Source organism: Callorhinchus milii, unplaced genomic scaffold (assembly GCF_018977255.1).
Source record: "Callorhinchus milii isolate IMCB2004 unplaced genomic scaffold, IMCB_Cmil_1.0 Scaffold2, whole genome shotgun sequence".
Classification (NCBI taxonomy): domain Eukaryota; kingdom Metazoa; phylum Chordata; class Chondrichthyes; order Chimaeriformes; family Callorhinchidae; genus Callorhinchus; species Callorhinchus milii.
In genome coordinates, this window is record NW_024704743.1 from 13579381 (window position 1) to 13723559 (window position 144179).

General features: G+C 42.8%; 5 protein-coding genes across 7 annotated transcripts in view; 1 reads left to right on the forward strand and 4 right to left on the reverse strand.

Moving 5' to 3' along the window:
• nol7 (nucleolar protein 7) overlaps positions 1 to 761 on the forward strand; it is a 12021-nt gene extending 11260 nt beyond the window's left edge. The window contains exon 7 of the mRNA XM_007911857.2: positions 1 to 761. This exon is cut by the window's left edge and continues 613 nt beyond it. The gene's annotated coding sequence lies outside the window, so the exon portion shown is untranslated.
• Positions 762 to 7734: 6973 nt separating this feature from the next.
• On the reverse strand, positions 7735 to 52207 carry ranbp9 (RAN binding protein 9). Of its 3 annotated transcripts, none has more exons than XM_042331916.1 (14): positions 51996 to 52207; positions 35005 to 35116; positions 33628 to 33680; positions 31819 to 31986; positions 28082 to 28104; positions 23765 to 23949; positions 22259 to 22371; positions 19801 to 19909; positions 16210 to 16406; positions 15021 to 15177; positions 13212 to 13333; positions 11312 to 11457; positions 10471 to 10582; positions 7735 to 9017 (listed from the first exon to the last, which is right to left on the reverse strand). In XM_042331916.1, the coding sequence occupies exons 1-14, from the start codon at positions 52183 to 52185 to the stop codon at positions 8887 to 8889; spliced, it is 1818 nt and encodes a 605-aa protein (XP_042187850.1). In that variant the 5' UTR covers positions 52186 to 52207; the 3' UTR covers positions 7735 to 8886. The 3 variants fall into 3 exon arrangements, with proteins under 3 accessions (XP_042187850.1, XP_042187849.1, XP_007910049.2); XM_042331915.1 differs by having other exon boundaries at positions 11312 to 11463; XM_007911858.2 differs by lacking the exon at positions 51996 to 52207 and adding an exon at positions 45155 to 45170 and having other exon boundaries at positions 11312 to 11463.
• A 13987-nt stretch (positions 52208 to 66194) lies between these two features.
• On the reverse strand, positions 66195 to 87854 carry mcur1 (mitochondrial calcium uniporter regulator 1). Its single transcript, XM_042332383.1, has 11 exons — positions 87587 to 87854; positions 83765 to 83884; positions 80367 to 80470; positions 78382 to 78483; positions 75692 to 75733; positions 73587 to 73688; positions 70897 to 70938; positions 68999 to 69070; positions 68169 to 68222; positions 67223 to 67337; positions 66195 to 66768 (listed from the first exon to the last, which is right to left on the reverse strand). The coding sequence occupies exons 1-11, from the start codon at positions 87822 to 87824 to the stop codon at positions 66713 to 66715; spliced, it is 1047 nt and encodes a 348-aa protein (XP_042188317.1). The 5' UTR covers positions 87825 to 87854; the 3' UTR covers positions 66195 to 66712.
• A 5384-nt stretch (positions 87855 to 93238) lies between these two features.
• On the reverse strand, positions 93239 to 94310 carry LOC103185505 (regulator of G-protein signaling 9-binding protein B-like). Its single transcript, XM_007904044.2, has one exon. It carries the CDS (start codon positions 94219 to 94221, stop codon positions 93457 to 93459), a length of 765 nt encoding a protein of 254 aa, XP_007902235.2. The 5' UTR covers positions 94222 to 94310; the 3' UTR covers positions 93239 to 93456.
• A 29789-nt stretch (positions 94311 to 124099) lies between these two features.
• The window catches only part of itga9 (integrin, alpha 9), a 204051-nt gene continuing 183971 nt past the window's right edge, over positions 124100 to 144179 (reverse strand). The window contains exons 24-28 of the mRNA XM_007904045.2: positions 141974 to 142099; positions 140646 to 140765; positions 139822 to 139923; positions 134374 to 134493; positions 124100 to 125434 (exon numbers count right to left, since the gene is read on the reverse strand). Of these exons, the coding sequence (XP_007902236.1) occupies positions 125336 to 125434; positions 134374 to 134493; positions 139822 to 139923; positions 140646 to 140765; positions 141974 to 142099 (567 nt within the window). The 3' untranslated portion in view covers positions 124100 to 125335. The remainder of the gene's footprint in view (positions 125435 to 134373; positions 134494 to 139821; positions 139924 to 140645; positions 140766 to 141973; positions 142100 to 144179) is intronic.

Below are 144179 nucleotides of genomic sequence, written 5' to 3' on the forward strand. Positions count from 1 at the left end.
ATCACTTAGGAGTTAACAGGCTAGCTACTTATCAGCTATAATCGTATTGTTATTTAATTTTCTGTTTATCAAGTTGGTGATGAAATGTCCTAGGTATGAATATTTCGGTAGTGGCAGATGCCATTTAATATTAATGTTTGGGTAAGTTTCAAACCACTGCTGAGGGACTAGGTCTTTTCTGATGCAGCTCCTTGAGACAGACCACATTGGAACTATGATAAAGTATGAGAGAAATGGGATTCCAATGTAACTGAGGCAAGTCATTGTTAGCCTGATTTTCAGCCCCACACATGCAATGTTGGGTAACAAAATAATAATCCTTGCATTTGGTATAGCCCGTTTCCAGGATTTCCTACAAAGTGGATTGGCTGTGCATTTGTAGGCAAATGTGGCAGCCAATTTCACACAGCAATGTCCCACAAACAGCAATGAAAAGAGTGAGCAGTTTTATTTGGAGGATTATTGTCCAGGACACTGCAAGAAATGCCCTTTTGTTGAATTGTACCATGGACAGGGAATTTTAATATCCATCTGAACAGTAAGACGGGGACCTTGGTTTAACATCTCATCCGAAGTATGGCACCTCCCAATGCAAAATGTATGTTGATGTTTCAGGCAATATCTTTGTGAAAGGATATTCCTGAAACAATTATTTTGTGTTTCCAATGTGTTCATTTGTGTTTTTTTAGGTTTGCGACTGAAGTTTGTAATTGCTGGGGGTACTCTGTTCAAAATATAAATGTGTGAGATGTTTTGGCATACATACTTCTCTGGTAATTACTGCATGTTCCAGCACTTTGCTCATACGCAATAACTTGCGTTTGTCCGGTAGCATAGTGGTTAGCGTGCTTGTTTCACAATTGAGAGGATCTGGGTTCGATCCCCGGTCAGGGTGAAACCTTAGGCAAATTTGCTTATTCCACACGTCTCTGTCTATTTAGCAATAGTCGTTAGTCAATAATACCCCCCCCCAAAAAAAAACATCGCCCACTGTTTGTGGGACTCTTGTCATGCGCAATTGGCTGAGACGATTCGCCCACAAATACAGTCGATTCACTTTGAAGCATATTCTGTGAACCACTTTGAGATCTCAACGATGTGATAAGGCAATATATCAAATGCAAGGATTATTCTAGTGTCCTTCATGCGGGGCAGCATCGCGGAGCGCTTAACAATGGCGGAGACTGGATCAATTTTGGATCTGTTGACCAACAGGTATATAATTTTTAAACTATAATATGTTGCAGAATTAAAAGCAGTTTACTCCACCCTCCCCCAACAATTTGCTTATGATGGGCTTATACCACTTAGGTGTCCACAGACTGACTTGAATTGACTACAGAATACCAATATTTTTAATTATATAATGTACTTGCAGAATAAAACCCAGTTTATGTTTTTTCCCCCCCACACAGTTTATTTATGATAGGTTTTTAGCACTCAGGAGACCACAGACTGGCTTGACTGTTCAGTACAGAACCAAAATTACAAGCAATGGATGAATTTTTAGGTTCATACTAATAATTCTTGAAATTGACAATGTTAATTGTTTTATTGAGTAGTGGCAATTTGTAGACAAATGCAGCAAGTAAGTTGTGAACAACAAAAGACACAAAATTAATAATAATAATAATCCTAGCATTTGATATAGCGCTTTTCACGTCGGGAGGACGTCCCAAAGCGCTTCACAGAACACACTGTAAAGTGAATTGACTGTATATTTGTGGGCGAAAGCGGCAGCCAATTGCGCACAGCAATGTCCCACAAACAGTCGTAGATTGAAAATGACCAATTTAATTATTGTTTTTGGTTTTGGAGGGATTATTATTAGGCTCTGTGTGGAGTAAGAAACTTGCCCAAGGTTTCGCCCTGACCTGCCTGGAATTGAACTCAGGTCTCTCGCTTGCAAAGCGAGTGCTCTAACCACTGAGCTACAGTGACTTGAGTTATGTGGAGGACTATTGGAACTGGGAAACTCTTTCAAATTTTTGAGATTCAGCTATATGAAGCACTTTGGACATCCTCCTGATGTGAAAGAACACAATTTAAATTGTATATTGTGTCCAACTGAAAGATCAGCATCTCAGTCAGGATATTAGATCCTGTATGAAAGCTAATTTTGTCCAGTTGAATGTCAAGACTGAAGCCCTCCTTGGCTCTCGTCCACCCGCCCCACCATTGGTAGACCTTCTGCCACCCTCAGGAACTCCATCCCACAGTCCCTCCGCTTCACCCCCTCCCTTGAAGACCCATCTCAAGACCCTCCTCTTCAACCGTGTTTTCGATCTCTCTGCTTCCCCCACCCGCACTCCACCCTGCCCAATCCCGACCAGATTCTTCAGAACCCTGCAGCGTGTGTCCTCTCCCATGCTACAACAACAAGATTCCATTTATAGAGCACCTTTCACGTAGGGAGGACATCCCAAGGCGCTGGACAGTTGGGTCAGGACCCGAGCAGGGGGGTAATTGTCGGGGAGGGAAGGGAGGGAGCGAGGAGGGGGGAAATTGTCGGGGAGGGAGCGAGGAGGGGGGAAATGGGCAGGGGGAGGGAAGGGAGGGAGCGAGGAGGGGGTAGAGAGTTGAGAGGGGAGCTGAAGGCTCGGTCAAAGAGAAAGGTCTTGAGACCGGCCTTGAAGGAGGAAAGGGAGGATGCGGCGAAGGCACTGGGGGATAGCGTTCCAGACCCTCGGGGCTGAGAGGCTGAAGGCCCGACCACCGATGGTAGGGCGGTTGGGGCGGGGGATGTGGAGCAGACCGGAGCCAGAGGAACGGAGGGTACGGGCAGGTAGGTAGGGGGATAGTAGGTCGGAGAGGTAGGAGGGAGCAAGGCCGTGAATGGCCTTGTAGGTGAGGATGAGGATCTTGAATTCGATCCTCTGGGGGATGGGGAGCCAGTGGAGGCGAGCGAGGGTGGGAGTGATGTGGTCGTGAAGCCTGGTGCGGGACAGTACACGAGCTGCAGAGTTCTGAATGACCTGCAGCTTGTGGAGGGAGGTGGCGGGAAGGCCGGTGAGGACAGAGTTCCCATAGTCCAGCCTTGAGGTGACAAAGGCGTGGACCACAGTTTCAGCCGCGTGAGGGGTGAGGTAGTGCCGTAGTCTGGTGATGTTCCGGAGGTGATGGAAGGCGGTGCCAGTTGTGGTGCGGATATGAGGGAGAAAGGACAGCTCAGGGTCGAACAGAACACCGAGGTTCCTGACTGGCTTTGAGAGGTGGAGAGTGCAGCCTTGGATGCTGATGCTGTCAGCGCCTGAGGTGCGGAGGCGCTGACGTGAGCCAATCAGGAGGGCCTCAGTTTTCGCACGTTGAGCTGAAGAAAGTTGTCTCTCGTCCAGGACTCGATGTCGGACAGGCAGCTGTCAGGACATCGGTGGTCGTGGAGTTGAGGGTAGAGGAGGAAAGGTAGAGTTGGGTGTCATCCGCATACATGTGGAAGTTAACCCCATGTCTGCGGATGATGTCACCAAGGGGGAGCATATAGAGGGTGAAGAGGAGGGGACCGAGGACAGAGCCCTGAGGGACACCGCACGAGACAGTGCGGGGGGTGGAGGAAAAGCCATTCGTGGAAACAAAGTGAAGACGGTGGGAGAGGTACGACCTAAACCACTCAAGGACAGGGCCTTGAAGGTTGAGGTGGGAGGACAAGCGGTGGAGGAGGATAGCGTGGTCGACCGTATCGAATGCTGCCGATAGGTCGAGGAGGACGAGGAGGCAGAGGGAGCCCTGGTCACAGATGGTCAGGATGTCATTGGTGACCTTGACCAGGGCAGTTTCTGTGCTATGGGCAGCACGGAAACCCGACTGAAGGGGTTCAAATAATGAATGGGTGGAGAGGAAAGAGCGCAGCTGGGAGGCGACAACTCGTTCCAGGACCTTGGACAGGAAGGGGAGGTTGGAGATGGGCCGGTAGCTTGATAGCTGCGACGCATCAAGGGAGGGTTTTTTCAAGGTGGGAGTGATGGTGGCAGTTTTTAAGGGAATGGGAACAGAGCCAGAGGAGAGGGACAGGTTGATGATGTCTGTGATATGTGGGGCAAGGAGGTGGAGCTGGGAGATAAGGAGTGGAGTGGGGATGGGGTCAAGGGAGCAGGTGGTGGTTTCAGGGATAGGATGAGTTTGGTGACAGAGGGTGGGGAAACGGGTACGAAAGTGTGTAGGGGAGGATGGGTAGGAGTCGGAGTGTGGGAGGGAGGGGTGGGGGGTGGGTGGATGTTGGAAGGGGAAGTGACCGCGGAGCGAATTCCCTTGATTTTGGATTCAAGGAAATCCAGCATCTCCTCGCAGTGAAGGTTGGAGGAGATGACCTGCGCGGGGTGCCGGGGGGGGACGGAGGAGTCGGGATGTGGTAGAAAACAGAAGCCTGGGGTTGTTCTTCGACTCCAGGATTATCCTGGAGTAGAAGGACGACTTGGCCGAGGCTAGAGTGGAGCGGTAGATTTTGAGGAGGTCCAGCCAGATTTGTTGGTGGACCGTTAGGCCAGATTTGACACAGGTGCGTTCAGCGGCCCGCAACTGGCTCTTCAGTGAGCGGAGGTGGGTGGTGAACCAGAGGGAGGAGCGAGAGTAGGAGACAGTACGGGAGGTGATGGGGGCAAGAGTATCGAGTGTGGAGGAAAGGGTGTTGTGGAGGAGGGTGAGAGGAGAAGAGCGGTCAGTGAGGGTTGAAGGCCAGAGGGAGAGGAGTTCAGAGGACTCCAAGGCAGCGGTTAGGGATTGTGGGGTAACTTCTGCTTCCCCTGGTTGGAGAATCTATAACCAGGGGTCACAATCTTAAAATTAAGCCTTTTAGAACAGAGTTGAGGAAACATTTCTTCACTCAGAGGGTGGTGAATTTATGGAATTCACTACCCCAGAAGGCTGTAGATGCTCAGTCCTTGAACATCTTCAAGGCTGAGACTGATAGATTTTTTAAAAAAAATAGAGATTAGAGGATATGGGGATAGGGCAGATAATTAGTTAGGTCTGAAGATCAGCCATGATCTTATCGAATGGCGGGGCAGGCTCGAGGGGCCGAATGGCCTACTCCTGCTCCTAATTCTTATGTTATTTTCTAATTTACCCACTTCCCTTGCCATCCACTCGTCTTGACTCCAGCCCGCAGCTCAGGTACAAACCCTTCACTGTCCAGTGCCTGGGGACCTCCTCCTGATGTGAAAGGCACCATATAAATAGTTTGTTGATGGTTGCGTTGATGTCTGACAGGCAGGCCATCAGTACCTCAGTGATACTGTCGTCAAGGTGGACAAAGGGTGGGAGTCATTCACACATACATGTAGATCTCATACCTGTAGATAATTGCACCAAGGGCTCATATGTAGATGAGGAATAGAAGAATTGAGGTTAGAGGAACCCATATGAGGAAAAGCAGTTAGAAAAGACAATGACCTTGAGACACAAATGAAACTAGGATAACGCAGAGGTGGAGGTAGATTATGAGAACGAGAAGGATGTACTGGTCAATAACATCAAAAGGAGCAGCGATAGAGGACAAGGATCTCTGGTCACAAATAGAAAATGTTGTTTGTGACTTCTACCAGGCTATTTTAGTGCTGTGGACTGGGCAGAAGTCAGAAACACTGGAAACCACATGAAACAGCAAGTATAGACTTTGTTAAAATATTAATAATAATCCTTGCATTTGATTATGGCACCTGATCATGTCATTGAAACATCTCAAAGTGCTTCACAGAATATACTGTAAAGTGTAGTGACTGTGCGAAACACGACAGCCAATTGCATACAGTGTCCCACAAACAGTCGTGGATTGAGTGACCAAATTATTATGATGGCTGTTTTGAAGGGGTGGCAGAGGAGAAAGGTTGATCATGTCTACCAGCTGGGGAGTGGAGGGAAGTAGATGGGTGGACAGGAATAATGTGGGAATTGGGTCAGGGGAGCATGTGGGAGATTAAGTGAAGGGAAGGGTGTGTGAAGGGAAGGGTGTGTGAAGGGAAGGGTGTGTGAAGGGAAGGATGTGAGGGTGTAGGAAGCAAAGGCAGTTGAGCAGATTTCATTGATGTGACACCAGGAAGTCCCTTTAACCCTAATCTGCTTCCGGTCCTTCAGCAATCTTATCTCTCCTGTCAAATTCCCCTCAACATGTGCCTTAGTTTTTACAAACGTCCTACACAGCAACGTATGAAAGCATTACAAAAATCCAACAGGCATCCATACACATAACATTCATTGCCTTTATCCATGGTTATTTCCTCAAGAATATTAAATGAACAGGAGTAACTAATTCTGCATTTTACAACTTAATGCTGGCATTTAAACCCCTAACAATTTGGAAATGTTGATTCATTATGGACTCAAAGGTTGCACAGAACCAATGTGAGGCTAATTGGTCTGTAGTTTCACAGCTTATCCCCCTCCTCCATCAAGGGTATTACATTCTCCACAATTGTTGTCTGTTACAATCATTGTTTCTAAGGAGGTTTGAAAAATTATGGCTGGTGACCAGATTCTCTTCCGATATCCCTCAATATTTGAACCTTTCTAATATCTTCACTCACTCCTACTCACTGGATTTTCAAAAGAACAATTTTAGGAATCATACAAATAGCATCTCCATGTCAGTTTGTTTCTTATTTCATGGAGATGAAATCTCCACATCAGTTTTATTATGGAAACTTTTTCTTTTTAAACATTGAAATGGAAATCTTAATTGTCAAACTTGTTCAAGCAACCACTTCCATTCAACATCCACACTGTTAATCACCCTGGATCAGCCCAGTTTGAACAAAAATAAACTCTTACTCTGAGACCACACTTAGATAAAGGCCACTGAGGTTGTTGAAGACAGATTTGACTGTATTTTAAAATTCAGAGACAGAACAATGTAAAAATATTCAAAACATTTATATTCTCAATTGCACATTGCAGAATAAACTAATTCATTGGGACCCATCTACAATGGAATATATTGCATGAAAATATCCAATAAATCACAAATCTTTACATAATCGTCTATATACAATAGAAGCAGATGCATTTTGAAGATAAACCAGATAGGATTCACTGGTAATACTGACTGCATCTTATTTCAGATTCGTCACTCAAGTTATCAGTTAAGCAACTGATCTTCATAACCTACCCTCTCACATTTTAAACGGAGAAAACCAATGAAAGAAATTCCAGTTAAGTCACAATGGTAAGCAATACTACACACAACAGAATTTTAAAGCTGCAAAGAATTCCACCTCCAGTTGAAAACTACAGGTTATCATTAGGTCCCATCAATTACCCGTCACCATCCTCCTTGCACAGATATTTTATATCATGTGCCTGATAAAACCGATCTTTTCACAGAAGCGAGATTGTGAAATATGATAAAATATTCCTGGATAGGTCTCACAATTCTTATCCTAGAATATTCATCTGAAAAATATATTTAAATAACAGCTGACTGACATAGCAATCGTGTTTGCTCTCGGGATTATCAAATTCACTTAACAAGCGCTGAGGTCTGGGAGCTAAGACTCCATTGACATGTCACATGCCGACACTTAACCTTACAAATGCAAAGGTGATGACTTGATTAGTAGGCCAGGTGTTAAGTGAGAAGTATTTTTTGCAACTTATGATGCATTTTTCAACTCAATACTTTTAAGGCCACTGTTGGACTTCATCCTGGTGCATTTTAAAAAACAAATTTGGAATCAAAATATTTTTTTCATATTAGGGATGCAAACATTGCTGTTTTGACTAGCAAATAAACACCAACAATTTGAATAGATTTAAATCTTTAATAGCTGATTAATTATGGTTTGATACATTTTTTTATTGCAGTATAGTACTCACTCAAGCACTGCTTAAAATGCAGAGTGTACAAAGTTTAAATTAAGACATTGCAGATTTTGACTAAATATTTGGTTTAATATAAATAATGCCAATACCACACAATGTGTTGACAGGTACTTAACACTGTTATTTTACAATGGTTAGAATGGTGGGTGTAGAATTTATTCCTCTGCATTTAAACAATGTTCTGGGGGGGGGGAATAAACATTTGAAGATTTGAGAGCATGTGCACACAGAGACAACCCGAAAAAAAACCTTCCGGGACCAACAACCTACAATTGTGTAATGGATGTTGAAACTGTCCATTCAGCTCCTGAGTAATAAAGGTTTACAGTACTCTTGCAGGAAAATATCCTCTCTCTCCCTCCCTTCATCCATACTGAAAAATGTACCAAAATTACTCAAGCTTTTTTAAAAAAAACCTTTTTTGTAGATGCACATCAGAGGAGGGATGGAAAGTCTTTCTCCAGTTTGTATTTTACATTGTATTCTACATGCTTACCATTGAAGACACACTCATACAACAGCAATTTTAATTTTGGTTCATCACAAAAGATACATTTTAATAAAGTACAAAAAAACCTAGTTTTTTTGGTTTTAATCTGTAACTAAATACTTTTATTCACACATTCTCATTTTTTTATAATTAAAATTTTTTTATTTGCATTTTCAGTCAATTAAGCCAATTTCTTCCAAATCTTTTATAGTGAATGACATTGTCCCATAAACTGGATCATTTATTTCAGCTGAAGCCTCAATCAGCCCACCTCAGATGAAAACCTTGGACAAGTTTTGAGGAATAAAAAAAGGAAGCAGTTATGATCCATTAAACCGATATACAACTTCTCCAGACATTGCTATAAAAAAAACTTAATGCAGAACGTGTCGATGAACTGTGCATATAAGAAGTTAGAAAACAGCTGGACCATGCTGTAAACTAGGAAGCAGAAAGAGAGTGACATTTAGGACTTGTCCTCAGTAGATCACTATAAATTAAAAGTCAGTTTTGATTCAGCAGATCTTGTGCTGAATGCTGTCACTAATGTTAAGGTAGCTCAGGAGATAAGCTGTACAAATGCATAGCTAGTGCAAATATTCTCCAACTGTGGCAAACGCACATGAACCTATTCCCAATCGAGCCATCAACTCCAGACACTTTGAGGCCTGTCCAATGGCAAGGGCCAGCGGTGGTTGCTTTGGCAAATTGTGAGACTCTGAAATGATATAAAACAGACAATGAGAAAAATCAAATTAAACAGTAATTGAAAACTAACAAAACATGTAATTTCCAAACACTGCTAAATACTTTTTAAACTGAAGTAGAGAAGCCCTCTTGCTTTGAACAGTAAAAGCTCACTCTCATACTAGCTCACAAAAGTTCTATATTGTTTGGTGTATTTAGGTTCTGAACTATTTGAGAATCAACACTTAGCTGAAGGAATTATGGGCAAACCATTCAACAATTCAACAACAACTTGCATTTATTATGCATCTATAACACCCTTCACGCAAGGCAGCAACTTAATTGGAGTCCGCAGGAGTCCTACAGCTCAGTAGTTAGAGCACTCGCCTCGCAAGCGAGAGACCTGGGTTCGATTCCCAGCAGGGTGAAATGTTGGGCAAGTTTGCTTACTCTGTTAGCTAGCAGTAAGTAGAGACCCGGTTGTTAGTCGATTGGCGGATCACTTCTCTGGGGAAAATAATCCCTCAAAAAAAATAATAATTTGGCACTCAATCCACAACTGTTTGTGGGACCATTTGAAATGCACAGCAACCATACAGCCAATCATGGGGCTTTACAAGCAAGATATACAGGTTGGGACTTGGGATTAGAGTAACTGAAGGTCGAGAAAGAGTACGGAAAAGGAACGTCACAAGTTGGGCAAGTTTCCTTACTCCACATGCCTGTGTGGAGTAAGGAAACTCTCAAGAAATAAACAATTTAGTAACTCAATCCACGGCTGTTTGTGGGACACTACTGTGCGCAATTGGCTGCCACATTTTGCCCACAAATATATAGTTAATTCACTTTACTGAATATTCTGTGAAGCGTTTTGAGACGTCTAGAATACGTAAAAAATGCTGTATCAAATGCATGGATTATTATATATTAATTAATCTACATAATCTGAACATATGCTCTCAGGCTGGCAAGGACTAACTGTGAGTGCCCTCGGAACCTGTGTCGGGTCCCCTGATATATATATATATATATATATTATCTCTCTCTCTCTCTATATATATATTTACATAGAGTATAATTGTCATGTTTACAATTATGTGTGTGTGTGGGGAGGGTTCATGTAAAATTTTTGGTTAATAAAAAAAATTCCCCTGGGAACACAAGCCAGGGCAGGGGAGAGGAAGAATCAAAGCAAATTGAAGACTCAAACCTTATAATAGCTTGTAACATTCACTGCCTCCTCAAATGAGAGAAAGAAATCTCAGAAAGGAAATGTTATTTTGCTGGTCATCAATGGAAATGGAATTATTCTTTTTTGATGTTTTTAAATCCTATTCACAAATAGCAAAATCTTAATTCTTAAAATGTAACAACTGAGCTGGAAAGAATTAGTAACATATTCATTTTCTCTGCTGTAATCTAATACTCATGATGCAAACAGTTTTAAGAAAAGGTGGTCATGTAAATGTACCAGTTATATTTACCTAATATAGCACTATTCAATGCAGAACAAACTGGTTCTCTTTGTACTACGTCAAGCTGATATCCAACTGGACTGTTCCATGGATCTGAATAGGCAAGAAGACTAAATGCATCCTGAATGGAAAAAAAAGATAAACTTTAGTCCTTCCACACAGTAAAATATCAAGCTACCTACCCCTCAGCATAAAAATTGAAAATCAATTATTTCGAGCATCTAAGAAATTATTAACCCGAGATTTGATTTTGCCAATTCCCAACATAACACTGAAAACACAACAGCTTCTGTACAGCTCTAATGTCACAGAGACCAGGAGTTATAATCAAAAGAGAATTCAAATTTATTCAGTCTTGCTGTCTGACATTTCATCTAAGCGCTCGGTTTTCTTGCTAATCACTGTACGAGAGGACAATACATGGTACAGACATTTGTGGAAAGGAAGATGAAGTAGAACACTGGGAGAGATGGTGGGAAAAGCATTCTCCCCTTCACATCTGGGATTGTTGGCTCCGTACTGACTAACATGATGAATTCCTCCCGTTTGTGATGTTATGATCTTACAAGAATCAATGTGCCTCGATCCAGGTCCAAGGCCAAAGACAGTTGATGTCATACCCTTTTATACTTAAATATAGAAAAGAAAAAAATTCTCATATTGAAATGTTGGCAACAAGCTCCTCGGCTGTTGTAAAACACACATATAATACGACTTCTTTTAGAACTGATCCCGCACTGTTTCCTTGATTATTTTCTGGAGTATTTCAATAATTCCTTTCCCGCTTTTTATTCTGCAAAACAAAGCAACTCTTGCACTTCACAGCAAACATTTGGAATGACTTCAGTACCTGAAGTATCTTTTTATTGGCTGTGTTTTTGCCGCATTCTCTTCTCAGCTGCTCGCTCATGGCCTGCAATTCCCGTCCAAAATGAATCATGCGTTCAATCGCTGCTTGGCTGCCACCACAGAGCTGGCGTCGCGACTGAGTTAAGTCTATCTCTGCCCAGAGTTCAGAAAGGAACATATTTATTAGTTAAACTGCATTGTTACACTGGAAAAAATACACCAAAACAACACTCAGTCTTGGAAAAAAACTGAAAAATCTGAGTCAGCAAGCCAGCAACCAAACTAAAACAGGTTGAGTGCCTCAGATTGTTTAGATAGAAATACACATATTGCAACAAAATCCAAAATTGAACTGTTGTTTTTTAGGTCAATTCAATTCAATCTTTTCCTCCGCGCTAAAACACTAAATTAAGTGTTATTTGCCTAATTTAAATAGGCTATTAAAATGCGATAAGGAGATACAAAATGTATTCTGCAGGTTCCAATACAGATCCATGTAAAATGCAGTCAGTTACTTCTTATACATGGGATTTGATGTTTCTACGGAACTCAGTAGACTCCACAGTGAGCCACAACCATCCCAAGCCCGATAAACATTGTAGCACAGGGAAAAAAAATTAACCATCTTTAGAAAACACACTAGTATCAAATGAATTCTTCACACATCAATTTCAATATAATTGGGATACAATTGCATAATTACCATAGATATTCTCTGCCTTAACTAAGTTCTCTTCCACCTTCTGAATGATATTAACACCCAAAAGTGGCTAAACTTGTTGCAAACCGCTGTCTGTCCAGCTCAACTCGCATCGTTGAGTCAGAAAGTTGTGAGTTCAAGCCCCACCTCAGGACTTGGAGCTTAACGTCTTGATTGACATTCCAATGCAGTGCCAGGAGAGTGCAGTGCAGTGCCATCTTTCAGTTAGGATATTAAACCCCAGCACCCATCTGGCTGTTCAAGTGGACCGTAAACATCCTGTGTCATTTATTGAAAACAAAAGGGAGTTTCTCTGGATGTCCAGGCCTCCAGATAAAATTGTGTATTCATTTTTGTTTGTAGGACGCTGCTGTGGACAAGTTGCCTGCCACGTTCAGCTATAAATATGTAGCTTACACTTTGTATAGAAAATCTCTGATGCGTTTAAGACGTTTCAAAACAATAAGGCTCTATATCAAATGTAAGGATTATTATTTAGAATTCCCACTTTTGAGCCTACAGTTTTCAACCTTTACAGGTAATAGATTTAAGTAGGTTATTCAAGTCCATTAAAGTGACATTGAGAAGCCCCAGTCGAGATCCCAACCTTTCACATGAGCGGCACAAGAACATGAAGTGTCCAGTAGCTAACTTTACAGGCTACTCCTGCCTGAGTTAGTTGCTGATTGTTTTGGACCCTGCTGCACAGGTGCATGGAATACCAGCCTCACTGTTGAGCATCTGAAACACAGCCTTATGAAGCAGGAATTCAGGGGTTGGCAGCTCAACAATTTTGGGTCAGGTTTAGGCGCTACCTTTATAATAATACTTGCATTTGATATAGCGCTTTTCACATCTTCTTGTCGTCTCAAAGCGCGTCACAGAATAGACTGTAAAGTGAATTGACTGTATATTTGTGGGCGAAACGCGGCAGCCAATTGCGCACAGCAGTGACCCACAAACAGTCGTGGATTGAAAATGACCATTTATTATTGTTTTGTTTCGGAGGGATTATTATCAGGGTGTGGAGTAAGGAAATTTGCCCAAGGTTTCGCCCTGCCTGGAATTGAACCCAGGTGTCTCGCATTTTGAGATGTCGAGAAGACATGAAAAGCGCTATATCAAATGCAAGGATTATTATTATTATTGTTATTATTCCAAGATCTGCTTCAAGTCCTATTTCAGACGTAAGTAATCTTACCCATTTCAGGATCATTTTCATCCATGTCATGGTCGTGCTTGGAACTGCCATTAACGAAACCATTAGATGAAGACTCCACCACACCATTGGTATAATGGTCTGTTTCCATATCTATATCATTGCTGCAGAACAAGAGAAACATGACAGAAACCCAGAAACTTGCAAAGAAAGACTGATACCTATTTTCCTAAAAGATAATCTTGCAGCAATGCACTCACATAGACAGTTACTGGATTTTTCCCTTACATTCATTTCTCCCTTTTAAAAATCTTCTCTAGAATCCACTCCAGACAACAACAAAAAAAACAAAATTATATTTGTATAGCGCCGGGAGGACGTCGCAATGTGCTGGACAGACAGAGTTACGGACCCGAGCTGAGTGTCGAGGTGCGGAAGGCCCGCCCGCCGATAGTGGGGCGAGCAAGGCAGGGGACATGAAGCAGGCCGGAGCCCACTGAGCGGAGGGAGCGAACAGGGTTAGGAGGTTAGGAGGTCAGAGAGGTAGGGGGGAGCAAGACCATGGAGGGCTTTGAAGGTAAGGACCAGGATCTTGAACTGTATCCTCTGTGTGATGGGAAGCCAGTGGAGTTGGGCAAGGATGGGGGTGATAGGGTCGCGAAGCCTGGTGCGGGAGAGGACATGGGTTGCCGAGTTCTGGATGATCTGTAGCCTGTAGAGGGAGGAGTTGGGGAAGCCGACAAGCAGTGAGTTTGCATAGTCGAGCCTCAATGTAACGAATGCGTGTATGAAGGTTTCGGCGGTCTGCGGTGTGAGACAGTGGCGGAGCCGGGCGACGTTGGGGAGGTGGGGGAAGGCAGAGCGGGTCACGGCGCGAATGTGGGGTAGAAACGATAGTTGAGGGTCAAACAAGACCCCAAGGTTCTGGACTGGCTTAGTAAGGTGGAGTGTGCAACCATGGATGGTGATGCTGTCAGCGCCTGAAGTGAGGAGGCACTGATGGGAGCTCAGGAGAGCCTCGGTCTTGTGGACATTCAACTGAAGAAAGTTGGCTCTCATCCACTGATTTATTCCCAAGATTCTGCCACTGCTGGTCCCTGGTCCTTTAATTCCACTCTAAGGTCAAGCTAAATCTTCCATTACAATCCCAACCATTCGAAATGCTACTCTATCAAATATCCTCTCTCCATCCAAAGATGATTTGGTGGTTACTATGATTAACGAACATTATGGACAGGATGAACAGAATTTAACTCATCAGACCTGCAATGCATCCAAAGAGATGCTTTGTTTCTAAATGAGACCCAACTGTGCACCAGGAGCTTTTTTGAGCTCAAATCTTTGCATCCTGGTAGGAGATGACACAAATATTAAAGGTTTCGGATTGTACATCTTCATATACCCTGAAAACGTAACTTAGGTTATCTATATAATTACCCAATCACTTATAGTTCCCCAAATAGATGGGAATAATTTATTCCTCTTGCTTAAAAAACAAAAAAGATTTCTACTTTAAAACTGCTTTGTAGAAAGATTTTGTAGAAATATCACATTTAAATCCTCCACATTAATAAAACACCAAAGAATAGGCAGCAAAGCACAATTTAAAAGAAATGAAGTTGCAGTGAACATAAATCAATCCGCTCGTAAAGGTTTGGAGAAATCCAGCCACCCACCCACAACGCCGAGCTCTCAGATGGAACCTGGGAGAGGCCTTTCAGTTTAGGAGGTCTTCAAATAGAAAAAGATTTTGTATGAGACGGATTGAATCGTATATAATTTATGCAAAATGTTACATTTTAGTGACTTAGCAAGTAGGAAGAGAATAAACCAAAGACAAAAAACACTTACTTTGCGTCTCTGCTGTTACTATTTGATTGCTGAGATCGTGTAGCATTTAGACTATTTAGTTCTGGGGTACTTAAACAGGAGGCGGAGTGCTTAGTATGACTACTGGACTGATGAGTTTTACTAGATATTACACCGTTGCTACAATTATTTTCATAACCTGCCAAAATATGAAACACATAGCCATTAAGATGTACCTGTTCCACCACATTAACAGCAACACTGACTCATGCACCCACATGCCATATTGTATTAACTGTTCATAGGTGATGAACACTGCACTCATCAAAATTTAATAATAATTTTAGCTAACATTGTATCACCCAAACCCTTATATTTTTGTTGTGGGGATTCGCACAGTAACTTTTGTAAACTATTCACAAATATCTTCTGTGTTTGACATGTCAAGAACCCATAATTAAAAAAAGCTTCCAATCCAAGATAGTGCAAAGAGGAAAAGAAACTATACACAGGACAGCTGAACACAACTATAGCAGAAGATAGTCCTGCTATTGAGCAAGTGTGGGTATAACCCAGACATGAATCCCAGAACTGCAGACACAGGTGGTCTATTTTGTGAGATTCGCAAATTGCTTTGCAACTAACAAATTGCATGTATTGGATGTGTCGGATGCCACTCCTTCCCCCGGAACACCCCTCTAACACCCTCTGACTTCTGGATCGTGGCCAGAAATCTCCTAGAACTGAGCAGGAGGTGGGTGTTGGAGCAGAGTTCCTACAACTCAGCTTCCAATATTTCTGGGTTCGTGCATTAACAACAACAATTTACATTCGTATAGGACCTTTCACGTCAGGAGGATGTCCCAAATAGCTGGATGCTACAAATCAATTTGTGACACTTGCAACCCTGACACCAATATAATTTCAAATGTCACAATATTATTTTTCTTGCCTCTTCTCTCCTAGTCAATGGGGAGGGGGGCAGGGAGATCACAGCCAAGCCGAGAAATTAGAAACTCTGTCTAATTTTCCCCTCTCTGATGCAAGAGCAGAGATAAATTAACACCCCAACTGCTACCTGGCTGAGTACAGATTCAAACCTGCACCATTCTGGTGTGTAACCCATTGGGCTACGAGGGAAGGCCTGCGCTGAAATGCTGGTGAAAGTACTGAATAATCGTGTCATGATAGATTCCAAACCTGAAGCATTTCTTGACACAGATGCCATTACCTGTAAAGTGACTATGTGCACCATTCCCTTTGCCTGCTGCTAGGGTATGGATAGTGCTCCCATGGCTGGGACTCATGCTGGGGCTGTTGAAGGTCCTAGGGCTACCTGGGTAGCTGTCTTGGGACTTTGGACTTCGGCCTCCTAGACAACGAACTTCACTGTCTGTCCCGTTCACCATTTCTATAAATTGACGAACTCTGGAAAACAAACACACAATGAAACACATACACATACGCACAGCAGATTTTTTTTAAAAATAGAAAAATACACACACAACAGATGGGGTGGGGTAATTGTCGCTGTGATATTAATAACAATTTACATTTACATACAGAGCATTTCACATCAGAAGATGTCTCAAATCACTTCACACACTCGATATCCAAGCTGGGGGGTGGGGAAGAGGTGGGGGGAAGTGACTGAAAGTGGAAACGAAAAGATAGGTCTTGAGATGAGCTTTAAGGGTGGGGAGAAAGACGGCAAGCAGGTGGGATGCCAGGATGGAGTCCCGGAGAGCAGGGCCAGAATGGCTAAAAGCCCACCCACCAATGGTGGGATAGATGGGTGGGGCACACAGGTGGGGGAAAGAGTGCGCATTCCATTCCAATAATCTAACTCTGGGATTTCCATGTGTAGATGGGATGCCTGGAATTCTCAGTTTGGTTTGGATGCTCTTAAGCATGGTGATGGGTTTCCATGTGCTGGACACCCTGCTGACCAAAGAAAGTGGATGGGCGACATGAAGCAGCCCAGTATCAATGGGACAAGATCGGTCAGGATAGTTAGGCTCTGGAACTCGCTGGGAACGCTCAGCAGGTCAGGCAGCATCGATGGAGAAAGGAAAGTCAGTCAACCTTTCGGGAAACCCGAAACGTTGACTGACTTTCCTTTCTCCATAGCTGCTGCCTGACCTGCTGAGTGTTCCCAGCGCTTCTGTTTTTGTTTTAGATTTCCAGCATCTGCAGTATTTTGCGCTTAGTCAGGCTGCAGGTTTAGTTCTATGTAGGGTCGCTTACTGGGGTTTTATTCATAGATTCATAGATTCATAGACTGTTACGGCATAGAAGGAGGCCATTCGGCCCATCGAGTCTGTGCCGGCTCTTTGACAGAGCAAGTCACTTTCACTTACTCCAATCACCAGCTTTCTTCCCATAACCCTGCAAACCCGTCTTCCCCAGATACCTATCCAGTTCTCTCTTAAAAGCTGTTATCGAATTGGACTTCACTGCCCTTTCGGGCAGATCATTCCAAATTCGAACAACTCGCTGAGTGAAAAAATTTCTTCTAACCTCCCCTCTGCTTCTTTTGGTAGATATCTTAAGACTGTGACCACGACACACCAACCAGCGGAAACAGCTTTTCCCTATCTAGCCTGTCGAAACCTTTCATGATCTTGAAGACCTCTATCAGGTCCCCGCGTAACCTTCTCTGCTCTAATGGGAAACATCCTAACTTCTCCAGCCTGTCCTCATAGCTAAGGTTCCCCATTCCTGGTATCATTCTCGTGAATCTCCTCTGCAACCTTTCCAGTGCCTTAATGTCCTTCTTGAAGTAAGGTGCCCAGAACTGGACGCAGTACTCCAGCTGAGGCCTAACCAGTGTTTTGTATAGATTAACCATAACCTCTCTGCTCTTATACTCCATGCCCCTACTAATGAAGCTCAGTACACCAAATGCCTTTTTTACTGCCTTATCTACCTGCCCCGCTACCTTTAATGATTCGCTTACTTGAACACCCAGATCTCTCTGTATGTTCACCCCCCTTAAGATTGAGCTACCAAGTCTATATTGCCTCCTATCATCTTTCCTACCTAAGTGTATCACCTCACGCTTATCCACATTGAAATCCATCTGCCACATGTCAGCCCATTCTACCATTCTGTGTATGTCTGCTTGCAGTTGGTTACAGTCCTCCTCACTATTCACTATTTATTTATTTATTTATTTATTTTAATTTTGACTGATATCAATGTTTCTTTTACTTTTATTCTTTTGGGGATATTTTTGATTTTTATAAATATCTTCGACCATAAACTGTCTGATCTCCAGATGATAAGATCACCCCAGACCCCAGCACCTGTGTGCTGTGCATTCACGCTAGACTCGTCAAATCCAACATCACCTCCAGTAGCTCGGTTTTGTAGTTCAAAAGAAACGATGAACAAAACTGTTGTTCCATGACGGAATTAATTTTGCTCGATTGGGAGAGAATTCGAAAACTCAACAAATACTAATTAAAATCGTAAACCACCAAACAAACAACCCAAATTACATTTGTATAGCGCTTTCACGTCAGGAGGACGTCCCAAGGCGCTGGACAATCATTGTTTCGGACCCGATTGGGGAGGGTGGAGGGCAGGGGAGGGAAAGAGGGTGATCAAAGGCACGGTTGAAGAGGAGGGTCTTGAAACGGATCTTGAAGGAGGCAAGGGAGGGGACTGAGCGGAGAGAGTGGGCAGGTTGGTAGGGGGTTAGGAGGTCGCAGTAAACAGGCTTATTTAGCAAGGCAAAAGTTATGTTTTCTTCAGTTCTCTGGTAAATAATAATAATCCTTGCATTTTGATATAGCGCTTTTCACGTTGGGAGGATGTCCCAAAGCGCTTCACAGAACACACTGTAAAGTGAATTGACTGTATATTTGTGGGTGAACGCGGCAGCCAATTGCGCACAGCAATGTCCCACAAACAGTCATAGATTGAAAATGACCAATTTATTATTGTTTTTTTTTTGGAGGGATTATTATTAGGCGTGTGGAGTAAGGAAACTTGCCCAAGGTTTCGCCCTGCCTGGAATTGAACTCAGGTCTCTCGCTTGCAAAGAGAGTGCTCTAACCACTGAGCTACAGGACTCCACGCCTAAAGTAGCCTTCACTCATGCAAAAGCTCTAAACTATACTGTGTCCAATGGACCCACTACAATCTGGATGGTCCTAGGTTTCTTCCCTGATTTATGCTGTGTTATTTGATCTCAGTCAAGTATTAGCAGAGGTGCTCATTTAGCCTCAGCATGTGGGTATGGAGAGGGGAAAACCAAAAGAGGCTAAGATATTGTTCCTGATTGCAATTCATTCATCCCTGCTGGAAAGTGCATATGTGTGAAGGTTCAATGGGAACAGAATCAGGGCTGGAGTCAGTTGTTACATTAACACTCGCCTAGCAAGCTCACATGATGAATGGCCAATTTGGAAACTGATAACTATTCAGCAGTGCTTCCCTCGGGGGGATGGAAGAAAGAGAAATCAAATTTAAATCCCATGTAATGTATGGATATTATAGTTTAACTAAAATTTGATCCATGAGATTTGGAATGAAACTCAAACCAAATTGGGAAAAAAAATTATTGAACATTACAGCCCATTTAGGTCTAAGTTGCTCTGTTTCCATATAATCATACTCTCTTCTTCATTCTCAATACCCTTTAATATTCTTAGCATAAACACTTCTTGGTAATCAGGCAATAATTATAATTTTGTTTTTTAAAAAAGAGAAAAGCAACAGGGCTAGAAATATGAATACAAAATGTGACATAGCAAAGATGCAGTCATGTGGTATTGTGGAGAAAACCAGTTCCTTGGAATTTTCATTAACTTACTTTAACATAAAGAGAAGATTTGGTTTTCTTTCAAGTAAACCTGGATATAATTGCTGTGTTGTTTCAATTGCTTCCCCCATTCTTCCAGCTAGCACCAATTTCTGAATTCCTGTAAAATAAATAGACTTCATGGTAGCCAAGTTTATTGAAGTACTGTGGTGAACATCGGTTCAACAAGTGTAGAATTCTGCAAGTTTCTCAGGAATATGTAGTCTCATAGTGTCAACAAGCTATAGCCATCCAAGAAATTACTAAAACCAGATTGATTGATTGAAATGGCATTTTATTTTTATTTAGTTGAAAACTAGACGTGCATCAGCAATGACCTATTATTAAACTTCTGACTTACTTTATATTCCCCCATCAGGGAAGTTTCAGATAAAGCCACTTGAAGGAAATTGTTTTCAAAACCCATCAAATGCTGCACACTTCACAAATTTCTGTCTCCTTACACGTACCATGACAAGAAACAAATAGGATTGACAGAATAGATCCAGAAAAATTACCAATGCAGACTACCATTATAGTTCTGCTAGTCCTCTTTCTAAAACAAAAATTACCACAGTTCCTTTGCTTCAATAGTCCGTTACTGGGTTTATGTCACTCAGAAAAATGAATGTATTCACTCGCACTCATGAGTCTCATGAATTATGTATTCACAATTCTGAAATAAATCCAGTAATGCATGGCTACTGGTGTGATAAAATAAACACAGGCAGAGTCTTCTCAGCAGCATTAGTCTACATACAACTTTGCATTTCCCTTTCAATTCAAGCGTATATCACATCCACATTGTGGTTTTACACAGAGCTTCCAGTAAGTGCAAAACACTCATGACAGAGTAAAGAATGAAATCATAGCAAGAATAAAATGAGGAAAGATCATGTGACTAATCAAGCTTCTCTGCTCAAAAATCATGTGCAACCTATTCAATCTTGAGGTTCAATCCAACAATTTTCAGACTCTGCAATAATTCTCACTGTCACTGAACGGTAAATCGAGAAATAGATGTCTTCCCAACGTGAAAAGCACTATACAAATGTAATTTTGTTGTTGTTGTTGTTAATGTGTCTGAGCATCTGAAACAAAATCATATTCCCACTCAATCCTTTCTTTAATAAAATAGGTCTGTATGTTTCTTTTCATAATAAAATAACCCTTGCATTTGATATCACACCTGATCACATCTTTGAGATGTCTCATAGCGCTTCAGAAAATATACTGTAAAGTGAATTGACTGTATATTTTGTGGGCGAAAGGCGGCAGCAATTTAATTTAATAATCCTCATAATTTAAGAGCATCAAATCCCAGAATCACGCTAATCTTTCCTCTCTAAATGCCCTCCATTGTCTTGCTCCTCCCTACCTCTGTGAACTCCTAACTCCCTACCATCCTACCCGCTCCCTCCGTTCAGCAAGCTTCACGTCCCCCACCTCGCTTGCCCCACCATTGGTGGGCGGGCCTTCTGCCACTCTGCCTCCACCTTCTGGAACTCTGTCTCACAGTTCCTCCGCCTTGCCCCCTCCCTTGCTTCCTTCAAGACCCATCTCAAGACCCTCCTCTTCGACCGTGTTTTTGATCACCCTGCTTTTCCCCACCTGCCCTCCACCCTCCCCGATCCCGACTCCCAGCTCGGGTCCGAAACTCTGACTGTCCAGCACCTTGGGATGTCCTTCCGAAGTGAAAGGTACTATACAAATGTAATTTTGTTGTTGCTGTTGTTGTCTATAAAGCATTGTGAGCTGGTAGGTAGGAACTGCAAACAAGACAAGGAAGGTCCATTATTTAAGTGTATAAGCACACGTGCCTAATACACCAGGACTAGTTAATAATTAAGACCACTTCCAATTCCCTTTGTACGCAAGAATTTACTCAACTCACAAAACTTTACTCAATATCCTAAATATCGCATCACAAGTGATCTAAGTTAAAATGCTGGATTAAAAAACAATTGTATTCAATTCTCTGATAATTGTTAATAACTAAAATGGATCAAATACATTAAAATCCACCTGCTATTCCTCGGGCGATCCACTCAATTAGTGCTGGTCCCTTTGAATCCATTTACCCTTGCTTATGTGTGAACTTGGCCATATAACGTGATAAAGGGGTCTAATATTTGGCAATTTCTGACAAAATACCTTAATAAGGAAATTGGAATTATGTTACGAAACTCTCAGGAACTCCACTCTGCTACAGTCTACTTTTGGGGGAGTGTTTCTATGGGTCCATAATGACATTGGGATATACATCGGTTACTGTCTCTTCAAGAGTATGTTAAAAAGTTAGAAATCACCACACTCAGAACCCTTTATAGAACATTTCAATGATGCAAAGTAGTTGGCTAAAAAGGCAGTACAATTTCAGAAAGGGAACACAAACTTATATATTTTAAAAACTCTCGATACAGTATTTCAACAGAGCGCAACAAGCGAATACTGTTAAATTTATACTCACTTTGTCTATTTTTAATGGATGCCAGTTCCTCCTGGAATGCCTGTCCGGTGGATCTAGCAAAGGCTTCTGCTGTTGCACAATAACCATGATGCACTAAGTAAGACGAAACCATTCTATAAAATGAAAAGTTTGGAAGAATAATAAAACAATATTCTAAATGTTACTGCTGTAGCCAGCAGCTAAGAGGCAGCATTATTTCAAATTTTCCCAAATGCGCAAGACAAAAATCAGTTCTAAAAATGGTTACACTGAATATCATAATGTTCTAGTACTTCAAAGTAGAATGCGTAATGCTACAAAGAGGACTTTGGGAGATAGGTCAGAAACCATTACATTCTTACCTGCTTGAATGCTTGAACAACAAAGGTTATAATTAAATGGAGCAGTATACTTAGGTGGGTTCGTTTTAGGCAGCAGAATTATGACACTAACAACCTGCATACCCAGGTGCTTCTCAACCAAGACCAACAGTTCCTTCTGAAATGTTAGACATGCTGCAACCATTCCTTCCTGCACATCTACATCTCAACCCAAGATTCCTCAGGCAATACATGTAGGAAGAAACTGTCCAAGTACCTAATCTCACCCCATAACATCAGGGCTTGAAGGTTAGAGAATTAAGTGTTGGATCAACCAACTATGATTTTTTTTAAAAATCCCTATACTGAGAGGAAATTAATCTTACACTAGTCCAGCACATATCACTTGTCCTAAAGATACATCCATCAGGATTGAGACCATCATTTTTTCATGCTCAAGTCTCTGGGCAAACACTGTAACTTTGGTATTTATTTTAACTGAACCTTTTGTAGTTTCTAAATTCGGTGGGGGTGGGGGGGGGGGAGGATCCTTTGAATAGGAAAAGGATGGTTCCTTGCAGTTTCAAACAAGTTGCCTAGCTTGAAAATATAGTATTCCACGAGCCTATATTTTGAAGAGTCCAACGTGCATTTTTAAATTTATAAAATCATAAGATATCAATTAATAAGTACCCAATACCCTAGAGGCAGACCTTTCTCTCCCCTGTGCTGTGTGACCAGACATTCAGAACTGTCTGTGTGTGTGAGTGTGTGTGAGAGCGCGTGTGTGTGAGAGCAAGTGTGTGAGAGTGTGAGTGTGAGAGAGTGTGAGTGTGTGTGGGAGGGCGCACATTTGGGTAATGCCTATTGAATAAATTATTTTCTAATTTAGAGACACGTTAGACCCTATTAACTGCAATTAACTTTGTGATATACTGTCAGCATAGTCATCAACATTTTGGTGAAAAACTGAATATGAAATTATACACCAAGATTTTTGGAGCAACAAAACACTAAAATTGTAAAATTTAAGCCACTTAAAATGTATAAATTACATTTAACTAGAAGCATGAAGAGGTACTAAATCTTTAAACTTCAATGAATATCTGGAAGGTTGCAAGTAATTGCTAAAACCCATCTATAAACGATATTTCAGTTTGATAAATGTGACTGTACATAGTGGGACTGCAGGCAATACATCACCTACTTTTGAATCATTGTCTGCCATTCGCCTTCTCGATCTCCTACAGGGAATCTTTCAATCTGGGTCTGAATCTTAGACCTCCATTCTCGCATATAGTCCTCTATATCAAATACAAATGGATGCTGTCCAAAATTGGCATCCACCACTTCTCCTGGAGTTTGCAATCCAACAGTAGGATATAAATTTGGCTGCACAAAAAATGAGGATATAATGTAATAGACAATAATCGATTTGTTTATAATTAACCATTTTGCAACTCATAATTTACATAATGGGTTAACTGTCATAAGAAAACACATTATTCAAAAAACAAAGGCAATCCATTATCACAGAGCACTGAACCAGCACTTTATTCTTATAACATCAAGGTGATAAGGTGCACTTAGAACAACACCTAATATGTCCCACTACCCCCAACACACCAAATATCACCTCAAATACCCACAATAATTATTTGGGATGCTTATTCAACAAAAAAATGGCACCATAGCTTGGAAGTTGCAATCTTAACTTTCAAATGTAAGGCCTCAAAAGGTGACCATTAGAGCTGGCTTAATTTCATTTAATTGCAGCTTCAGAAACAAATGCTTTTATCTGCCCATCATTGAATGGTATGCAGCAGTCAGAGCAAAGAGTTAAGCAACCATAAAAATTTTAAAATGAATAAAAAGTTGTCCAGAACAGTTACATTCATAGCATTAACAAAAGCCAGTTCCATTACTAGGACTCTTGCCTCTGAGAAAGAAGGCTGTGGATTCAAACACCAACTTAGGACTTGGAAATCATAGTTTAGACTGCTACTCCAATGCAGAGATACGCTGCATTGTTGGAGCTGCCGTACTCTGAATTGAGACATTAAACCAAGATCCCACGTGTATGTTTAGGTGGACATTAATGATTCTATGACAATCTCCCAAATAAAATTGGGTATTCATTTCATGGCTGTTTGTGGACATTGCTGTGTAAAAATTGCCTACCATGTTTGCCCACAAAGCACACAATCCACTTTACAGTAAATCCTGTGAAGCACTTTGGGTTGTCCTGCTGACGGGAAAGGCAACGGGAAAGGTACTACACTAAATATAAGGGAATATTATTATTATTGTGGGACATTGGGTGAAAATTGGCTGTAGTGTTTGGCTACAAAATAGAAAATGAAGTGCTTTGAAACATCCTCTTGACATGAAGAAGCACTATATTAAATGCAAGGGTTCTTATTAACTGCACAACTTCTTCTCCTTCCCACTCATATTCTGCCCACATTTCTTGCATGTCTAAGTCACCAAGTTGCAGTAGTAAAAGATTTGTTTCCCCATTGAATTAAAATACCTAGATTCCAACACAACTCATGCACAGAGCCAGAACAACAGCAATCCTGTCCTTCAATCAAATCAATCTCTTAACCTATTAATCTCTCAACAGAGTAAATATACTCCTTTTGAAATGACCTAACCCTCAAACTAGGATATATTCTATTAAACCTCAGAAATAGCATTGACAGCAACTTTCTTTGAATTTACATTGTATGGCTCCTGTGATGTGGAAAGAGAATACACAACAAATTCTGCCTCTGGGTTGGTTTGGTAGATCTATTCTGTTAATGACAACAGTGTCAGTCCTGGCAATCATTCTGGCAATGTGAATAGTGTGTGTTGTGGGACATGACTGTCACGCTTTCCTACAAATACAGTCACTACACTGCACATTCAAATATTGAAGCGCTTTGAGACGCCTCAACGACGTGATAAGATTATTTCAAATGCAAGAATTATTATTATTATAATAGAGCCACTGAAGCAAATCATCTTAAATGCAACACACTCGTCGCTTTCCATGGTATCAGGCAAAAACAACAATTTGCATTTTTATAGTATTCTTTATGGGGGTAGCCTAATGGGGCACTTAACAGTGGTGGAGCTTGACGCCGAGCCAGGGAAAAAGGGGGAGGTGACTGAAGGCAAGGTCGAAGAGGAAAGTCTTCAGCTGTGATCTGAAGATGGACAAGGGGGGGGGCAAGGGGGAGGGCTTGAGGCAGAGTTCCAGAGTCTTGGGGCATTAGTGGCTGAAAGTACAGCTGCTGATGGTGAAGCAGAGGGGATAAGGGACGTACAAGAAGCCGGAGCTGGCTGAGCAAAGAGGACAGGTAGAAGAGCGGGTCTAAGCAGATTGGCGAGGTAGGGAAGTGCTAGGGCATGAAGTGATTTGTAAGCTAGTAGGATCGTAAAATCGATCTGTTCTGCAAAAGGGAGCCAGTAGAGCATGGCAAATACTGGGGTGATGGTAGGATCCAATTGATTGGTATTGCAGAACAGCAGGGAAGTTGTGGCCTGAGCTGGGAGGAAATAGTGTCAGTTTCAAAGTTTCACTCCAGAAGTACAATTTAAGTTATTTTTACATGGTAAATTAAGAAAGCCATCTTGATCTCAGAAATATTTTCTGCCAATCCAGTCATACTATTTAACACCTTGACTAGCAAAAGCTACAATGCAGCTAGAGGGTGGAAGAAGGGGAAAGGAGCTTTGGGAACAAAAATGGTAATTTGTAATTTAGTTTTGTTAGAGTACATAAGCACACTTTTAGAAGGTAAACCATTTTTAAAATCTTGAAATTATAGCTTTTAGTAAGCACAAAGAGGAAGGTCTTCAGTCGTGATCTAAAATAGGGGAAGGAGGGGGCAAGGCGGAGGGATTAAGTGAGAGATTCAAAGCTTCGGGGCAAAGTGGCTGAAAGTGCGGCTGCCGATGGTGGAGAGGAGGAGGGACAAACATGAGGCTAAAGCCAGCTGAACGGAGGCAGCAGGTAGTGGAGTGGGGAGAAAGGTAGGGAGGTGCCAGGGCGTGATGGGATTTGTAGACGAGAGAGATCTTGAAATCAAAACTTTCACACCTAGCCTTATCTGGAAGAGTCTCATTCACATGGAATTTAGGGTATAGCAAAGACCAGTTCAGCAAGTCCCAAGAGTGGGCTACTTGCCAATTTAGAAAAAGAGTTGCTAGAATTTATAAAACTAGTTCTCCATAAGGGTCTAATTTCTCTAAGACATCGTATTTGAATTTTAGATCAATGCAGCTTGAATTCTCCTCTCTACAGTAAGATGAAAGACTGCAATGGTATGCAGACCTAGGTACTGATGTATGAGGTGCTTTTGTAACTGAATTTACCAGCTTAATAGTCTGTCAGTGGTGCTGATATGGGGATACCAAGAGAGATGCGTTTGAGGAAGGGGAGGGAAACAAGTGAACATTTTCAGATCCCCCCCACCCATCCCCCGGCCCGGTCGTCTGACTTGTTGTATGCCTATTTCAAAATTGTTTTTCTTCCATGGACAGCTGGTGTGATTTGCTGCTGCTCTCCTCAAGGTTGGTTGTTTTGCTATCCGCAACTATTGCATTCTATGGTCGCTTCAATTGAAGATCGTCTTCAATTGATGACAGCAATGAGCTTCAAGTTCTGCATTGCCTGTTGTGTGGAGTTTCTAATTACTGAGTCATTGTTCTCTTGTCACCAACTGAATAGCTTAAATCTTAATTCCAAATCATGGCAAGAAAGACTGAAGTGCTGGAAAATTGTTTTCCCAAACTGAATCTTAAAGTGTTTACATCACAGATGGCTACTGTCCCAATTGTGTCTGTGAGGGAGCTATCTACTCTAATCCCACTCCGCTGACCAGTACATTAAGACATATGATCAGAAATTCTCGGTGTATACTGAATTAGTTAATCTCACAGTACTGCAGTCTGGGCCAATACAATGGTCTGTCTCCGTGCTCCTGGGTTGGTTGCGAGCAGGGAGAGGAGGAGAAAGTCAGCCACGGTTACACTCCTAATAATTATCCAGTGAACCCAGCTGCTAAATGCACATAGGTGGATGTTGGACAAGTGCAGGATTGGCCTGAACTGTGATACTTTACACAGTTGAATTGCCCATCAACAATCACTGCTTTGGGGCACACATGATGAATATGCAACTGTGCCTCAGCAAAATAACTTTCAGAAACATGGGGGAAACAATTAGCAAAACAAAAGTTCCTACAGTTTCTTGACATAAAATAGCAGTTATACCGAGCCTTAGAAAACTAACAAAAAAGTGTAATCTTGATGGTAGTAACAAAAGATCTAACGATATCTACACGGTTCATGCAAAAGTACAGTAACAAGATTTACTCTCACTATTTCTCCCTCCTCTTCACCAGCATATTGCCAGGTTAAAAAAGCACTTCCTGAACTATTGTTGGAAAAAATACATTTCATTTTAATGACAACAATTACAACAATTTTAAAAGCAGGTTTAAGGTACATACTGTTAAAGATATTGTCTTACCGGTAGATCTGTGAAAGCGATGCCTGTGACAAAAAGAAATGTGCAATATGAGAAACGACTGTTTGCATGTTACCTCTTTAGAATTTTGAAAGCTTCACAAATCACAAGCACTGCAAGCAGATCTCTCGCATGGAAAAATACTTGATATTCCTGCTGCTACATGCACATCATTCTGCAGTTCACTGCGTTAGTAGCCCATCAACATAAATAGACATTTTCAATTGTTAATTCTAATCGCAAGATTTAAAAACAAAGATCACAAAACAACAAAAGTACTAAGAGATCTCAGTTATCTAGCAACAGTATTAGTTGGTTGGTTACTCAAAATCTAACTGCTCGCAAAAATGTTAAACCTTTTCGGTGATTGTGAATATTTGAGAATGGTTTAGGCCAGTAGTGACCAAGCTTTATGGTTGGCCAACAAAATAAATTAGAAACTCACTACTCTAGTGCCCAAGTATAAAGAATTACATTTACATAAAATGCTAGATACTAAAAGCAGAATTGTTGTCAGAATGTAGTGAATGAACTGAATCACAGATATCTCATTAAACACAAATATCAACAAAACATATACCCAAACAGTTCAAAATGGAAACCACTATCTGCAATGAGTGTTGCCTTAAGGTCTGTATAAATGTCATAATCCCAATGGATTATTCCCTGAACAATGTGCAGTGTCCAAAACAGCATTGCCTTAACCTCACTGCATTGCCAAGAAAAAAANGGGAGAATAATTGGCCACATATAATGCAATAGATTACATGTTATATTAATGGAAGCAGATGCATCTTCAACCTCTGATTTTAAGGTTGTGACCCCTGGTTTTAGTTTCTCCAACCAGGGGAAACAATCTCCCACTATCTACTCTATCATGCCCTTTGATGATCTTATAGGTTTCTATAAGATCCCCTCTAATTCTTCTATATTCTAGAGAATATAGGCCCAAATTGGTCAGCCTATCCTCGTAACTCATTCTCTTCATCCCTGGTACTAACCCAGTAAATCTACGCTGCACCCCCTCCGAGGCAAGTACATCCTTCCTTAAATGAGGGGACAAAAACTGGACACAGTATTCCAGGTGTGGTCTCACCAGGGCCCTATACAGTTGCAGCAAGACTTCCCTACTCTTATACTCTAATCCTTTCATAATGAATGCTAACATACCGTTCGCCTTCCTAATTTCTTGCTGTACCTGCAGACTAACTTTCTGTGATTGGTGTCCAAGGACACCCAAGTCCCTCTGGACGCTAACACATTCCAATCTCTCCCCTTCTGAAAAATAACCCGCTCTACTGTTTTTGCTACATAGGTGGATGAATTCGCACTTCCCTACATTATACTTCATCTGCCACTTACCTGCCCAATCACCTAACCTATCTAAATCTCGCTGCATTTTTTAATGTCGATGGGTTTTAGTTCAATGAGCTTTAGTTCAATGGGCTCTAAACCAGGCTTCAAGATGACTGCAATAAAAGTGAAATATTCAACAGATCCAGCTGTTTTGCTTTAGCCTATTGAAAAAATATTAGCTAGGCTAGCTCATTTTTTGGAAACCATTACTCCAAGTTGACCCAGGGAAAAGAGGTGGTGGCAGCTTTTCTTAATCTAAGGATTAATTAATTGTATAAAACTCTCCAAATATTAATAATATACCCAGTTCAGTAATGGACCCACCACATATACGGTTTATGTAAGTAACAGAAGATTCAGCGTATTCTATATATAATATATATATAGAATTCAGTATATTCTGTGAAGCGCTTTGAGATGACTCATAACGTGATAAGGCGTTATATCACACGTCTTCCTCTTGCAAATTAATCTGCCTAATCTCTGTGCTAAAGTATCAGGCCCTTATTTGGCAGGAGACAAATACAGGAATTTATTTTTGTACCCTGATAAACTACATGGCTTAAATTTCCTGTTTTGGGGCTTTAATAACGTCTGCATTCTAGTGCACTTTCTAATTGCCATAAAATAACATGGTCCAAAACCCAGCAATGGGTCCTGAGAGTTTTCTTCAGGGCCTTTGTATCCATCTCCCGAGGATCATTTGAAGCAAAAATCACTACAAGAGCTACATGACAATGTAGTAGACTTACATGAGGATATTTATGCACTATACTCAAATGTATAGCTACACATCTAGGCTTGAATATGCCAAATCCCTGCTTGTTGGCCTTCCAAACCTCTACAAGCTGCAGATCATCCAGAACTCTTCAGCTTGTGTCCTCTCCCGCACCACTGGCTCCAATATCTCAGAGGATAGAGTTCAAAATCATCATCCTCACCTTCAAGGATCTCCACGTCCTTTCCCCTTCCTACCTCTGTGACCCGCTAACCCATTATCAACCTGTCCATTTCCTCCACTCAGCCTGCATGACGTCCTCTACACGGCCCGCCCCACGGCTCGTGGTTGGGCCTTCAGCCTCTCTTCCTCTACCCTGACTGTCTAGTGCCTGGGACATCCTCCCAATGTGAAACGCGCTTTACAAATGTAATTTTGTATTGTGTTGTATTACTTGAACATGTGGTGCTCTGTATTTACACAAAATCGTCCACCCATCTATTTTCAGACCATTTCCCGCCCCTCCCAACACTCAACATAAGGACGAATGTTAGATTGACACTAGCAGAAATAATGAAATTTAGGTCTAGAGGAACAAGACATATGGAGAACTGGGCATCTGTAACAATGAACTCCCGCAGTTCAGAATGCAACCAGAGCTCCTAAGAATCTTACATTGATAACCACTCAGGTCCTGTCCTTCAATCCCGAGATAAAGGGGTTTACTCTCAGTCTCTCTCCCTGGAAAATTGTGGAATGCCAACATATATACACAACCCACAAAAACATTGTCTTCAGTTTGAGAGTAAAGTCACAAATGAGGAAGTTCAGAAAGGATTTGTAAAACTCATGCCAACTAGCAACAAAAGATTTAAACACTACCGAGGACTGAAAGATTTCTTTCTAGAATAAATACAGTTAACTCACTCCAGAATAGGGAGGAGTGACAAAGGATTAAAATGTTTGGGGATTATTTCCCACTGGCTCGATAGCTGTCAAAACACGGTCTTTATATAATAATGGGAAAATTCCATTCTGAAAGAATGCCAAAATTCCACTAAAAGAATGTGCTAAGTTTGCCATGTTTAACAAAAGTGGAAAAACGGAATTCTGGCTTTTATTCCCTCCACACTGTTTCTCGTGCTTAAGTCATTTGCGTGATGCGCTTTGAAGCATCCTCTCAATGTGAAAGGTGTTAAATAAATGTAAAATGTTGTTGCTCCCATTTGAAGGAGTGCAATACCACGGAAAATACTACTCAAATGTGATTCTCCCCCAATCTTGGGTGAAGCTCTTCGAGACATCCTCTCGATATGAAAGACCCTATAAAAATGTAAATTATTGCTGTTGACTGCATAAAAGCACTCTCTAGTCTTCCAATGTTTCTCTCTCCAAAAAACTAGCTTCACTTCCAGCCATGGTGCAGAACCATTATGATAATACACTAAAAGAAAAATCTAAATATCCTTGGACAACATTTAACTTTTTACCTGAACTGCACTAAAGTACAAATGAAAGTGCTTTTCTCAACATAACTAATTAGTTTACATTTTTGTTTTGATTTAAAGGTGAAAAAAGAATCACCAGCCTCACCTTTAATTCAACATACACCTTTCCAAAACATAGTGGTTTTATCAACTTTAATAAGTTCTTTTGTATACATTACCTAAACTGTGGCCATTCTTGGTATAGAAGCAGGTATTATTGTTCATATTCACACAGCAGCCAATGACATCCCCAGTTGTAAATGTTGGGCCGTAGGGCTGTCCAGTGCCAGAGGAACAGAATGAATGGCCATCATCCCCATGGTAGCCATACGAATGCTTATCCCAACCTAAAGCATAAAAGGTACATGTTTAAGACGTCTTTATTTATTGTTTCCACTCAATATGGTTTTAGAATAAAATGCATTGATTACTTGCTGTACAACTTGAAATGTAGCATTACATCCAATTCCAAATCAATGAGGTTTGGATTGTTAGTTAAACTGCAAAACATATTGCATCTCTTTAAATAGGAGGAAACTAAGCGTGGGCCCAGGCAATTAATTATAACTTGTAGTGGAGTCTCATTATAAGATAATTCTTTTCCAACCCATGGTTGGTTTTGGTACACAGTGCGATAAAAAATGGTCAATTGGTCAACTTCAGGATCATTGGGTTCCCACTGATACTTCCTGTGTGTTGCACATGTACAACATGTGTAGAAAGTGTCCTGATAACCAGGAATTTAGCCACTTTTTAGTGTAAGAGGCCAATCAGTTTTCTTTCTGCATGTGCAGTATCGTCATCAGTGATGTGATCAGGGACATCACAATGTGGAAGTGTTGATCTCAATCGTGCCCCATTATAAGGGGCAGTGGGGGAGGGAGTGGGGAGCGAGGGGGGAGTTTTATGGATCTCAGCATTCCCATCACAAAAACTGCTACTACCATACATTTTTTCTGATGATTTTATTGGATAACAAATTTCAGTCAACTCCATATTTGTAATCAACAGTATGATCTGAGCTCGGGAGGTAACTCAACATTATATGGCTTGAAACAACACTCATTGTAAGGACACCATGTTCCCCTTGGCATGTACAGTAAGATCCAAAATGTCACACCACTGTTTTAAGAAATAAAACAATATCTAAATCAATCAAAATCACATTGATACACTCCATGAAACTACTACATTATATTCCACAGAAACAACCCACCTCAGTGTTTATTCAGTATACAGGAGCCACGTAATATCTCATAACCTTATTAAAGTAGATCACTGTAAATACACTGTATTTTGAAATAAATTCAGCACATTAAAAAAAACTTTTTTTTTAACAGATCAAGCTAACCCCAGTTTTGGCAGAAAGTTGACCACTATAGAGAGGTCAGTAACACTTGTTATGAAATTAAACTTTAAAAAATCTCCCAATTATATGCCATATTTTAAAAGCTACAAAATGCTTTATTTGATCCAAACAGAAACCATATTTTTTAAAAACTTACAATCATAACTCCCTAAGCATGTCAAAACAATTTCAAACTGATACACTGACCCTCAACCAAGCCAGTCTCACTACTAAGCTAATTGTAGCCTTGACTGAACTGTACACCACTGGGGAAATTGGGTCAGCAGAAATGTGTGCATCCCTCTTCTCTTAGCTGACTCGTACCCCAAAGGGTAACCCTAGCAGAGAAACAGGAGTGCTTCAGGACTTTCATTAAATATGATTTCTAAAAATAAGGAAAATAGATTTTCCAAAATGTAAACTTGGCAGATTTTACCATCAGGCGTTAGCAGTGTCATATTAAAGCACTCTATTCAACAGCAAAAGGTGGATTTGACAGATTCTGCTTCAATTAAATCATAAATGATTAACTAGAGCTTAACTTTAATATACATTCTATTATACATACTTGATTGGCAATTTATTTGAATGTATTATATGAATCAATACTTTGCTTCAATCTATAACACGAAACACCTACCTGGCAGTCTGTTCATGTTGACACCTTGAGCAGACAGCCCAATGCCCATGTACCTGTAACAATACCAGTCTTTAAGCTGCTGTGTTCAATGGTTTGTTAGTCAACAGAAGCTGATCAACAAACTTCAAAAAAGTCTCCCACACAATGCTCCAAGCAATTTGAAATATTTCATATACATCATTACTAAATTGAATCTAGATTTACTTCCTGAAATGACTCCAGTATGTTTCAGTTATGTCAATCGGCTGCCACTAACCGCAGCAGCTTTGCAATATAAACAAAGCTAACCTGTTGACTCCACCAGTGGTTACCACTGAGATGGTTAATACCAAGGCAAATCTCTAGCCAACCTGCAGAGGTGGATCACCGAGGTAAGCAGGGCACTTTGCTGGCGCAGCCACGAGGAGACAAACACCACCATTCAGTACACAGAATGCCTTATGTTTCTGTGGCTGGCTGCCATTTTTTTTATATTCAAGGGTCAGACTAAACTGTCAGCAGTGCATTACTGGCCTCTACAGACCTTCAACCAAGATGCTTCTACGGATCCTTCACCCAAGGCTGCTGGTACAGAGAAAATTAATCTTGGAAAGAAGTGCACATCCATAAACTCGTGTATGTGCAGCTCCTTTATGTTATGGCTGGTGTTTTAGATTTCATCTTGCAAAATAAGTGGGCAGGATCCCAGCACTAACTGCCAAACTGGTTCAAATCTAAACACTGTCACAGCTCCAAGAGTCCAACAGAATGGGAATATCCTGCTGCATAGAGGAGGTGTTGATAGGGGGAAGAGAAACCACTCACCTTTTGGAGCAAATCAGAAAATCACTTTTTTCACTATAACAGAAAACAGTTAAGAGGAATCCAGATAGAGGTGTTAAAAAATGATGAGGGGTTTCGATAAAGTAAAAAGGAAGAAATTTGTTCCACTGGTTAACGAGTCGGTAAGTAATGAGCAAAAATTAAAGATCATTCCCATAAATTAAAAAAAACAGGGATATTAGGACACAACGTCCTCCCATAGGTTGAAGCATAATCCATACAGCTATCGAAAAGGTATTAGACAAATATCTGAAAAAATAGTATAAAAGGGTATGGGAAAAGGGTAGGCGAATGGGACAAAATGGATAGCTCTTTCAAAAGCAATAGAAGCTGTAAAATTATTTTCTAAGAAATCATCAGTTGCTAATGTGCTGCAGATGGGCCAATTGGTTGACACCCAAATACATGACGGAGCACATCCTTCACTTATCTCAACTATCTTCAGTCAAGTTCTAACACACCTTTTAGAAAATTATATTTAAAAAGTCTGATTAAATATATGTGGTGTGTATGAATAATACATATTAGCAGGGAAGCAGGTTTTATATTTCTTACCCATCTCTTCCTTTACTCACAATCTTCACCTCAAAGTAGTAAATGCCACAAGCAGCAGGTATAGGATAAGTGGCGCGGACTGAGGCTGCATCTTTAGGTGTTTTACCGTGTCCTGAAAATAGAGAAATATGGGGGTAAAACAAACCTGTGAAACATGAGAAATTATATTCTAGTAAATGGGTCACAGCAATTAAACAAATACACATGTGAAAAGACAACAGATTTGCAAATTCCGTTTGAAAGAATGAGAATCCACATTCTTAATCCTTTATTCATTCCTATTAAGTCATGCTTTTAAAACCCCCCAAAAATCCTTACATTTCACATCAGGAGGAATCTCTAAGTACTTCACACAATTCACTGTAAAATGACTGTAATTTGAACACAGCAATGTCCCACAAAGACCCAGGAAATGAATGACCAATTTAATCTGAAAGATTGTTGGCCAGGACACTGGGAGAAATTCACTTTGTTTCTCAATTCGAATAGTGGCATAGGATCTTTAATATCCATCTGAACAGATGGGACGTCGGTTTGTTGTCTCATTCAAAGGACAGCACCTCCAATAGTGCAGCACCTGCCCAACAATGCATTGAAGCATCAGCCTAGACTGTGCAAATTCAACGTCCTAACATAGGTTAAACCAACAACCTTCTTACTCAAAGGCGAGAGTGATACCAACTGAGTCAGACTGACACCTAAAAATATGGACAAGATATTTCAACGTAGACGATGTTGCAGGAAACACATTTATAGTGCAGCAAATATGGTTGAATCGAACTACCAGCCCTCAAATACCACATTGTTATTGAATTACACTTGAACTAGTAGCATTAAATGTACACGGTGTGCAGATTGATCACTGACCCTGCTTAAGAGTTAAAAATGTGTGAAAAACATACCGTATTTTAATTTGGTCAGCCAGGTGTTTGGCACACGTGAAAACTTGCTTTAGAGTATCCAAACTGAATAGAGTGCCACATGTGTATGCCAGATACATGGAAATTTCCCCATATCTGGAATTCAATGCACCCTCTCTCCCTAGAGAAATGCAGCCTGCTTACCTGATTTCAGAGAGTATTAAGTTGGTGATGGCCAAGACTTGAGAACACAAGAGTGTGTTGTGGTACTGCTGTAGTTCAACCAGCTAAAAACACAGCAAGCCATTGAAAACACTGGCAAGCTTCCCAGTGCTTGGCTAGCTAGTTCCACCCATTAGTTCTTTGGTTTGTAGGATTAACAGTTGTTGCTGAGTGGGAAGAATCCATGTTCCTAGTGACTGGACTGCTCCTCCACGTTCTGCCAATGAGCCAAGCTGGCCTTGTCCGCCACTGTTCAGCGCTTTGGGACGTTCTCCCAATGTGAAAGGCGCTTTATAAATGTAATTTTGTATTGCATTATATTAGCAGTACTCTGGAATACTACAGAATACTTGGGTCAGGAACCAGACCACTGAGACCACCACGGAAGACTGACTCAATTCTAACATTCTGTTGCCAGGCACATCAGCTTTGAGCCAGATCAGTTTCAAAGATACCTCACTGACTTCCCCTACCTTATAATAATAATAATCCTTGCATTTGATATAGCGCTTTTCACAGCTTCTGGATGCCTCAAAGCATTTCACAGAATAAACTGTAAAATGAATTGACTGTATATTTGTGGCGAAACACGGCAGCCAATTGTGCACAGCAGTGTCCCACAAACAGTTGCGGACTGAAGTGATCAATTTATTATTTTTTTTGAGGGATTATTATCAGACGTGTGGAGTAAGGAAACTTGCCCAAGGTTTCACCCTGCCGGGAATCAAACCCAGGTCTCTTGCTTGTGAGGCGAGTACTCTAACCACTGAGCTACAGGACTCCACAAGGAGAACAGTCACTAATTGGTCATTTAACATCCATCAACAGCAGGTTTGACCCATCACTGGGTAGAAGCAGGTATCAGAAACTCTCTACTTCCTGGTGAGTAGCACAACTCAGCACAAAATGTACATTGCGCCATCCTCCTGCCCACAACTTGAAAACAGAACTTTACCCATTAAGCGATGGTAATGCTAGTTGGAGATGCAGAGCTTGCACAGCAGCTGCGTAGTTCACATTGAGGCTGACACTTCAATGTAGTGATGGGGGGGTTCACTGTATTGTTGGAGATGCACTGCATTGTTGGAGGTTTCATCCTTTGGATGAGACATTAAACTAAAGTTGACGTAAAGATCTCATTTCACTATTCAAAAAGAGAAGGGAGTTTCCCAGTGTCATGGACAACAATCCTCCACATAAAATGGTCACTCACTTCACAGCTGTTTGTGGAACATTGCTGTGTACAAATTGACCTCTACATTTGCCTACAAATATACCGTCATTCTACTTTACATTAAATCCTGTGAAGTGCTTTGAGATATTTCGACCATGTGATTAAGTGCTTTAATCAAATGAAAGGATTATTATTCAAGTAGAATTTGCCATTAAAGATACTAAAATACAATGATGATCCCACATAATGAAATTTTATTCTGGGCTTATTAGAAAATGCTTTTTTCAAAGTGTGAGCAGCATCTGCATTTAAAATGTATAGGCATTTTAATTCAGATACGACTAGGACAAATAATTGCTTCAAAATAGTTTTTTTTACATATACTGTAGCAATTTATTTTGGACCGGTTAGCACACAAAGTAGGGTTACTTTGCTCTGGAGGTGTGTCGCAAGAATTCACATTTCTAGACAGGAAGAATGTTACCACATTGGGTACATTACACAGCTTTGAGGTTTGAACAGGCAAAAGCAATGGAAAAAATGTGAATTGTCACATTTTTTCAACAGTCACCCTTGTTGTAAAAACTTTCATACTAAACCCTATTTATTGGTACCTACACCTCTTGCAAGTTCATTTTATTATCATACTGTGAATCACGCATTTGAACATCCAGGGTGGGCCACCCATCTTAAGAATATCCTAAAGTGGTTTTGAACATCTTAAACCATCATAATATACTGGTGCTGATAACAACAAACACACAAACTTTGAGCTCAAAGTAACAAACTTTAGTGATGAAGCTCACATTACAGTGCAAAAGTATAGCTAGAACCTCAACAAAAGGAACAGTAGTTGGGAAGAAAGCACTTATGCTGTAAAAATCCTATTAACAACAACAAAATTACATTTGTAAAGTGCCTTTCACATCGGGATTACGTCCCAGGACGCTGAACAGTCAGGGATCAGGAACCGAGCATGGGGATTAAGGCTTTAGCATGCAGGGATGAGGACACATAAGGATGTGCATCTCCACTGCAGACATCATCCAAGCCAGTGAAGCTTCACTGAGCCACCTTTACATTTTACTCATGAGAAAGACACTGAGCATCTCGTCACAAAACTGCATAATTTGGTTTATAATCATATTTACTAACGGTGAATATTTTGGTGCACATGACAATACACATCAGATTGGTGGGGCCACAAAGCTATTTTGTTGCTACAATGCAGGATTGCCACCACACTGCACCACACGGATTAAATGTACAATGATGATGTCATTCTCAGATCAGAGGCTCTGAAGGATATAGGTTAAATATGCAATACCATAATGTGTTTACGTGCAGTTCAAGGGTGTAACACAATATCAGAGCTCTTATGACTTATCAATTGCTAAAGTATTATTTTCATAAGGTGTCATCTGACCCCTTAATTGTCATTACACACTTGAAATAATCTACTTGTTATCATAGAACCACAGAATTATACAGCACAGAAGGAGGCCATTCGGCCCATCGTGTCTGTGCCGGCTCTTTGAAAAGAGCTATTCAATTCAATTCCACTCCCCTGTGCTCTCCCCATAGCCCTGCAAACTTGTCCTCCCCAAATAATTATCTATTTCTCTCTTAAAAGTTGTTCGTGAATTGGCTTCCGCCACCCTTTCAGACAATGCATTCGAGATCCGAACAACCTGCTGTGTGATATCAACACTGGCCTGGTTCACACCCCCACCTACTCACCCCCACCACCCAACACCTGGCCTTTCAGCCTGTCTGCCTCCACTCCATCCAGGAATCCCTTCCCTCGCCTCCTTAAAGGTCCGTTTCAAAACATTCCTCATTGACCGAGCCTTCAGTCATCTTCCCACTCCCACCCCTTTGGCCCCACCCCTCCCAAATCCAAACCCCAATTTGGGTGCAAACCCTCTTGTTACATCTAGTTATTATTATTATAATTATAGTCCTTGGATTTGATATAGAGCCTTATCATGTCGTTGAGATTTCTCAAAGCGCTTCACAGAATATACTGTAAAGCGTAGTGACTGTATATTTTGTAGGCAAAACACAGCAGCCAATTATGCACAACAGTGCCCCATATTTGCATTGCTTGTACACACTTTGTCTCCGCCCAGAGATGTATGTATTCTTGCCAACCTTTTCTTCCTTCCTGTTCCTTTCATCTTGTACCCACCACATTATGGTGGTAAGATGATATAAGGTGTTATATCAACTGCTATATTAAATGTCATATCAAATGTAAGGATTAAGGCCCCTAGATTCAAAATCTACAAAATTATTGCATGAGAGAAATGGAGCAACAAAATACATTTATAATATGATCTGAAAACCAGGAAGCATAAAATCTAGTATTTTGCAATATAGTGCAAATGATTTATTACTGATGCATTTTTTTTAGACCATCAACAATCCTGCAATACCAAATAATACCAAATACTGTAATACCAAATTCTCTACAGTGACAATGGACTCAAATTTCTATCAGCATAAGCATATTAAAACATCTTACACACTATCAAAGAGCCTGAGAAAGTGGAAACCGGTGTGGGGAGGAAAAAACAAGGGAAAGAAAGTTGAGAGAATTTGTCTGTGAGTAAACCTAACTGAATGTAGTCCCTCTAAAAGTATTATCGCTCCTGCAACATTTAAGGAATGTCACACAATGAGCTTGTTTGCTTCATACATTTTAAGCTCCATGCCAACCAACATGGCCTCCATGCAGTGAGATCTTTGTCTCCCCGGCATAGTTCAAAACCATTTAAAAGGACTGGTGCATTCCATCTCAAGCCCAAACGCCATGCCTCATATTTCTCTTTCTATTTTTGCAATCCCCAAATCCATTCTTAGATAATATTTGAAACTCAGAATATTGAACATGCTGTTCTCAGATTTCAGAATTCAAGCAGTGTCTATTGTGATCTATACACTAATTCTAAATCTTTCCTTTTCTAACAATTTACTCCTGAAGATGTTCCTTTCTCCTCCAACCCCAAGTATGGCTCCACGAGGTAACATTCAGTACATTACCTAAGTGCCTAAGTGAGCATTCATAATTTATAAGGCACGATAGGGAATGTTAACAGGCCATTCAACCTTGGGTTGGGGGGGTTTGGAGGGAGAAGGGGGCAATCCAACCAAGTGAGATCCTGCTTCACCTAATATCCACCTACTGACATTTGACGTTAACTGGTAGATAATCTCAAAATGTTCACAGATACTTAAAATAATAAAATGGATTAAATTTATTAACACTTGCCATATAAGAATCTTGACAGATTTGGAGCTGAAGCCCTGTTCCACCTAACTCAGGGGTACTGGAAATCATAGCACCTGCACTACTGTCCCAGCGAGGTCAATTAACTCAGCACACACCAGGATTGAAACCCGCAACTTCCTGTTGTATAATTATAATAATAATAATCTTTGCACCTCATATAGAACTCATCATGTCAAAACTCCCACAAAATATACAGACAATTCAATCAAAATCCAGTGAAAATATAAAGACTATATTTGGTGGGCATACATGGACAAAACCTAGCAGCCTTTTCATGTCAACATTTTACTACACGTTTACCAAAAATGTTTTGATTCTGAAACAAATAATGTTCTAAAATGTGGATCATTTAATTAACCACTGATTATGCTTGTCATTAATTCTTCATTTTGGACATCACCCACTTTTACCTTCACGAAATGCATTGGCCAATTACGTCTGCCAGCAAATATAATCTCAGTCAGTCACAATAACATTGGCTCCATAAAATCCACAATCAGATTATTAAAAATAATGGTTGCAAAATCAGTTATAAGCATTGTACAATGGCAAATGAATGCCTTTCTGAAATTTCTGCCTTGAAATCACTCCCAGGTATCCATTATACTCTTGAGTTCTTCTTGTTTCATTGCAAATATGCTCCTATTCTTAGCTGTAACTGCTACTGTTTCTTTCCTTTATTAAAGTCCTACAGTACAATGTGCAACAGTTCAGACTTCTAATTTTGAAGAAAAAATATTGTCTTACTCTCCTTTACAATGACATTTGCAATGAACCCAGTCTTGTCTCATCAGATCTAGAGTACCTGCTTCAGTTTGTCATACTATAGGATCGCTACACCGATCAGTACTTGATATTAACTGGTAGATAACTTCAAAAGGTTCATAAGATCCTTTGAATAATAAAATGGATTAAGTTCGTCAAGACTTCCAATAATGGGAGTGGAGGAAGGTGGTGAGGAGACATTACTGTGTATTGATGACATAGAGAAAGAATGAATACAAGACTCTATTCACTAAATTATTTACTTGGGGAAACAACTGCAGTTGTCCTTTGGTACCATTCTACAGAATGGAACATCTTGTACCCAGTGACATTGAGAACCAACAGCTCAAACCAAATACAAAGATAGCACTACCCTGACATTTGAGCACATGAGGAAGGAAAGGTCTGGTCTGTAAAACATTGTTTCTCCACCCCCCACTTCCTCTGCCTTAAAAGTGCTGACTTAGCAGTAACTCACTCACACACATGACCATTCTATAAGTGTGAATCCGGACAAGAAGCAGCAGCACGTTTTGAGACTAGTGGGGAGAATTTCAGCAAAGTTTGATCCTTTTGGTCACCAGACATCCACAATGTTTTTCCAACAGGGAGATTAACGGATATTGATCAGGAATGAATGCCTTGGTTGATTTCTCACCTCTAGCCCAGAGGCAGAAGCAAACGAATTGGCCAGAGCACCAGTCCTTAAACCTCAGAAAACATTGTAAATCCCTATTAATGTTTAGACAAGATACACAAATTATCTGCCATTGACTGAATAACATAACAAATCAACAGTAAAATACAGCAAGCTATATGTATCCTCTGGAATTAACCTAGTCTATAAAAAAAATTTAACTTTGTTTTAATCCAAAAGGTCATCTTTATTTGTTTTCTGTTCTCTAATTGTAGCCCTAATCACTTCTCATCTGAAGGACACTCATGATGTCATCAACAGTAACTCACTCAGTTAGTTATTCTTCACTTCTGAACCTCGACAATGAACATTAGCGAACAAATCAACTGTGGGAGGAATCATCACAGCTATTCCAGGTTCTGCTCAGTAGAGGCCCGAAATAGCCATAACCTGCAAGACCTTCCATTTCATTTTAAATTCTAAGATAGCATGGAATTGCAGAAAACGACTGAATTTAAGAACTATCTACAATTCTGTACAATCTTAAATTTTAAGACAAAATGGCCTCATGGGCTAGGACTAGTAGAATTTTAGGCCTTAAAATTTCACACAGGGGTAGCCCCAATGGTGTGGGCTAGAGTTGCAGATTATGGACCAGGAGAAGAGAAAGGAAATTTGCTATGAGTCTAGGCTCTGAAATAAAAGAGACATTAGGATTTTCATGTCACATCTTGAGCAAAATCCATAGCACCAGTGAAAAAACACAATACTGCACAAACTGACACAGAAAAAGACTTATAGGTTGCATAAGTTGGGACTACAACGTTTAATATGACTTACGCAAGGTCCGAGTTGCAGGCAAACTGCATAAATCGTATAAAATCCGATTTTATCAATAATCTACACTGCGCATGAGTAATTCAATGCAGCCGGTAAGTGCTCAAGTGGTGATGGGTCAAGACTACATTTCCTGCAATTCAATGCATCTCCACCCATCGACATGTGCGCACTTGCCAGCAAGCATTGAAATCTCATTGAAATGAAGTTCTTCTGTGCGTGCATCGACGGATTAAGACTACATTTCCTGGGATTCATTGAAGCCGCACGGTACGTGCGCATGCATCGACAGGTCAGGACGCCATGTCCCGCAACTCAAAGCAAAGCGCAGGAGTAATGGAGAGTAGGGGAGCGGTGTTACTAGCTAGGAGTAAATAATATGAGTACTGCAAAGAAATCGGAATGGTCTTGATAGGAAACAGAATGGGACTTGGGTGAAAGTCCAACCCAGGTGATTATACGATTTATAAAGTAAAGACTTATGTGAATTTTACTGTATATGGGCAGTGCAACTATTTCCTGCCCATAGTTATTGCCTACTGCACGCAAGATCTCTACAGGCCAAAAACAATACAACTTGTATTTGTTTGCCTGTGTGGACTAATTTGGTATGAGTTGTGGAAAGATCGATAACAAAAGTAAACCTGTAAACCAACAAGAAACAGACCACCATTCAAGCCAAAATTCACAGTAAGAATAGCTTCACCTGTACTAAGGAGTATTGGTACCAATCACTGCCATTTTGGCTCAATAGATGCATCATCGCTATAAGATCACCTATTATTCATTAGACAACCTTGAAAGAGTCACATCATAGAATCAAACAGCACAGAAAGAGGCCATTTGGCGCATTGTGTCTGTGCCGGCTCTTTGAAAAGAACTATCCAAATCAATCTCACTCCTTCACTCCCTCCCCATAGGCCTGCAAACTTATCCTCCCCAAATGATTATCTAATCTCTTCTCTTAACCTTTTATTTTTATTGTACATGAAGCCTTTGCAAATCATCTGTGCAATAGAGAGGGTCAATCCTGATAGAAGAAATGTTGGGCAAGTTTCCTTACTCCACACGCTTCTGTTTACCTAGCAGTATGTAGGAACCCGGTTGTTAGTCGATTGGCGGATCACTTTTCCGGGGGTAATAATTCCTTAAAAAATATTAAATTGGTCACTTCAATCCATGACTGTTTATGGGACATTGCTGTACGCAATTGGCTGCCGTGTTTCACCCACAAAATATACAGTCAAATCACCGTACAGTATATTCTATGAAGCTCTTTGAGACATCTCGAAGACATGATAAGGCTCTATATCAAATGCAAGGATTATTATTATATTATCCTGCTGTGAAATTGGGTCTGCAAAATCCAATTGCACTGAAAAAAGAATTTTGTAAGAGATTCAGATTGAATGTTTACCGAGGGTTCTAGTATAAAACACTTTGTGGGATACTTGCTCATCAAAGCTACCATAAATTCAACAACAACAACAACAAGATTCCATTTATAGAGCGCCTTTCACGTCAGGAGGACGTCCCAAGGCGCTGCACAGTTGGGTCATGACCCGAGCAGGGGGGAAATGGTCAGGGTGAGGGGAGGGAAGGGAGGGAGCGAGCAGGGGGGAAATGGTCAGGGTGAGGGGAGGGAAGGGAGGGAGCGAGGAGGAGGAAGAGAGTCGAGAGGGGAGCTGAAGGCACGGTCAAAGAGAAAGGTTTTGAGACCGGCCTTGAAGGAGGAAAGGGAGGAAGCAAGGCGAAGGCACTGGGGGATGGAGTTCCAGAGCCTGGGGGCTGAGAGGCACATTCAAAAGTGCAATAAAAAAATGAAGCAAAGTACATTCCGGAAGGTGTAATTTTTAATGTTCAGTAGTTTTAGGTTTGCATTGATATGAACTTTTTTTAAAAAAAATTGAAAGTAACAAATGATCAAAGGTTAAATTATTTAGGAATCCAAGTAATTTAACGGTGTCAAAAAATCCAATACTGCAGCTCAATGATTCTCAGCTTCAAGCCAGTTAATTGCTTCTCTGTGGCCTGACTGAAGGCTAGAACATGAATAGGTCCTAAAGATATGCACATGAACATGAATCTAAAATGTCACCGAAACAGAAAAAGGCTAAAACTTACATCGACAAAGGTACTTTGTTATCCAGGACCATTTCGATACCATTTAGATGGCTACGTTGTTAGCCTTCAAAGGGATACTATATTAAACTCCTCTATTCTAAACATAAACCTTAGGACAATACTACTTCAAATGTCTCTCCACCGCTTCTATTTTCCAAATTATCTACCCGCACATTCATTCTGTGCTTGACTGCATACTGTAATTTTCATTCTGCAGTAACATTACTCGAACTCACTTGATTCTCCAAACGTAGTTCTAATAGGATAACTCTCGGCTTCTGTTACATTCTATTCCATTCAGCTCGCATATGAGGCCATGTTAAATAACATAGAAAAGTATTGTGGTAACCCACTGCAACTCTCCTTCAACTCAGGCCTACTGCTTGTTCCTTGATCCTCCGCCCATCTTTGTTTGCTAAGCTTTCAGCCACGATGCCACCGTTCTCTGGAACTTGTTCCCCAAATCCCTTTGTCTGTGGTTAGAGTCTGTGTATGTCTGTGTGATGTGGGTATATGTGGGGGTATATGTGTGGGTGTATGTCAGACACATGTGGAAACCCATCACAATGCTTAAGAGTTGCACATTTGTATTCCACCTACATATGGGAATTTCCAGGTCTGAAAATGGAATGGTTGCTCACTCCCATGAACAATGTACCCTGCTTAGCTAATTCTAGAGAGTATTAGTTCCAGACATTATCAGTTCTAGGCATTATCTTTTGTAAAAGCTCCTACAGAAGTGCAAACTGTTATTGCATTACCTGGTCTTTACTTGCTCCTCCATTTCATATTTTGTTTGATCTGCTTCACTAGGTCTTTATTTTTCTTAGCAAATTTTCTCTCCTGTGCTCCACTCCTGAAAGTGATTTGATTTTCACCTTCTATTGGAAGTAAACTTCCATGTTTCTTGCCCAAGAAACCATTATTCTTGTATGAACCTTCACTGAGTTTTGACCAGTGAATCGTAGCAAGCCAATCCTGCCCCCAAACAGAGACACGAGCTGGCGATCAGGAACAGAAGGGTTTTTTACGCTGTGTGATGGGGATGCATATTGTGTGATGGGATTATATGTTTGGGTATATGTCTCTGTAAATGGGTATATATCTGTGGGTGTATGTTTGCATGATGGGGGTATATATCTGTGCAATGGGGCTGTATATGTTGTGCGATGAGGATATATATGTTGTGCGATGAGGATATATATGTTATGTGATGGTGGTGTATATTTGGGTATATATCTGTGTAATTGGGGTATATGTTATGTGATGAGAGTATATGTGGGAATGTATACATGGAGGTGTATGTTGTGTGATGGGGTATATGTGTGGATGTATGTTGTGTGATGAGGGTATATGTTGTGTGACGGGAGTGTATTTTGTGTGATGGGCATGTTGGGGCCGTGTGATGGGGGTGTATGTTGTATGATGAGAGTATATGTGGGTGTATATGTCGCGTGATGCTGAGATATATATTGTGTGATGGGGGTATATGTTGTATGATAAGGATATATGTTGTGTGATTGCAGTGTACGTGGGGACATATGTTGTGTGATGGGGGTGTATGTTATGTGATGAGGGTAACTGGGGATGTATACAGGGGTGTATGGTGTTTGATGAGGGTATATGGGGGTGTATGGTGTGTGATGGGGGTATATGGAGGTGTATGGTGTGTGATGGGGGTATATGGGTGTGTATGGTGTGTGATGGGGGTATATGGGTGTGTATGGTGTGATGGGGGTATATGGGGGTGCATGGTGTGTGATGAGGGTATATGGGTGTGTATGGTGTGATGGGGGTATATGGGGGTGCATGGTGTGTGATGAGGGTATATGGGGGTGTATGGTGTGTGATGGGGGTATATGGGGGGTATGATGGAGTCCTGTAGTCCTGTAGCTCAGTGGTTAGAGCACTCGCTTTGCAAGCGAGAGACCTGAGTTCAATTCCAGGCAGGGCGAAACCTTGGGCAAGTTTCCTTACTCCACACGCCTAATAATAATCCCTCCAAAAAAACAAAACAATAATAAATTGGTCATTTTCAATCCACGACTGTCTGTGGGACACTGCTGTGCACAATTTGCTGCCATGTTCGCCCACAAATATACAGTCAATTCACTTTACAGTATATTCTGTGAAGCGCTTTGGGACGTCCTCCCGACGTGAAAAGCGCTATATCAAATGCAAGGATTATTATTATTATGGTGTGTGATGGGGGTATATGAGGGTGTATGTTGTGTGATGGGGTATATGGAGGTGTATGGTGTGTGATGGGGGTGTATGGTGGTGATGGGGATATATGGGGGTGTATGGTGTGTGATGGGGTATATGAGGGTGTATGGGGGTGTATGGTGTGTGATGGGGTATATGGGAGTGTATGGTGTGTGATGGGGTATATGGGGGATGTATGGTGTGTGATGAGGTATATGGGGGTGTATGGTGTGTGATGGGGTATATCGGGGTGTACTGTGTGTGATGGGGGTGTATGGTATGTGATGGGGTATATGGGGGTGTATGGTGTGTGATGGGATGTATGGTGGTGATGGGTTATATGGGGGTGTATTGAGTGTGATGGGGTATATGGGGGTGTATGGTGTGTGATGGGGTATATGGGGGTGTATCGTGTGTGATGGGGGTATATGGGTTGTATGGTGTGTCATGGGGGTATATGTGGGTGTATAATGTGTGATGGGGCTGTATGGGGGTGTATGGAGTGTGATGGGGGTATGTGGGGGTGTATGGTGTGTGATGGGGTATATGGGGGTGTATGGTGTGTGATGGGGTGTATGGTGTGTGATGGGTTATATGGGGGTGTATTGAGTCTGATGGGGTATATGGGGATCTATGGTGTGTGATGGGGGTATATGGGGTGTATGGTGTGTGATGGTGGTATATGGTGGTGTATGGTGTGTGATGGGGGTATATGGGTGTGTATGATGTGTGATGGGGGTATATGGGGGTGTATGGTGTGTGATGGGGGTGTATGGTGTGTGATGGGGTGTATGGTGGTGATGGGGTGTATGGGGGGTGTATTGAGTGTGATGGGGTATATGGGGATTTATGGTGTGTGATGGGGGATATGGGTATGTATAGTGTGTGATGAGGGTATATGGGTATGTATGGTGTGTGATAGGGGTATATGTGGGTGTATAATGTGTGATGGGGCTGTATGGGGGTGTATGGTGTGTGATGGGGTATATGGGGGTGTATGGTGTGTGATGGGGTATATGGGAGTGCATGGTATGTGATGGGGTGTATGGTGTGTGATGGGTTATATGGGTGTGTATTGAGTCTGATGGGGTATATGGAGATCTATGGTGTGTGATGGGGGTATATGGTGTGTGATGGGGGTATATGGGGGTGTATGGTGTGCGATGGGGGTATATGGGTGTGTATGATGTGTGATGGGGGTATATGGGTGTGTATGATGTGTGATGGGGGTATATGGGGGTGTATGGTGTGTGATGGGGTATATGAGGGTGTTTGGGGTTGTATGGTGTGTGATGGGGTATATGGGGGTGTATGGTGTGTGATGGGGTGTATGGGGTGTATTGAGTGTGATAGGGTATATGGGGAATTATGGTGTGTGATGGGGGTATATGGGTATGTATGGTGTGTGATAGGGGTATATGGGGGTGTATGGTGTGTGATGGGGGTATATGGGGGTGTATGGTGTGTGATGGGGGTATATGGTATTTGATGGGGGTATAAAGGGGTATATGGTGTGTGATGGGGCTATATGGAGTGTATGGTGTTTGATGGGTATATGGGGGTGTATGGTGTGTGATGGGGGTATATGGGTGTATGGTGTGTGATGGGGTTATATGGGGGTGTATGGCATGTGACGGGGGTATATGGGGGGTGTATACTGTGTGATGGGCTATATGGGGGTGCATAGTGTGTGATGGGGGTATATGGGATGTATGGTGTGTGATGGTGGCGTGTGGAGGTGTATGGTGTGTGATGGGAGTATATGGGGGTGTATGGTGTGCGATGGGGGTATATAGGGGTGCATGATGTGTGATGGGGGTATATGGGGGTGTATAGTGTGTGATGGGGTTATATGGGTGTGTATGATGTGTGATGGGGTTATATGGGTGTATGGTGTGTGATGGGGGTATATGGGTGTGTATTGTGTGTGATGGGTGTATATGGGGCGTATGGCGTGTGACGGGGGTATATGGGGGTGTATGGTGTGTAATGGGGATATGTGGGGGTGCATAGTGCGTGATGGGGTATATAGGGGTGTATGATGTGTGATGGGGGTGTACGGGTGTATGGTGTGTCATGGTGGCTTATGGAGGTGTATGTGATGGGGATATATGGGGGTGTATGGTGTGCGATGGGGGTATATAGGGGTGTATGGTGTGTGACGGGGGTATATGGGGGTGTATGGTGTGTAATGGGGGTATATGAGGGTGTATGGTGTGTGATAAGGTATATGGGGGTGTACTGTGTGTGATGGGAGTGTATGGTATGTGATGGGGGGGTATGGTGTTAAGGGGGTATATGGGGGTGTATAGTGTGTTAAGGGGCTATATGGTGTGTTAAGGGGGTTTATGGAGGTGTATGGTGTGTGATGGGTTATATGGGGGGTGTGGTGTGTGATGGGGGTATATGGGGGTGTATAGTGTGTGATGGGGGTATATGGGGGTGTATGGTGTGTGTTGGAGGTGTATGGTGTGTGATGGGAGTATATGGGGGTGTATGGTGTGCGATGGGGGTATATAGGGGTGCATGATGTGTGATGGGGGTATATGGGGTGTATAGTGTGTGATGGGGTTATATGGGTGTGTATGATGTGTGATGGGGTTATATGGGTGTATGGTGTGTGATGGAGGTATATGGGTGTGTATTGTGTGTGATGGGTGTATATGGGGGCGTAAGGCGTGTGACGGGGGTATATGGGGGTGTATGGTGTGTGATGGGGATATGTGGGGGTGCATAGTGCGTGATGGGGTATATAGGGGTGTATGATGTGTGATGGGGGTGTACGGGTGTATGGTGTGTCATGGTGGCTTATGGAGGTGTATGGTGTGTGATGGGGATATATGGGGGTGTATGGTGTGCGATGGGGGTATATAGGGGTGTATGGTGTGTCATGGGGGTATATGGGGGTGTATGGTGTGTAATGGGGGTATATGAGGGTGTATGGTGTGTGATAAGGTGTATGGGGGTGTACTGTGTGTGGTGGGAGTGTTTGGTATGTGATGGGGGGGTATGGTGTTAAGGGGGTATATGGGGGTGTTTGGTGTGTTAAGGGGCTATATGGTGTGTTAAGGGGGTTTATGGAGGTGTATGGTGTGTGATGGGTTATATGGGGGTGTGTGGTGTGTGATGGGGGTATATGGGGGTGTATAGTGTGTGATGGGGGTATATGGGGGTGTATGGTGTGTGATGGGGGTATATGGTGTGTGATGGGGTACATGGGGGTATATGGTGTGTGATGGGGGTATATGGGGTGTATGGTGTGTGATGTGGGTATATGGGGGTGTATGATGTGTGATGGGTGTATATGGGGGGTGTGGTGTGTGATGGGGTTCTATGGGGGTGTATGGAGTGTGGTGGGGGTATATGGGGGTGTATAGTGTGTGATGGGGTTATATGGGTGTGTATGATGTGTGATGGGGTTATATGGGTGTATGGTGTGTGATGGGGGTATATGGGTGTGTATTGTGTGTGATGGGTGTATATGGGGGCGTATGGCGTGTGACGGGGTATATGGGGGTGTATGGTGTGTGATGGGGATATGTGGGGGTGCATAGTGCGTGATGGGGTATATAGGGGTGTATGATGTGTGATGGGGGTGTACGGGTGTATGGTGTGTGATGGTGGCGTATGGAGGTGTATGGTGTGTGATGGGGGTATATGGGGGTGTATGGTGTGCGATGGGGGTATATGGGCGTATATGGGGGTATATGATGTGTGATGGGGTTCTATGGGGGTGTATGGTGTGTTAAGAGGGTTTATGGGGGTGTATGGTGTGTGATGGGGGTATATAGGGTTGTATGGTGTGTGATGGGGGTATATAGGGTTGTATGGTGTATGATGGAGGTATATGGGGGTGTGTGGTGTGTGATGGGGTATATGGAGGTATATGGGGTGTGTGGTGTGTGATGGGGTATATGGAGGTATATGGGGGTGTGTGGTGTGTGATGGGGTATATGGAGGTATATGGGGGTGTGTGGTGTGTGATGGGGTATATGGAGGTATATGGGGGTGTGTGGTGTGTGATGGGGTATATGGAGGTATATGGGGGTGTGTGGTGTGTGATGGGGTATATGGAGGTATATGGGGGTGTGTGGTGTGTGATGGGGTATATGGAGGTATATGGGGGTGTGTGGTGTGTGATGGGGTATATGGAGGTATATGGGGGTGTATGGTGTGTGATGGGGTATATGGAGGTATATGGGGGTGTGTGGTGTGTGATGGGGGCTGTATGGGGGTGTGATGGGGTATATGGGGGTATATGGGGGTGTGATGGGGTATATGGGGGTGTGATGGGGTATATGGGGGTATATGGGGGTGTGATGGGGTATATGGGGGAGACTCAGGCCGCACTGTGCACTTCCTTGTTGTGGTGACCCAGGGGCTGAGCCGGGGGGCCAGGGCCGGGGGGGGCGGGTGGCCCGGGGGGGCCGGGGCCGGGTGGCCCGGGGGGGCCGGGGCCGGGGGGGCCGGGGGCCGGGGTGGCCCGGGGGGGCCGGGGCCGGGGTGGCCCGGGGGGGGCCGGGGCCGGGGTGGCCCGGGGGGGGGCCGGGCCGGGGGGCCGGGGGGGCCGGGGGGGCCGGGGTGGCCCGGGGGTGGCCCGGGGGGAGGCCGGGGCCGGGGGTGGCCCGGGGGGGGGGGCCGGGGCCGGGGTGGCCCGGGGGGAGGCCGGGGCCGGGGTGGCCCGGGGGCCGGGGCCTCCCCTGTGGTACCTGCCCCGCGACAGACGAGGCCGGTGTCGGGGGTGTGTGTGTGGGGCAGTGAGTGCTGTGGGAGGGGGAGGCCTCCCCGGCTCTGCCGCCCGGGGTGTGTGTGTGTGTGTGGGGGGGGGGGGGTCCCAGGCCGGGCCGCTCCCGCCGCCGCCGCCGCGCTCACCTTTGTAGTGGACCCGCAGGTTGTTCTGTGAAAGGCCGATGTAGCTGTACTTGTCCTTCGGGCTCCAGGAGCGCGGCAGCGGGCTCTCCTGCTCGGTGACGGCCGGGTACAGGCGCCGCAGCCGCTCGGCCAACTCCTTCTCCTGGAAATTCAGCGTCGAGACCCCGTGAAGAGCCGACAGACCGGCCATGGGCGCGGCTCTGTGGGAGTGAGGGAGGGAGGGAGTGCGGGGCTGAGGGAGGCCCGGAGCCGCCGCTCGGCTCGGGCTCGGCTCGGCTCGGGCTCGGGCGGTGGGTGGGAGGGTGTGAGAGGCAGTCAGTGACCGGGGCTCCAGCGGCGGCACCGGCACCGGGACAGCGAGTCCCGGATGAGGGAGGAGGCTCCACACCAACAACTTTAACACAACAACTGCAAGAGAGTAACCGTCAGCCCGAGAGTAACAGTCACCGCGACAGTCATAATCACTGACTGACTGTGAGAGTAACAGTCACCGCGACAGTCATAATCACTGACTGACTGTGAGAGTAACAGTCACCGCGACAGTCATAATCACTGACTGACTGTGAGAGTAACAGTCACCGCGACAGTCATAATCACTGACTGACTGTGAGAGTAACAGTCACCGCGACAGTCATAATCACTGACTGACTGTGAGAGTAACAGTCACCGCGACAGTCATAATCACTGACTGACTGTGAGAGTAACAGTCACCGCGACAGTCATAATCACTGACTGACTGTGAGAGTAACAGTCACCGCGACAGTCATAATCACTGACTGACTGTGAGAGTAACAGTCACCGCGACAGTCATAATCACTGACTGACTGTGAGAGTAACAGTCACCGCGACAGTCATAATCACTGACTGACTGTGAGAGTAACAGTCACCGCGACAGTCATAATCACTGACTGACTGTGAGAGTAACAGTCACCGCGACAGTCATAATCACTGACTGACTGTGAGAGTAACAGTCACCGCGACAGTCATAATCACTGACTGACTGTGAGAGTAACAGTCACCGAGACAGTCATAATCACTGACTGACTGTGAGAGTAACAGTCACCGCGACAGTCATAATCACTGACTGACTGATTACGAGAGTAACAATCACTGTCAGAGTAACAGTCACTGTGAGAGTCATAATCACTGACTGACTGTGAGAGTAACAATCACTGTCAGAGTAACAATCACTGTGAGAGTAGCAGTAACTGTGAGAATCATAATCACTGACTGTGACAGTAACAATCACTGAGAGAGTAACAATCACTGTGAGTGTCATAATCACTGACTGTGAGAGTAGCAATCACTATCAAGATTAACAGTCACTATGAGAGTCATAATCACTGACTCACTGTGACAGCAACAATCACTGAGACAGTAACAGTCACTGTGGGAGTCACAATCATTGTCTGACTATCAGAGTAACAATCACTGTCAGAGTAACAGTCACTGTGAGAGTCATAATCATTGACTGACTGTGAGAGTAACAATCACAGTCAGAGTAACAATCAGTGTGAGAGTAACAGTCACTGTGAGAGTAGCAGTCACTGTGAGAGTCATAATCACTGACTGACTGTGAGAGTAACAATCACTGTGAGAGTAACAGTCGTTGTGAGAGTCATAATCACTGATTGACTGTGAGAGTAACAATCACTGTCAGAGTAAAAGTCACTGTGAGTGTTACAGTGAGTGAGAGGCATAATCACTGTCTGACTATGAGAGTAACAATCACTGTCAGAGTAACAATCACTGTGAGAGTAACAGTCACCGTGAGAGTCATAATCACTGACTGACTGTGAGAGTAACAATCACTGAGAGAGTAACAATCACTGTGAGTTTCATAATCACTGACTGTGAGAGTAGCAATCACTGTCAAGATTAACAGTCACTATGAGAGTCATAATCATTGACTGACTGTGAGAGTAACAATCACAGTCAGAGTAACAATCAGTGTGAGAGTAACAGTGAGTGAGAGGCATAATCACTGTCTGACTGTGAGAGTAACAATCACTGTCAGAGTAACAATCACTGTGAGAGTAACAATCACAGTCAGAGTCTTAATCACTGACTGACTCCGAGAGTAACAATCACTGTCAGAGTAACAGTCACCGTGAGAGTCATAATCACTGACTGACTGTGAGAGTAAGAATCACTGTCAGAGTATTAGTCACTGTGAGAGTCATAATCACTGACTGACTGTGAGAGTAACAATCACTGAGAGAGTAACAATCACTGTCAGAGTAACAATCACTGTGAGAGTAACAGTCACTGTGAGTGTAACAGTGAATGAATGTCATAATCACTGACTGTGAGAGTAGCAATCACTGTCAAGATTAACAGTCACTATGATAGTCATAATCACTGACTCACTGTGAGAGCAACAATCACTGAGACAGTAACAGTCACTGTCAGAGTAACTGTCACTGTGAGAGTCATAATCACCGACTGACAGTGAGAGTAACAATCACTGACAGAGTAACAGTCACTGTGAGTGTAACAGTCACTGTGGGAGTCATAATCACTGACTGACTGTGAGAGTAACTATCATTGAGAGAGTAGCAGTCACGGTGAGAGTCATAATCACTGACCGACTATGGGAGTAACAATCACTATCAGAGTAACAATCAGTGTGAGAGTAACAGTGAGTGAGAGGCATAATCACTGTCTGACTGTGAGAGTAACAATCACTGTCAGAGTAACAATCACTGTGAGAGTAACAGTCACTGTGAGAGTAGCAGTCACTGTGAGAGTCATAATCACTGACTGACTGTGAGAGTAACAATCACTGTCAGAGTAACAGTCACTGTGAGTGTCATAATCACTGACTGTGAGAGTAGCAATCACTGTCAAGATTAACAGTCACTATGAGAGTCATAATCACTGACTCACTGTGACAGCAACAATCACTGAGACAGTAACAGTCACTGTCAGAGTAACAGTCACTGTCAGAGTAACAATCACTCCCAGAGTAACAGTCACCATGAGAGTAACAATCACTGTGAGAGTCATAATCACTGACTGACTGTGAGATTAACAATCACAGTGAGAGCAACAGTCACTGTGAGAATCATTTTCACTGATGGACAATGAGAGTCACTGTCACTGTGAGAGTAACAATCACTGTGAGAGTCATAATCACTGACTGACTGTGAGATTAACAATCACAGTGAGAGCAACAGTCACTGTGAGAATCATAATCACTGACAGACTGAAGAGAGTAACAGTCACTGTGAGAGTCATAATCACTGAATGGCTATGAGAGTAGCAATCACTAAGAGAGTAACAATCACTGTGAGAGTCATAATCACTGACTGACTGTGAGAGTAACTATCACTGAGAGATTAGCAGTCACTGTGAGAGTCATAATCACTGACTGACTGTGAGAGCAACAAGCACTGTCAGAGTAACAGTCACTGTGAATGTAACAGTGAGTGAGAGGCATAATCACTGTCTGACTAATAGAGTAACAATCACTGTCAGATTAACAATCACTGTGAGAGTAACAGTTCCTGTGAGAGTCTTAATCACTGACTGACTCTGAGAGTAACAATCACTGTCAGAGTAACAGTCACCGTGAGAGTCATAATCACTGACTGAGTATGAGAGTAACAGTCACTGTGAGAATCATAATTACTGACAGACTGAAGAGAGTAACAGTCACTGTGAAAGTTATAATCACTGACTGACTGACTGACTGACTGACTGTGAGGGTAACAACAATGAGAGAGCACCAGTCACTGTGAGAGTCATAATCACTGACTGACTGAGAGTAACAATCACTGTGAGAGTTAGTCACTGTGAGAGTCATAATCACTGCGGGTAACAATCACTCTTAAAGTCCCAGTCACTGTGAGGATAACAATCACTGAGAGTATTAGTCACTGTGAGAGTCATAATCACTGACTGATTGTGAGAGTAACAGTCACTCTCAGAGTAACAATCACTGTAAGAGTAACAGTCACTGTGAGCCGATATAGCCCAAAGGAGTGAGCTGTGAACGAAATGAGGTGGGGACAGAGTGAAATATTTAGTGAAGGAATTTGGTGAGAGTGGGAATTGCTTGTTATTTACTAACTGGATTTGAAAATTTAAAGTTACAAGAACCTGCAGTTATATTGCACCCTTCACACAGGGCAGCGTCCCAGAGCGCTTAGCTCAGCAATGACAATAACAAGTCAGTTGGCAGTTTGGTGGTGACCCGAGTGAGATGGGGACCGATCGAAATATCTAGTAAAGGAATTTGGTGAGATTGGGAATTTGGTGTAGAGGGGGAGGAGGTGCTGATATAAAAATAAGCAGAAAAATAGAAATAGGACTCAATAGGAATTATTAATAAGCAGTTGGGAAACCACAAGCAGCTCTGTTTGAAGTTAAACTTCGTTGAAAATGGAATACTGAATATTGCAGAAGTTGTGGGATGTTTGCCTCCCGGGCCCAGGTTATGGAGGAATTCATTTACAACCACTGCAAACTGGTCAATAAACCCAAGGCTGAAGTGGTCAGTCTTATTGAACGACTGGCATCAAAATATTACGGAGGATGAGAATTTTATAAATTTTATAAATTTAATAAATTAAGTATTGGAGAAGACCATGCTTGGGGGTAGAGTAGGAGAGGGATCCCCGTTACTCAGAAGAGATGGGTGGGTCTCTGTGAATCTCTGTTAAAAAAGGCTCTGTAAGTCGTGGTCAGCTTCCCTGGTGCTCTCAATCAGTTTCTCTTCTCTGGAGAGAGACAATATGGAAACCCAAGGGCTGTCTGAGACAGGCAAGAATGTGCCATCCGCCGAGACCATTCAGCAGCCTGTCAAAGTAGGAGGGGAAAAGAAAAAGAAAATGGGACAAGTTGCGTTGTTAGGGGATTCAACTATTTGGTTTATAGACAGAATTCTGTGCAAACCGGACCCAGAAGATCGAATGTTAAGTTGCCTCCAGGGTGCACGAGTTGAGGATTTGATGTCCCAGGTTGACAAAATGTTTGAGGGAGCAGGTGAGGCACCAATCGTGGTCATCCACGCAGGAAGAAATAACACAGATAGAAGTAGACCAAAAGTCCTACGTGCCAAATTCAGGGCTTAAGGGAAAGATCTCAAGTGTATTTTTGGGGGGAATTACTCCCCGTGCCACGTGCTAGTGAGGAGAGATGGAGGGTAATAAGATAGAGCAATGCGTGGCTAAGGCATTGGTGTAGGGAATCAGGTTACACGTTCCTCAGACAGTGGGGCACCTTTTGGAATAGGGGGCACCTATGCAGACCAGATGGATTCCACCTGAACAAAAGGAGTAGAGGTGTAGGCAGAATAGATAATATGTTTAGGGAGTATTTGAACTAGATACTGGATTGTAAGAAAGATGTCAAAATGGCAAAGAAAAATTTTGAACTACACATGGCAAGAGATGTGAAGGATAACAATAAAACATTTTTCAGTTACATTAAGAGAAAAAGAAAAACGAGGGATGGAATAGGGCTATTGAAGGTGGAATTGGATGAGTATTTGACAAATCATGTTGCAGAAATAAGTTTTTTGCCTCAGTTTTTAGTAAAGAGTTGGGAAATTTATTGGTTCTGGAAAGAGAACTCAGTGGTTTTGCAGAAGCAAGCTGTGATACTATCGTTTGCCGAACAACTGTACAAATTTAAGATAAACAAATCGTAAGGGCTGGATTAATTGCATCTGAGGATTCTTAAGGAACTAAGGGAGGAAATTGCAGGAACTCTGGCACAAATCTTTCAGAAATCACTGGATACTGGAGAGGAACCTGGGACTGGAGAAAGGCTGATGTTACTCCGTTTTTTAAAAAAAGGTAGCACAAATGACCCAGGAAACTATAGACCAATGAGTGACATCTATTGTGGGTAAAGTTATGGAGACTCTTATTAAAAATAAGGCCATGGAGCATCTGAACAGTAATAAAATGATAAAAGATAGTCGATATGGGTTTATGAAGGAGAGATCCTGCCGAACTAATTTTCTGGTTTTCTTTGATTGTAACAAAGGAGCTTAATAAGTGTAAGGCAGTGGATGTTGTAAATTTGTATTTCAGTAATGGCCTTTGATACAATTCCTCATGAAAGGCTGGTAGTGAAAATAAAGAAAGCGGAATCAGAGTAAGTATCTTGCAATTGATACGTAATTGGTTGACTGATAGAAGCCAGAGGGTGGTGGTACAGGGAATGTAATGAGGCTGGGAAAACGTTACCAGTGGAGTTCCACAGGGGTCTGTTTTTGGACCTCTTTTATTTAACATCTTCATAAATGACCTGGAGTTAGCAGTCACAAGCAGTGGCTAAATTTGCAGATGACACAAAGCTAATGAAGATGGTATTATATTTTTGTGTTTAGTTTTTATCAAAGACGAACAGGATAGGTTACAGGAGAACTTGAATATTCTTGGGAATTGGGCAGCTTGATGGCAGATGAAATTTAATGTAGAGATATTATAGTGCTTCACAAGAGGACAAAAAAATCCAGGAAGGAACTATTACTTAAATGATAAGAAAATAATCTGTACAGAAAATCAAAAGGACCTGGGGATCCTGATTGATAATAAATTGAAGTGTCCCAATAGTGCTTAGTAGCAGTGAATAAGGCAAACCAGATGCCAGGCTGTATTAAAAAGGCAATATTGAGCTGATATAGTGGAGTAATCCTGCCACTTTATAAATCACTGGTGCTACCACACTTGGAATACTGTGTGCAGTTCCAGACACTGCAATATAAAAAGGATATTGCAGTGATTGAGAGGATACAGAGGCTTAAGAATATCCAAATCAACCTCAGAGTTCCAAGCCTTGGGGACCCCAGAGTGTACACTGGGGTACTGTTGGAGTCTAACCAGCTAAAAATGCAAAGCTTGTTTGGCAAGCTTTCCTGCTGTTTGTCCAGCTGAGACCACCCAACCGTTTAGGGCTTTGGCTTGCAATCTTAACGGGAGCTGAGTGGGAAGAATGGTCTAGCCCATAAGCCAAGTGGATAATAATAATAATAATGGATGTGCAGTGCTCTGGAGTACTGTGAACTTGCCTGGTTCAGGAACTGGATTACCGAGACCGCCATAATGGGCGGGCACGATTCTGACATTCCGTTGCCAAACATGACAGCTTGGAGCCAGTTCAGCTCCAACGAAACCCTGCTTCTCTTCCCTTTATTTCCTCATCCTCGCTGCTGCCTTTGACAATGTGGACCACTCTATCCTCCTCCACCACCTCTCCTCTCACCTCAACCTTCAAGATTCTGTCCTTGAATGGTTTAGATCCTATCTCTCACACCGGATCCACTTTGTCTCCACAAATGGCTTCCCTTCTTGGCCCCGCACCATCTCGTGCCATGTTCCTCAGGGCTCTGTCCTCGGAACTCTCCTCTTCAACCTCTACATGCTCGCTCTTGGTGATTTCATCCACAGATATGGGATCAACTTCCACATGTGCACTTCCTCCCTTGCTTCCTTGAAGGCATGCCTCAAGACCCTCCTCTTCAACCATGCCTTTGGCCACCCTCCCTGATCCCCCAACCCCGCCACCCACTGACCCCCCACCATGCTCAGGTCCTAATCCCTGACTGTTCAGAGTCTTGGGATGTCCTCCCGACGTGAAAGGCCCTTTACAAATGCAATTTTATTGTAGTTGACATTCAACAAGTGCGAATTTGTGCCTTCACTAGGTGGATGGTGGGTATCAGGAATCCCCTGCGAGCTTCCTGGTGGGCAACACATGAAAGACGCTATACAAATGTAATTTTGTATTGTATCTTCCTGCCCACAGCTCGGACACACAAGCCGGACACACAAGTCTTTCCATTGAGTGATGGTTCTACCAGTTGGAGGTGCAGAACTTGAGCAGCAGCAGCTTACCTCTCTGCAAGCCAATCAAGGTGGATTCCAAGTGCTGGAAGTAAGAGTGTGTGTTCACGAATTTGAACTCCAGATAATGCCTTCCAGTAGCTATTGCTAGTCTCAAAGTTTCCTCATAACCTATCTGATGGACATCTGTCTTCAGTGTAGTGGGAGGATCTTTACAGGAGAGCTTGCAAAATGACAATCCCTTGATGTTCTTGAGATCCAAATCTCATACCGTGTACCAGGCTTACTTATCCAAGTACTCATGTGAGGGGCCTTATAATAATCATAATCCTTGCATTCGATATTGTGCCTCATCATGTCGTCAATGTGCTTCACTGGACACACTGTAAAGTGCAGTGACTGTGTATTTTGTGGGTGAAATATGGTAGCTAGTTTGCGCACAGCATATCCCACAAGCAGCCATGGAGTGAGTAACCAATTTTATTTTGGGGATTGTTGGGCAGGACACCGAGAGAGAAAAACTCTCTTCTGCTTTAGAATAGTGCTGCGGGACCTTTAAGGTATTCCCATGTCTGCCAATTGATACCCTTCCAATCATTCAATACCCTTGATGCCTTCTGTTGAGACATGCAGAACCATGATTCCGCACTTGGGGGCATCCAACACCATATGAAATGTCTTTAAGCACTTCACTAGATTTATTGTAAAGTGTAGTGCCTGTGCTTTTTTTGTAGGCAAGCGCAGGAGTGAATTTATGTACAGCAATATCCCACAAACATCCATCAAGTAAATGATCAATTTTATCTAAGGGTGGCCAGGACAGGCCCGCCTGCCTTTTATGGTAAAGCTAATTGTGCTGTGTGGTGCCTGCGACCTGTGTGCCTGTGTGGCCATCAATGCAATACAATGTAATTATCTTCATCTGACTGTCTGTATAGAATTTAAAACTTTCTCACAGTTCTTTTTGGCAGAGATTCACATGAGTGGAAGGAATTTGCTGAGGCAGGATACAGCCTAGGGAGGCACTGTGTATATACATACACTGATAGCAGCCAGGAGTACAGTGTTCTCCCCACCTTGCCCTTATTACTTCCCACTGACTGTATGCATTATTCAAAGTGTGGTCTGATCAGAGCACTGTATAGTCTGAGAATAGTGATCTGGGGATCTAAACTCAACTGATTTAGACATATAGCCCAGCATTCTGTTTGCTTTGTTGATTGCTGCCTCTCACTATTTTGTCATAGTGAGTGATGAACTGTGCCAATAAAAAAGGTGCGAAAATATTTGCCAAAAATTGCAGCGAATTTTTTGGCAGGTTTTGCAGAAAATTGCGGGGAGTTGATTGGTGCTATTTTTCCTCCCAAAATGCATCACTTCGTATTTCTCCGCAATAAACTTCATCTACATAAGAACATAAGAATCAGGAGCAGGAGTAGGCCATTCGGCCCCTCGAGCCTGTCCCGCCATTCGATAAGATCATGGCTGATCTTCTCACCTAACTCTGATTACCTGCCCTATCCTCATATCCCTAAACCCTTTGTTTTTTAAAAAATCTATCAGTCTCAGCCTTGAAAATGTTTAAGGATTGAGCATCTACAGCCTTCTGGGGTAGTGAATTCCATAAATTCACTACCCTCTTGAGTGAAGAAATGTTTCCTCAACTCTGTTCTAAAAGGCTGACCCTTAATCTTAAGACTGTGACCCCTGGTTATAGATTCTCCTACCAGTGTCTACTTTATCCAGCCCTTTAAGAATCTTATATGTTTCAATAAGATCCCCCCTAATTCTTCTGTACTCTAGAGAATATAGCCCTAGTTTTTTCAGCCTATCTTCATAGGTCAGTTCGCCCCATTCCAGGAACTAACCGAGTGAATCTACGCTGCATACCCTCTAGGGCAAGTATGTCCTTTTTTAAATAAGGAGAGCTATCCTTTCATTGCATAGGTCATAAGAGAGAAATACACCTTACCAACCAATGCTTTCAAGTACAGAGCATTAAATAATACCATATTTTTAAATGTCTTCACTTGTAGCCAGCTGTAAAAAAAAGCTTCAAGGTAGTCTTTGTTTTTCACCATATGCAGCCAAGGTTACACACTTTAACTGCAGCAGATCAGGCAGCAATTGTTTTGGATTAGAACATCTTTGAATCAATGTCAAGAATGCAATAATTTGTATTGGTATTGACTGATCACTCTAACTGAATGTTCTGCATTCTTAGTTTCGTCAAAGTGTCATTCAGCTCGTACACTTACACCAGATCCAAATTGTATTTTTAAAATAATTAACCTTGTATTTGTCAGTCAATATGAAATCCCTGTAACCAGAACCGATTAAATGATGCATCGGGCAAACACAGCAAACTGAAATTTCATTAAGGGCTGATAAATGTTGAGAACATGCTGAAAAGTCTCCCACCTCCTGCTCACCTGAAGGCAACGACTTATGCTGGAAGTTTGTTACATAAAAAAAACCTTCCATTTGATATAGTGTTTTTCACGTCTTCTAGTCGTCAAAAAGCGCTTCACAGAGTATACAGTAAAGTGAACTGATTTATAGTTGTCGGCGAAACAAGGCCGCCAATTGCGCACAGCAGTGTCCCACAAACAGGCGTGGATGGAGTGACCAATTTATTAATTTGTTGAAGGCTTATTATCCCCAGAAAAGCGATCTGCCAATTGACTACCGACCAGGTTCCTACTTACTGCTAGGTAAACAGAGGTATTATAATAAATAATAACAATTCTTGTATTTGATATAGTACCTTTTACGCCAGGAAGGTATCTCAAAGCACTTCACAGGATATATTGTAAAGAGTAGTCACTGCGTATTTTGCAGGTGGGCATGTCAGCCAAATTGCACACATTCAGCCATGAAGTGAGTAATCAATTTTATTATGGGGGAATTGATGACCAGGACACTGGGAGAAACTCTGTTTTCTAACAGTGCCATGGAATCTCTAATATCCACCTAAACAAGCAGCAGGCACAGTTTAACACCTGATTCAAGGATGGCACCTCCAACAACGCAGCACAACCCCAGCAATGCATTAAAGTGTCAGCCTAGACTTGTGAATTCAAAACCTCAACATGGGGTTTGAACCGACAACCTTTAGACTCAGAGGCAAGAATGATACTAAATGAGCCAGACACCTATGACACATCATGTTTAAAACACATTGATAGGATCTATCATTGCAAGCAGCCCTGCAGTATCTCACTTGACTAGTCATCCTTAATGTATTTAGAGAGCACATGCTTGCAATCTGCTTGAGTGTGGAATATCATACCTGTTGACATCAGCACAAGTATGCCCACTTTTGATCAAAGGAGCTTGCAGTATGAACTCTCCTAGATCATTGATGCTGGGACCCAGTATAGAAACTCCATCACCACCCAGCCAACATCAGATAACTCAGTACAGAACAGGAATTAAAACTTAATCCTTCTCGTCTGTAATTTTGAATACCAAACCAGATCTGGTGTCAGTCAACACTGAGTCACCAATGATCTGAAAGTAATTATGGATTGCATGCAGGTCTTTTTTTACATGTAGTCCCTGTGTGATTTTTAAAGACTTTGTTTTAAAATCATATCATCAAGCATGTAGGTAAAATAGTGCTACCAAAATAACCTTCAGTGTATGATTACAAGGAGGGGAGAGAAGAGAAAGTTTTTCTTATTTTACAAGAAAAAGATTAAATATTGTTGAAGGCCCAAATATTTTTTCCTTCCTCTCTCTAAAGGAAAGCTATGAAAAGAAAAACTCATACATATTGTGCCCATGGTTGTGGTAGACTACTTCAGTTCACTCAATTATAATACAACTATGATGTAAAACCAGCAACTATAGTAAGCGATCAGCCAGCCTGGCACATTGGCAAGACTTAAGAGGGGCAAACTAATCACAAGGACAAGAGACTCTACCCACTCAACTCTTGTTAACCCTCCATGTCTCCAGGGAGATTGTGCACATTCCTTTCCACACAGAAATATTTTCATGATTAGGTAGCTTACATGAAACTGTCTGTTTTGATACTGTTAAAAGCATGGTGATGAGTTTCCACATGTCAGACACCAGGCTGACCAAAGAAAAGTAGAGACTTGTTAGCAAAAGATTTCTGTGCATGTCAGACTGGTGTCTTAACCCAAATATTAACTGCTACACTGTGCAAATTGCTCTTGTGGTTTTCAGATAAGCTTGAGAACCACCTTCTTTTCTAAATACTGAGAAAAAACATGATTCTGTACAAAATTCCAGGAAGCGGACCATTTTAGATCATTACAGCACCACACACATGTTGAATACATACTAGGTTTGGTATCAGTATGAATTGGTTGTGACGTACCCCCATTTAGATTCCATGTTATTGACTACAGGTTAGAACACTTGCCTCGCAAGCAAAAGGACCTGGGTTTGAGTCCTGAGCAGGGCGAAATGTTAGGCAAGTTTCCTTACTACACTCCTGTTTGCCATGCAGTAAATAGGAACCCAGTTGTTAGTCGATTGGTGGATCGCTTTTCCATGGGAAATAATCCCTTCAAAAACAAAATTCAAAAATAATAATTTAGTTACTCAATCCATGACGATTTGTGGGATACTGTTGTGCACTATTGGCTGACGTGTTTCACCCACAAAATAAACAGTGAATTCACTTTATAGATTATTCTGTGAAGCGCTTTTGAAGTCTTGAAGACGTGATAATCCTTATATTTGATATAGCACATCTATATATATTTGATACTGGCACATCCTTGTCCTAGTGACTGGTTTGCCTCGCCAAGTCTTGCTGATGTGCCAGCTGGCTATATCATGCAAGGATTATTAAAGTCACTCCACTTTACGATATATCCTGTGAAGCGCTTCTTGCTTTCCAAAGGACAGTCAGTATGAGCCTAGATGAAACTAAAATAGTTCCATGATTAAATAAAACCTTTGAAACTCTTCTAAATGGACACCAGAACAAAGTTCTTCTATTCTGCTGCCATGAAAATATAGCCTTTGGACATGTAGTCGAAACAAGAACAATCAGGTGAAAGCTTGCACTTTAAATGACCAAGGCTTTCCATTTTTCCAGTAACGTGCTATAATTTGTCAAGTTTAAACACTATAGATTTGTTTTCAATATAGAACAAAGGTCATTTGCATGCATGATATAATGTGTAGTTTACATGGTCGGAAGCTGTGATACATCATAGCTTAGCTACGCAGGCTTCCTCAGAGCCAATCCAACCTCAAGAAGAAGTTCTCTCTTCATCAACCAGTTAAGGCTACGTGAGCCCAAAGGGATTTGAGGCTGCAACAATCTGGTCTCTTGTGTTTGCTCAACTGATTGAATCATGCAAAATGTTGCACTTCAGCTAATAAATGATAAATTAAATTTAATATAGATAAATGTAAGGACCAAAAGGTTGTGGGTTCTAGTCCTATATGAAAACTTCACAAGAGTGGTTCAAATTAAGAAATCCTTTAATTTGGCTGGATTTTATTGTTCCAGAATACCCACCCTACTTTCTTCCTAATCCAGTAAATAGCATCAATCACTAGGTGTTGATTACTCTCCAAGTAATGAAAAACTGTCTGATGTTTGTATTAAACTTGCCCTTCAAAACCCTTGACCAGTCTCCTCTTGTCCTACTTCTTGGTCTACCTGAAAGTATTGTTCAGGATTTACTTTCTTTATCTCATTTAACATTGTGTAAATCTCTAAACATTTCTTTTTGAGGTTGAAGAGCCCTAATTATCCCTCATGAAAATCATAATCAAGTAACACTTCAGGGCAAATAGAGAACAAATTGTTGCAAGTCCAGTCTTTTGGGTGAGATGTTAAACCAAAATATCTGCCAGATTGGGTGATTTAGGTAGCCATTGAAGATCAATGCCCTGAAGAGCAGTCATGGGAAACATAGGAACATCTGCTGGACCAGAATACACTAGTCAATCTGGCTAGATCCACCTTCAAATGTCATCTCGACTTTTCTTGCTTACATCCAAATTCCCCTTTTCCAAATCAAAAAGTTACGCAATCACCTCTTGAAACTGCACACATTAATTGCTTGAATATCTGAGTCTTGGTCAATACTCTCTCATGTTAATTCACGTGAATCATTTCCATTGTTGTTTGTGGGATACTGTGGGTGCAGATTTGCCTACATTCCAGTTACTACATTTCAAATTAACATTGTCTAAAGAATTTTGAATTGATTCAACTGAATAATGTTCTATAATAATTATAATTATTAAGTAGATACCATTGCAATTTCTGTGAGAGATTAGAAACAAACAACCTTGATGTAAGATTAACCAAACCACCACATGATGGCAGGCTGCATCCAACAAGCATCAGAAACGGTGTTAAGAACAATTAGTAAAAACAATAAACAACAAACCACATTTATATCCATTCAGAAACTCTTTAATTCCATAGCTTTATTATAATCATTTGAATCTTTCAATCTCATCCGTTAACTTTGGGTAAATTACTGACAAATGTGAACGTATTTTCTTTATCAGTGTTTAACTTAAAACCAGCAGCATTCCCTTTACAGCCACCATGCTGAACCACCTACCTCACACTGTGAACAGGATGACATTAACTGGTCGTCACACTATTTAATTATTTCTTGAGTAAATATATTTCTTGGTAAAAAAAATTGCAAAAAATGTGTTAAATTAAACAATACAAATTTAAAGTCACATTCCTCAATATGAGTGAATTATTACATTTAAAAACAGTTGATATGTGTTATAATAGCTTCATTGAATTACATCATCAATCTATATATATTTCTTGATTTCTTTAAGGCATCCAGTGCACTTCAAATGAAATGGATCCATTAAATATTTACACGTAACCACCACTGAAGTACATGCTTCAAGAGAGAATATTGAGATCCATTAGCAGGAATATGTGTTTCACATCCAGACACGGTAAAATCCAAGCGCTATTGTAAGGCATGTGAAAACTGAACCTATAAAGGAATATTCAGCGATAAGAAAACAGTAACAAGTGAGTTTATTCTGTTAAACATTTTAAGATGCAACTCTTGGGTAAAATAATCAAGCACTTATCTTAACAATAAAAATGTTTGGATTGCAAAACTGATAATATTGATAAGAATTACTTTTATACAACAGTCAGGTGGTGACAGATAAATCTGACAAATCAGTCCATGGTTAGATTCAGTTTTTAGCCACTGTAAAAAACTATTGTGCCAAAAAATGTTGGGGCTTGATTTCAATTCAATCCAAAGTTTCAGTATCTGCAATGCCTTTAGCACAGTATTTGCTCTAAAAATGTTACAAACAAATCATATCTTTATGCAGAAAGTTATTTACCCCATTTACATATAGGCGAGTATGTGTATTCGCTGACCAATAATTAAATAACATCCATTTTTAATTTGTTAATTGCTGGTTTCTTACCTGCTAAATACTTTATTGTGTCAAGTTTATGTGACTCTAGCAAGGTTTTGAGTCCTGCTACTTCAGTCTCTATTTTCCGATCTGTCTGAGTCACGGCACGTTCTTGTTGTGAATTCTGAAGAGTAAACAAAAGCTGAATTCAAACTGTTAAAAATGATAGCATCAGGGTTTAAAAAAGGCAATAGAGCAGCCACAATGCTACACTTTTAATATTTCACTTTAGCAGATGATGATCTCCCTATTAAATCACAAGCATCTAAACAAGATTACTTTTTGGAGCTGAACTTGTTTTATGATCTTGTCATTTGAAATTGCACCATATCACATTGTTGAAACATCTCAACATGTTTCACAGGATTTTTACACTGTGCTCAACAATATCACAAACAGCCTTGAAGTGAATAACCTATTTTATCTGTTTATATATTTAACCACACACCTAAAATTAGAGGGAATAGATTTCCACACACAAATTAATTTATTACAGGGAATACAACCTTAAATAGGGAGAAAAACAATATTTTGCTGTACTGACACTTGCACTGAGGTTCCCTCTCCAAAACATTTAGATAAATCTGATTTAAATGTTTTCATGCAGAGACTTATTGGAACATGGAAAGCTTTGATACAAAAATTTGGTTACAAAAATTAAGCTCAAATATCTTAAAACAAATTGGATAATTATTTGAAGAAAAGCAATATTAATGTATATGGGAGGAAATAAATTAGGAAAAGATATAGCTCCAGTGAGGGAGGGAGCACCAGAAGAGGCTCCATGGGCTGAATTGCATTGTTCTGTGCTATAAACTTCTGAGGCTGCAGTATGACTTCAGCAGATTGACCCAGCAGTGCACAACAGCCCTCTTAAATGACTGTGAACTTAACTCTCCTACCTTTCTAGCTAAATTTGAATAATTGAGGGGGGGGGGGAAGAAAAATTCTTTACCAACTCCACTATTTGTGACCTGGTTTCCAGTAGTCGTTTTTCATGTTCATTGAACTGAAGAGACAAAATGTCATTTTGTTTATGATTAAAACTACAGCAAAACATCTATAACAAGCATCTTTATTAATACCAATTTATAGGAACTTACAATTTCTTTAAAGGGCACAAATTACAATAAGCTCAATAGTTTACAATAAACAATTACAATTATGAATAAAATAATGGAGGTGCTGCAGTTTCTAAAAATAAGATTTTAGTGGCAATAAACTCTCTGAAACTCTGAATCCATTAGTTTTGAGAATTAAATTGAAGTTAGAATACAATGACTGAATATGGCAATAATATTGCCCAATAATTAATATTATCATAATGTGCTGCTGCACATTAAACACCATTAAATATTGAAGTAGAAATGCTGTCAGCCACATTGGAAGCTTCATTAATGGCATGTCATCAAATGGTCCTGAACAACCTGCAATCTGGATTCTGCTTCATCCAATAGAAATTGGTCCAACTTCAGCCAGAAAACACTGAAAGCTAAACCAGACACTCTTCTTAGGCCAAGTAGGCTCTACAGAAAACGATTACTACCCCCTCCCCTAGGTGAACCTGGAGTCCTTAAAATTCAGATCATCTATCCAAGTCATTGTAGAAAACAATCAACACAGTCCACCCAAAATGCAGACAGGATTTCACCCATTGTTATTTTGCATTACTCACTAACTTAATATCCACTGTAAATCTTACCAAAAGTATAGACAAAATACTAATAATATTAAAAAGGGTTCAACAAACAACTTCAGGAGATAAAAATGACATAAACCTCTTACCATTTCTTTAACTCTACTCTTATCCAAGTTAAGGTCCAGCTTGTTACTTGTAGACAGCTTGTTGACTTCATCCTGTAAGGATTGGAAAGACTAATAAATACAACCTTCATACTCAGTGGCCTAAAACACATTAAGTCAATTGATAAAGAAGGTGAAGAACGTTGCAGGTATGAGAGTTGGGATTGGGAGAGTTAAGGATGTGGAGATGTTAGGCCAAGCCAGGTTTAGACTTGTGATGTATATACAGAATTTCATAACAATTTTGATGAGTGAATTGGTGGGAAACTGACATAGTTCATACTCCAATTTCAAAGGGAGCTGAAGACTTGGCACTGTTCACAACATACACACAAGCATGTTTTGGGGAAAGTTGCAGAAACCCACGACAGAATTAGGCTTCACACTGGTAACTTAGGTTATGTAATGTATTTGGCGAACATGATTGTGGCAGCCTCACAGATATAGTGCGCAATTCACTGCAATTGGGACAAATTTCAAAGAATGCGAAGTTAGGGAGGAAGTCCTATCTCCCCCCCATCCTCCAGATCAAATTCAAAATCCTCATTTTCAACTTTAACAACTGTACAATTCGCCTCATCGGTGGGCGAGCTTTCAGCCATTCTGGAGTTCCTCTGACTCCCTCATTCACCTCACCACATTCAAGGTCCATCTCAATACCTCTCTCTTTGACCGCATTTCCGATCATGTTTTCCCTCCCCACTCACCTTAGATTACATCCCTAGCTCTGGTACTCAGCCAGCAGTGTCAAGCTTTTTATTTGAAGGAGGAGGGGTGGGTGGGGGAATGCCTTCCTGATTTGTAAGTGTAAATTTATATCATATTGTGAAAAGGGGGCTAGGGATAAACCACTCAAGTACAGAAGTATTGATTGTACGAAAAAAATGAAATAATGGACAGTATAAAATATCTTGAGGCACATAGATGCATCAGAGACAGCCAGCATAACCTAAGGAGTGGGCAGCTGTGCTTAATTGAATTTCTTTGGGAAGTTAGACTGAGTGAATAGAGGTAAGAAGTTTATGTTACAATGCAGCCCTGTCATAGCACTTCACTATAGCACAAATTCACTTAATAACACGGTGGCACTGTGGACCCAGTTCATCGTGCAAGCACGGAGCCAGCCCACTTGGGTCCCTCCCGCCGGTCAGCTTATCACAGTGAATCAGCCAACTTCCAGTTCATTAGGTTGTCATGAATATCACTTCCTGTTTTGCAGTGTACATGTACAGCAGGAAGTGATATTAGCAGTGACCTAAATGATCCAGAAGTTGACCATTTTACTTCCTTCACCAAACAAAAGGTTTAATTCCTGGTAATCAGGTGCCGCTATCAACATTTGTCACCTTCCACATTAAACTGGAAATTACATTGGTGGGACCCAATGACCCAGCAGGTGTTGTGCACACACAGTCAAGCCCCTTGTTGCACCTTTCTACAATGCAGTTTAGGAATTTATGGATGCCAAACATGACATGTTATTCAAGTTACTAGTACTTTGACTTCTTGGATTATCATGACAAGTTGGGATATATGTTTTAGTTAAGGTTCTTGGACATGCAACACATTCATATCCCCAAAATACTCTGCTGTCCCCAAGCCTTGGCTCTTGCCAGCCTGTGCCTTATACTCTCTGAAAATAGATAAGCAGGCTGTGTTCCTCCAGAGAGAGAGTACATATTCAATTCCAATACATGGGATTTCCATGTGCAGGTTGGATACATGAAATTTTCAGTAGTTTGAATACTCTTAAGCACGCTGATGGGATTTCCACATGCATCATCTACCCAGCTGACCAAAAACAATGCAAAACATCAGGCTTTCAATCTGAGTTATCTAATGACAAATAACCATGGAGCAAACCTGTCAAAAGGGCTTACTATTAATTGCTTTTGGAGCTGAAACAATTCAATTTTCAGTTTCTGAAAGAAAGAAAATGACCAAATGAACAAAAAGTTTCAGAAGATACAATGAAACTTGAGATCACATGCTTTTTGCAACTTAAAAACGTTAACATGATTCCAGAAACATCAAGTTTCTATTCAGACTTATTTTGTTCATCCCACTTTGTTAGAAAATTGTCCTATAAAAGGAACAACAACAACAAGATTACATTTGTATAGCGCCTTTCAAGTGGGAGAATGTCCCAAGGCGCTGGACAGAGTGCAGCATTTCAGACCCGAGCTGGGGTCAGGGAGGGCGAAGGGAGGGGAGAAGGGGGGTGGCCGATGGCATGGTCGAAGAGGAGGGTCTTGAGACAGGACTTGAAGGAGGCTAACGAGGGGGCGAGGTGGAGTGATTGGGGGATGGAATTCCAGAGGGTGGGGGCAGAGGCTCAATGGTGGGGCGGGTGGGTCAGGGGACGTGAAGCAGGCCAGAGCTGGCTGAGTGGAGGGAGTGGGTGGATTGGTAGGGAGTTAGGACGCAGCCTGTGGACGGAGGAGTTGGGAAGGCCGACAAGCAGGGCGTTTGCATAGTCGAGCCTGGAGGTAATGAAGGCATGAACAAGAGTTTCAGCGGCCTGAGGGGTGAAGTAGTGCGGGTCATGGCTTGAATGTGGGGGAGAAAAGACAGTTGAGGGTCGAACAAGACACCCAGGTTCCTGATGGCTTGGTGAGTTGTAGTGTGCAACCATGGAGGTTGATGTTGCCAGAGCCTGAGGTGCTGAGGCACTGGCGTGAGCCAATCAGGAGGGTGGAGGGTGGAGGCAGAAAGATAGAGTTGAGTGTCATCTACATACATATGGAAGTTGACCCCATGTCTGCGGATGATGTCACCAAGGGGGAGCATTTAGATATTAAAGAGGAGAGGGCCAAGGACAGAGCCCTGGGCGACGCCAGATGTGACAGTGTGGGGGCTGGAGGAAAAACCGTTAGAGGCAACACAGTGGAGACGGTGAGAGAGATAGGAATCGAACCAGGCAAGGGCAGATCCGTGAAGATTGAGTAAAGCGGAGTATATGGGGATGGAGTGGTCGACAGTGTCGAAGGTGGCAGAGAGGTCGAGGAGGACAAGGAGGCAGAGGGAGCCCTGATCACAGATGTTCAGAATGTCATTAGTGACTTTGACCAGGGCTGTTTCCGTGCTGTGGACAGCATGGAAGCCGGATTAGAGGGGTTCAAAGAGGGAATGGCGAGAGAGAAAGGAGCGGAGCTGGGGCGCAACGTTCCAGGACCTTGGGAGAGGAATGGGAGGTTAGAGATGGGGCGGTAGCTGGAGAGTAGGGATAGGTCCAGGGAAGGTTTTTTCAAGTTGGGGGTGATGACGGCTGTTTTTAGGGGGGTGGGAACTGAACCGGTGCCAAGGAGAGGTTGATGACATCGGACAGGAGAGGGGCCAGAAGATGGAGCTGGGAGACGAGGAGAGACGTGGGGATGGGTTCGAGGGAGCAGGTGGTGGGTTTGAGTTTGTGGACAGTCGTGGTGAGGGAGGAGGGAGAGATAGGGTCGAAGGAGTATAGGGGAGGTTGGGTGGGGGTGGGTCATGAGGGAGAGGTCATGTGGGGGTGGCTGTGGACGGGGCTGAGGTGGCTGAATGTATCCCCTCGGTTTTAGATTTGAGGAAGTCCAGCATCTCCTCAGTTGGAGTTTGAGGAATGGATGGGCGAGGTATGGGAAGGTAAACGGAGGAGACGGTTAGTGGTGAAAAAGAGAAGACTGGGGTTGTTCTTTGCCTTCAAGATAACCTTGGAGTCGAAGGAGGATTTGGCGGAGGCAAGAGTGCATCGGTAGATCTTGGTGTGGTGAAGCCAAATCTGCCAATGGACCGTTAGTTTGGATTTGGTCCAGGCCCGTTTGGCAGCTCGGACTTGTGCCTTGAGGGAACGGAGATGGCTGGTGTACCGGGGATTTACGGAAGTATGAGGCAGTTCGGAAGCTGAGGGGGGCAAGTGAGTCCAGAATGGAGAGGGAGTTGTGCAGAAAGGAGAGTGAGGAGGGGAGATCAGTCAGTGAGGGCCAGAGGTGTAGGAGTTCAGATGACTCCAGGGCAGTGGAGAGGGAGAGGGAGGAAATTTTTTTCCATGGACAGTATGTAATGATGGAGGGAACTTAAACAGTCACACTCAGTTACAGTACAACATACAAAACACATCCCAATCTCGTCATGCTTAGTCTAAGGATGAATAGTGGTGCAAACGTCTTTGAAACAGGACTACGTTAGCAAATGAGTATCTGATCTTTTATTAAACCAACAACAAACTTTAGATAGGAGAAAACATACTCTATACATTGACCTAATATAAATATGTGAATCTGCTTTTCAGAATATTAAAAAAGGATCTGCTCTATCAGGTAAAAAAAAATCACTAATAAATAGCTTTGTCCATTTTTAAACCCTTTCTGAGAGGCAAGTTCTGTTAACAATGGTTTGATTCTATTTAGGAGAATTCAGCGATCCGTTACATTGGGCTAATTAATCCACATTAAAAGTCTTTGCCTATAATGCAGCCTCTTGCTCTATCCATGTCAGGCCTTTCTCAGATTTGATTCTAATATTTATTTTCATCTCCAGAGACGCCAGTATTTTAGAGCACCTTGACAACTCTTCCAGCTTCAAGCTATGATCTCACCTCATTCTCTGCTCGTAATGCTGAGAATTCACTCTTTTCTAAGATAATCATGTCCTTTTTCACTCCGGCTATTTGTGACATTATCTGCTGAAGCATTATCTCCTGCAATTAAATTACAATGGTTACCATTTCAGAATAATTTACAACAGTACTATTCCAATAACGAATTAAGAAAAGCTGTACTGTTGTAATGTACCATATTCTAAGAAGTATTTTGAACAAATAAGTGTAATTTAGAAATTTAAATACAAAATTTGCACTAACACAGTTGAACCCTTGCGTACGTGCCTTGGTATAGTCCTGGTCTACGTATAGCACTGGTGCACTATACAACCCAGTATATTGGAAGTGGGGTATAATTTCAATGCTGACTGACCTGCTTCCTGCACATAGTGCACAGTTGCGGAAAACCCAGCAACCGCTGGAACAACAACAAACATTTATGGAATGCTTTTCACGTCGAGAGGACGTCCCAAAGCGCTGAACAGTCAGGTGTCAGGGCCCGAGCATGGGGGAGGAGTGGTGTAGGCATGAGCGAAGGCTGAGAGGTGGGAGGGCGACCAAAGGCACGATCGAAAGGAAGGGTCTTGAGACTAACCTTGAAGGAGGCAAGAGAGGAAGCGAGGCGAAGGGACTGTGGGATGGAGTTCCAGAGTGTGGAGGCAGAGCGGCTGAAAGCCCGGCCACCGATGGTAGGCGGGTCGGGCGGGAGATATGGAGCAGGCTGGAGCCTGCTGAACGGAGGGAGCGGGCAGATTGGTAGGGAGTTAGCAGGTCAGAGAGGTAGGAGGGGGCAAGGCCATGGATGGCCTTGAAAGTGAGGACGAGGATCTTAAAATCGATCCACTGAGGGATGGGGAGCCAGTGGAGTCGGGTGAGGGTGGGAGCAATGGGGTTGTGGAGCCTGGTGCACAAGAGTACACAGGCTGCAGAGTTTTGGATGATCTGTAGCTTGTGAAGGGAAGAGTTGGGAAGGTCGATGAGGAGGGAAGCGCTTGTGAGAGCAGTTGCTGGCTTCCTGTACACATGCACAGGAAGTCATGTCAGTGGCAACCTGACAGATGGCTATTTTTATAGTGCATAATGGTGTCTGACTGTAAAATGCCAGTTATTACGTTAAATCCACACATCTTATATAAAAATGCAGGCATGTTTCTTCCAATATTAAAAATGCACATGCACAGGCAATAATCCTAATAAATCCTAATAAAACATTGTAGTGAGGTAGGAAAATATAAATATTAAAATAGTTATATTGATATGCTGAGAGACACGGGCAACCGACTAAACTACATGACTGCTGTAGCCAGTGCAGGCCACGTGTAGCTGTATGATTTGGGCTTTTCCCAGAATATCGTGGAACTATATAGAGGTAATTTGCTCAGATGTCAAGAAGTGGATCTATCAGTTGGTTTTCTGACCTCCATTCCTCCTTGTTTCAGAGACCACAAGCTTTCGAGGCATTTTGAAAACCTGAGTCATAGTGGAATCGTGCAAATTCCATTTTACTTCCTTCACCAAACAAAAGGTTTAATTCCTGGTAATCAGGTGCCGCTATCAACATTTGTCACCTTCCACATTAAACTGGAAATTACATTGGTGGGACCCAATGACCCAGCAGGTGTTGTGCACACACAGTCAAGCCCCTTGTTGCACCTTTCTACAATGCAGTTTAGGAATTTATGGATGCCAAACATGACATGTTATTCAAGTTACTAGTACTTTGACTTCTTGGATTATCATGACAAGTTGGGATATATGTTTTAGTTAAGGTTCTTGGACATGCAACACATTCATATCCCCAAAATACTCTGCTGTCCCCAAGCCTTGGCTCTTGCCAGCCTGTGCCTTATACTCTCTGAAAATAGATAAGCAGGCTGTGTTCCTCCAGAGAGAGAGTACATATTCAATTCCAATACATGGGATTTCCATGTGCAGGTTGGATACATGAAATTTTCAGTAGTTTGAATACTCTTAAGCACGCTGATGGGATTTCCACATGCATCATCTACCCAGCTGACCAAAAACAATGCAAAACATCAGGCTTTCAATCTGAGTTATCTAATGACAAATAACCATGGAGCAAACCTGTCAAAAGGGCTTACTATTAATTGCTTTTGGAGCTGAAACAATTCAATTTTCAGTTTCTGAAAGAAAGAAAATGACCAAATGAACAAAAAGTTTCAGAAGATACAATGAAACTTGAGATCACATGCTTTTTGCAACTTAAAAACGTTAACATGATTCCAGAAACATCAAGTTTCTATTCAGACTTATTTTGTTCATCCCACTTTGTTAGAAAATTGTCCTATAAAAGGAACAACAACAACAAGATTACATTTGTATAGCGCCTTTCAAGTGGGAGAATGTCCCAAGGCGCTGGACAGAGTGCAGCATTTCAGACCCGAGCTGGGGTCAGGGAGGGCGAAGGGAGGGGAGAAGGGGGGTGGCCGATGGCATGGTCGAAGAGGAGGGTCTTGAGACAGGACTTGAAGGAGGCTAACGAGGGGGCGAGGTGGAGTGATTGGGGGATGGAATTCCAGAGGGTGGGGGCAGAGGCTCAATGGTGGGGCGGGTGGGTCAGGGGACGTGAAGCAGGCCAGAGCTGGCTGAGTGGAGGGAGTGGGTGGATTGGTAGGGAGTTAGGACGCAGCCTGTGGACGGAGGAGTTGGGAAGGCCGACAAGCAGGGCGTTTGCATAGTCGAGCCTGGAGGTAATGAAGGCATGAACAAGAGTTTCAGCGGCCTGAGGGGTGAAGTAGTGCGGGTCATGGCTTGAATGTGGGGGAGAAAAGACAGTTGAGGGTCGAACAAGACACCCAGGTTCCTGATGGCTTGGTGAGTTGTAGTGTGCAACCATGGAGGTTGATGTTGCCAGAGCCTGAGGTGCTGAGGCACTGGCGTGAGCCAATCAGGAGGGTGGAGGGTGGAGGCAGAAAGATAGAGTTGAGTGTCATCTACATACATATGGAAGTTGACCCCATGTCTGCGGATGATGTCACCAAGGGGGAGCATTTAGATATTAAAGAGGAGAGGGCCAAGGACAGAGCCCTGGGCGACGCCAGATGTGACAGTGTGGGGGCTGGAGGAAAAACCGTTAGAGGCAACACAGTGGAGACGGTGAGAGAGATAGGAATCGAACCAGGCAAGGGCAGATCCGTGAAGATTGAGTAAAGCGGAGTATATGGGGATGGAGTGGTCGACAGTGTCGAAGGTGGCAGAGAGGTCGAGGAGGACAAGGAGGCAGAGGGAGCCCTGATCACAGATGTTCAGAATGTCATTAGTGACTTTGACCAGGGCTGTTTCCGTGCTGTGGACAGCATGGAAGCCGGATTAGAGGGGTTCAAAGAGGGAATGGCGAGAGAGAAAGGAGCGGAGCTGGGGCGCAACGTTCCAGGACCTTGGGAGAGGAATGGGAGGTTAGAGATGGGGCGGTAGCTGGAGAGTAGGGATAGGTCCAGGGAAGGTTTTTTCAAGTTGGGGGTGATGACGGCTGTTTTTAGGGGGGTGGGAACTGAACCGGTGCCAAGGAGAGGTTGATGACATCGGACAGGAGAGGGGCCAGAAGATGGAGCTGGGAGACGAGGAGAGACGTGGGGATGGGTTCGAGGGAGCAGGTGGTGGGTTTGAGTTTGTGGACAGTCGTGGTGAGGGAGGAGGGAGAGATAGGGTCGAAGGAGTATAGGGGAGGTTGGGTGGGGGTGGGTCATGAGGGAGAGGTCATGTGGGGGTGGCTGTGGACGGGGCTGAGGTGGCTGAATGTATCCCCTCGGTTTTAGATTTGAGGAAGTCCAGCATCTCCTCAGTTGGAGTTTGAGGAATGGATGGGCGAGGTATGGGAAGGTAAACGGAGGAGACGGTTAGTGGTGAAAAAGAGAAGACTGGGGTTGTTCTTTGCCTTCAAGATAACCTTGGAGTCGAAGGAGGATTTGGCGGAGGCAAGAGTGCATCGGTAGATCTTGGTGTGGTGAAGCCAAATCTGCCAATGGACCGTTAGTTTGGATTTGGTCCAGGCCCGTTTGGCAGCTCGGACTTGTGCCTTGAGGGAACGGAGATGGCTGGTGTACCGGGGATTTACGGAAGTATGAGGCAGTTCGGAAGCTGAGGGGGGCAAGTGAGTCCAGAATGGAGAGGGAGTTGTGCAGAAAGGAGAGTGAGGAGGGGAGATCAGTCAGTGAGGGCCAGAGGTGTAGGAGTTCAGATGACTCCAGGGCAGTGGAGAGGGAGAGGGAGGAAATTTTTTTCCATGGACAGTATGTAATGATGGAGGGAACTTAAACAGTCACACTCAGTTACAGTACAACATACAAAACACATCCCAATCTCGTCATGCTTAGTCTAAGGATGAATAGTGGTGCAAACGTCTTTGAAACAGGACTACGTTAGCAAATGAGTATCTGATCTTTTATTAAACCAACAACAAACTTTAGATAGGAGAAAACATACTCTATACATTGACCTAATATAAATATGTGAATCTGCTTTTCAGAATATTAAAAAAGGATCTGCTCTATCAGGTAAAAAAAAATCACTAATAAATAGCTTTGTCCATTTTTAAACCCTTTCTGAGAGGCAAGTTCTGTTAACAATGGTTTGATTCTATTTAGGAGAATTCAGCGATCCGTTACATTGGGCTAATTAATCCACATTAAAAGTCTTTGCCTATAATGCAGCCTCTTGCTCTATCCATGTCAGGCCTTTCTCAGATTTGATTCTAATATTTATTTTCATCTCCAGAGACGCCAGTATTTTAGAGCACCTTGACAACTCTTCCAGCTTCAAGCTATGATCTCACCTCATTCTCTGCTCGTAATGCTGAGAATTCACTCTTTTCTAAGATAATCATGTCCTTTTTCACTCCGGCTATTTGTGACATTATCTGCTGAAGCATTATCTCCTGCAATTAAATTACAATGGTTACCATTTCAGAATAATTTACAACAGTACTATTCCAATAACGAATTAAGAAAAGCTGTACTGTTGTAATGTACCATATTCTAAGAAGTATTTTGAACAAATAAGTGTAATTTAGAAATTTAAATACAAAATTTGCACTAACACAGTTGAACCCTTGCGTACGTGCCTTGGTATAGTCCTGGTCTACGTATAGCACTGGTGCACTATACAACCCAGTATATTGGAAGTGGGGTATAATTTCAATGCTGACTGACCTGCTTCCTGCACATAGTGCACAGTTGCGGAAAACCCAGCAACCGCTGGAACAACAACAAACATTTATGGAATGCTTTTCACGTCGAGAGGACGTCCCAAAGCGCTGAACAGTCAGGTGTCAGGGCCCGAGCATGGGGGAGGAGTGGTGTAGGCATGAGCGAAGGCTGAGAGGTGGGAGGGCGACCAAAGGCACGATCGAAAGGAAGGGTCTTGAGACTAACCTTGAAGGAGGCAAGAGAGGAAGCGAGGCGAAGGGACTGTGGGATGGAGTTCCAGAGTGTGGAGGCAGAGCGGCTGAAAGCCCGGCCACCGATGGTAGGCGGGTCGGGCGGGAGATATGGAGCAGGCTGGAGCCTGCTGAACGGAGGGAGCGGGCAGATTGGTAGGGAGTTAGCAGGTCAGAGAGGTAGGAGGGGGCAAGGCCATGGATGGCCTTGAAAGTGAGGACGAGGATCTTAAAATCGATCCACTGAGGGATGGGGAGCCAGTGGAGTCGGGTGAGGGTGGGAGCAATGGGGTTGTGGAGCCTGGTGCACAAGAGTACACAGGCTGCAGAGTTTTGGATGATCTGTAGCTTGTGAAGGGAAGAGTTGGGAAGGTCGATGAGGAGGGAAGCGCTTGTGAGAGCAGTTGCTGGCTTCCTGTACACATGCACAGGAAGTCATGTCAGTGGCAACCTGACAGATGGCTATTTTTATAGTGCATAATGGTGTCTGACTGTAAAATGCCAGTTATTACGTTAAATCCACACATCTTATATAAAAATGCAGGCATGTTTCTTCCAATATTAAAAATGCACATGCACAGGCAATAATCCTAATAAATCCTAATAAAACATTGTAGTGAGGTAGGAAAATATAAATATTAAAATAGTTATATTGATATGCTGAGAGACACGGGCAACCGACTAAACTACATGACTGCTGTAGCCAGTGCAGGCCACGTGTAGCTGTATGATTTGGGCTTTTCCCAGAATATCGTGGAACTATATAGAGGTAATTTGCTCAGATGTCAAGAAGTGGATCTATCAGTTGGTTTTCTGACCTCCATTCCTCCTTGTTTCAGAGACCACAAGCTTTCGAGGCATTTTGAAAACCTGAGTCATAGTGGAATCGTGCAAATTCCAGAACTTTACTTTAACAGGTACTTACTGCACATACTCAGAATAAGATCTGGGCAAAGCAGCAGCTGGGTACCATTGCATTCCTCATCAGTGCGGTTTTCTTGAAGTAAATTAAAGCACACAACACCTGCCAATCAATTACATTCACATGATGATTACAGAGTCATCAAGCAGAATAGGGGATGTACCCCAAAAAACCTTTACTCTCACTCAGAGGATCTATTAAACATGAGTTTTTCATCCATAAAAGTTTTTCTTTTAAAAAGACTGAGGAAAAATCTACATACGACTTTTGTTCCCTTTCATCAGGTAGAAGTTAATTGGATATTGTAAATGTGCAGAAGTAACTTGAAGGTGTTATCTCACCAAAGGGTTCATACAACTTTCATAAACGGAGTATCTCATTCTTGTCATTTACTGGGATCTTTGAACTCTGTTTCGAATTGTAGAGCAAGAGTGTTTTTTTTTTACTTGTGTTGCCTTACCTGTTGAACTTTGGTCACCATATCCTTATAAATCATTTGCATATTAGAATTCATGATCTTCAGCAATGCAGCTACCACAACCTCTGATTGATCAGTGCTGAGGCCTATGCAAAAGACAGCAACAAAACTCAAATTACACACTAGATTCTGTTTTAAAGAGGTAGAAAAATACAACGGGAGCAAATTAAACAATGCCTATTCAAAAATGAGGAGATTTACAACTCAGGAATTGCAAGTCTTCCATCCCAACTACCAAAAAACACAGTCAATTCACTTTACAATATATTCTGTGAAGCGTTTTGAAACTTCACAACAAAGTGATAAGGCGCTGTATCAAATGCAAGGATTATTATTATTACGAATAAAAACTCATGTTGAAATTGGAGGATTTGGACACATACCTGTACATCTTTCTGTAAAAAAATTGGAGGATTGAGATGGACCTTGAAGGAGGCGAGGGAAGGGGTAAGGCAGAGGGATTTTGGGATGGAGTTCCAGGGCACGGGGATAGACAGGCTGAAAGCCTGACCATCAAATGATGAGGCAAGCAGGGTGGGGGAACGTGAATCAGGCTGCCGAGTGAAGATTAGTAGGGTTTTAGAAGGTGGCAGAGATAGGGTGTGGTAAGACCATGGAGGGATTTGAAAGTGAGGATAAGGAGCTTGAACTCCATTCTCTGGGGGATGGGGAGGCAGTCTACCCAAGCAAGAATAGGAGTAATAGGCGTGTGGAGTTTCGTGCATGAGAGCACAGAAGCTGCAGAGTTCTGGATGGTCTGCAGCTTGTGGAAGCAAGAATTGGAAAGTCCGGTGAGAGTTGTCGTAATCCAGCCTGGACGTGTTAAAAGCATCCCTCAAAAATGAAAGGAATTGCCGTCAATGGTTTTTGGGGAAAGAATTTATCACATACAATTGAATTTCTCCAACTACAGTACTATGATTAGGTTTTATAAATGAGTGGAACAATATTCCCACTATTGTATGATAGAATTATATCCTTACTCAGTGAACAGCTATGAAGTAGAATTCTGCTATTATTTACAGAACTGCAGCCTTTCCCTCATTTACACCAACATAAAATGATGGAACATTGATAGATTAACTATTACTTTATCCAACATGAAATGTAAATTATTCTCAGCCTTAGGACTTCAATCACAAGATTAAATATAAAACTGAGTGAGCAAAGTTTTGACTCCTCCTGAAGATGACTCAGTGAGGAATGGGCAGCTAACTGAGGGGTTAAACTCTGCATCTTCCAGTTAAATCAGAGTTCTGAAAATAGCTGGTTATATTTGATATATTTAACAGATCAAACGCAATGATGTATTATTCCATAGCTTCTGGTTGAAAGGCTGTTAGAATACAATTGACACTTATATAGTGCATATCAGGAGGACATCCCAAAGCACTTAACAATTCTGGCTGGGCACCAGAGCTGAAGCAGGGTTGGGTGAGGAGGGGAAGGAATGATGGAAAGCATAGTCAAAGAGGTATGTTTTGAAGAATACCTTGAAAGGGGGAAGGGGGAGGAGGGACCTGAGAATGGAGTTCCAGAGATCAGGCACCAAGTGGCTAAAAGCCCGGCTGCCAATGTGAGGCGGATAGAACGGAGAATGTGGAATAAGTGGAGTCCTGTAGCTCAGTGGTTAGAGCACTCGCTTTGCAAGTGAGAGAGACATGAGTTCAATTCCAGGCAGGGCGAAACCTTGGGCAAGTTTCCTTACTCCACACGCCTAATAATAATCCCTCCAAAAAACCAAAAACAATAATTAAATTGGTCATTTTCAATCTACGACTGTTTGTGGGACATTGCTGTGCGCAATTGGCTGCCGCGTTCGCCCACAAATATACAGTCAATTCACTTTACAGTGTGTTCTGTGAAGCGCTTTGGGACGTCTAGAAGACGTGAAAAGCGCTATATCAAATGCAAGGATTATTATTATAAGCTGGTGTCGGCTCAGGTAAGGAAACATCTGGGTTGGTAAGGGTGAAGGAGGTTGCAAAGCTAGAGTGGGACAAAACTATTAAATTTAACCGTTAGAACAAGGATCTTGAAATCGATCCATTGGTAGATGGGGAGTTAGTGGAGCCGTGCAAGAATGGGGTGATAGGCCTACGGAACCTACTGCAGGAGAACACAGGCTGCAAATTTCAGTTTGTAGCCTGTGCAGGGAAGAACTGCAGAGCCCAGCAAGCAGAGCATTTGGAAAGTCTAGTATGCATGTGATGAATGCCTACATGAGGAAACTCGAAGGCTTGGTGTGGCAACTGCTGGAAGGTGTTACCCTGGAGTCCAATAGGCCTTTTATGAACCTGAACACCTGGCTTGCAGAGAGGCATGCAGATGCTGCTCAAGCTCTGCACCTCCAACTGGTGGAACCATCGCTCAATGTGAAGGGATGTGTGCTCGAGCTATGGGCAGGAAGATGGTGGCAATGTTCTCACACATTTCATGCTGAGCTGTGTTGCCCACCAGGAAGTTCACAGGGAGCTCAAACCCATGCTCGTCAGATGTAAATGACCAACTGGTGACTATCTTCCTTGAGCAGTGAGTGGGAGGCGGGGAAGAGGTAAGCAAGATCTCATTGGAGCTGACCTGGCTCCAAGGCAACATGTTTGGCAAAGAAATGTTAAAATCGAGCCCACCCTCTGTGGCAGTATCGGTAGCCCAGTTACTAAACCAGGCAGATTCGTAGTACTCTAGGGCACTTCTGATGAGAGGATAGACAGGCTGCCTCATCGGCGGCAGACCAGTCACTGGAGCACAGACTGTTTTCACTCAGCTCCAGTTAACTGCGCAAGCTAAAGCCCTAACAGATAGGGTATATCTGCTATATCAAGCAGTAGGAAAGCTTGCTAGGCAGTACTCTCAGTGGCAAGCTATGCGGTTTTAGCTGGTTAGACTCCAGCAGTACCCCAATACACACTCTAGGTCCCCAAGCTTTGGCTCTTGCCAATCTGTGTCTAATAATTTCCGGAATTAGGTCAGCAGGTTGCGTCCCTCCAGATAGAGAATGAGCATTCCATTCCAATAAAATCTCTAGAATTTGCATGTATAGGTGGGATGCATCGAAATTTATTTGGTTATTCTTAAGCATGGTGATAGGGTTACACAGGTGTCACGAGACACTTGGCTGACCAAGAAACATATTGACTGTCATCAATGTTATGTTGAAATGGCCTTTTTATGAGAAGCACAATGTTTTCATCCCTTCCTTCTAGTTACAAGTTTCACTCCCACGACTGCCTCTCTGTCACTCAGTCTCACCTATCAATTTCAGTCACTTTTGTCACAATGACTTTGCCAGTCAGACCTTTCCATTTGACAACAAGTAACCTCCATGGAGAATATAAAATGAAAATTGGAATTAAAAGTAAACCCACCACTTTACTTACCATTTTCTTCTAGTAGTCGCACTACTGCATGAGTATCAAAGTAAAATTTTTGAATCTCCGATGGCAACAGGTCTACTTTTCTCAAATCATACTGCAAGCATACTGTTGACGTGCTCAGCTCTGAAATAAATGATGCAAGATTATCACCAGAAGAAAAACAAGAAACTTAAAAAACTTTCATTATAAATGATTGTTGAGCTATCACAGAAAATTGGGTAAATAAAAGAGAAAAAAAGTAGAATGCCATCAGAATAGGTAACTTCTGCAGGGAGCTCATAATCATGGGATCAAATAGCGTTCCTATTTATCATGAACTTTCTATGCTTTTAATACACATTTTAAACTGCATGAAAATCTCCACTACATATATCTGTTGTGGAGAAGAGTAAGGAGAGAATCTAAAAAATAACATCATTTATGAAAAGACATTTGACTGAGTCCTGTAGCTCAGTGGTTAGAGCATTCGCTTTGTAAGCGAGAGACCTGGGTTTGATTGCCAGTAGGGTGAAACCATGGGCAAGTTTCCTTACTCCACACGCCTGATAATAATCTCTCAAGAAAACAAAACACTAATAAATTGATCACTTCAAACCATGACTGTTTGTGGGACACTGCTGTGCGCAACTGACTGCTACATTTTGCCCATAAATATACAGTCTATTCTGTGAAGTGCTTTGAGACATCATGAAGACATGAAAAGCGCTATATCAAATGCAAGGATTATTATTATTATTCAGTCAAATTATGGTTTCAGATGTTATTCCATGTGAAGGATGCCATATGAATCACCACCCACCTCCGCTCACTGAAGAGCCAGGTGCGGGCCTGCCTCAAATCTGGCCTAACGGTCCACCGACAAATCTGGCTGGACCTCCTCAAAATCTACCGCTCCACTCTAGCCTCGGCCAAGTCGTCCTTCTACTCCAACTCCTCCAACCTTCACTGCGAGGAGATGCTGGATTTCCTTGAATCCAAAATCAAGCGAATCTGCTCCGCGGTCACTCCCCCTCCAACTTCCACCCACCCCCCACCCCTTCCCTCCCACACTCCGACTCCTACCCATCCTCCCCTACACACCTTCGTACCCATTTCCCCATCCTCTGTCACCAAACTCATCCTGTCCCTGAAACGCACCACCTGCTCCCTTGACCCCATTCCCACTCCACTCCTTATCTCTCAGCTCCACCTCTTTGCCCCACTTATCACAGACATTATCACCCTCTCCTCTGGCTCTGTTCCCATTCCCCTAAAAACTGCCAACATCACTCCCACTTTGAAAAAACCCTCCCTTGATGCATCGCAGCTATCACACTACCGGCCCATCTCCAACCTCCCCTTCCTGTCCAAGGTCCTTGAAAGAGTTGTCACCTCCCAGCTGCGCTCTTTCCTCTCCACCCATTCATTATTCGAACCCCTTCAGTCGGGTTTCCGTGCTGCCCATAGCACAGAAACCGCTCTGGTCAAGGTCACCAATGACATCTTGACCATCTGCGACCAGGGTTCCCTCTGCCTCCTCGACTTATCGGCAGCATTCGATACGGTCGACCATGCTGTCCTCCTCCACCGCTTGTCCTCCCACCTCAACCTTCAAGGCCCTGTCCTTGAGTGGTTTAGGTCGTATCCCTCCCACCGTCTTCATTTTATTTCCACAAACAGCTTTTCCTCCGGCCCCCGCACTGTCTTGTGCGGTGTCCCTCAGGGCTCTGTCCTCGGTCCCCTCCTCTTCACCCTCTATATGCTCCCCCTGTGGTGACATCATCCGCAGACATGGGGTTAACTTCCACATGTATGCGGATGACACCCAACTCTACCTTTCCTCCTCTACCCTCAACTCCACGACCACCGATGTCCTGACAGCTGCCTGTCCGACATCGAGTCCTGGACGAGAGACAACTTTCTTCAGCTCAACGTGCGCAAAACTGAGGCCCTCCTGATTGGCTCACGTCAGCGCCTCCGCACCTCAGGCGCTGACACCATCAGCATCCAAGGCTGCACTCTCCACCTCTCAAAGCCAATCAGGAACCTCGGCGTTTTGTTCGACCCTGAGCTGTCCTTTCTCCCTCACATCCGCACCACAACTGGCACCGCCTTCCATCACCTCCGGAACATCGCCAGACTACGGCACTACCTCACCCCTCACGCGGCTGAAACCCTGGTTCACGCCTTTATCACCTCAAGGCTGGACTATGGGAACTCTCTCCTCGCCGGCCTTCCCGCCACCTCCCTCCACAAGCTGCAGGTCATTCAGAACTCTGCAGCTCGTGTACTGTCCCGCACCAGGCTTCGGGACCACATCACTCCCACCCTCGCTCGCCTCCACTGGCTCCCCATCCCCCAGAGGATCGAATTCAAGATCCTCATCCTCACCTACAAGGCCATTCACGGCCTTGCTCCCTCCTACCTCTCCAACCTACTATCCCCTACCTACCTGCCCGTACCCTCCGTTCCTCTGGCTCCGGTCTGCTCCACATCCCCCGCCCCAACCGCCCTACCATCGGTGGCCGGGCCTTCAGCCTCTCAGCCCCGAGGCTCTGGAACTCTATCCCCCAGTGCCTTCGCCGCCTCCTCCCTTTCCTCCTTCAAGGCCGGTCTCAAGACCTTTCTCTTTGACCGAGCCTTCAGCTCCCCTCTCGACTCTCTTCCCCCTCCTCGCTCTCTCCCTTCCCTCCCCTCACCCTGACCATTTCCCCCCTCCTCGCTCCCTCCCTTCCCTCCCTCACCCTGACCATTTCCCCCCCAATGCTCGGGTCCCGACCCAACTGTCCAGTGCCTTGGGACGTCCTCCCGACGTGAAAGGCGCTCTATAAATGTAATCTTGTTGTTGTATCTTGTTGTAAATGCAAGTTGTTGGCATTATCTAATTTGCCATTAAACACGATGATGATAGAGCTGCACATTCCGAGAAAGTGAAACTGAACAACTGTATTTAGCATGTGACAGTGTCAATTTATGTCAGTCTTTTGGAAGCATTTTTCCAATTAAATTTAAGATTCTATCAACCTCCAAATGCTATGACTGACATTTCTGTTTGTTGCCCCAAACACCTGCTAGAAAGTGTGTGAGTGAGTTGAATAGTCTGTTAATGCTCACTCATGAAGCCCACACTTGTAAAATAGCCACTTGGACAAATGCTGCGAGAGACACAGTCAAACACCGTGCTATACATACATATACATACATAATAATAATAATAATAATCCTTGCATTTGATATAGCGCTTTTCACGTTGGGAGGACGTCCCAAAGCGCTTCACAGAACACACTGTAAAGTGAATTGACTGTATATTTGTGGGCAAACATACAGTATACAGTGCTATACATACATATACACACATACAGTGCTATACATACATACACACAGACACAGTGATATACATACATACATACATACATACATACATACATACATACATACATACATACATACATACATACATACATACATACATACATACATACATACATACATACATACATACATACATACATACATACATACATACATACATACATACATACATACATACATACATACATACATACATACATACATACATACATACATACATACATACATACATACATACATACATACATACATACATACATACATACATACATACATACATACATACATACATACATACATACATACATACATACATACATACATACATACATACATACATACATACAGACACAGTGATATACACACATACACACAGACACAGTGATATACACACATACACACAGACACAGTGATATACACACATACACACAGACACAGTGATATACACACATATACACACACACACAGTCTCACCCCTGGCGGGCGCCCTGCCCTTGCCATTAGCTCCTGTCCAGTCGGCAGTGTCCGGGCTGCCGTCACGCAGCCGCGCTGAGGTCGAGCCCCACTGACAGCGAAAACCTGAAGCGGATGAAGCAGTGACCCTCCGGCTTCCCCGCGAGGCGAGGAATCGGCAGCAGCCGCGGCCCGGCCCCGGGCGGCCCCCGAGCCTCGCCACCGCGGAGCCCACACCGACCGCGACCGCCCGGCTCATCAGCGCCTGACGTCACTGCGGGCAGCCTGACGCCGCGCACGGTCCTCGCGCTGCAGCTCGCGCGCCTGTTCTCCCGGTGACGTCAGCAGTGTTCCCCCTCCCCCCCCCCGCGAGTCCACCGCGTCAGCGCCTGTGATTGACAGCGGGTCAGGCCATCCCGTCTGTACACGCGAGCGGCCGCCACCCAATGTTGGTAGATGGGGCGGGTTCACGCCTAATTGGGCGGGTTTGTCATGTGTTGGGCTTCAAGCATGGCTTTGGGCGGGTGGCCTAATTTTAATTCTTTTACATTTAAATGTTTGTTTGTCCTTTGAGGACATAAATATCCTTGTATTTGATATAACACCTTATCACGTCTTCGAGACGTCTCAAAGCGCTTCACAGAATAGACTGTAAAGTGACGTCCTCCTGACGTGAAAGGCGCTCTATAAATGGAATCTTGTTGTTGTTGTTGTTGTTGAATGGACTGTGTATTTTGTGGGCGAAACACAGCAGCCAATTGGGCACAGCAGTGAGTGTCCCACAAACAGTCATGAATTGAGTGGCCAAATTATTTATTTATTTTTTGGAAGGGATTATTATCCCCAGAAAAGCAATCCGCCAATCAACTAACAACCGGGTTCCTACTTACTGCGAGGTGAACAAAGCCGTGGGTAAGGAAACTTGCCCTCTTACCACATAAAAACATTTTCAAGATTCTCGGCCACATTTTCAAATGCCTCCATTGCATCGCTTCACTCTACCTTTGTCTTTTGCTGTGAAGCAGCTGCGGTTCTCTCTGTCTGCTCCAGCCCACTGCTCCCCCTGCCTTCTATGCCCCCCATTGCCTGGAAATCCTCTGATGGACTAACCATCAAGTCACTCTGGCCCCGCTCTCTGGAAGTCCATCCTGGAGAATCTGTCTCAGCCCCTCCATCTCGAAAACCCACCTTAAGTCTTCAACTGTTTTTAGCTACCATTCCCCTCCCCACCATCTTGGGCTCCGAATCAGCTGTGTGAAGTCCTTTGAATGTCCTCTACGTGAAAGTGGCTACACATTTGTAAATTGTTGTTCTGGTTTAAAATTAATGACCAATGTTGATGGCTGCTTTGCACTTGTTTTGATTGTAAATGGCACTGGCAACAATTCTCAAAGATGACAACCCTGAACACAACATCAAAATATACTGCAAAAAGAAAATGTTTGAACCCTTTGCCTTGTGAGAGAAAGACATGAATGCTTCTACTCATCAAGAAAAAATGTGCAAAAACATATTCAGAGGTCCTTGCATGTGTATATGGTAAACTCAGCTCACAGTATAATCACTAATAACAATCTCTGATTCACAGTGCTGATGAGCAGTACATTGATAAGGCAAAATGATAGGTCAATAAATCATATTTTCTTGGTTTACTTTAACTCTAAAGAGCTTATGCTTACCTACACAACGCCCCTTCTGATTTTATTTAAAAAAGAACGATGCTCAATTTGTCAATGTCAAAAAGGGTTCAATCAACTTGAAGCAATTCATCGTTTGAAATACTGTACCTGGATCAGATACTTTCAGTCATGTTTTTTCCAAAGAAAACACCAGATGCAGAATCAGGCCCTTTCCCACGAGGAGGTTGAGAAAAAATCAGATGGTCAGGTGTATTACCCTAGCTTGTTTGCAGATCTTCACAGTTACAGAGTGGCAGTGTTGTTGTGCTGGAAGAAGATCGCCCAGTGTCTCTCTTCATTGGAAGCCATATATTAAGAGTGCAAAGTACAGGATCTGCACTCAAGAAAGGAATTATCCTATTACCCAATATTTGATCTATGAAATAAAGAGCATCAATGTGCACCACGCAGTATACAAATGTAAGCCACTACGCAGATAGCGAACATTTTCATTTGCAATTATTGAAACTAGAAGAGGTTTTAATAGTTGCTATTTTTCCGGAAAAACATAATTTTCCCAGCATGACAGGTGCTATATTAATGTAAATTGTGGTTGTTTTAATTCTTTATTATAAATAAATCAATAATAAACAACGCTTACATTTGATAGAGCGCCTTTTCATATTGGGAAGACGTCTCAATGTGCTTTAAAAGATTTAGTGTAAATTGTATGACTGTGTATTTTGTAGGAAAACTAGTATATAATATTTTTCCAAGATGTCAGAAGTTAAAAGTTAGTAGTTATGGACTGGTTGACATTCAAATTAAAAAAATAAAAGTGTCACAGATTAATAATGTCAGTGGGAGCTCCTTATCAGAATTGTATTTTATCTGTACTGAGATCTGACTTCATCTGTAGATACTGTGGTAAAATTAATAAGCTTCTGTAATACTCAGCTTTTGCTTGGACAACTTTGTGACAGAACAAGAGGTGAATGAACACCAATGTGTTAGCCTGTTTAAATTTGTTGAGTGATATTTGACATGTCATCTTCAAAAAGGAAACTCAGAAAAGTAATCTTGAATTCCCGGGGAAGCTGTTCAACAGTGGTTGAATGAGGAACTCAACAGGTAGCTTCAGATTTTTATATTTAACAAGTTTTTCCTTATGTGAACTTCAGTCATTTTAGTTATCATGTGTCACTGGCACTGTGGCCTGTGTGACACTGTCACCGTTTGAATTTCTATCCAGAGTTATTTCCGCATCTTATATTCTAACAACAGGAAATGTGACAAGATCACAAGCGAAGTTTAAAAGCAAAAAAAATTTACAGCACAAAAGGCAATTTGGCCCATTGTGTCTATCCTGGCTCTTTTAAGGTGCAAATCTTTTAGTCCCATTTACATGCCCTTTCCCCATACCCCTCTAGTTTACTCCTTAATTTGAATGAAGAAAACCCTTTCACCCTTATGATTTCATCCTTCCAGAATAGCCTCATTCCCATCACAGAATCAGACTATTCCTTAAGTGAATCCAGCATCTTGGCTCCAACTCCTTTCCTCTCTCCAGTGTTAGAGATGAGTTGTGATGAAGTTGGGCTCATCAGAGATTTGTTCCAGTCATTAACTGCCCTCCAGGTAAACATATACTTCCTGGTGAGTGTCCTAAAATTACTGTTCATAAACTGACCCTGTCCCTTCCTGTCCTTAGCATATCAAAAAGTATTAATCTGTAATTAACTCTTCAATCCCATTTAATGTTTTATATATCTTTAAAAGATCCCTCTCTGAGTGGTTTTATTTCTCTGATGAGCTCATCTCTAACACTGGAGGAAGGAGTGGGTATTTCTCTCAAGTCCTGGTTGATCTAAATTTGCGAATTTTGAGATGTTTATGTCTGTGTGGGATTCATTCACCTCTCACTTCATAAATAACAATACGTTTCAGTGCCTTGGGACATCCTACCAATGTGAAAGGCACCATACAAATGTAAGTTATTGCTGAGGTTTGTACTAGATGTCAACAGATCACAGATCTAAACATTTCCTGAGTATTGTACAGAGAATGGCTGGTGAACAATCATCTTACCTATTACAATGGTATACAACAGACCACCTTTTAGATTATAACAACAGTTTGCACAAAAATAATATTTTTCACATAACATGAAAATCTCAAAGTAGCACAGACTATGACTCATAGGTTGAGATGTTGATAGTTCTGTGTTGCTTTTCATTCCGCAGATATTATTTCTTTTTTTTCAAAAGCTGGGTGGAGCAGGAGTGTGAGCACACTATGCCCAGGGAATGCTCTGTTGCTCTGCCCCTGGAGATGTTTCCTTGCTATCAAAGTCATGGTCAAAAGAGAATGCGGGCAGACTCCCTCACTACACTGACTTGTGGCCAACATTCTTTTCATTATATACTGCCAAAAATGTATAATGAGAAAAACAGCGTAAAAGAACGCAAGTGTTCTAATTACTGGATCTCTTCACACAGGTGAGAATGTAGAACTCACTGTTGGAAGCTGTGGTTGAAGCAAAAAGGCTCAATGCATTTAATGGAAACGTGATGCATACATGAGGGAGAGAGGAATAGAGGGGAGGCGATTAGGAAGGATTGGGGCTTAGGAGGAGTATAAACACCAAATGGATTAGTTAGAAATGGCTTATTTCAGTGCCCTATGAAAATGCTCTATAAATCTTTGTGATGCTATGTGATTAGAGACTATAAGGAATTTCAAAATATTTGCTAAACTTTTTTTAATAACATACTTAAAAATGATTTGTGTTTATTTAATATTCATCTGCTGCTGATTTTATAATCGTATTCATTCTAGCAATTTATCTTGTAAATCTGGGTCCAATTAATATTTTCCACCTTCCAGAGTGAGATTGATGGCATATCTGATGCCTACATTTAATCTTGATGCAGCCATCCGCTTGGTGAGATTCCAGGCCCTGTAATACTGTAAAGGCTGATAGAGAAGAGCATTTCCACTGTAGCTGCTACAATCAGCTAACTCAACAACCAGGGTTACAACCTGGGACCTCCAGGGGTGGGAGGAGAGCTCCAACATTTATTTTATGCTTCAGTTTATATATTACGCAAATTAATTACTGCATTATTTTATTCATAAGGCACTTTATAAACAATCTTGGTTGAATGATGATTTGTCATGGATACTCTTAAACCTGGTGATGGGTTTACACATGTATCAGACACCCAGCTGACGCCCCAAAAATGTACAGACAGAATGAACAGTGATGATTAAAAGGTGATCTCTGTCCTCAATGTGGAATTGTTTCATGAGGTGGATTCCATTCAGCAGTATTAATATTTCACCCACAAAACATACAGTCAATTCACTTTACAATATATTCTGTGAAGCGCTTTGAGATGTCTCAGAGATGTAATATCAAATGCAAGGATTATATATGTATACTGGAAAAAAACAACACACTGCCTTTTGTCCTAATATTTAAAACCAACTGTATGACAACTTATCCCTACTGTACCTTTAGAATGATTAAAAAAAGACAAATGTTAGTTCAGCTTCAGGTTTATGTTGCACGGTAAAGACTAGAGCAGTACGTATCAGATAACAGTTTATAGAATAAATCGCTGCAAAACACACGCAGAAGTTTACACCAATTCACATTTCGCCTTTTCCTCCACTGTACTGTGTGTGTGTGTGTGTGTGGGGGGGGGGGGGGGGGGGGGGGGACTAGAAATGTGAACAGTTTTATTCTTACACTTTTATTAGTTATGCTTTTGTCTGTTCTTATTCCTTAAATATAACTCATCGGTTAATCTGATTACACATAACTCACATTAAATATATCAACCTTTTGCGTTGATACAAAGGGGATGGGGTGTGTGTGGGTGGGTGTGTGTGGCTGTGTGTGTGTGTGTGGGTGTTTGTGTGTGGGTGTTTGTGTGTGGGTGTCTGTGTGTGTGTGTTTGTGTGTGTGTGTGTGTGTGTGTGTGGGTGGGTGTGTGTGTGGGGGGTGGGGGGATCACTATATATATCCATACAAAGCTTTACACAACAGTCTTTCTTTTGTTCCTTTGGCTTTTGGCAAATATAAGTGAAGAAGACTCTTACTGTACTTGTGCACCAAATCAGCCCGTGCATCGGTCTCTGGGGACCAACACGGGGTGTCGCTCACGGTGTGTATACAGTAAACCGCCCAGTCAGTCGGTAAACTGCTGAAGGACCGGTTGGTGAGCTGAGTCCTCCCGGAGCTCCCGGTGCTGTGGAGAGGAGCGATCAGGCGAAGGTCGCCACACAAACCGATAAGACAACAGCGACCAGTGCTGCGGTGCAGAGGGCCATGACCACCAGCCACTTCTCTCGGTCGCAGCACTCTCTCCTCCTCACCTCGTCCTCCGAGGACAGCAGAGCAGTGGAAGAGAAGTCGTTGCTCACCACCGAATGTATCTCCTCTCCCTTGGCTTCCACAGTCCACCTCAGGACGTTCACCTTCATCTCCATGTCCTCCGCCATCCTGTCCACCTCCCCGATCTGCTCCTCCAGCTCCTGCAGCTGCAGCCTTTCCGAGTTGGGTGAGGTCTGATGGACGAGGTTCTGGACGCTCAAAGCTCTGGCGGTCACTTCGGAGGTGTCTCCGCACATCCCGGTCTGGATCAAGGGTCTCTCGGCCCCGGAGAGGGGGAAGCTCTGCCCCAGGTCCAACACCTTGCACATGTCTATGTGGAACACCTCCAGGTTGGAGGAGAAGAGAACCCAAAGGCGCTCCATCTCCGGGCGCTCCTCTTTGCTCAGCTCCGTGTCCCTCAGCACCGCCGTCAGGTTGGTCCTGATGGCCGCTGCCAACTCCTGGGCTCTCTCCCTGGTTCTCCGCAGCTCATCTCTCAGGTTGGTGGAGTCAGACGACCCCCCCAGGTTGACCGCCAGGTGTTTGTAGCAGCCGATCACCTTGTTGAGAGACTGGACCAGCGCCTTGCACTCACCCCTCGCCCTCTCCGACTTGGCGGTGCCTTCATCTGCCACCTTGGTGCTGTGGATCGGCATAGAGATGTGGGTTCAGCCTCAGCGCCCTGTGTCCTCCCGGAAATCACACCCCAACAGCCGACCCCAAGACAAGAAACATTTAGCTCAGACAGTGCAGCTCAGCTCAGCTCAGCTCAGAGCAGCTCCGCTCCGCTCAGCTCAGCTCACGGGGATTGGCACTTGTGTTGGGAAGGTGTCCCCAGCGGAGGCAGCGCCTCTCACCAGCCTTCGTGGCACAGTCTAGAAATCCATCAAAAGTTATCGGTGCAGCAACAACACACACACACACACACACACACACACACGCAGAGCAGTTTGTATCGCCGACCCGCACTCTCTGGATCTCTGTGGTGCTGTTCAGCCTTTGCGCCCTCTTCCTCCCTCTCCTCACTGACTGTACCTCGGCCGCTCCGGGCAGATCGGCAGCTTTATTTCTCCAAATATTACAGACCTTCCCGAGTGACTGACTGTGACTGACTGTGACTGACTGACTGCGCTCCACTCCGACTTCAAGCCAATCTCAGGAGATTACAGCGCACCGTGTGACGCAGGGGCCGGGAAAGGAGCTGTAACCTGACTGCACACGTGTGTTTCATGTGTCCCCATGTACCAGTTGCTGGTCCCTGTGCAGACAGATCTTGCACAGCTCAGCACTCTTCAACTGGCTGCCTTATTTCACCCACAAAATACAGTCATTCCACTTTACCGTATATCCCGCGAAGCGCTTTGAGATGTCTCGATGACACGATAAGGCGCTATGTCAATGCAACGATTATTATTATTATTATTATTATTATTATTTATTTTGCTGACGAAGCCTTTGCGCCGACTCCATCAGAAAGTTGCCACATTATTTCTGGTCTATTTTCATATCTGCTCATCTGGGGCTCAGTGATCCTGGGAGGAAATAAAACTAAAATTACTGCATTTAGTATCATAAAATTGCATAGAGCCTACAGCACCCTGGTCATATATTACTCCACATGAGCCTCCTCCCATCCTAACCACCCCATCCCTAGCCTCCCCACCATACACCCCTTTATTCCTGTGGGCATTAAATCCAGGAGTCTACTTGCATTCTTTATAGCCTTATGTTATATTAGGCCTGTGTTATTACTTTCAGAGATTTATTAATCTGAATTCCCAGATCTCTTTGCTCCACTAACACTTTTAGCCTCTTACCATCTAAGACGGTGGTAACTAACCTTTGTGGTCGGCCAACAAAATTTATGCCATGAATCAAGACATATTCAATCAAGCAAGAACAGAAGGCACACCACGGACTTACCTAGCTCGTGCGAATGTTCAGGGATAGCTTATTGACAGCCCCTCTGGCCACTTCCGGCCCGTGGGCCACAGGCTGTCCACCACTGATTGAAGGCATAATCGCCTTATTTATATTGCTCTTTCGAAGTGAATAATTTCACATTTTTCTATATTGAACTTCGTCTACTCCCTATCTGTCCATTCTACAAGCCTATTTATATTTATCTACATAAGTTTCTAAAACTAGAATATTTAGTGTCAATGGAACTGAAGTTACTGTATTTAATAACTATGGAACCAAAGTTAATATCGAGTGCCAATGGAACTAAAGTTATAGTATTTAATATCCTACAAAGGATCAAATGAAATAGCAAAGCAAAACTTCTTGCAATTGCATTGATAACGTTTTGAATAATCCAGTGAACAGATATCATAATTGTGAAGTTTGTGGAGGATTACTTATGGAGAAGAATGTTTATAACATGCTACAAGTTGTGTAATCTTGTGAAAACAATGACGACTCAGGTGAATTTATTATCGTCACCAAGGATGGACTATGCCCAGAGCGCACAAATTTTCATATTCTATCCAGACTTTACATGGCCTTTATTAAAAGTGTGTTTGGCTCATTTGGCATGTTAAGGCCACACTGATAGATGGGTGACAGTGACAGATGGGTAGGACTGATTCTTGTTTGAATGTGGATGCTTGCAACTCTCTGGTTACTCATGGGAGGAGGGGTGGGAGGAGGTGGACACACAGCTATTCTCAACAGTGCTTGCATTTGATATAATGCTTTACTATTAAGATGCCTCAAAACACTTCACAGGAGTTCCTCTGATGCATAGTGACTGCATATTTGTAGGCAAACATGGCAGTATCTTTGTGCACAGCAATGTCTTACAAACAGCCATGAAATTAATGATCAATTTTGTACCTGGATGATTGTTGGCCAGGACAATGGGTGAAGCTTCTTTCTCTTTTCAAATAGTGTCAGGGATTTTTAACATCCATATGAATAGGTAGACTGGACCTTGGCTTAATGTCTCATTCAAAGCACGGCACCCCTGACAATGCAGAGCATCCCCAGCACTGCACTGGAGTAAATGTGAACCTCCACTCCTTGGGGGAAAGGTAAGCAAGATCTTCTTGGAGCTAATCTGCCTCCAAGGTGACATGCCTGGCAATGGAATGTTGGAATCAAGTCTCTGTGGGTGTCTTGGTCATCCGGTTCCTGAGCCAGGCAGGTCCGCAGTACTCCAGGGCATAGCTGATGACAGACCAATCAGTATGGCTCATCGGCAGGACTTGGAGGGGCAGACTGTTTGCTCGGGGCTGAGATTCTTTGCACTCAGCTACTGTTAACCTCACAAGGCAAGCCTTAACAGTAGGGTGGTCCAAATTAGACAAGCAGTGGGAAGTTTATTAGACCGTGTTTTCAATGGCAAGCCATGTTTTATTAGCTGGTAAAACTCCAGCAGTACCCCAAAGCACACTATGGGGTCCCCAAGCTTTAGCTCTTGCCAATTTGCGACTAATACTTTCCTGAATTAGATAAAGAGGATGCGTTCTTCCAGATAGAGAGACGTTCCATTCTGCTACGTGGGAATTTCCAAGTGTGGGTGGGATGCATGAAACTGTCTGTTTTTGATACTTAAGCATGGTGATTCTGCAGTTTTTGCAGATACGTATCTGACCCAATAAAGAAATGAAAGCCTGACCAGTGAGCATCAATGGACCTTTTGACTATAAGCACCATCAGAGTCAAGTTTGATCCTATCCTCATTCAACTTTCAACACATACACATTTCCAGCGGTGGTGATTGGATAGTGATCAGGAATGGCTTACATAGTTGTCTCTTTATTTTGGCCAATTGCAGCACTTTCATCATCAACTGACAGACGTTGGCTAACACAACCCAGGCTAGAGATTGTGAACCTTACTGGCATATTGCAGTTGGGAAGTTCCACACAGCCCAATATATTTATTAAGACATTGGCAAGTGATTCAATCCATCCTTAAAAATCACTCCCTCTTCAAAAATCATTAACTCCTCATACAAATTAATGGGCAAAGTATTCAGTGACCACAGTTGGGAAGTGAGCATTGCATGCATGTTAGGAGAGAAGAGATTTGGGCTCCGCTAGGCTGTTCCCTCCAGGTGAGAAGTCTATCAGCACTTACTGGGCACACAATGAAGAATGGCCACTTGGACAAAGTGCTGGAGCATTTATACAGCATGAGGCAGCACTCGAGGAAGAAGAAACAAAGGAATTGGAGGGGAAAATAAAACTTATTTGTGATATCAATATAATAATGGGAAGCATTAATTTGAGCATCTCTTGGTTTGCCCAGGAGGCAGGATTCTCCTTGGTGATTTCCAGAAGGTGCTGTCATGTGCAAAACTGCTAGAGAGCAAAACAGACACTTGTGAGGAGATAGTGAGAGACCCTTCCTTCTGAAGGGATAATCTGCCAAACACCTGGGGCCACTTCTGGCAAAACTTTGGTTCACCTCTCGGCTTGATTGAGGCACACTCACATTCGTGCTTCTTTCAGTTCCGCTGAGAGTTGTTAGACCTTGGCTGCTCTCCTGGGACGGTGGCACATGTGCATCAGTCACACGCAAATGTAATTAATTTAGATGGAAAATTTTGTAATGATGCGTCCCTCAGTAACCAATTTCTGATCCTGGTGTTCTTTTTATCTGACTCCCTAACAGTTATACAAGTAGCGTCAAGCCCCATTGTACAAACAGAACAATTTGGTCCACAGCCTCACAGTGCTTTTCCACAATAGAAAGTCTCTTGCTACCACTACAGTCACCATTGAGAGAGGAAAGAGAAGAATTTCACAAGGACAGTGGTTGCTGATTTGGGTTTCTAGAATTTTTTTATGCATTATTGTCTGGATTCAATAAAAATTGAATATTTGTTGTTTTTCTGTGCTGCTCTATGTCAATTGAAGATGAAGAATTGAGAAATAAAAATGAGTTAAAACATGTCTGGAGCCTTATAAACAACATAGGAACATAGGATTATAGGAACAGGAGACGGCCATTCAGCTCCTCAAGTCTGTTCTGCCATTCTAAAAGATCATGGCTGATCTGTACCTCAGCTACAATTACCCGCCCTTGCCCCATATCCCTTGATACCCTGACTTCACAAAATATCTATCCAGCTACCTCAGTCTTGAAAATTCAAATGGATTCAACATCCATAGCCTTTTGGGGAAGAGAGTTCCAGATTTCTACTACCTGTGAGTGAAAAACTGCCTCGTGATTTCACTCATAAATGGCCTACCTCCAATTTTAAGATTATGCCCCCTTATTCTGGATTCCCCACGAGAGGAAATAGTTTCTCTGTATCTACCCTATCAAATCCCTTTATTACTTTAAAAACCTCAATCAGATCACCCTTCAAACTTCTAAACTCAAGGGAATAGAGACCAAGTTTATTCAAACTGTCCTCACAATTTAACCCTTTTAGCCCTGGTATCATTCTGGTGAATCTGCACTGCATCCCCTCCAGAGCTAATATATCATTCCTGAGATGCAGTGCCCAAAACAGAATGTTGTACTCCAGATGGGACCATGATCAACAAGTGTCCAGAACACACAGGTTTATTAAGGCAACAGAAGAGGCCTTGGTGTCTGCAGCAGATTTGTGGCTTGCAAGACCAATGGGTAGCTGATAGAAACGTGGGCATTGACTGCTGATTCCCAGGGTGAGAGGTAACCAGTTAATAGAACCGCAAGCTTGGATTGATTCAAAAGATGAGGCATGGGTGTATGATTAATCTGGTGGAGGAGCTGCATGTGGTTTGAGTCAGTGCAGGAGTCATTTATGTCCTCAGTCAGTGCAGGAGCAAAGAATGACTTTTTCGGTGAAGGAGGAAAAAGTGTTGCTTACAATTAGAGAGTCAGTGGAGGAGCTCAGAGTATCTTTTCAGGTCAGGGCAAACTCACATCCTGCTTATTATTCACCAATGGGTCACATTAGAAAATCCTCAGAGGAATATTCCTGATCCTGAAATTAAAACAGGTAATGAATAATGGATTTGGAGAGGAAGAGATAATTTTGCCCTATAGAGACTGTAAGGTCTCCTTACTGGTCTACATAAAATGAATTGCTGTTTACTAGTAAATATCTCTTGATAAGTGAGCGAGATTAAAGATGACCTTATACAGGCAATACATGTGGATACATTATTGTTATGATTGTTGATTTGCTTCTGTTTTTGTATCTTCCAAACATGAAAGTTGTTGTTGGTAAAAACAATACAATATAACTGACATTTATATAGCGCCTTTTACATCACGAGAAATATCTCAAAGGCTTCATAGATTTGATATAGAAAACAAAATAAAATAAATCAAAAATAATCATCAATATTGTTTGATAATTATTTGGGGAGGACAAATTTGCAGGGCTAGACATGATGGGCCAAATGGCCTCCTTCTGAACTGTTTAATTCTATGATTGTCTGACAAAAATTTCAAAAAATATATCTTAATTTTCACCAATTCTATCTATTATGATGTAATTATATATGTGTAAAAGCTCCATCATAGGTGTTAAAACCACATTGTCTATCATAATCCTATGAATTATTAAATCATCTGCTCTCCGACTTAGGTAACTTAGGTTTACTGCATGTCCTCCAAGCTTGCTATCCCTAACTTTTGGAATTACCTGCCTCAATCCCACCATCTTTCTGTCTTCAAATGCTACCTTAAACCTACCTCTACAAATTTGCCTATGGTAAATGCTTAAAAAATAAAAATTAATGCAAGTTGTTGATGGTCAACTACTTGCCTCTCTTCCCACCTCCCACCTGCTTGGCATCCGTCCCATCAGTATAAAGTGCTCTGAGATGTTATTCTTCGTGAAAGGTGCTACATAAATGCAAGTTTTTGTTGTGGATTGCCAAGATACAGATATTCAAGAATGACAACATCCGAAACCGTCGTAGAGAGAGAAAGAGAGAGCAAATGGTAGTGAAAGAGAGGAGAGAAAAAAGTAGAGTAGGAAAGGAAGACAGAGGATAGGTAGAGAGAGAAATATGGCGAAGGTGAAGACAATTGTTCTTGGTGATGGACTGTATGCGAAGAATTCAAATACCATATTTCAAAGAATTCTAGGCAAGCACAAAGCAAGCAAAAATGCTATTTATCTCAATCATAGGTTTGACTTTTAAACACAACAAACGATGGATAATTCTGGGAAAAAAGCAGCTCCTTGAAATCCATGAACATAATGCAACACTTGAGAGAACACTGCAAGTCTTGCACAATCTTAACACAGAATCTACACATCCCTCCATCATTACAAAAGTGTTGAGATACTTGAAAAGAAAAGGTCAAGAACAGTTCAATTCCCAAAAGAGGCCAGGAGGCTCTGTCTTGAATTTAGGAACAATAAATGAGCTGAAAAAACACGAAGGTGAATCATTGTTCTTGAAGTAGTAAAGTGAATACAAAGCACTAATGGAGTCTCCAATGCAGGCAGGTTGTACTAAGCTAAAACTATACAATACAGTACTTCAGGTGAAAGTGTATATAATCAACATGCTAAGTTGCAATATTAGATGTTTTAAAATGATATCCCTTTTCGTAAAGGTGTGATTTTGAAAGACTTTTTTGAATGACCTGTTTGCTGGCAATGGAGCGCAAATTTCATGGTTTCCACAAAGATTCTGAGTCATACAGGTAGGATGCTCTTTTGGCAGCTGAACTTCACTCTGATACAATTTATAATAATAATAATCATCCTTGTATTTGATGTAGCCCCTTATCATGTCTTCGAGCCGTCTCAAAGCCCTTCACAGAACATACTGTAAAATGAATTGACTATATACTTTGTGGGCAAAATGCAGCAGTCAATTGCACACAGCAGTGTCCCACAAACAGTTGTGGCTTACGTAAGCAAATTCTTTTTAAGAGATCTGGCAATCTACTAACAACCAGGTTCCTACTTACGGCTAAATAAACAGAGGCATGTGGAGTAAAGAAAGTTACCTAAGATTTTGCCCCACAGGGTATCGAACCCAGATTCTTTCACTTGCGAGGCGAGCACACTAATCACTATACTACAGGATGCCATTTACTGTTGGGAATTCTAATGGGATTTCTTAGCCTGTTAGAAATTACCACATTTTCCTTTTTATTTACAGAAAAAACTTTCTGATGTTGAAATGTGTCAAACGTATTTCAAAAGTCACTGCAAAGTTAATGACTTTGAAGGCAAACGTTCGGCCAAAAGTCGTGATTCCTGACAAAGCTTTATTTTTCAACCACAATAATATTAATCTTTGGATTTGATATAGCCTCTCTTCACATTGTCAAAATATCTCAAAGCATGACATTATTTATTGTGAACTGTAGTGCCATAGAATCTTTAACGTCCACCTGAACAGGTAGACATGTTTACGTGAGAAAACATTGTCCCATTGTACCAGTGTGACATGTCCATTTCCACATCAGTCACCCTAAATTTCAGAGTCCATCTGTGTGCCATTTTGTGCTTTAAATGCATTTATCATTTATAAATGCATTGTGCGTTTGAGAAGCTGGATTCGCTGAAATAGAGAAGGTTGAGGGGAGACCCGATAAAGGTCATTACAATTATTGAGTTTGATAGAGAGAAATTATTTCCACAGAGTCAGTGATAGTTTTGGGACCACTGCTGTTTTTGATCTATATAAATGACCTGGACTTGGGTATAAGGAGTACAATTTCCAAGTTTGTAGATGATACTAAGCTGGGAAAAGTAGTAAACAGTGAGGTTGATGATAGCAGACTGCAAGAGGACATAGACAGACTGGTGAAATGGGCAGACATGTGGCAGATGAAGTTTAACTTCCACCCACCACCCACCCCTTCCCTCCCACACTCCGACTCCTACCCATCCTCCCCTACACACCTTCGTACCCGTTTCCCCACCCTCTGTCTCTGAACTCATCCAATCCCTAAAACCAACCACCTGCTCCCTTGACCCCATCCCCACTCCACTCCTTATCTCCCAGCTCCACTTTCTTGCCCCACATATCACTGACATCATCAACCTGTCCCTCTCCTCTGGCTCTGTCCCCATTCCATTAAAAACTGCCATCATCACGCCCACCCTGAAAAAACCCTCCCTTGATGCGTTGCAGCTATCAAGCTACCGGCCCATCTCCAACCTCCCCTTTCTCTCCAAGGTCTTGGAAAGAGTTGTCGCCTCCCAACTGCGCTCTTTCCTTTCCACCCATTCTCTTTTCGAACCCCTTCAGTCAGGTTTCCGTGCTGCCCATAGCACAGAAACTGCCCTGGTCAAGGTCACCAATGATATCCTGACCATCTGTGACCAGGGCTCCCTCTGTCTCCTCGTCCTCCTCGACCTATCGGCAGCATTCGATACGGTCGACCACGCTATCCTACTCCACCGCTTGTCCTCCCACCTCAACCTTCAAGGCACTGTCCTTGAATGGTTCAGGTCGTACCTTTCTCACCGTCTTCATTTCGTCTCGACGAATGGCTTCTCCTCCACCCCCCGCACTGTCTCATGTGGTGTCCCTCAGGGCTCTGTCCTTGGTCCCCTCCTCTTCACCCTCTACATGCTCCCCCTTGGTGACATCATCCGCAGACATGGAGTTAACTTCCACATGTATGCGGATGACACCCAACTCTACCTTTCCTCCTCTACTCTCAACTCCACGACCACCGATGTCCTGACAGCCTGCCTGTCCGACATCGAGTCCTGGACGAGAGACAACTTTCTTCAGCTCAACGTGCGAAAAACCGAGGCCCTCCTGATTGGCTCACGTCAGCGCCTCCGCACCTCAGGCGCTGACAGCATCAGCATCCAAGGCTGCACTCTCCACCTCGCAAAGCCAGTCAGGAACCTCGGCGTTTTGTTCGACCCTGAGCTGTCCTTTCTCCCTCACATCCGCACCACAACTGGCACCGCCTTCCATCACCTCCGGAACATCGCCAGACTACGGCACTACCTCACCCCTCACGCTGCTGAAACTCTGGTCCACGCCTTTGTCACCTCAAGGCTGGACTATGGGAACTCTCTCCTCGCCGGCCTTCCCGCCACCTCCCTCCACAAGCTGCAGGTCATTCAGAACTCTGCAGCTCGTGTACTGTCCCGCACCAGGCTTCGGGACCACATCACTCCCACCCTCGCTCCCCTCCACTGGCTCCCCATCCCCCAGAGGATTGATTTCAAGATCCTCATCCTCACCTACAAGGCCATTCACGGCCTTGCTCCCTCCTACCTCTCCGACCTACTATCCCCCTACCTACCTGCCCGTACCCTCCGTTCCTCTGGCTCCGGTCTGCTCCACGTCCCCCGCCCCAACCGCCCTACCATCGGTGGTCGGGCCTTCAGCCTCTCAGCCCCCAGGCTCTGGAACTCCATCCCCCAGTGCCTTCGCCTTGCTTCCTCCCTTTCCTCCTTCAAGGCCGGTCTCAAAACCTTTCTCTTTGACCGAGCCTTCAGCTCCCCTCACCCTGACCATTTCCCCCCTCCTCGCTCCCTCCCTTCCCTCCCCTCACCCTGACCATTTCCCCCCTGCTCGGGTCATGACCCAACTGTGCAGCGCCTTGGGACGTCCTCCTGACGTGAAAGGCGCTTTATAAATGGAATCTTGTTGTTGTTGTAATGTGGAGAAATGCAAAGTAATGCATTTTGGGAGGAAGAATGAGGAGAGGCAATATAAGCTGATGGTAGAATCTTAAAGGGGGAGAATGAACAGAGAGATTTGGGGGTTCATATAAGTAAATCTTTGAAAATGGCAGGACAGGCAGATAAAGCTGTTAAAAAGCATATGGGATACTAGGCTTTATAAATAGGGGCATAGAATACAAGAGCCAGGAAGTTATGATGAATCTTTATAAAACACTGGTTAGGCCTCAGCTAGAGACTGTGTTCAGTTCTGGGCACCACAATTTAGGAAGGATGTCAAGGCATTGGAGAGGGTGCAAAGGAGATTTACCAGAATGGTACCAGGAATGAGGGACTTCAGTTATCAGGAGAGGATAGAGAAACTGGGATTATTCTCCTTGGAGCAGAGAAGGTTAAGAGGAGACTTAATAGTAGTTTTCAAAATTATGAGAGGATTTGATAGGCCTACTCATTTTGTGCATTTATTCCTCCAGTCAAACCCATTCCTTGAGGTGAAATGACAGTTGCCTGAACCTACAGTCCAACAACAACAAGCATTTATATAGCACCTCTCAGCGTCCAAGAGCGTTTGACAGTGGCAGAGCATGATGCCGAGCAGGGGGCAGTGGGAGGTCACCAGCTGAAGAGGAAGGAACCTGAAGATGGGGAAGGAAGGGGCTTTGAAAATAATGGGAGAATCTTTAAATTGATCCATTCAGCGATAGGGAGCCAGTGGAGGCTGACTAGAACTAGTGTAATGGGGGTACGGAGTTTATTACGGGTGGTGGAGTTTTGGATCAGCTGGATCCTGTGCATGGCGGAGCTGGGGAGACCAGCGAAGAGGGCATTTGAGAAGTCGAGTCAGGAAGTGACGAACGCATGGATGATGTCTGGGGTAACGTAAGGCCGTAGGCACGCAATGTGGCGGAGGTGGAGGAAAGTGGTCCTGGTCAGTGACCAGATGTGGGGAACGAAGGACAGCTGTGGGTCGAACCTGACCCTAGGTTGGGTAGTACTGTGGTACCGTGACACTAGCCATCTGCTGCAATTTTAAGGATGGCCTTTCTTCGGACTTTGCTGGTTTGTAAACCACGACTGTCTCCCTGGGAAAGATTGTGTTCTGATACAGTATTTATCTGCAAACCTCAAGTTACCTTTGATGACTTCAACCTGGTTTGGGAAGATCACATTTCTAACAGCTTGGAATATATTGGAATGTGAACTTCACCTCTTTGAAGTTTTGAGAGTGATGGAAGCCGCATAAGAATCCATTGTTTGGAATACAGTTTGTGTGGGGAAATTTCCACAATACTCAGCTCTTTCAGTGCAGAACAGAAACAAGAAACAGCCCTTGGTTGCGGGAGATTAGCTTGTAGGGTAATCCTTTATGAGACACGAATGTATGTCTCTGTCTCCTCGCCCCCACCCCACCCCCAACACACACACAAACAGATTGTCAGTCAGGATTATTAGTTTACAGTTCTTAAAACATAATAATAGTCTGTGATTTCTATTTATGAGATAAGAATTTCCGTGCAGTTGAGTTACTGAAGGAAAATAAATTAATTTGTGTTGTGAAAAATCCCCCATAAGGATATTTAAAACTCTGCCTTGCATTCGTTCCAACATTAACCATACACCCAGTGTTAGAAGTCACTTTAAGCATGACCTAGTACAGCTCTAAAGGGAACTGAACCCAGTTCAAAAGGGGCTACAGTGTTAACTAAAAGTAAACCAATCAAAGTTATTTATCAAAGGAATGAATCAAAGGTACGAAAGAGCGAGAAAATAATTGTCTAGCTTTGAGCTACTATTTCTACACCAGATGGCCTTGCAAATAGCTTTTCAAAAAATGCCAAAAGCCATATGATCAGCACAATACACTTCAATCCTTTGCCTTTCAATAAATGCTCTTGCAGCTATTGAAAGATGAATTTGTAAGACATTTTTGAAATCTAGTTTGACAAGTCAGAATCCATTTGCCGTGCAACGTGTATTTTAGTGTATAATAAAAGCGCTGCAGAAGGGCATTTAATGTCACGGTTGCTCAGATCAATGTGCCCAAGAGTGTGTGTTATGTATTTTGTTCAATGCATTTCTTGGGGACACGGCTTCCCAGGACAAATACTCAAACTGAAAAGTAGCCATTGAATACAAATGCTTCAGTGAGTTAGACAAAGAAAATGAATTCTGTAATAGCTACTGGAGAATATAGAAAAACAGTTTCTTAGTGCAGCAAAATGATCGAGGGTCAATGAACACAATTGAGATATGATGTAGTTCTGTCTACCAGTTACATTTAACTTATTTTGCTTAACGCTATCTATTTTATATTAGAAAAGATCATTTGTATTCTCCCATTCACTTTTTTTAAATTTCTCTTCTCACTCCTTTAATAATAATAATAATCCTTGCATTTGATATGGAGCCTTATCACGTCTTCGAGAATACACTGTAAAGTAAATTGACTGTATATTTTGTGTGGTGGCAGCCAATTGCGCACAGTAGTGTCTCACAAACAGTTGTGGATTAAATGAACATATCATTACCATTATTTTTAATTTTTTTTTGAAGCAATTATTACCCCCAGAAAAATTATCTGCCAATCGACTAACAACTGAGTTCCTACTTACTGTGAGGTAAACAGAGGCATGTAGAGTAAGGAAACTTGCGTAACATTTCAGCCTGCCCGGGAATCGAACCCGGGTCCTCTCGCTTGCGAGGCAAGTACTCTAACCACTAAGCTACAGGACTCGACATGTTCACTAGTCAGAGTGAAGGTAGGAAAGTAGGTGACTGCCTCCAGGTCTCTGGCCTGTATCAAATACAGACAAGCAAGAGTGGTCCATCTTGAATTGTTTGATGTTTCCTTCTGCTGCACAGAGAATCACCCAGCCTGAGATCATAAATTGACCGAGGGACAGTTTTTCATGCTCCAATCTCTGGGTCATCTGTCCTGTTTGTCAGCCTGGCTCAGTAGATTGCACTTTCGCCTCTGAGTCAGAAGGTTCTAAGTTCAAGCTCCACATGAGAACATATACAGTCTAAATGGACACTGCAGTGTAGAACTGAGGATATGCTACATTATTGTAGGTGCCATCCTTCTGATGAGACGTTAAGCCAAAGCCCGCCTGCCTGTTCAGGTGGACGTTAAATATCCCATAGCACTATTTGAAATGAGAAGGGACTTTCTCCCAATGTCCTGGCCAACAATCCCCCAAATAAAATTGGTCACTCACTTCATGGCTGTTTGTGGATATTGCTGTGAATAAAATTCGCTGCTGTATTCACCCACAAAATACATATGATCACACAATTTACAACCTGCAAATGGAAATTCCATAGATGTTTATTGGAATGGAATGTGCACCCTCTCTCCTCACAACCTGACCTGACAATCCAGATGTCATGAATGCCTATAGCAATGGTGTGGGATAGGGGGCAATTTGCCATGTTGTGACGATATGTACTGACTCTGACAATGTTCACCTATGATAGAATTTCCTCCAATTATAATCGGTTGTGAACCAAGGTTGTGAACCAAGCCGACAAATGTACCTACAAGCAAGAGATTTCTCCCCCCTCCCCCCAAGACTCCAACTTGACAAGGCGGAAGTATCTGAACGAACTTGGGTGTCAATTTTAGAATAATATTTGCTGAGGGATAAAGGTGATTAAGGTCAGCTGGTTATTATAAAAATCCTTAACTGATATCTTAAAGCACTGGTTACAGTGGATTGGAGGATTGGATAATGATTGGATAATGAATCAATAGGAGGAGCCAGCCACGTGCTGTTCATGTATCCTTACTGTAAATAGAATGACAAGATATGTCACCATGCCCTACTAAGATATCTTAAGAGGGCATGGTGTTGGAGATCAGTTGTTTGTAAGTAATTCTATAAATTCAATTCATAGGCAGCACTCCCAGTGTAGTTAATTCATCCAAATTTTCGCTAAAAAGGGAGACAATTGACATTAAAGGCAGATAACACACTTACAAGAAGAGTAATGCACATTTCATTACGCTGCGTGCTATTTCATCCTCTTTTCATCCTGCCATGGGATCTTTAACATCTACCTGAACCCAGAGACACAAACTTGGTTTCGCATCTCAGCCAAATGTTCCAGTGCCTTGGGACGTCCTCCCGACGCGAGATTCCGCCGCCTGTATACTCACTTGAAGTAGACTCCGTACCCCCATCTTTTTTAGTCAGGCTCCACTGGCTCCCTATCGCCGAATGGATCGATTTCAAGACCCTCACACTTGTTTTCAAATCCCTTCATGCCCTGGTTATCCCACCACCCCCAACACGCTCACCCTGGCTCAGTGTGGGACTACGACACTGTCAAGCGCTCTGGGACGCTATCTGAAGGGTGGTAAATGGTGCTATATAAATGCAAATTGTTGTTGGAAATGTAGGTTGTTGTTCTTGTTGTTGCACAGTTTACTCCTTTAATTGATATCTTCGCTGAGAGATATGCAATGTATTCTCGAATTTTACTGGTGTAATCTGTAATTGCTACAAGCATTTCAGAATGTGAAGACTCATCATGTTATTAGGTACTGCTTCTAGATCAAGAACACCATTTGTTTAAGCAAATTACTCCATACCAATACCCATCAAATAGATAAAAAAAACTACACTATATTCATTTTCTCTTAGCAGTTGCCTGAACTTCAACATTTTAATGGAAAAACAACAGCTTGCATTTATATAGTGGCTTCATGTAAAGTAGCGTCCTGAAGCTCTTTAAGAAATAGGGAGTGGGAGAAAGGGAGATGGCCTTAACCACACTTGAAGAGGTACAATTTGAGGGTTTAGGGACATACAAAATGAAGGCTCAGGCACTGCTGATGGCACAAAGAGCCTGGGAGTTGCATAGCTAGTCGAGTTAACTAAAGGGCAGGACAAGTGGAGGGGTAGGGTAGGAGTGGGTCGGAGAGATAAGGAGGTGCCAGGGAATAGATAGATTTGCATGTGAGAATGAATACCTTGAAACTGATTTGCAAGGAAACAGAAGCCATTGGAGACTGGCGAGAACTGGAGTGATGGACCTGCAGCTTGGAGATGAGGATGCAGGTAGAGAAGGGTGTTCCTGAGCTTTAACACATAAATGGCAAAGTATGTGCACTTTTAGAGGTTTCAAGATAGAATATAGGAACATAGTAACAGGAGTAGTAGGCCATTCAGCCCTTCAAGCCTATTCTGCCATTTAATTAGATCATGGCTGATCTGTACCTCAACTAATCCTTTCAATTCCAATTTCCTGCTTTCTCCCCATATCCCTTAATACCCTGACCTACCAAAAATCTATCAACCGCACTCTTGAAGGTGTGAATGGATCCAACATCCACGGCCTTTTGGGGGAGAGAATTCTAGATTTCTACCACCCTTTGAGTGAAAAAATGCTTCCTGATTTCACTCTTAAATGGTCTGGTTCTAATTTTAAGACTATGCCCATTGTTTTGGATTCCATCACCAGAGGAAATAGCTTCACTGTATCTACCCTATCAAATCCCCTTATCATCTTAAATACCTCAATCAAGTCACCCCTCAACCTTCTAAACTCAAGGGAATAAAAAAGGGTGAAACGTTGGGCAAGTTTCCTTATTCCACACACCTGATAATAATCCCTCAAAAAAATTGGTCACTTCAAACCACGACTGTTTGTGGGACACTGCTGTGCGCAATTGGCTGTCGCATTTCGCCCACAAATATACAGTCAATTCACTTTACGGTCTATTCTGTGAAGCACTTTGAGATGTCTAAAAGACGTGAAAAGTGCTATATCAAATGCAAAGATTATTATTATAATACAATCCAAGTTTACGCAGCTTTTCCTTGTAACTTAACCCTTTTAGGCCTGGTAACATTCTGGTGAACCTGCGCTGCACCCCCTCCAGGGCGATTATATCTTTCCTGAAGTGTGGTGTCCAAACCTGAACGCAGTCTCCAGATGGGGTCTGACTAACGCTCTATACAGCTGAAGCATCATTTCTTCCCCTTTGTATTCCAGGCCTCTTGAGATAAAGAACAACATTCCATTCACATTTTTGATTATTTTAGAAGATAAGTGTTTTGTTCTGGTTAAGCATTATATTACTCTTGTGCTTTCAGTCCAGCAGCATACTGTTAGCAGTCTCAAAGTGCTGCAGTTTGCATTGAAAATGACAGAACCCAACTACCTTAATGTAGCAGCAAGTAAGATTACTACATTGAGTGCTACCTGGTGAGATGTGAAGCAATTGTGTGCGCGGGAGGGGGTGGAGGTGAATGATTCTCCACTTGTTAGTAAATCTACTGACCTTGGTGATATCACAATATCACAAGATTGGTCTGGATAAAGAAAGCTTTTCAGCCTATTTGATCTCATCCATCCAGAACACCCACTCTACTGACACCGACCCCACCCACATCTTCACAGCATCACTCTGGTACACCAGTCACCTCCGCTCCCTCAAGGCACAGGTGTGTGCAGCCAAACTCACCTGGCTCAAATTTAACTTAATGGTCCATTGCAGATCTGGCTCGACCACATCAAAACTTACCACTCTGCCCTCACCTCGGCTAAATCATCCTTCTACTCCAAGACAATCTTGGAGGCCAAGGACACCCCCAGGCTTCTCTTCTCTACCACCAACAGGTTCCTATGCCCACCTTCTCATGCTTTGCCCATACTCTCCTCCAACACCAACTGCGAGGTGATGCTGGACTTCCTCAAAACCAAAATCAAGGGGATCCACTCAGCAGCCTCTGCCCTTCCAACTATTATCCCCTCCCCATCTCGCTGCTACTCATCCCTCCCTCCACATCTTCGAACATATCTCTGCATCCTCTCTCACCACTATTATAACCAGCATGAAACAAACCACCTGCTCCCTCGACCCCTTCTCTACTCCTCTCCGTATCTCCCAGCTGCACCTCATTGTCCCTCTACTCACAGACATCATAAACCTCTCCCTGTCGACTGGCAACATTTCAACGTTTCAGGTAGGTTGGTAGGGAGTAAGGAGGTTGCAGGGATAGGGGGGAGTGAGGCCATGGAGGGCTTTGAAGGTGAGGAGATGAAGTGGAGACAGTGTGAGAGGTAGGATCTGAACTATTCAAGGACAGAACCGTGATGGTTGAGGTGAGAGGAGAGGCGGTGGACGAGGATAGAGTGGTCAACGATATCGAAGGCAGCAGAGAGGTCAAGGAGGATGAGGAGGCAGAGGGAGCCCTGGTTGCAGATAGACAGAATGTCATTTGTCACTTTGACCAGTGCATTCGTCACCTCAAGGCTTGATTACGGGAACTCCCTCCTCATCGGCCTTCCCAACTCTTCCCTTCACAAGCTGCAGATCATCCAAAACTCTGCAGCTTGTGTACTCTCATTCACCATGCTCCGTGACCCGTTCACTCCCATCCTCGCCCGACTCCACTGGCTCCCCATCCCCCAGAAGATCGAGTTCAAGATCCTCGTCCTCACCTTTAAGGCCATCCATGGCCTTGCACCCTCCTACCTCTCTGACCTGCTGACTCCTTACCAACCTGCCCTACCAACCTCTGTTCATCGGGCTCCAGCCTGCTCCATATCTCCCGCCCGACCCTCCCCACCATTGGTGGCCGGGCTTTCAGCCTCTCTGCCCCCACGCTCTGGAACTCCATCCCACGGTCCTTTCGCCTCGCTTCCTCCCTTGCCTCCTTCAAGGTCAGTCTCAAGACCTTTCTCTTTGACCGTGCTTTTGGTCTCCCTCCCACCTCTCCGCCTTCCCTCACCCCTACACCACCCTCCCCCATGCCCGGACCCCAACACCTGACTGTTCAGCGCTTTGGGAGGTCCTCCCAACGTGAAAGGCGCTCTATAAATGTAATTTTGTTGTTGTTGCTGTTTCTGTGCAGTGGGCAGCACAGAAACCCAATTGGAGGGATTGTGAAGGGAGTGGCAGGAGAGGAAGGAGTGAAGCTGGGAAGCAGCGACTCATTCCAGGACCTTGGAAAGGAAAGGAAGGTTAGAGGTGGGGCAGTAGTTAGAAAGTGGGAATGGGTTCAGGGAGGATTTTTTAAGGATAGGAGTGATGACAACCGTTTCTAAAGGGGTAGGAATGATGCCAGTGGACAGGGAGAGGCTTATGATGTCTGTGAGTAGAGGGGCAAAGAAGTGGAGTTCGGAGATAAGGAGATGGGTAGGGATGGGATCGAGGGAGCAGGTGGTCAGTTTCATGCAGGTTACAGTGGTGGTGAGAGAGGAGGGGAGACAGGTTTGAAGTTGTCGAGGAAGGGATGGGTAGGGGCCGGGGTGTGAGGGGGAGATGGGGAGGGGATCGTGGATGGAAGGGCAGAGGCAGCTGAGCAAATCCCCTCGACTTTAGTTACCCTCTGAGTAAGGAAAAACTTCTTGGTATCTGTCTTGAAATTGTCATTTAGAACTCTAAACCCATGTAAAGTGTTGATCTGAGTTGACTTTTTCAAACCCATTTAAAATTTTATTAATCTAGTCAAGGTCCTCTGTGAGTCATCTTCTCTCATGTCAGTTTATAGTGGAAAAATCAAATATCTCTGTGGTGGGGTTGAAATTTTATGTTAGTATTGTTAGCTAGTCGCTAAAAATAAGAATTTTAGCTCTGTGTTGCAAAAATTGATCTTAAATTGGCAAATGTTATTTTAGATTGTAGTTAGTTTGCGCCATCTGGTGGTGGAAAGCTGCAATTAACGCCACCCTGTGAAGGAAAAGAGGAACTACAGCCATGAATCATAGCTTGTTTTTTGGTCAGACGTGTGTCTGATATACGCGGAAACCCATCACCATGTTTAAGAGTATCCAAACCAAACTGAGAATTCCATGCATCCCATCTACACATGGAAATCCCAGAGATAGATTGTTGGAATGGAATGCGCACTCTCTCCCTGGAGGGACACATTCTGCTTATCTAATTCCGGAAAGTATTAGGCACAGGTTGGCAAGAGTCAAGACTTGGGGACCCAGAGTGTGCCTTGGAGAACTGCTGGAGTCTAACCAGCTAAAACCGCATAGCGTGCCATTGATATTGCTGCTCGCCAAGCGTTCGCGCTGCTTGTCCAGTTAGGAACTGCCTCCCCATTAGGGCTTAGGGCTTGGGACGTCCTCCCGACGTGAAAGGCGCTCAATAAATGGAATCTTGTTGTTGTTGTTGTTGTAGGTTAAAAGGAGCTGAGTGGATTGACTCCCTGGAATACTGCGGACCTGCCTGGCTCAGGAACCGGCTTACCCAAGACCGAACAGAGGGCTGGCTCGATTCCGACATTCCATTGCCAGGCATGTCACCTTGGAGCCAGTTCAGCTCCAATTAGACCCCGCTTACCTTCCACCCCCCAAAGAGGAAGTTGGTTGTTCACCATCCGACAAGTGCGAGTTTTTTGACCTCACCAGGTGGATGGTAGGTACAAGGAACTCTCTGTGATCTTCCGTGAGAGCATTGCCACCACCTTCCTGTTCACAGTGAGCGATGGATCCACCAGTTGGAGTGCGGAGTTTAAGCAGCAGCTGCTTGGCCCTCTGCAGGCCAAGCAAGGTGGATTCCGCACACTGGACATACGAACATGTGTTCATGAAACTCGTTAACGCCTTCCAGCAGCTGTCGCCTCCAAGTCTTAGAGTTTCCTTATCATCTACTTGGGGGGCATCTGCCTTCAGCGTGCTGGGAAGACCTTTACAGCACAGCTTGTGACGTGCCAGCCACCTTGATGTTCTTGAGGTCCAAGTCCAATGCTGCGTACCAGGCTTACTCAGCACAAGCTGCTCAATCCAGGTCCTCATGCGGGACCTTGGCAAATAGACGAGCCTACTGTGAAGCCAACTCTGCCTCCAGAGTGCTTAGCAACAAGTCAGTGTAGGCCAGAGCCCTCCCTGTAGCGACTTCCCGTGTTTGCCACAAATCCACCTCACTGCTTGATCCTGTACTTTGCAGGTAGGTCGATGGAAGCTTCTCCCCTGCAGACTTAAGAGCTCAGATCCATAAAGGAGGGCTATTTGTACACAGGTCTTGTATGCCAGAAACTTGACCTGCATTGGGACCTTGCTGTCCTTGAGGAGGGATGAGCATGACCAGCGTGCCCTTAGCCCCTTCTTAGCACGGTTTCAGGACAGTGTCCAGGCTGAAGTTAGTGTCAAGCACAACCTGTATTTAAGCGCTCTGGACGCTACCCTACATGAAGGGCGATATGTAAATATAAGTTGTTATTGTTGTTGTTACTCTACCAACAGGTGGAAAAGAGGAACAGTTCTACCTAAGGAATCCAGTACCAACATGGGAGGGAGAAAGAGAATAATTGCACCCAAAATAATATATTACAATAGTCCTTATATTTGGGACATATTGTTGCCTGGTGATCAGAGAATCATAGAATTATACAGCACAGAAGGAGGCCTTCGGACCATCGTGTCTGTGCCGGCTCTTTGAAAAGAGCTATCCAACTCAATCCCACTCCCCCGCGCTCTCTCCATAGCCCTGCAAACTTGTCCTCCCCAAATAATTATCTGCTTCTCTCTTAAAAGTTGTTATCGAATCGGCTTCCACCACCCTTTCAGGCAATGCATTCCAGATTCCAATAAATCGCTGTGTGAAAAAATTTCTCTTCATCTCCGTTTCTTTTAACAACTATTTTAAATCGGTGATCTCGAGTTACTGACCCACTGGCCAGTGGAAATAATTTCTCCTTGCTACCCTATTGAATCCCCTCATAATTTTGAAAACTTCTATTAAGTTTCCTCTTAACCTTCTCTGCTCCAAGGAGAATAATCCTCGCTTCTCTATCCTCTCCTGATAACTGAAGTCCCTCATTCCTGGTATAATCCTTGTAAATCTCCTTTGCACCTTCTCCAATGTCCTTCCTAAAGTGTGGTGCCCAGAACTGAACCCAGTCTCTAGCTGAGGCCTAACCAATATTTTATAAAGGTTCATCATAACTTCTTGACTTTTGTATTCTATGCCCCTATTTTTAAAGCCTAGTATCCCGGATGCTTTCTAGCTTTATCTACCTGTCCTGCCACTTTCAAAGATTTACTTATATGAAACCCCAAATCTCTCTGTTCCTTCATCCCCTTTAAGATTGTACCATCAGCTTATATTGCCTCTCCTCATTCTTCCTCCCAAAATGAGTCACTTCGCATTTCTCTGCATTAAACTTTATCTGCCACGTGTCAGCCCATTTTACCAGTCTGTCTGTGTCCAGTTGCAGTCTGCTCCTATCCTCCTCACTGTTTATTACTTTTCCTAGCTTAGTATCATCTGCAAACTTCGAAATTGACTCCCTATACCCAAGTCCAGGTCATTTATATAAATCAAAAACAACAGAGGTCCCAATACTGACCCCTGGGGGACACCACTGCACACTTCCCTCCAGTCAGAAAAACAACCGTTCACCACCACTCTTTGCTTTCTGTCTCTCAGCCAGTTCTGTATCCATGCTGCCAAAATACCGTGGACTTCTATTGGGTTGAATTCAAGATCCTCATCCTCACCTACAAGGCCATTCACGGCCTTGCTCCCTCCTACCTCTCTGACCTACTATCCCCCCCCCCGTACCTGCCCGTACCGTCCGTTCCTCTGGCTCTGGTCTGCTCCACATCCCCCGCCCCAACCGCCCTACCATCGGTTGCTGGGCCTTCAGCCTCTTAGCCCCGAGGCTCTGGAACTCCATCCCCCAGTGCCTTCACCGCCTCCTCCCTTTCCTCCTTCAACGCCGGTCTCAAGACCTTTCTCTTCGACCGTGCCTTCAGCTCCCCTCTCGACTCTCTACCCACTCCTCGCTCCCTCCCTTCCCTCCCCTCACCCTGACCATTTCCCCACTGCTCGGGTCCCGACCAATTGTCCAGTGCCTTGGGATGTCCTCCCGACGTGAAAGGTGCTCTATAAATGAAATCTTGTTGTTGTGGTTGCTTAAAAGTCTCTTATGTCGCACTTTATCAAACGCCTTTTGAAAATCCATATAAACTATATCAACTGCACTACCTTTATCCACCCTCTCCATTACTTCATCAAAAAACTCTATCAGGTTTGTTAGACATGATTTGCCTTTAACAAATCTGTGTTGGCTGTCCTTTATTAACCCATATTTTTCTAAGTAAAAAATTATTTTGTCCTGGGTTATCGTCTCTAGAAAATTTCCCACTTCTGACGTTAGGCTAACTGGCCTGCAGTTCCTGGGTTTATTCTTCTGCCCCTTTTTATACAGGGGAGTAACATTTGCAAACCTCCGGTCCTCAGGCAGCACCCTGGTGTCCAAGGAAAATTGAAAGATGTGGCCAGAGCCTCTGTTATTTCCACCCTTACTTCCCTCAGTAACCTAGAATGCATCTCATCTGGACTGGGTGACTTATCTACCTTGAACATCGACGATCTTTCTAGTACCGCCTCTCGGTTTATTCTTATCTTATCCAATTTCTCTATCGTCTCCGCCGATATTGTGGCAATGGCTGCATCCTCTTCTTTTGGGAAGACAGAATCATAGACTCATTCAGTACGTCAGCCATGCCCTCTGCCTCCATAAGAGGATTTCCTCTTTGGTCTCTAATTGGACCCACCTCACCTTTGATTAACCTTTTATTCTTTATGCACTTATAAAATACCTTAGGGTTCTCTTTTATGTTACCTGCTAATCTTTTCTCATTCAATCGCTTTGCCTCTCTTATTTCCTTTTTCAGTTCTCCTCTGTAGTTTCAAAATCCAATATGTCTTGATTTGATGTCAAGTGTCAATGGATTATCTTCTGTATTTTGGATCTGACATTTATCTTAAACCTGTTTCTGTTTTATTTTAATCCAATTTCCTTAGTCATCCAGGCAAATTTGGATGCCCTATCTTTCCCAATTTTGGGAATGTATTTGTTCGGTCCCTGAACTATCTCCTCCTTGAAGGCTTCCCATTGCTCGTCAGGTTTTTTACCTGTCAATCTTTCTTTCCAGTCCACCTTGGTTGGGTCCCTTTTAAATTCATTGAAATTATCCCTTTTCCAGTTGAGTATCTTCACCCTTGATTGCTCCTTGTCCCTTTCCATAAGTACTCTAAAGCTAATGATGTTGTGATCACTGATGGAAAACAGAGCAAGTGGACCTGTGAAACCCAGCGCCATCTGGGAATGGAACCATTACTCGCGAGTCAACTTCAACATTTTTCAGATGCCAGATTGGTTTAATTTAGCTGTTCAGCTGTTCAGTGAACAGGAACGGGCTAAGGAGTTATTGCAAGAATTTAAACCCCTGTTTTTTTTCAATGGTTAGTCACAATAAGGTTGATGGCAATGAGGCAAAAATATGCAAAATGTTTTTATTAGGTGTAAGTATTAGCCTGGCACGGTTGGTAGCACTCCTGCCTTTGAGTCAAAATTATGTTGTTTCAACACATAAATTGGGACTTGGAACCCATATAATCTATGCTGACACTCCAATGTTTTGCTGGAGGTGCCATCCTTCAACAATAACAACATCAACAGCAACAACCAACAACCAATAACCTAACAACCTCAGTTTAACATCCCATCCTTCAGATGGGATGTTAAAATGAGGTCCTAACCGCCTGTACTGGTAGATGTTAAAATGTTAAAGACACTACAATCCCCCACAAAATTGATCATTCACTCAATGGCTGTTTGTGGGATATTGCTGTGTGCAAATTGGCTGCTGCATTTCGCCCACAAAAGGTCACCTTTTGTGAAGTCACTCCACTTTATTCTAAGAAGAGTTTCGACATTGTTCCAAGGTGCTATATCAAGTGAAAGGATATACTTTCTCCTAACAAGGAAGTTTATATGTTTTTTAACAAAAACAGAAATTACTTTCCTTTCTCCATAGATGCTGCCTTGACCTTCTGAGTGTTCCCAGCGACTTTTGTTTTTGTTTCAGATTTCCAACATCTGCAGTGTTTTGCATTTTGTTGATATGTCTTTCCTTCCCTTTTCTTTTGAAGTAGATTTAGAGAAATGAGCCAATTTACACAGAATTTTAGGGGGCTTATATTGGGATTTTCCCAGATCATTATTGTTGGTAATTTTACAAAGAATATTTTGTGAAACTTTGATCACCAAGTAGTTTTGAAGGTAGAATATTTCTGATGTTATTGTGTTCCTCTCCTCAGTAGTAAAAAAAATTAATTCTGGGTATCAGGCAGAGAGGAAAATGTGGATTTGATCAAAATATCAGGGATACACCTCCAAATAGTTAACTGTAGAAAGGTATAGAAATTATTTCCCCAAATGCCTTTTTTTTATACACAATATTGGTATTTTGTTACCTTGGCACAGCAATTCAATCCCCACCTCAGTTTCTCTCAAAATCACAGGGCGTATTATTCATTAAGTAGTTAATTTCCTAACAAAACTTTTGTCAATGAGTGACGCTTCACCACTCAGAACAGATGCTGCAAAACAGCAGATCGGTCAGAGGAGACTATTACATTGGGGACATAATTAAAATTGGAACACGCATAACTCACAGGGTGAGATCATGCAAGGCATATGAAATATGTCATTTATTTCTAGAATATTTTGAACAATTTATTTCCAGGCAGTTGATTAAATACACCACAAAACACACTTATTATATACAGTAACTTCAAGTAGAATTGAATGTTAAATTGTGCATTTAATACATTGTGAGATGTATTCAATGGGACTGTGCATTATTCCAGTCAGATGAACTTACATTTGTACTTTTTAACTGTTTGGTGTGACACATGTATTACCAGTAGCTAAGTGCAGCCGAAATAATGGAGAATAAAACTGTTTTATGTTTGGCTATTCTTGCACTGTGTAAAAGTACTTTTGACTTGATCACACTATTAGCAGTGGAAAATTGAAATATTGCAAGAATAAAGTTACATTTATAAAGCATCTTTCCATAAAACACTGTGAAGCTCCTTAGAGAATGAAATTAGTTAGAACCAAAGTGAATGTGATCAGAATACCCCACTCCCACCTCTCACCCCCGCATCCCCCCACCGCCTCAGCGGACACCAGTCATCTCCATATCCCCCGCATGGCCCGCCCCACTATGCCTCCAGCCTCTCTTTGCCTCCACCCTTTGGAACTCCAGCCATGGTCTCCAGCCACTCCCTCCCTCACTTCAAGGCCCATCTCAAGACCCGCCTCTTCAACTGTGTCTTCGGTCACCCTCCTATCCCTACCCTCCCCGCCCTCCACCCTTTCTGATCCCAACCCCCAGCGGGTTACAAATCCCTAAATATGCATCGCCTTGGGACGTCCTCCTGACGTGAAAGGCCCTATACAAAGGTAATTTGCTTGTAACAGTGCTTAGTGGGTTATGGCCTTGCTCTCAGAGCTCTATCTCTGTTGTCAGGTGCCTTGTTGCACATATCCGTTGGACAGTGTTTGAGCTCAAGGAGAGATAAGATGAATTAAATAACTGTTAAAATGGAGGATAAGGCTCCATAATGGCTTTATTGTGGATTTTTTTGAAGCTTGTTCGAATCCTGTTCTAGTCTCATGCATTAGCGGTGAAGCTCATTCCTGTTGGTTATTTGAAATTGAAGTTGAAATTCATTTGATTTTTCTCCTGAGTTCTTAGAAATTGTCCGGAACTGGGCGGTGTTGGAGACCCAACCTTTGTGCTTTGCTAAATGTGTCTATGCACTTGGTAATTTGTTTTTCTGCCCACTCCAGTTTGGACAATGTAGTCAATCAATCCATTCATTTTCCTTGTTTCACAACCGCCCAGGATGTGACCTTCAGGAGTTGTTTACAGAGCGCATTCAGAACTGCTAGTGACTATAACAGTTATGTTTAATGCCCCTTTGTACTGTCCAGTAGGCACTTTACATGAATTATTGTTGGGAACCAGCATTGCCAAATAACATGCAAATTACTGAGCAAAATTAAAAGAATTCACTTATTTCACACGCAGAGAAGCCAGAACAATCAACGTACAGTACTTAGAAAGAATACTTTGCTGGGTTTGAGATAAAATATTTATTAGGAGGTCCTTACTGTAGGTATCATGTTGGGCATGTAGTGATTAGATGAATTACCATTCTAAACAGAATCATATACAAAAAGGGAGGTAAACAGAAGTGCGTGATTCAATGAAACTTGCCTAAAGTTTCGCCCTGCCTGCATTGAACCCGGGTCCACTTGCTTGTGAGGCAAGAAAGCTAACCCACTATGGGAATCCAGGTTCAATTCCGGTGGGGGGTGAAACCTAAAAATGAAATGGTAAGGACCAATCTTCCTGCAGACTTTCTATTGCAAGAAAATAACAGGCGCAATAACAGTGTAAATCTTTTTTTATTATAAAACTGCAAAGGAAACAATTATAAATATACTTTGGAATGAGCTTGCTTTTTCTACATGTAACAACATGGAAAATAAAATCCCAAGTATAATAAACAAACAGTAGTAGCATTTTTCTTTGATCGGAAATAAAGTGTGGAATAATGAAAGTCAACTTTTGCAGTATCTATACATGTCTATACATGTGCAGTGATGTGTGTGCTGTGAGGAGGCTCAACATGAAAGGCAACATTTAAACATTCGGAAAACTCTTCAGTCAATTTTATAAAGCGGGTAGATGAAACCTCCACATTGGTTAAAATCTATAGATTACATATATTCTATATTATACGATGCGATTATTTATCCCTATTCCACCAAGAATCAGAGGGAGAGAGAGAGAGAGAGCGAGAGGAAAAAACAATCCTAATGGGGCTTCAAGAGTGTTGGGGACACACTAGTAGAATCTGGGCACTAAATCTAGTGATCTGACCATTTTTGATTCTTTATTAGCAAAAAGCGAGAAAGCCAGCAAATCTCTGCATGGACTTGGACGCCTTTTCACAGAGAGTCAGCCCTGACCCTTGAAGTAACCTGTGCACAGAGATGCCCTCGGGCTATACTGCCAAATGCAACTCCAATAACCACTGCCATATGACAAAGTTGCACTGTTTCCCTGAGCTCATGTCCAGAGGGCAGTAGGTTAACGACCTTGTCCACTGAGACGATCAATTGTCTTCACCTTTGCCACACACGCTAACACATTCTTTGCAATCGACATTCATAAATAATTACTATCCTAAGGTCTGCAAATGGCTTCTTTATTTAGGCTTTCCCATGACACACACTGTACTGATCAATCACAAAAGTCATGCACTATAAATAACCTGTTGCAAAGAGAGGCGGCAGCTGCAAATTATTAAAACAGGATTAATAATAGCAGACAATCCATGCACAGCAACCTCTATCTCTTTCTATATGGAGCCCATGCTTTTCTCTCTAAAACACACAAAGCAGCTGCACGCCCCAAGTTCCCAGCTCCGCAATGCATATTCCTAGCTTGGACTGGCTGACAGAAATCTGTTTGCGCCATTCCTCAGGACAAACACCATGGAAGTTTTTGCTGGCCTGAAGCAACCTAGCTTGTTTTCCAGGCAGGTTTTCTTTAGTTGCTGGGACATCTTGGTCAAATACATTTCAAAAGCAAAGTGTTTCTGGTACTCCTCCAGCTGCCCTCTATCACCTGTTACCTGGAGTGAGATGCAGCCAGAACTGTCTGGTTGTGGAGGGTCTTAGATGGTCCAGCGCCTTGGGACATCCTCTCGACGTGAAAGGCGTTATACAAATGTAATCTTGTTGTTGTATTTAAGGGAAGGTGTGAAAATGTTGCTGAAGACACGTTGAGCCCCTTTGTGGGAATCCTTCACATTACAAGCTTATACTCAAGCATAAGCAACTTAAGCAACTCAAATACGTGAGTAAAAGACACCGAGCCAGATCCCTTCATAGACCGTTCAGAGCCTGCTGGTTCAGTCACTGAAATGAGAACGAGCTATCATTTTGCCACGAGTATCAAAGTGTGTGGAGAATAGCTTAAACAGTGCAGCTATCCTCACTGTGTTGCACCAGCTAACAATACGCACAGAAAGGAAGCTTGGTGGTCACTTGGGCCTTTGGGAATCAAAAGGTTATATTTTCTAAACATATTAATGAGTTTATATTACCTTTTATCCTTTAGTAACATGCTCAATTATCAATTGCTCAATTATCCTTTAGTAACATGCTCGGTTAGCATATATATATACTGTATCTGACTTTCGTCTTAAACAGGAACAGACTGTAACATAGTGGAATACAATAACTTATACGTCAAACAGGAAACCTGCCCCTGTGTAAATGACCATGAGTCAACTCAGCAATAGGGTCCAATTCATGATATTGTTCAATGAGATTCCTAGAGTTTCAGTTGACCTGTGGGAGCTCCACTCCCCTCGGAAAGTAGATCCTGTTGGAGCAAAGTTCCCTCAGGTTGGCTTTACGTACTTCTGGTTAAGGTTCTGGAAAAAGGCTCCATTTATGCGAGTGGGAACTGTGTTATACTCCAAATTAGCTTTCTATGCCCCACTGAGAACGGAAGCAGAAATTACTGTATGAGATGTGCTGCTCTTATTAGCCTGTAGACAGAAGTGAGGTCAGGACATTGCTTGACACAAATTAATACTTCCTCCTTTGTCTCACACTGTTGGAAATGTCAATGGAGGCAGGCAATGTTGTGTTTGATGGATTTATGTGGAAGGGCAGGGCAGTGTTGCACAGTCTGTAATTTCAAGGTGCACTTTATGCTGGAGAAGCACAATGACTCAGATACAGTAGCTCCACTTCTGCTTTGATGCTGGAAAACTGACTGAACAGTTATTAGTAAAAATGGTAAAAAAAAAGTAGTGACTGCATTTTTGTAGGCAAAGTGCAGCAGCCAATTGGTGCACAGCAATGTCCCACAACCAGCAATAAATGGCAGAACAGGCTCAACAGGCTGAATGCCACCCTCCTCTTCCTCAAAACAAGTTAGTAATAGATGAATTACCAACAGTATTGGTAATAGTTTTCTGCAGTGCTCAAATTTTTCATAAGACAATAAGAGGGCTGTGGAGAAGCTTTCAAAAAGGAGTAAACTACAGGGATATGGGGAAAGGACAGTAAACACGACTGAAAGGATTGCTCTTAAAAAAGCCAGTACAGACACAATGGGCTGAATGGGATTCCCCTGTGCTGTAAATTTCTACGGTAGGGTTACTGCCCTGACTTTCACTTTATATATAAAAAAAATTTCAGCATTTCTAGCAATCTGGCTTTGGGACGATGAAGCCAAAGTGCTTTCTTTGTACTCTTGTGAATATGACAATTATTGACCCAACATTGATCCTCACAATGAATGGAAAAATTTCTGTGAGTTATTTGTTCATTCCTAGTACACGTACAACTGCTGAAGGTGTAGAAATGGTTGCAGCGCGGGTAAGATCGATAGCACTCGATCTATGATTCATTATTGATACTAGATTTATGATTCATGAATAAACAACGACCTGTACACCTCAAATGTTGGACCCTTGTCCTTGCCGGCATTTGCTCATCACCTTGCACCAATCTGCTAGACCTAACCATTGCTTCCTAACATAGGCAAATCATTGCACAAGCTACATACAAACCCACCCGAGCAAGGCAAATGGACAGTTCAGCCACAATAACATTATTGTTAAAGATGCCATGCAAATACTAGTGCTTGACCCAGCATAACTGTGACTTAAAAGAAACGTGGAGGAATTTAGTCTCTCCGGTTTTAAACTCAGATCAAATCATGTTGATGTGAAAACCTCCTATTACTGGGAAGACTGCTCCTCTCCTATGACAGCACTGAACAGTTGGAAATGAAGCTGTTTTTTCTGTTCCGTGCACTCCACATAGCAGATTTGTTGATGTGGGATAAACACTATTCTATACCATTCTGCAATTGTTTGCGTTCAGTGCGAATTTGTCCCTGTTCAGTTATAAATGCAACATAACATTAAACCATAAATAACATGTCACGCTGAATGTAAAGTTAAATTATAATTTAAAAATTGCATTACATTTATTCATAAGCACACAGGGACAAATTTGCTAGACTTACTGAATGGAACGCATTAGTGTTTTAGCCCACAGGAATGGATTCGCTGCCTGAAGCACACAGAACAGAACAATCCCCAAAGAATTTTATGGTTATTTTTTCGAACAACAATATTTTTATTTAAAAAAACAGGGAAATGAAGTTCCCTGTGGACTCAATTCTTAACAGATTTGCACAGATATTTCAGCTATTGCTTTACCAATGCCTCTTGCAATACAGTGTGATATATCGGAGTGAATGATTTGTACAGTACCTCACTACAGGAAAGAGCCTTATACTAGTCAAGTGATGCTATAATAGTTTCACTCATTTAAGTCGTCACTATTCTTGAGAGGAGCACTGACTGTTGTGCTTTTTCACAGCACAAGGGTACAGGAATGCTCTTTATACCATCAAGAAAGCTCTATCTTAAAGAAAAATATGAATGACATTAAAAAGTGAACTACTAGGGTATAAATGGCCACCAATCTTGGTAGTCAGATTACATATACAAAGTGCAGGTACAGCACATCTCGCTCAAAGCCAATTATGTCCCTTCAATTGCTCAGTTTTGTTGTGTACTGGGAATCCTCTCCTTTTACAAATCATAGGCAAACCAATTTTTATCTGATTTCTTTGCAATCTGTGTGTTTCATTTTATGTTAAATACACACCGTGGCTATTTGATGGAAGAAGGATGTTACTGCCATAAGATGATGGAAAACAGGTTTGCTCCCTGCAAGTGCAAAGGAAATACAGTACTTAAAAAGGCTTGCATGTCTCGGCATGTGGTCGTACATTTTCAACACAACAGCTGATGTAACCGCAATGACCTTCAGATAAAATAACTTCTTCTTCAACTTCTCATCGCTCAGGCTCTGAGCCAGACATCAGTGCAGTCAGTGTGTTATAGAACTGAATCAAGAGTACACTACATTTGGATAAAAATATAAAGGCATAATCATTCGGACAGACTTCTTATATAAAAATATTTGTTTCTCTTTGGCAAGCGCATGTAAAGAGAACTCAGTCCCCTGAGGGCTGTATTGCTGTAAATCTCGATCTCTTCCGTTCCTAGTCTCTGTTCTTCTCCACCAGCACTTTGTTTTCTGACGTTGAACGTTTTATTTTAAAGGAAGTCTAAGCCTCACTGACAGGTCTCCCATCTGCATTGCCAGCCTCAGGAATGCTTCCCAGCTGTAGAATTACGCAAATACAGAATTATCAGGTCTCCGGAAAATCTGGAGAAGGTTTCTCTCTTCCACATATGGAAGATTCTGGAGAAGGAGCAATCCACTGTCTGATGTGTAGCAGGTGACCCATCTGGCAGCTCACTGGTCTTTTTGGACCCAGTTCCAACTCTCTTCACTGTCCTTCCTGTTCTTCTCAGCTTCAATGATTTCTTTGTACTTTCGGCGAAAGAAGCCAAGCTAGAGAAAAGGAAACCAGAGTCAAACAAAATAACAGCACAAAACTATTGCACACAATAGCGTGAAAAATTATCTCTTTGACTACACTTTCGGTCATCTTTGCCCTCCTCGTTCACTTCAACTCCCACACTCAGCTCCGGTGGTAAGCCAGAATTGCCAAGTGCTTTGGGACTTCCTCCTGATGTAAAAGACCTAAATAAATCTATGAAGCCATTATGAAACATTACATTTTGCACCTCAACATCGCAGCCACTGTCAACCATTCTTTGCTGCAAATGTAATCATAGCATTAAAACAGATCATTCCTGGAATTTTCTTGTTACTTATAATAAGAATCCTACATTTTGGTATAGCGCCTTTCATGTTGGGAGTACGCCCCAAAGCGCTTCACAGGATTTACTGTAAAGAGTAATTAATGACTGCGTATTTTGTAGGTGAACGCAGCAGCTAATTATCACACAGCAATGTCCCACAAACAGCTATGAAGTAAAATGATCAATTTTATCTGGGGGATTGTTGGCCAGAACACTTGGAGAAATTTCCTTCTCTTTTCAAGTCGTGCCATGGGATGTTTAACATCCACAACGGTTTAATATCTCATCTGAACTTATACAAAACCTTGGTTAGATCACATTTGAAGTACTATGTCCAATTCTGATCTCACTATAAGAAGGATATAGCAGTAATGGAATGATTACAGTGTAGGTTAACGAACATGATACCAGGGCTAGCAGTTTATTCTATTAGGATAGACTGGATAGGTTAGGCCTTTCCTCAAAGAAAAGACATTTGAGGGGACACCTAATAAAAATGTTTAAAATTATAAAAGGATTCAATAAATTTAACATAAATAGGCTGTTTCCACTCATTGGGACGTCCGTTCCCACGGACACAAATATAAGCTAGCAACCAGGGGATCAAAAAGAGAATTTAGGAGGAACTACTTCACACAGAGGTTGGTGAGATTGTAGAATGCTGCTTGAAGTGGTGGTTGAATCAGTTAGTGTAGATGTATTCCAGAGGAAGCTAGACCTTCACATGAGGAAGAGGGGAATAGAAGGGAATAGGCAGGAGTAAGTAATGGGGAAGACTTATTGGAGTATAAACATCAGCACGGACTGGTTGGGCCGTGTGGCCTATTTTCATGTGGTACACTCTTTGTATATCTTTGAACGACGACACCTTCAACAATATAGAACTGTATTGGGAGTGTCATCCTAGATTATGTGGGTTCAAATTCCCTAAGTGGGGCTTGAACCCACAACCTTCTGACTCAAAGGCAAGAGTTCTACCAAATGAGTCAGGCTGACATCTAATCTGGTGAAATGTTTAGCAAATTGGAGTGTGAAGCCCAGTAAAACACTGGAATTAAAGTTGTCTTAAATGCATTTGGTTTAAACTATTGAAGAACAATTTTTATAAAAAGAAGAAACAAAGGTTACTTGTCTAGTACACCAGAGGCATTCAATTTTGTACAATACGAAAAGGCTATAACCTCCACAAAACGCTCTGCTGGTTGCCATAAGGTTTGGACATAGGATAAGTCTATGAATGTTGTCAGATTGTTGAACCACATGGTTGTTGATACAACCATAGATAATTTCAGACAGTAATTGTAGTGTTACTGGAGAAGTCAGGGTGAGGTGAACATTAACTAATACGATGGGAGTTGTCATTCTGACCTCAACATTTATTCCAGAATTCAAAACATTAGGAAATTGCCGCCACTCTTCTAACTTTTATTGAGCCTACGTAAGTTGACTTACTGGGGAGTGATTTGTTGAATGGATTCCCCCCAAAATGTGAACATATGGATAATAGCACATTTGTTCATTTGTTTGATCACAAGGCATTCAGGAGTTATCAGGGTTTTGTTGAGAGCTTTCCCCAAGTCCATAATGCCTTACATGGATGAGTGCTGAATATTTAACTTGAAAACTCTGTTTTCATGCAATTTAACAACTGCACAAAATGGTTGGTCACCATATAAAATGTAATGCTCAAGACGAGGAGCAAAGCTCCATTATAGCACTTCATTATAACACAAGATCTTTTATACAGAAGTTTGGACCCTGACATCTACATGCCAAAAAAATCAGAAAATGCATATGGCCAGGTTAATAATGTGGGCTAAACATGGCTGACTTCTGGGTCATCAGGTCTCTGAACATGTGCGGCGCACAAGAAGTGATGTCAGCAATGACATGGTAATAAAAACAACTTGCATTTATATAGCACCCTTTGTGTAGGATAACATCTCTGAGTGCTTCACAACAATGGGGTCAGACGCCGAGTAAGGGAGAAGGGGAAGGGAGAGGTGACCACAGGTACAGTCGAAGCGGAAAGCTTTACGGTTGGATTTAAAGACAGATAGAAATAAGGAGGAGTGAGAAAGGCAGGGCATTCCAGAGAGGAGACATAGTGACTGAAAGCTCGGCCGCCAATCGTAACGCAGAAGTCAGAAGATTGCAATTTCTTAGAATGCTGACGCAATCATGCTCCATTATAACGGTGGTTGGAATATTATAGGCCCCAACAGACAGTGTTATAATTGGACTCTACTATATACTATATTGTATTGAGAGATGGTTTCTGGACTCGTGACATATCAACAAACATTAATCAAATGTAGGTGATGTTATTTAGGCAGATTTTCAAAGCTTTTTGACAAGAATCCATACTGGTGGTTAACAAAGCCTATAAAATAAATTATGAGTGTGGTGTCTCAACAGCGTACTGATCGAGGATGAGGTTAAGCAAAACCTCAATGTGTGTGAATGATACCAAAATAGGAAGCAGAGTAATTAATAAAGGAGTTGAGGAGTCAAGTGGCAGATCAATTCAACTAAAATGTTCAATGTGGCAACAAGGAACCAGCAGAGGGAGTACGTGTTAAATGGAACTGTTGCGTATTGAGATAATCAGGAGAGTGATCTGGAGTTATTGTGGACAAATTGTCACAACCATCAGCTTAGTAATTTTGGAAGATGGATTGTAGAGTGCGATTGGGTTCACTCTGTGACTTGCTAACTGGTAGCACCCATCTGGGTACACCTATGTTCTCCATCATATAATTACTGTATTACAGGCAGTGCAGTAACTGGGAGCAACGCATCGCCTATGTTCTCACTATCTTCAGGTTTACTTTGGGTTAAATCCTCACTTTCTGATGCTACCAAACATTCCTCTTCAGTAACTTTCAAAAAGTCCTTAATAATCCAATTGGAAATTTTTCACCAGGGCTTTGAGGGGCATGAATTGTTACTGATTTCTCATTTTCACTAACATTAGTACTTTCAGGGTCAATGTTGGAGGGAAGCAGAGACAACTTTATCCAGTACCTCCCCTCAGTTCTACCTGACCCTGAAGAGTTTGACGCTGACAAAAATGTGAAAGGTATTCTGTTTCCCACGACATGTACCCTTCACTTTGATGACTACAGATTTACTTAGGAATATAACAGCTCTATTTCCCAGTTAAATATCTCATCAAACCACCTCAGGCTAAAGATCATTTTTGTGTATTCATGGACAGAAGAAAACAAATAAGTATAGACCTACGCATTGATATAAAGAAACTCTAGTTTTCCATTGAACTGCCCTCTGAGAATCAAGTCTCGTCGGAGAGAGAAAGAGAGTGATCCTTTCTCAGGGCAGATTTTATTTTAGCTTTGTTGAAATTACCCAAACACTCCTTCCACTTGTTATAATTGCAACTGATAAGTAATTGCATAGTTTATTTTCCCATCAGCTGAATCGAGTTTTGCCAACACTGGGAGTGAACTCACAGTCAATTACTGAGCTATTGTTGCTGTAACATTCCCATTGATACAATCCTGGACTGAAGCCACAGATATTGCAACTGAAGAAAGGCAAGACTAGCCTAGTAAAAGAGTTGAGATGGACGTTAATACTAATCACATGGTAGTATTAGTTTCAGTGTTGCATGACAAGGTATTCTTTAAACATGGGAAACTGCTTACAGGCTGTCAAATTGTAAATGTGATCTGCAGATCTGTATCCCTGAGAAAGCAGCATATGTGTGTGTGCGTGTGTGAATGATACGAAAATAGGAAGCAGAGTAATTAATAAAGGAGTTGAGGAGTCAACTGGCAGATCAATTCAACTAAAATATTCAATGTGGCAACAAGCACATCTTCCAGCAGGACTCTCTTGATATTAATAACAAAATAATCCTTGCATTTGATATTGTATGTTTCACGTCGGGAGGAAGTCTTAAAGCATTTCAGAGGATTTAGTGTAAAGTGTAGTGACTGTGTGTTTTATATTTTTACCTCCCTATCCAAGAGGTACCGAGTACAACTGTAGTGCCACAGCTGAGATTAGCAGAGACCTGTTAATCTGCTGTGTTTGACTAGTGCTGCACCAGCAACAGGACATGAAAGCTCTAACGTGGAGAAAGTGCACCCAAATGCTTTATGCACTGCGCGATCGGGGGCTTCTCTCACTGTTTAAGTACCGCTTTTTATTGTATTGAAGGCCATGAGACTCTTTATATAATTATATTATATATTACAGAAACTGCTCTAGTCAAGGACACAAATGACATCCTGACCATGTGCGACCAGGACTCCCTCTGCCTCTGCATCCCTCCTCGACCTCTCCACTGTCTTTGACACCGTGGGTCACTCAATCCTCCTTCACCGCCTCTCCTCCCACCTCAACCTTCAAGGTTCTTCCTTGACTGGTTCAGGTCCTACCTTTCACGCCACCTTCACTTTGTTGCAGCAAACGGCTTCTCCTCCAGCCCCCGCACCGTCTTGTGCGGTGTTCCTCAGGGCTCTGTCCTCGGTCCCCTCCTTTTCACTCTCTACATGCTCCCCCTTGGTGACATCATCCACAGACATGGGGTAAATTTCCACATGTATGGGGATGACACCCAACTCTATCTCTCTGCCTCCACCCTGAACTCCAGGACTACTGGCGTCCTGACTGACTGACTGTCTGACATCAAGACCTGGACGAGGGATAACTTTCTCCAACTCAACTCAGCGGGCTCCGATCTGCTCCATGTCTCCTGCCCGACCCGCCCTACCATCGGTGGCCGGGCTTTCAGCCTCTCTGTCCCCACGCTCTAGAACTCCATCCCTTCGGTCCCTTCGCTTTGCTTCCTCCCTTGCCTCCTTCAAGGCCGGTCTCAAGACCCTTCTCTTCGATCTATCTTTGGTCTCACTCCCACCTCTCTGCCTTCCCTCACCCCTACACCACCCCTCCTCCCCCATGCTCGGGCCCCAACACCTGACTGTTCAGTGATTTGGGGCGTCCTTCCTACGTGAAAGGCTCTATAAATGTAATTATATATATATGTATATGTACACATAAAAATGCGATTGACATACAATGCGATTGATTCCCCAGCAGAAAGGGGAAATCAAGACCTTATGGCTGTCTCACGAGTGCACCTGACTCACGGCAGAGTTTGCCCATCCTTATCCTGTGGCGTTTAGTGAAACCAAAACCAGGAACCTCGGTCCCAACACACACCATAAATATCTATATGCCACCTTTAACCATTCTACTGAGTTGGAGGGAGGGTGGATGCAGCGGTTGTCTCTTTATAAGCACTGAATTACAGGATTGGTAAATATACCAACATGAGGAAAATAGCCTTCTGAAGTGACAAAAAAAAGTAATAGGAAACAAGGTCATAGAAACATACAAAGAGGATTAGGCTATTCAGCCCCTCAAGCGTGTTCTGCCATTCTATAAGATCATCGCTGATCTGTATCTCAAGTCCAGTTACCTACCTTTGCCCAAGATCCCTTAATACCTAACAAATATTTATGTACCTCTGTCTTGAAAATGTGAATGGATCCAGCATCCAGAGCCTTTTCGGGGAAAGAGTTCCAGATTTCTACTACCATTTGGGTGAAAAACTGCTTCCTGATTTCACTCCTAATCAGCCCAGCTCTAATTTTAAGATTATGCCCCCTTGTTCTGGATTCCCCACGAGAGGAAGTAGTTTCTCTGTATTCCCTATCGAAACCCTTTATTACTTTAAAAACCTCAATCAGATCACCCCTCAAACTTCTAAACTCAAGGGAATAGAGACCAAGTTTATGCAACCTGTCCTCATAATTTAACCCTTTAAGTCTTGGTATCATTCTGGTGAATCTGTGCTGCACCCCCTCCAGAGTCAATATATCATTCCTGAGGTGCAGTGCCCCAAATTGAACGTTGTACTCCAGATGGGGTCTGACCAAGGCTCTATATAGTTGAAGTATCATTTCCTCTCCTTTATATTCCAGCCCCCTTGAGATAAAGGCCAACATCCCATTAGTTTTTTGATAACTTTATGGACCTGTTAGCTTGTTGTTAGTGATTTGTGTACGTGGACACCCAAATCCCTTTGCTCCTCCACAGTTCTTAGTTTCTCCCCATTTAGAAAATATTCTGTTTAGCTATTTTTGGATCCATAGCGGACACTTCCCCACACAGCACTTCCCCAGGTCATCCCAACACAATGTATAAAACTGGCACAATGGCTGCCCGAATTAATTAAACAAATAATAACTAAAACTAATACAGGATATGTATTTTCCTGTTGTAGGATACTTGTAAGGATTAAAATACATCCATCTACTTTTAACATGGTGCCTTCTTATGTTCTTGGCATTGCACAACTGCAAGGAGAAAGGGGTTACCACAATAATAATAATATTCCATTTGATATAGTGTTTTATCACATCTTCTAGACAGCGCTTCACAAAATATATTGTAAAGTGAATTGACTGCATGTTTGTGGGCGAAACGTGGCATCCAATTGCACTCATGGATTGAGTGACCAAATTATTATTATTATTATTTCTTAAGGGATTATTATGCCCGGAAAAGCGATCCGCCAATCGACTACCATCCGGGTTTCTTCTTACTGCTAGGTACACAGAGAGCTACTTAATTAACTGCCTCCACTTCATCTTGGCAAATGGTTTTTCGTCCTGCCCCCGCCCCGACACCTGCGGAGTACCCCAGGGCTCCATCCTTGACCCTCTTCTTTTCCTCATCCATCCCACTTGGCGATGTCATCCGCAGACATGGAGTGAACTTCCCGTCAATGTCTTCACTCCTATGAATCTGAACTCCTCAACCTCCCTGGGCTCTCCCTCAGACTCACCGAACCAGTGCGTAATCTAGGGATCCAGTTTGACCCCAGCTGTCCTCCCTCCCCCACATCGCCCCTGACCCGGACCGTCTTCTTCCACCTCCGCAACATTACCCGCTTCTGACCATACCTTACCCCAAATGCAGCCAAAACCCTCGTGCATTCGTTTGTCACCTCCGCTTGGATTATTCAAACGCACTCCTCGCCGGCCTCTCCAGCTCCACTATTCAAAAAATCCAGCTCATTCAGAATTCTGCCACCTGCATACTGACCCAGACCAAACTCCATACCCACATCTCACCATTTCTGGCCAGACTCCACTGGCTCTCCATCACCGAATGGTTCGACTTCAAGGTCTTCACACTCGTGTTCAAATCCCTTCACTCCCTGGCACCTCCCTACCTCCCCAACATCCTCACTCCCCAATCCACTACCCAGCACCTCTGCTCAACTGGCACCGGCCTCCTGCTTGTCTTTCGCATCCTTCGCTCCATCATTGGAGGTCACGCATTCAGCCACTATGCCCCGAAACTCTGGAATATTCTCCTTCAATCCTCCTCCACCTTGACCCCTCTCTCCCCTTTTTCCACTTGAAAAGTTTCCTTTTGACCATACTTACGGTCACTTCCCCACCCCCCGCCCGGCTCGGAGTCAGGCACCGCCACTGTTAAGTGCTCTGAGACGCTGGAGGGCGCAAGTTGCTGTTGATGATCCATCCTCTCAGTTGCGAGGTGAGTGTCCTAACCACTAAGCTACAGGACTCCACTGATTTGTATCAATCTAACGCCAATGAAGCATCTTTGCAGTGTATGTTTCTTCTTAATAAGACAGGCCAGAGTACTGGTAGGGAACTCGGCACAAAGATTCTTAGTTTGAGCTTCCTTAGCGCGCATGCTAAATTTAACATTAATGTTCTCATAGTGTACTACAATTCAAATCTGTTCTTCATATTATGTGTGGGGCCTGAGAAGTGATATTGTGTTCATGATGTGTTATTTCCTCAACTGTATACTTCTGTAACTTTTCATAACAACTCACCAGTCCTCGAGCACTACCCTGAGCTGTTTAATCTAAGAGCTCTACTAACCCACCTTTCTCATTCTTTTTGTGTTTTCTTCCCAAAGGATCTCCTGTCTAAAAGACATACACACTCTCTTCTAATAAGATCCATTCCTCCTCTTCTTTCCACATTTCATCCCAGCCTCTCCCTGTCCTCATCTCACCTGCCTCACCCTCTCCACATCCTGTCCCAGCTTCACCTTCTCCACATCCTGTCCCAATCTCACCCTCTCCTCATTGTTTCCTAGCGTCATTTTCACCTCCATAAAGATATTACAGTACAGTACTATGAAAACAGTAGATGGATTTCTCAACTAAACTAAGAAGTTACAAATTAACATTTATACAGCATTGTGAGGATGTTCTGAGGCAGTGGACCAGTGGAAAGTAAATTTGTTTATTCCCTTTTCATTCCTGATGAAGCATGTGTAAAGCGTTTGAAGTCCTTTACTCAAAATAATGGACAGTGACTATAAGAAAGCACCCGAATTATCCTTTTCTACTGTGTATCAACAACTCACGCGCAACACAAATAAAACAGCTAAAATATTTACAGACCTCAAGCTTTATCTACGTTTGTTTAATAAACAATTTAACCTTCTTTGTAATTTGTATTAGGGTTAGGTTATAAACAAATTATGGTGACGTAATTAGCTTCTGCACTTTACATTCATTGGTAAAATAAACCACGCACAAGAAATGTATCTGATTCCGTGAAGAAATGTGGGACTAGTTCATGGGATTAGAGTTCGACTTACCTTCCATAGCAGGACAGCGAGCAGCAGAAAAATGAGAATTCCCACAAAAAGGCTAATGGCAATGATCCATCCCACAACATAACCACGGGGCTCCAGATTGTGCAATGCCTCAAACACCACCTAAATATAAAGAGAGCAGTGTTAGCACACAGACAGTGAGGTCTGCAGTTCAAAGAGAGCAAGGAAAGGAAGCAAGCTCTGCCAATTACTCATATGTTTCTGTCAAGTGCAATGGATTTTGTAGGCAAAAATGGCAGACAATTTGCTCAAAGCAATGTCCCACAAACAACCACGAATGACCAATATTTTAGCTGGGTGATTGTTGGCCAGGACATCAGGAAAAACTCCCTTCTCTTTTCAAGTAGTGACATTGGATCTTTAACATTCATCTCAACAGGCAGGCGAGACCTCAGTTTAAAATATTATCCAAAGAACAGCACTTCTGAAAACGCAGTGCTCCCCCAGCACTGCATTGGAGCATCAGCCCAGACTATGACCTTAAAGTCCCAATGTAGCCATTTGTCACAGTTTATGCCTCTAACACTAGCAAACTGTTTTGCCCGGTACACGATCTGGGGTGCAGGCCGCCTGCTTATGGCATGGCACTTAAAACTGACACTCCTGATTTGCCACAGGCCTGTCAATATCTGGGACATATTAGAGACGACAGTCTCTAATGTCTCTATGTCAAGACATACAAGAGTCACATGAATTAATTCCACTTTTCCTCAACTCCCTCCCCCCTCCCTCAACTCGGGCTTCCAGCTGCACTGTGTGAAGTGCTTTGAGATGTCCTCCTAATGCGAAAGGTGCAACAGAAATATAAAATTATTGTTGTTGTATTGCAAATCTATTGAAACAGACGGAGCGAGGTTCATTTCAGGAATGCAGCATTAAATACATCGTTCATGTTTATTACTTGAATGTTCTCCCTTTAATCTGAAGGCAATGACTCATGCTTGGGTACACTGCCATGAGTGCTTGCTTGGCTGCCCTCTGACCCTTGGTCCACTTTTACTGTGAGCCAAACAACAAGCACTGCCAGCCCTGTGCTTGGTTCTTGTGCAGCTCTACAGGCCGGTATTTAAATTAGAAACATCAGCTGCACTCTCAAACATCTGCCCACAACAGCTCCCACACAGAACAAGTTGTGGAAATTATTTGGATCACAGCTCCGCCCTCACCAGTATGCCACTGTGAATAAAAGGCCAACACCATCTGACTTTCAATACGGTTTTATTTCTATTTTCCACTAGGATTGAGTTGGTTTGATCACAACATTTGTGAGCTATCTTTGAAACATGCCAGTGAATCTAATACTATTTAAAAAAAAGGTCCATTAAAAAGTTCCTGCATGTTCCAGTGGATCGTCCAAGACCGATTGTTAAGCAGAAGCCAAACTCGGTATTTATGCTGGAGAAAGCAAGAATCAATGCTGAGAGCAGCTCCACAAGGTGGTCCTACAGTCGGGGCTTCAGCATCATTCACTCACACATCGCGTGAGTGTATGCAGGGCTGCCATGCCAAAAAGCTGTGAAGAATGCAGTAAAACCTTGACATTAATCTGTATTTACTTAAAAACAAGTATGTTAAAACTGTAGACTTCAACTGTGTGTGGTGGGAGGGGTTGTGGGGGATGTGGGAAGTCCGCTGAAACCACAGTGTAACCACAACGTTGCCAGGCTCACAGCTGCCCTCGTCTCACTATCATACATCATAAACAATGTGGCAAGACTGAGGTGGTGGCTGGGAGGAAACCAAACATTTAAGAATAAACAATGACTGCGCTCATTTTATACATCGCACAAGGATTTCACACATGTTAAACACTGGTACGGACTAGATGGGCCGAATGGCCTGTTTTCAGGCTGTAATGATTTATGTGTAAAGGAATCCAGAGTAACAGAATCCTGCAGCCGTGGAATGAGATTGACCCTGGTCAACAACAGCAGCAATGTGCCTTATATAACATAGCTCCTTTCATGTAAGGAGAATGACCCTGTAGCCTATAAAACCCATATTACAATTCACACGGGTGTTCGCAGCTATTAATGCAGCAGCCCAGCTCACTTTGTAGCGAAGGCTTCTCCAGCATGTGTGTTGGGACAGAAACTTACAAAAACATGAAGCAGGCTGATGCAGCACAGCCAGATCAGCACAAAGTACTAGGACGGGATCATTTGACAAACAGCTCTGGGCAGTACTTTACACATCTATATTGCATACAACGGGGTCAGTTTAGTGGCCACACTCTGTGTATATAACAGGATATGCTAACGGGATATGAGCTTGTTGAGTGTTTTGTTTATTGAGAAAAAACAGTAACATCAACGAAAAACACAGTCACAAACTATTCAAGAAAGACTCCATGATCCACGGGCTATTCACGACTCCCTGCTCCATAATAATATGAATAATATGATGGGCTCTAAACCAACAGGTCTGCTGATCTATTGAGAATGTGGGTGGAGTATGCAACAAGCCCATTGGGATCCATTTGATGCACTAAATATCAAAAGGACCTGGATGTTTGGGTCACAGACATATGTGATGCTAAATTGACTCCAATAAATGCTTCCCAACCAGATCAGCACATTGAAAGGTTAGAGTGACTAATGCAATGGGTAATGTACGAAAGCAGATGTTTCCTCACATTTTCACTGCAAGCCACACGAGAGACGTTCAACATAACGTCACCAGAAACAAATTATAAGGAAATTAAGCAAGGCAGGATGCTCTCTTAACCTGCATGTTTTGAACCATTCAGACCAGTCTGGGAACAGGACTTAAACTCATTGCTTTCAGTTTGCCTACAATTACAAGTCTGTAATAATAATAAAAGTAATAATCCTTACATTGGCATTGCACCTTTCATATCAGGACACCTTAAAGACATTCACAGGATTTGCTGCAAAGTGTAATGGCTATTTGTGAACAAAAGCTGGAGCCCAGTTGCGCACAGCAGTGTCCCACACACAACTATGAAACAAATAACTTATTTTATCTGTGGGATTGTGGGCCAGGACACCGGGAGAAACTCCCTTCTCTTTTCGAATAGTGTCATGGGATTTTTAACATTCACCTGAACAGGCAGTCTGGTTTAACATCTTATCTGAAGGATGGCACCTCAGGCAATGCAGCACACTCCAAGCCCTGCATTACAGATTAGACTTGTTCAAAGTCCCATATAACTCACTGAGATGTTCAGATCATGGCCAGCCAAATGAGTGAAGGATGGAGTGTTTATAGGTATTACCTGACTTAATCATTGAATTATTACCTATTGTGTCTATCTCTTTCTATAATGCACAACAAGAATATTAGAGGGTAGGTTGATTTTTGAAACAGGGCATGTTTATTCTTGCAAAAACGTCAGGGCCAAATGGGACAGCTGGGGTGTTCTATGTTGCTGATGTGAGAAGACATTGATAATTTTGCATTGAATTTGGTAATGTTTGGTATTTGATATTTGGTAATATCCAGTTTTCAGTATTCAATATTTGGTAACAGGGAACAGGATAAGGGAATATGAAGAGGTGAAGGCTGGTATGGAGTGTAAAGACTTGCATGGACCAGTTCGGCCAAATGGCCTGCTTCCATACTGTATCATCCTATGTAATTCTATGGTCACACACTCACTTTGTTCCTGGTGTACAGTGTATTTCCACACTTGACAGGGTAATTGCAGGTGCACACATTTTCATGGTCAGTACCTAATATACAGTCAGTGAACTTGACAGCAACTACTGGTGTTTCAATTGAAGTGGTTGAATTCCCCCCTCCCAAATAATCGAGTCCAGAGCTGCTCAAAACACCCTGACCGCTATCAACGTTTAGTGACAGCAGAGCAGGACACCACTGTTGCAGAGGGCAGTGTTTCAGGGCTACTTCACGAGAATTCTAAATTCACTAAAAACTTTGTAAGCAAGAACTTTGTAGGAAACAAAATGACACTTTAAGCACATGAGCTCTGCTTGGAGTTAATTTTCTACCACACATTGGGGGATGGGAACTCTGGAAATGTTTATCACATTTCCTCATGTATGCGGTCAGGATTGAGCTGAAGGGCTGGGACTAGTTTTCTACTCATCCCTCAGTGTTCCACAGCTGAAGTGTGTTCCCCCTCTCCCTCAGCAGATCACTGGCAGTAATCACAGACTTGACAGCCTCAGCCCCAGGCACAGATTGCCTTCCGTCATGTCTGAAAGTTACTGTAACTTTTTAAAAAAGAGGGGCCACTGACTCCACAGAAAAAATATTTAATGAAATGTCCTTTTTGTTTGGAGCCATTATAAACAACAAATAATCCTTGCAAATGATATCTTGCAAATGAGCACTTTGTGACGTTGTCAAAACGTCACAAAGTGCTCCATAGGATTTTACTGAGAAGTTTCTTTGTTGCAAAATGCCAACAGAATTATAGGGAAAGGCAAGTGTTGCTTTGATCAGCAAGGGGACATGAGTGATTCGCTTCAAATCAATGCTGAATTGTATAACTGATAATACTTCATTTCTTCTTGAGTTTATTGTGGGAGTTGAGGCTTCATAGTATTTCCATGACTCGTAAGCACATCAGGTTCCGTACTCTGCTCATACCTCATCCCGTTTTGAGTTTAGCAGCTTGTCACGATTTGCGTGAGTTGAGAGACGCAGCGCTCATTTCACAGGGGGGAAAATAAAATATCTTGCCAAACTCATTATTGTCCACATTAAAATCACTTGAAAGCAAAATTAAAAAGTCTAAAGAAAAACCCTGTTAAAATGAAGATGTTCACTGTGTGGTGCAAGGATATACTGTAAAGAATAATGACTGTGTATTTTATAGGTGAATACTAATATAATATTGTGCATGTTGAATCTCTACATTGAGACCGAATGTAGCGAACAAACTGCTTTCCTGACTGAATAAAAATAATCCTTGCATTTGACATAACACCTTATCACATAGTTGAGGCGTCTCAAAGCACTTCATAGAATATACTGCAAAGTGAATTGACTGTATACATTTTGTGGCCGAAACGAGTGATATCAGTTATCTCAGCACAGGCCAGGATTCGAACCTGGGGACCTTTGAGTCTGTATTGTCCTCCGTTACGGATAAATAACGTTCAATTGCTTACACCTCTGATAATACGATGATGGAAATTGTGATGAAACGATAAAAAAAACATATTGCATTTCAGTATGGACTTCCAAGACCGTGCATCAAATATCTGCAGCCACTTAAAAATCTAATGCTGCATCTATATTGCTTGAAACATCCTCAGGCTGTTTGAGAGCGAGGTCTTTGTAAGAAAAATGACGTCCCCAGTTCCTCTCTGTCCGTCTCCACTGAGGAAAGGACAGTCTGTTCATGAAGTCACTGCCTCTTTATAATGCATTGTTTTCATTGACTCATGACTGACCCAAGGTAAGTTGGCTTGGTATTTGTACATGGACAGTACTCACTGTAGAATCTTCTGGAAGTCCCCCTGCCACCTCCACCGTCCTACGGTCTGATGACACTGTTCCTTTTGCTCTAGTGACAAACTGGATAACTGATGCGCTGTCCTGTAGATCAGAAATAGAAATGATAAACACCTGTTTATTCCAGCTCTTGCCTCCCTGCTGAAAGTGGAGTCTAAAATGCGGCAATCTCAAAAGGGATTCCTGAAATAGGGAATCTGCGTGGTGACATTCTGCCACGCTCACCCGTGGAAACTCTGCTCCAGAAATACATCCACTGACAGTTCTGACAAAATCTCTGAAGTTTGGCTAAAACGTGTCGTTGAATGTGTTGTTGGGCAGTGAGGTCAGGAGCTTTGCATTGTATACAACTATTGATATATCTGGCCTCAGAGTACATCAATAATAAGCCTTGCTTATCACATTGTCAAAACATCCCATTCACTACAAAGTGTAATGACTGCTTTTGTGGGCGAATGCGGCAGCCAGCTTGCGCACAACAATGCCCTGCAAACATCCACAAAGTGAATGACCAATTTTATCAGGAGGATTGCTGACCAGGACATTGGGGGAAACTCCCTTCCATTTTTGAAACAGTGCCATAGAAGATTTAAAGTCCACCTAAACAGGAGAACAGAGGGAGAGGAGGAGCCACTTGAGGCTCACACTCGGTGCAACACTAACAATGATCACATTGCAAACACTATTTTGTCTTTAAACACTAGAAAGATTGAGCGTAAGAATTTTTTTAAAAAAAAGAGTACATGTAAGTGACTTCCTGATCAGTGCACATTACAGTCTATGGACATCAGCCAAGCCTGCCTCACCTTTTTGAGTATTTCAGTGTTGAGTAGTAAGCGCACATCAATATTCCTGGTTTCTTCCTTTGCTATCGAGTTTAGTTTACACTTGATGATCTGACAAGGTCGACCAGACCTGTCACAGTCCTAATAAAACCAGCAAGGTAGAAGAAAGGAAAATAAGACAGGTTAGCAACTGCAACCCATTACCTCAAACATTTTATAAAAATGATGCACAAGCAATCTTAAAAATGCTAAGCTATATTTTTTTCTTGTGATATTTAATGTGATGATAACTGAAGGACATCTTCCATGAGGTGGCCCAAATATGTTACCTGGGGTCACATGCTGTTCACATTTGTTCTGATTTTTGTGAAACTATATTCTTTCTGCATATATTGTACAGAATACCTGAACAGACAGAATTATACCAGGGAAGAGGGACTTCAGTTATGTGGAGAGACTAGAGAAGCTGAGATTGTTGTCCTTAGAGCAGAGAAAGTTAAGGGGAGATTTAACAGAGGTGTTCAAAATTATGAAGGGTTTTGATAAGCGTAAATAAGGAGAAGCTGTTTCTATGTTTCCACTGATGGGTGGGTCGGTAATCAGAGAACACAGATTTAAAGATAATTAGCAAAAGTACCAAAGGGGAGATGAGGAGAAATTTATATATGCAGCAAGCTGTTACAATCTGGAATGCACTACCTGAAAGAGTGGTGAAAGCAGATTAAATAATAACTTTCAAAAGGGAATACTTGAAAATAAAAACAATGCAAGGTTGTGGGGGAAGATCGGGGGAGTGGGACTAATTGGATAGCTCTTTCAAAAGCACGATAAGCCAATTAGCTCCTTCTGTCCTGTAGGATTCGATAAGAAACGTTGTTGGGAGTAAGTCCAGGTACTGAGGTCTACTACATGAATTGTGTAGCAATGTTTAATGCTGAGTTGTATTATGTGAGTTGTGCAAATGCTGGGCTTTATTATATGAGATGTGTAAACCCACATATACAGCATGCTTTCACAAAGCTTATCTTGACGCTTTCTGAGAAGTGATTTTAATTATTATCTAACAGTTTTGTTGCTTCCTAACTCATGCACCAATGGGATGGAGTCAACCTACTGACATTATCATGGTACCTGGGATGCAGCTAATAAGACTGATGCAGCCTGATGCAACCAAGTGAAAAGTACCAGTGGTTTAGTGTAGCAGGTTGGACGTGGAAGCAATGTGGAAGTTACACCATGCTATCAGCAGAAATTCCAGGCTGAAGGACTCGCCATCATGCAGCAGAGCTGTATAGCCTTGCTCACCTTGTGAGACTGTTGTGTAGTAAGTGGTAAAAGGCATCACTCACCACTATTTTCCTGCCAGACTTAGTGAAGAAAGCAAAAATTGTGTGGAAGATGTTCTCCCTGTCCTGAGGTATGAAGCAGGGCTGGGGGTTTCGGTGAAAGGTACAGTTGCCTCCCTCATGTCCGATCTGAATTAAGAACAGAGTCAGGAACAATGAACATTACAGTATATTTCATCAGTTTAGAGTACAAGGCTGATATCTCTATGTTCAAACTCAGTTATAGACATTGATTGCAGAGTGAGAGGTTCCATATATGACAATAACATCAATCAATCAATTTGATCAAATTGATCAATTGATTCAATCAACTGAATAACCAATTGAAAGCATAATCATTTATTAATACAACAACAGCAACAACAAAATTACATTTGTAAAGCACCTTTCATGTCGGGAGGATGTCCCAAGACGCTGGACAGACAGAGTTATGGACCTGAGGTCGGGTAGGGTGGAGGGCAGGGGTGGGGAAGCAGGGAGTTCGAAAGCACGATTGAAAGGAGGGTTTTGAGGTGGGTCTTGAGGGTGGCGAGGAAGGGGGGTGGGGGGGGGCGGGAGACGGAGGGACTGCGGGATGGAGTCCCAGAGGGTGGGTGCAGAGTGGCGGAAGGCCCGCTCGCCAATAGTGGGGCAAGCAAGACGGGGGACGTGAAGCAGGCCGGAGCCCGCTGAGCGGAGGAGCGAACAGGGTGGTAGGAGTTTAGGAGGTCAGAGAGATGGGGGCAGCAAGACCATGGAGGGCATTGAAGGTGAGGACCAAGATCTTGAACTATATCCTCTGTGCTATACAAATGTAATCTTGTTGTTGTTGATGGGAAGTCATGGAGTTGGGCAAGGATGGGGGTGATAGGGTCACGGAGCCTGGTGCGGAAGAGGACATGGTCTGCAGAGTTCTGGATGATCTGCAGTCTGTGGAGGGAGGAGTTGGGGAGGCCGACAAGCAGTGAGTTTGTATAGTCAAGCCTCGATGTAATGAATGCGTGTATGAGGGTTTCAGCGGCCTGCGGTGTGAGACAGTGTCGGAGCCAGACGATGTTGCGGAGGTGGGGGAAGACAGAGCTGGTCATGGCGCAGATGAGGGGTAGAAAGAATAGATGAGGGTCAAACAAGATCCCAAGGTCCTGGACATTAATAATAAGCAAGTTCCCCATATACTGTAATCAGGAACTAGGAATTGAGCCTCCACCTTTTCATTTTCAGCACAATTAACCTGCAGTACGAGCTTTACAATACACTTGGGATGATCTTTATTGTTTAAATTGGTGCATACGTGTTACATTCACTGTTCCCAACAGGTCACCAAACCCCAATGAAATTAAAATGATGAGTTTTCACAAGCGACTGATCCTTTGTTGATCTCCTTTCCCACTGCTGGTAATGTGGAAGATAGTCAAAGTGTCCAGAGTCATACTCAATTCACTCAGGTCCTATTCACCCAATGTTATTGTGTAGCAACTAATACCCTCTTGGCTGTTTTAGCTATTTTTGCTGCTTTAGTAACTGAGATCTGATGCATGGATTGCTTTAATGGTTCTTGGTTGCTGAGATTGGGAAACTGTTAACATATGTTTTAAATCGTGGAATGCTGCCATCATTCTGACATTGGATACCATTTTTTTTAAAAAGCACAAAATATTGCTATACAGTATGTATTCCAGCTGCAATATGCATTTCTATATTAATTGAGTGTCATGAATATAGTCCATTTTTTCACACAGAGAGTGGTTAGAATATATCGAATAGGGTGGGTGACAATGGGCAGTCTTGCCTTATCCTCCTTTCAAGAGGAATGGGCTCAGGAAGTATACCGTCAACTTGGAATTGAAATACACATTCAAGATCAAATCCAAGAGGCCTTAAGCACCTTCAGAAACAGTATGTATCCATTAAACGCAATATTGCTTTCTAATCCTAATATTGTAGTAACTTAATCATAATATTATAATAATCCTTGCATCTGGTATAGCGCCTTATCATGTCTTTCATTAATCTTGCATTTATATAGCACCTTTCATGTAAATGAAATGCCTGAAAGCATTTTCCAAAATATATCTAATTAGAAATGAAAGTGAACGTTGTTATCAATTTGTTTTAGTGGGACACTGCAATGTGAAGCTGGCTATCGCCTACAAATACGCAGTCACTGCACTCAACATTAAATCCTGTGAAATGCTTTGAGAAGTTTCCACTATGTGATAAGGTGCTACAT

Excerpts from the sequence above, each read along its gene's own strand:
- ranbp9 (XM_042331915.1), bottom strand. The coding sequence starts at position 52,185 with ATGGCCGGTCTGTCGGCTCTTCACGGGGTCTCGACGCTGAATTTCCAG. Across the intron at positions 23,950-28,081 it reads TCGCTTTCACAGATCTACCG|CCAAATTTATATCCTACTGT; the intron begins GTAAGACAATAT and ends TTTTTTGTGCAG. Across the intron at positions 10,583-11,311 it reads CCAATAAAAAGATACTTCAG|GATGCATTTAGTCTTCTTGC; the intron begins GTACTGAAGTCA and ends TTTTCCATTCAG.
- LOC103185505 (XM_007904044.2), bottom strand. The coding sequence starts at position 94,221 with ATGCCGATCCACAGCACCAAGGTGGCAGATGAAGGCACCGCCAAGTCG.
- mcur1 (XM_042332383.1), bottom strand. The coding sequence starts at position 87,824 with ATGAGCCGGGCGGTCGCGGTCGGTGTGGGCTCCGCGGTGGCGAGGCTC. Across the intron at positions 83,885-87,586 it reads GGGCAGGGCGCCCGCCAGGG|AGCTGAGCACGTCAACAGTA; the intron begins GTGAGACTGTGT and ends CATTTATTTCAG. Across the intron at positions 73,689-75,691 it reads AGCTCCAAAAGCAATTAATA|GAGATAATGCTTCAGCAGAT; the intron begins GTAAGCCCTTTT and ends ATTTAATTGCAG.